Source organism: Sciurus carolinensis, chromosome 9, assembly GCF_902686445.1.
Source record: "Sciurus carolinensis chromosome 9, mSciCar1.2, whole genome shotgun sequence".
NCBI lineage: Eukaryota > Metazoa > Chordata > Mammalia > Rodentia > Sciuridae > Sciurus > Sciurus carolinensis.
In genome coordinates this window covers 61,093,295-61,237,473 of record NC_062221.1, presented here as the reverse complement: position 1 = coordinate 61,237,473, position 144,179 = coordinate 61,093,295, and the positions used below count along the sequence as shown (strand labels likewise).

At 35.8% G+C, this 144,179-nt stretch overlaps 1 protein-coding gene across 2 annotated transcripts; it reads right to left on the bottom strand.

The window, feature by feature from the left end:
* Positions 1 to 48,513: 48,513 nt before the first annotated feature.
* Ccdc50 (coiled-coil domain containing 50) lies at positions 48,514 to 113,543 on the bottom strand. 2 transcript variants are annotated; one of them, XM_047563646.1, is made up of 12 exons: positions 113,040 to 113,543; positions 83,199 to 83,261; positions 82,261 to 82,387; positions 81,325 to 81,415; positions 74,168 to 74,285; positions 69,175 to 69,696; positions 64,282 to 64,400; positions 63,280 to 63,324; positions 63,075 to 63,179; positions 61,157 to 61,236; positions 56,216 to 56,322; positions 48,514 to 54,784 (listed from the first exon to the last, which is right to left on the bottom strand). In XM_047563646.1, the coding sequence occupies exons 1-12, from the start codon at positions 113,086 to 113,088 to the stop codon at positions 54,765 to 54,767; spliced, it is 1,446 nt and encodes a 481-aa protein (XP_047419602.1). In that variant the 5' UTR covers positions 113,089 to 113,543; the 3' UTR covers positions 48,514 to 54,764. The 2 variants fall into 2 exon arrangements, with proteins under 2 accessions (XP_047419602.1, XP_047419603.1); XM_047563647.1 differs by lacking the exon at positions 69,175 to 69,696 and having other exon boundaries at positions 113,040 to 113,490.
* Between the last annotated feature and the right edge of the window lie 30,636 nt (positions 113,544 to 144,179).

The window sequence follows — 144,179 nt, the reverse complement described above, 5'->3', positions numbered from 1 at the left end:
GGGTGGGAAGCGTTAGTGTTGGGGTTGGAGTTGGGTTTAGGGAGGGGGGGCAGGAATGGAGGAAGGAAGGACTGTAAAGATGGAGAGGAGGGGTGGGAGGGGTGGGGGGGAAGGGAAAAAATGGCAGAATGAATCAAACAACATTACCCTATGTAAATTTATGATTACACAAATGGTATGCCTTTACGCCATGTACAGACAGAGAAACAACATGTATCCCATTTGTTTACAAAAAAAATAATAATAATAATAAATACTATTTACTTTTTTTTCAAGGACTCATTTTACAAACATGAGCATCCACAATAAATACTAAGGATACTAACATTCCTTACTGCATCACTTAATGATGCTAAACTGCTCCATTTCTGATCTCTTTATATCTACCTGTTGCCAGTTTATCTGCATTTCTGTGGAGTTGTGTAGCTGTAATCATTTTTCTATAATAAACTAATGCTTTCTCTTGCTTTTACTCATTCTTTATTGACAAAGCAGGTGGGAAAAGAATGTGTTTTGGCATCGTGAAGCCTGCACTTGAATTCAAATTCCATCATATACCAGTATTCATGATCTAATCATTTGGTATATTAGGATCCCAGTTTCCTTATCTGTAAAGTGGGTATGGGGATAATAAGTGCTCAACAAGGTTGTGGGAAAATTAAATTAGGACATGTGAAAGCAGTTTTCAAATTATAAAACAATCTGAAAATTATTGTCATTCTTTTCAATTCTAAAGTTGTTCATTTGAAGCAGCTATGGTTTTAAAGACCAAATAAATGTAATAAATATAATTAAGAACAAAAATAAAACCTGTTAAATGAGTTTTAAATATTGCCAAGGACCTAACTGAAACAAAGGTAAGTTTTATCTCGTCAAGGACACACAGGTATGTCCACATTTTTAACATTTCAAGTATTGGGATGTACCTTAAGTTGATGATGTCTCAAAAATTGTAATGGCCTGGTGGCAGTGGTAATATTTTCAGTGCCAACCAAATGCAAATATCAAAAGTCCTATCCTGAAAACTTGCAAAATTGATATTCACAGCTTAGGGGGAAATCCCATAGTAAAGAGTGAAGCACTTTTTGAAAAAATTCTATGGTGGAGAGAATGACATGGTGAGAAACAGCATGGACATGGGTGATTGAGTCCACACAAGAGCCAGAGGAGTCAGACCAAAGGGAAGCAGCTTCTGGAAAATTCAACCAATCATTTTGTTCGCATTCATTTTTTAGGTATGCATAAAAGGGACATATGATTTTAAAACTGTCAAAAATAACTTTAAAAACCTTGCCAATAAAAATAAAATGAATTGCACCCTGATATGAAAGCATGTGTCATTTTTATTGGCTGCATTTCTGTCCCTTGGTTATATAAGCAGTAACGATGCTTCTTACAATCAGCAGTGCCTTAGGTACATGACGAATGTACAGTTGTTTTTATTTTGAGGAGGGTTTCTTAATTCCTTTATCCTGACTCCTTCAACATGCTATCACAGGAGTAAGGGCATTGTTCTATAAAATGTTAGATTTTATATTACATCTCAGAAAATGAACAATACTTCCAGCATCCATAATAATAATAATGCCATCTAGCATCCAGCCTGGGTTCAAATTTCTCTAGTCCATATTCAAATTCCTACAATTATTAAAAATGTCTTTTATATGTATATTTTTATATGTATATATATATATATATACATGCACACACACACACACACACACATACATATATGTGTGTGTGTGTGTGTGTGTGTGTGTGTGTGTGTGTGGTGCTGGGGATTGAACGCAGGGCCTTGTGCTTGACAGGCAAGCACTCTACCAAATGAGCTATATCCCCAGTTCTTTTATATTTTTTAACTCTAGAATTATTACCATTATTAACATGGGGTATCAGCTACTCATAGTGACACATTTACTTTCTTTTAAACCTCCCATCTTTTAAGTCATTGGTATTCATTTTGTTTCATCCTATTCTTTCTTGTAGAACCCTCTCGAGGTAAGGAATTCTTAGCAGCCTTATTTAAAAAAAAAAAAAACAAAAAAACCTGTCCTTCTAGACTCTACATTTTTTTTAATGAGTTTGAGGTTTTTACATCTATCAGAAGTAAAAATGAAACACCATTTCCAACCTTAGCTTACTGTGACAGTAGGACTATAATGGTATTGATGCACTGACTAAATGGAACTCAGAAATATTATACAGGTACACTAGGAGTCCCATTTACCTGGAGAACTGCCTTCATATGTGGCAGTATGCTATTCTCTGAGTGTTTGGGGTTTGGCTGATTTTAAGTAATCTCTTTATTTTTATGAAATATTCAGATCTTCCTGTTGATGATTTGAAAATACCTCCCTCCAAATTTCTGTTAGATAGGAATTGGTACTTGGGAAGAACAGTGTCTCACAATGTATAAAAATACTCCTTTTCAACAAAGAACTTACTGCTCCATTATTGTATAAAATGACCTAGTGCTAGTGTCAAAAGTATGTATAGACTTGTGGGAAGTATATGCACTAAAGAACAAAACAAAATAAATGTTCTATATAGCACAAAGTACACACTACATTTTTCTTATTTTTTTTTATGTTGAGACAAAAATGGGAGTTATGGGGGGGAAATGGACATTAAAAGTCACACAATTTCATACCCAATATAAAGTACAATAGATATGACTAAACTTGTATTACTTAATTTTTGTTGATTAATTTTCTAGTAAGTGTGCCAGAATATTGAATTGAAATTATCTAGAAACTCTAGCTAAAAGTGACTTGCATATTTCTATTTTAAGTTGTTCAAAATGAATATGTATGCATGAATATAATATGTGTGTTACCTCTACCTGTCAGCACTCAATAAGTCTTTCTAAAAGTTAGGCATCTACAGAGTAGAGTTCTGTTTGAGAAGAGTTTTGCTGCTTATAAAAATTATTCTTTTACAAAAAAAGATAAGATGATAGATTTGTTAATTAGTCTGATTAGTCATGATTCCATGTTGTAAACATTTATCCAAAACATCTCATTGTACCCTATCAATATATGAAGTTAAAAATAAAATTTTAAAAATAATTCTTTATTCAGATGGAATAAACAATAAGCTACCCCAGAAATGTGCAATTCAGGATAAAGTCTAACCATTGATTCATCATTCTCTCTTACTAGATTATTATGTAAATTTACTTATGTTGACTAACTTCACAATGGATTAGTCTTTTTTTTTCCACAGTGAATTAGTCTTAATTTCCATTCAAATGGCTTATTTTTAAGTAAATGACCAAATTCTATGAACAAACATTCCTTTTTCTTCTGTTTCTACTAACCACCACCACCCACCCCACCCCATATGCCAAAAAATAAGCCTGAACTTGTGTTGGATAGAAGCTTATCACTGCCTAATCATCAGGGCATCACAGTGCACAAGAAGGTTAAGGTCATTTTTAGTTTTTAAGGCTCCCAGTTTCAGAATAAAGAAATAGCAAGATAAGACTTTATGACCCATATAGATTGCAAATTTATGTTTAACAAATTAGTTATTTTTATATTCCAGATAGTTCAGTCTTGGCATATATGACCTATTTTAGAAAAAAAATCACCAAAAATATCTTTTTTAAAAAAATTTTATTTTGACTAAAGGTTTTGCTATATTGCCCAAACTGACCTTAAACTTGCAATCCTCCTGCTTCAGCCTCCCAAATAGCTGGAATTTACAGGCATGCCACCACTCTGGGCCAAAGGTATTATTTTGAAACCCCAATCACCTCTCAACTTCTAATCTCTCATAAGCTCTGTCAATCACACATTCTCTTCACTGAATACATAGCTCTGATGGTAAATTCTGATTATCTACTTGACTGGATATGCCTAGAAATGGGTGGATCTGTGAGACTGTATCCAGAGCAGATTGACATGTGGGTCATAACTGAGTGGGAAAGACCCACCCTGAACATTAGCTGCACTGTCCACCAGTCTGGGGCCCTGTATGGAATTAAAAAGGAGAAGGGGGAAGCTCTCTTTTCCACTCACTTGACACTTCTGGAGTGTGTCTTTTTTTTTGGCCACCACCCATGGATGTTAGACTTCAGACTCTTTATGCACTAAACACAGACCTGCACCTGCGACTCTCCAGGGGACTTTTAGGTCTTCAGCAGCAGACTGGGGCTAAATCATTGGACCCTCTTTTTCTGAGACGTCCAGCTTTCAGACTGAGCAGCTACTGGTTTCCCCAGCTCTCCAGCTGCAGATGGCCATTGTGGGAATATTCAGCCTCTGACCAATGTAAGCCCATCTAATTGGTTTCATTCTGGAGAACACAAATGAATACAATCAACTTGTGATACTTCTACCATCTTCGCCTGCCATAAGCTACTTATTGTAGCTCTCTTGTTATGTTTCTATGTAAACATGTGCCATGTGTGTAAACACTGATACCCATAGCAATAAAAAAAAATGATTTCGATAGGACAAATAATTTTACATTTTAAGCATTTCATTTCAGTTTCATGTAGACCATCAGAAATCATATACAAATAAACTAGTTGGAAAATTCTCAGAAATACTGACATTTCATTGACTTTTCTAAAATTCACATAGGAAATTGCTCTTATTTCACAAAGTATAGTTATCACTGTTCCCTGATTTTACCCCATCCCTGCCCATCAATAAACATAACTGTATCTTTACCTATTCTTATCATTTCTCTCCAGTCTCACAGGAAAGTTTATCTTCCATCAACTCCAAATATAATCCTTCAAACTATGCCCTAAATCTTATCATCTCTTTCCTTGGAAACCACACAGCATCTTTTTTTCAGTCTCTCCAACAGCTCCCTCTGCCTCTGTTTTTCTTCTTTCATAAACATAAATCTATCTTCTGTTATTTTTCTAAATGTGGTAATTTTCAGGGTCTTATAGCCATTGTCTACTCTCTGATTTCCTCTTTAACTAAACCTTTATAGGCAGTCTGCAATTACTCCTTTCCCTTCTCCACTTATTCCACTGTTACATGATCCCTATGTTTATCACTTTAGGGAAAATTTTCTCAGAAGGGTAAGCAGTTATTCCATTATTTCTAATAAAATGAACATGAGACCTTATCTTTCTAATTTCTCTGAAATATGTAGAAGTCTGCTAAACATGTTTTGAAAACGCCCCCTGGAAGGCTTCCACAGTGCATTTCTGTTTTTCTATCCACTCTGGACACTTCTCAACTTCCTTCACAGATTTGATTTCTTTCAGTTAACCCCTTTAAAATGACATTTCTCAAAGTTCCATTTTTGTCCTTCTTTTCCTGACACTGTATTTGATCTCTCGGAGTGACACTATATAATTTCGGATTTTAATTAAAATAATGTTGATAAGTCACAGATGTATTTTTCCCAGCATAAATGGATCTGGGAGTGCTTGACTTCACTAGAAGTATTTTGAACTTTACTGCTTATTCTTGGGCCATCTGAGACCTCAGAAGGTCCTCAATACTTTTCAGTCAGTCAAACTATCACGAAACCTCCTCCTCTTCAGTCAATGGTATCACCCTCGTGCATAATCCAGAACACAGGGCTTATGCTTCATTCTTCCCAAGCCACCAAGTCCTGGGGAGTCTACACACAAAAAGTCCCTCAGTTCTGTCAGGTCCTCTTCTCGTGCCCAGTTGTTAATGCTTTGTAACCTTGCTGTTCACACTGATGGTTTAGCTCTTTCCCTGACCCCAATTTCTTCACCTTTAATATTTCCAACATAATATTATCAAGATGCTCTTTCTAAAATGCAGAGCCAATCAAGCCATTTCTTATTTCCTCCCATGCTTCAATCACCCTACTGGATTCCCAGAGTCTTCAAAATAAAATAGCAACTCCTCTGTAGTCTGGCATTGCTGATCTCTGCAGGCTCAGTTCTTATCACATTTGCCCTGAAGTCTACATTTTTGTCATACTGAAATGCAATGTGTATACCAAATATAAATATTTCAGTCATATTGAAATGAATGCTCTGAGTTTCTGAAGAAATGTGCTCTTTTAAACATTGGCACCTCTGTACCTCTTCACCTGGGAAGCAGGACCCAGGAAACTTTGCCAGTTTCCTTTAAAGGTAGCAGGCAAACTCTTCTGTTGTGTATTCCTACAGTTCATTGAACTAATCTCAGCTATGAGATCGTATTATTTTATGGCCATCTATTTGTTTATCTGTGTGTTCTCTAAGCAAGTAGATTTGGGGTGGCTTGAGGGCATGGAGCGTATCTTCTTCACATCTCCAGTGCCTTTCGCCATGGCTGGCTGATACGGCACACTCAGTCAGTGGTGAACACATGAATTCACACACTACTTAGCAATACTCCTTTGTGGCTAGTCACATGATAAAAGCATATATGTGCTCTTATTTAAATCTATAAGTGTTTTTGTTTTATAACTACAGGGACAAATGTATAAACCAAAAACAAACTAGGAATTACGAACAAAAGTTTTTCTTCCATAGAAATATAAATTATTAAATTATTAATTTTAAAGTTTTAAAAAAGCCCTTGTGATTGAAAAAGATAGTTACTGTAACTAGGCACACTCAGCTGGAACATAAAAACATGTCTTATGTATTAAAATGTATGCCACTGATATTTTTGAGATTATGATTCTCTTTTAAGTAATTATCTTTTGGGGCCAGAAGTATTGCTCAGTGAATTTAAGTTCAATCACCAGCACCCAAATAAGTAAATAAATAATACTCTTTGAAAGGGAAACATTAAATATGGATACAATTAAAACATTATTTTAAATAATCAAATGCATATTTGAGGCTTCAAAGAATATTTACAAAACATAAACTTGATCTGTTCCTATTATAAAAAGGAAACAGATTCTGAAAAAAGGTAGACATAAAATTGTATGACTTATAAATTGAAAATGAAAAGATGTTAGAACTTTTAAAATTAAGTGTGTCCCATCCCTTAATTGTAAATGATGGATTTCATTTACAATTTTATAGACTCCAGGGTCTTTTCTGTACTTTAAAAACCCATTTGGATTTTTAAAACAAAAAATTAAAAGAGTAGTGATTCTATGTGGCGCTTACTCATGATTAGATTCTCTTATGTAAGTGTAAAGGCAAAACAAGGGCAGTTTGCACATTAGCTACTTTCAATATTAAACTCCTGCCAAGTGGAATTAAGCCATCGGGTTTCCATGATAGGGTGGAAACCTAAAGTTAGTCAATGCCAGCTGAGGCCCAAGCTTCTGAGAAGAACTCTAACACCAGGTCCCAAGAAAAAGGACCCACAAAAACAAAGATTTTCCAAATCCTACCATTATTGGTCTTTTTACCCCTGCCACCTGGTAATGCCACTTTTGACACATAGAATCTGGGACAAAAGATGGTAGGTCAATGAGACAGACGTGTCCATGAGAAGATTATTTCTACTCCCACTACATTACAGTGTTTTTCACTGGTTCTAATTCAGTGAAAATGGTGTAAATTAATTTTAGGCTTGACTTTTGAGATGATACATAATGAGCAATAAATAAAACAGTTTAGATAAAGTTTCCTGAGTCATCAATAATTACTCTTCTTTGCTTAAAATATTGCATATTTTAGGAAAAAATTTGATGCTCACATTTAAACATGATCTTACGTTCTAAAGATTCTTATTCATCATAATAAAATAATTTCTATTTAACTAATGCAATACACAATTCAGAAAATGCTTTCATATAACTTTCATATGATCCATACCACCATTTAAGTATTTCCATGTTTTATTGTGATAGACCAAGGGATATTATATTAATTTGGAAGTCGATATACATATTAGCTAACAATATTAGTGCTCTTTCCACTGCTTAATTCTTTTTTGTTTGTTTTTATTTGTTCTAATTAGTTATACATGACAGCAGAATGCATTTTGACTCATTGTACACAAATGAAGCCCAGTGTTTATTTCTCTAGTTGTACATGATGTAAAGTCACATCTGATTCATGGGATCATACACGTACCTATGGTAATGTTGTCCATCTCATTCCATCATCTTTCCCATCTTCATACCCCCTCCCCTCCACTGCTTAATTCTTCAGTGTTCTTATAGACATATTAGAAAGAGCAATGCAGTTTTTCTTCAACAAAATTATTCAAAATAAGTTTATCAATTTAGATGTGCAATATGTTTTATTATTAAAATATGCTTCCATTCCAAGATAAGAGTAGCTGGATTTTGATATTCTAAAAAATATTAGAAACCACCATAAAGTAAAGGAAATATAACCTGAAAAGATAAAAACAAGGAAGAAAAAAAGAGAAGAGAGAGAAACAAGAAAAAGAGAAAAGTGGTGCATCAAACATCTAAAATAGTCCACCTTTTAAAATCTCTGGCTCTTCTTCCAAAGCTTATGTAAAATTCCTCATATGTAAATATGTATGGCCACTACTTTTTTCAAAGGAGTATATCACCTAAAGTAAGGAATTATTTGTGTAAGAGATGGACCGTTTTAGAGCAAATTTTTCTAGGAGTAAAGAAGCAACTAGTTAAAGCTAACAGAATGTGGGAGGGGCTTCTGGAACTCAAGGAAATTTGAGTTGGGTATTGAGAGTTGAATTTTAACAGGAAAAAAGAAAGGGCATTTCATGTTAAGAGAAAAATCAGAGCAAAGACAAAAGAAAACTGTATGTTTAGGAATATGCAGACGTTTCAACATCTGCAGAGGGTTTAGGTGAGGGGCAGGGTATAATGAGGGGGCACTGATTAGAAAGTAGATCAATTTTCTGTGTTGGAAACAGTTTTCATCAGATTCAATAAAAAGAGTAAGACCAGAGTCTCTATCAGCAAAGGATCAGCTGGGTTCCTTTTTTTTTTTTTTTTCTTTTTCCTTTTCTTTTCTTAACAGAGGAGAAACTTAAATCCCAGTCCTGGTATTAGGAAACAGACAGATGTGAAAGGTGGGAACACAAGGTTAAGAGAATAATTCTATAAAATGGGCCCACTGTGTTGACCCCCATGTTTTCTTTTCTAAGAAGCAATGTATTTGCAGCCCTGTCTGTCCTAGATGTCACATTCCTCAGCAAACTACCTGTTATCTGCCAGAGAAATGCTAGGCCTGAAGCCTGAAATAATGTCAGTAAGAGAAACCCAAGTTACCCTAAAGGGGGAGACTTTTGTGACCCTTTTCACAGATCAGATCCTGAAACTCTGGAAGATAAGAACAGTTCCTCATAACCATAAAATCTGTTAGACTATATGGTTAAGAAACCAATTAGAACTGGTAAGCATGGGCCAAGGTGACTTAGAGTTGCCATGACAGTGGGGAATTAAAAGTCTGATGTCATCCTGCTGTCAGTCAAAAGTTAAGAGGTGGACATGGGCAGGACTCTTTGGAAACTTTTCTGGAATGCCCAATAAAACTGGAGTGCAGGAGACACATGTTGTCTGTCCCTTTCCTCTCTGAGAGGTCCCACTTGCTTTCTTGAGAGTGTCCCCTTTCTCTTTTCCTATCCATTTGGTAAATTCATTCCTGTTACCTGAGACATGTCTGGAATCTTTCTGGCGTGGTCCCAAGAATCTAGGGTTGAAGCAGAGTAGGAGTCTTTGAATTGCCTCAGTTTCTTGGAAGGAACCAGCTCTCTCACACTGTTTACAAACTCTGTGCTTTATCCTAATTCTTAGAAATAAAGGGTGGGCCACAGCTATATTCAGTTACATACAATCCTCAATAACTACTTCATAAACTAAAGTGTGTATGGATCTCGTCCATTAAAATGATCAAATATTACCATACTTGGTAATTTCTTACACCAAAAGAGTAAAATATTTTCCTCCAAATATATAGTACATAACTCAAAGAATAATATGCATAAAAAGATCATACTTACCTTTTGGTTAGTGTAGATTCTAATTATAATTCTTTTTAACAAGTGGAGTTAACATCCCAACCTGGTCCATTTACATTTCTCTTCATGGACATTTTACTCAATCACCTGAAACTTTCCAATTCATATAATTCAAGAAAACTGGGTTAAGGAAGTCCTGTGTATAAAGGGCAAATTTATTTTTCATTACTGTCTTGGTTCAGCACTAAAATCTTTAAAGTATGAATTGACTATTGTATGGATATAACTGGAAAAACTTAAGGTTTATTGATTAGATAAGCTCTAAGGTCCTTTTCTAGAATTTCTATTTTTTGTAAATTCTCAAATTATTTTTCTCTGAGGAAAATAATTTGTCATAAACTTTGGTTCTTTTTAAATTGACTTAATAGTTTACATTTTTTCCTAGTTTATTAGGTACAATTTCACCTTAGAAAGTGATTAAATAAGTTCTAAAAATTCCATATGCCAAATTACCAAATGTTAATTTTAAATATTTTCTACCATGGATACAGAGAGACAGAAACTCATAAAGTACAGAATAAAAGCACATGAGTTTCAATTAGTAATTTAAAGTACCACTTGATCAAATGTCATAGTATATTTAATTGCATATGGGCCCCTGCTATGATAGTAGCATATGAATGGAGAGATAGTCTACTTAGAAATTCCTTTCTTTGCATTAAAAATCATAATGACTGCACAGATTAATTATCCATTTTCTCTTTCCTCCAAATTCATTCTAATCTGCAATGCTGGGGATCAAAACATGGCAAACTATATTTTCCAGACTCCCATGACAGATAGCTAACTGTGAAATTCTACCAGTAGGCAGCATTATAGAGTAATATTGAACAGTTGAAGGAGAGGAGAAAGGACTTCTTCCTTCCTCACCCCCTTCCTCATTAGCTGCTCTGGGAGTGATACTTGATAAAGCCTGCACTTTCTTCCTGTGTTCATCAAATTAGCCACATTAGGTCCCTTAGCTTCACTGTGTCCTCTATCCTGGGCTACTACTGCAGCTGCTATTCTAGGTCACCAATATTCCATTCTCCCTCTTTGGCTCATCAACATCTGTGTAACAGAATCCCAAAGCAATGACCCTCTTTTGAAAAACTAGTGTGGTTTCTGTTTTTCCATCAGGATTCTGATAGGCACTGTAAAGGATGAATGCATCTATTCATGCTTTACTATCTCCTCTAATGACTAAGTTGGTATGATAAAGAGATTTGGGGGGGCAGGGGGGAAGATGACAGTGTCCTGCTCTTTGGAGCCAGAAAATGTACAGACACAAATATGTGCTGAAACCAGTGAGCAAAAGATGTAGTCCCTGAAGTTACCCAAGGCAAAACAAAATTCCCTAGACATCAATCACTCAGAAAAGAGGAAGTGAAAGGAGAGCAATTTTATAAAAGAGGTTTCCACTAAAAACTAGGCCAAAAGAGGGGTGTGGGGCACAAGGAGGTGAGGAACAATTTTATCTTCTTCACTTTGAGAGCTTCAACATTACTTTATGCTTTTCAGCTTCGAAAATTGCCCTGTTCATAAAAGTTTTATGGGTAATTTGGGTATTTCTTGCAAAAAATACAGAATATACAATGAGTTTCGGAGTTCAGAGGTTTTCTCCACTAACAACCAATTTCTGATTCCTCTCAAAAACTTAACCTAGAAATTTTGATCCCTTAAGCTATTCACATTCTCATTTAATAAGAATTAAATGAAAACTGAGTAACATTGTTTTAAGGTACCCTTAGGGATAAAGGCAATGTTATTCCAAATGTTAAATACTTAAGGTTCAGAAAACAGCATGATGCTTTCATTTCTTTTAGGATAAAGGAAATAAATAGAACTAACAGACCACCCATTATTGTATACTTGAGATAAAATTGTATGGCTACATCTAACTTAGACTGATGGAAAGTGAATCACAACAAAATTGCTCTAAGAATTCCCAAAAGCACAGTGCTGTTGAAACCCTAACTGAGTGCTGTCAGCACACATAACATACAACCTATCAGGAGTAGCCAACGACCAACAAGATCTCTGAAATGGGGGCGCACATTGCCCATAGATGTTAGGAACAAGCTGAGCTTTGCTTTTTCTCTCTCAGTAGTCAGGTAGACCTGTTAGTTCATCACCACATTGACATTATCTAGAGGCAGACCACCCAAGCAAAATAGCTAGGCCCCTAACTCACTCTCATCTTTTTAAAAATTATAATAATGTAATGTCATGGTTTTAGAAGTTACCTATCCTTTGCACATCTTTTATCTAATATGAACCACACAGAATTACTCTGGTTTGACAAATAAAAACAATAACAAAAAATACTCATGGAGCTAGGGCCTTAGGCATGATCATACATCATTTAGATATTGTGCAGGGAGTCACGATGAAGTTGTCAGAATTATCAGGAAGCTTAGAAATGTGGTCAACATGCCCAAGCAGGAAGGGTACACTCAGGGGTTAAATTTCAGGTTTTCAAAGAAAAGAAAATGTTAAGTTTTTTTAAGGACATGTTCCAGAGATATCAGAGGATAAATTATTTCAGCCACATCCAAGCAAAATTTTGTCCTATATTCACAGTGAAATAAAACAAAATTATTGAGTTACATACCTCCCTAAGGAACTAAAGTCTTCCTTTCAAAGGAGAGTCCAAAGCGTAAATACTTTAATCTAACATGACCCAGAACTACCTGGATTACTCACAAATTTTATTGTACATAACAATATAAAAACTGTTGATGGCACTCTACAAACTAAAAAGCAATGTAAACTTTTAAAATATGACTATAATAAATGAGCATTCCCAAGACCTCAGCCTAATCTAGGTCAATGGTTCTCAAAGTACGTTTCCTAAACCAACGTCATTAGTGACTTAGGATCTTCAGACCCTTGTAACAGAATACCATAAACTAAGTAGTCTATGGATTGCAGAAATTTATGTTGCACAGTTCTGAAGTCTGGAAAATCCAAAATAAAGGTGTCAACACATTCAGTTTCTGATGAGGATTCATTTCCTAGTTCACAGATGGCTTCTCACTCTGGTAAAGGGAAGATAGGAACTCTCTGGGCCTTCTTTATAAGGACACTATTTTCATTCTTGAGGGCTCCACCCTCATGCTCTGAATGCTATCACACTAGATATTAGGATTTGATATCAAACTTAGTCTATAGGTATCAGCATCAACTGGGAGCTTGTTAGAAAAGCAAATTTGGGGGTTACACTGAATCATATGCTTGGAGATGGCATTCAGAAATTTGCATTTTACAAATGCCTCCAGTTAATTCTGGTGCATGCTAAAGTTTCATAGCCTCTAAGCTAATGAAAGAATTAAACTTAAGGTCAAACAAACTTTTTAAAACAGACTCAACCATATGCTGTGCAACCATCAGCAAAGAATTTGATCTATTATAGCCTAAAGTTACTTTTCAGTAAAATGAAAATAATAATACTTCTTTGTATTATTTTACTATTTGAAGAAATCATACTAACCAGTTCTCTCATGCCAAAAACTCAGCTCAGATGTACCCTAATGAAAGAAGAGAATCAAACATCCATTCCTTAAGAATGTTACTAATAAAATACAATTCCATGGGCATCTGATTCAACTTGAGCAATACCTGAGCTATAAAAGTTTAAAAACCACAGGGATTGCCAAAAGGCTCCACACGGAGAAGACCATTCTGTAAGGATGCTGAGCATGGTTTATGCATTGAGGCAGAACTCAAGCCTCATCCATATTGCATTACTCCTTTGGAGAGTGAATGTACAAGATTTCAGGTTATAAATAATTGACTTAAACACCCACGGATCTTCTAAGTATTAGGGCTGTCCTTTTAAATAAGCCAAAACCTGTGAAAATTTGCCAAACACAACCAGCCAAGCCCACAAGCAAAAGCTGTTCTGTAATGAAGGTCAGAGCCAGCAATAGAATTGCAATGGCATTCCATGACTAATGTCATCCCTAGAAACAGGATTTTCTCATGCTTTTCCCACAGAGTCTGGAGAGCCTTGGAACCCCGTATTGGGTCCTCTCAATGGCTTCTACAACAGATCTCATCTAGCTGGTGTCTAATCTCAGAAATCTAACTTTCCAAGGCTAACTTTGTATGCTCACAAATCCAGATAGTTCCCAGAACCTGTTCATATGCTTGACAATCCATCAGGCCATTTCTGAAAGGTTCCAAAGTCATGGACATTCCAGACCATTTGTAAACTGGACTATTTCTGGATCTCACAGTGGGTGTGAGAACACCAATGATTAGGTCTTTCTATAGAGGCCAGGTTAGACAGGGACACTACAAATTCCCTTCCTCATCCTCTAAAGGTGTGTGTACCTCTAGAAGCAGAGTCTTAGCACCTGTGCTACTTGTAGGTCAAATAAAGATATGTAGACTGCCCTTTGAACTAACTGATTATGCTGATTGCTCTCCAGAACTATTTTACCTCATCTTCTTCTATGAAGCCCCCCAGGGAGAACATGGCTCCAAAGGCCATTGGAAGCACTGGGATCTAAGCTGGAGAAACCAATGACCACTCTCCTTCCTGCTGGAGCAAGTAGGAGCTGTCATTTGGCCTCTCAGTTCATAGCCAAAAGCCAGCAATCATTAGCCAGTGTCCCTATTGAGTTTACTGATGAGTGCAAAGTTCTCAAAGATGGCAAAAGGATCCACAAATCAATCCAGTTGAGGTGGATACTTTGAAGAATGTACTTAAACCTGCAGTTACAATTTGTATTCTAGTGATATACAGAAAGTCTCAATTTTGAGATCTCTACAAACTTACCCTCATAATGACTTCTCTATGATAGATTTTAAAAAACCATGTATGGCTAGCTTTGAAGCAAAATAAAGTTGTTTTTTAAAGAGTAAAAAAATAAAAAATAAAAATAAAAAGTCTTGTATATACCAACTGCTTGACTCAGTTTATATTACTAAAACAGAGATTTTTTTTTTTTAGGTAAAGTTGAACCAGATTTCTGAGGAATGTTGGCTTTATGTGAAGAGACACAATATGACTGAATGTCTAGCTCAGTCTCAGGAGCATGGTGTCAGTGACTTTTACTACAATGGCAAAAGCAAACAACTAAGGAAATCCATGGGTCCTTGGGTTCAACTGAATGGGAAAGTCAACCACTGGAAAACTCTACCACCCTGCAGTGGGACATCCACATAAGTGGTCACACTCTGCAAGGAACATGCAAGGGCTGGATACTTGTGCCTTCCAAAATATTGAAATCCTTACTTTTATTTTTAGGGGACAGATAGATGAGAATGATAGGAAGACAAAGTTAAGAGAATAATTCTATAAAATGGGCCCACTGTGCTGACCCCATAAGCCTTCTTTGCCAAAAAGCAATTCTCCTGCAGCCCTGTTCACTTAGGCAAAGACACATCACATTACTCAGCAAACTACGGCAGGGGCAGAAGTCAGTCAGTGTAGGTAATGAAGGATGGGGGTCAAGAGAGTGATGCCCAGTTATCAAAGAGAGAACACTGGGTTGCCAATGGTTAAGCTCTGCAGTCGAGCTCCTCACTCTGGGATCTTAACAATTAACCTCTATGCTCCTGCTGCTAGTCATGTATATGGGAAAGAAAGAGAAGACAGTGATTAAAGAGGGATTCTGGGGTGTATAAGAAAATAAGTCACACTCCTTCCTGTGGACACCCAGCTCTGGGGTCCTTCTCTTCAGAGAAGTCTACCTCTATTCCTTTCTGAAACAAATCTTGCTCTCTTCACTTGTCTCAGTGTCTCTTGGGTGTTTCTATTCTTCAAAAAGGGGAACAAGAACTAGTCCCAATCTGCATGGAACTGGTATCATCACTTCGTGACATACAGAAGGTGGGGCCTTGGGGAGTAATTAAGTCAAGAAGGTGGAGAAAAATGGAAGCATAAATGGGATTGTTACCCACATAAAATGAACCCCAGAGAGCTCTCTTCCTTTTTCTGGCACATGAGGAGACAATAAGTCAACCATCTGAAACCCAGAGTATGTCCTCACCAGAATTTGACCATGCTTGCTCCTTAATCTTAGACTTCCAGTCTCCAGAACTATAAGAAATAAACATCTGTTATTTAGAAGCCATTCTGTGGATAATACTTTGCTATGGCAGCCCAAACTAAGTACAGAAGCTCTGTCATAATACAAAGGACCTTTATTTAATAAGGTTCAGGTGTCTTCAAGGACCTGAGAATCTGCTGAACCACACTGTAATCATGCAGGTTATTACCTTGGGGTTAGATTTAGCATGAGCTGAGACTGTTGCTTCCTTAACAAAGATACTGAGACCAACTATGTTGTCTTCTTACTTTTTTTATAAAACTAAAAAATAATATATGTTTGCTATAGCAATTATAAAGAAAATATGACTTATGAAGTAAAACTAAGTTTCCACTCTACTTTCTCTGGAGAAATTTGATAACCTCTACATTACACACACACATACACATTCTTATATGTGTATGTGACTCATATATGGGATTTTGGGGGTTTTCTTAAATAAATTATATCATAACACACACACACACACACACACACACACACACACACACATGCACACACACATATATTAAAGTGTTCCCAATTTGTTTTTATTTACTTTTTAAAAATCAATACTTCAATCATAATGTTTGGATATGTATTGCCCACTTTCTTTTTCTTCCCCCTTGTTTTGAGTTACTAACTTTGTTTCCTCCTCATTAAGAAGATCAGTAATCCTAAAGGAATATGCACAATAGTCCTCTCGACAGCACCTATGTCCATATTCTCACCTCTTCCTGTGACTGCCAGGACTTTGCCTTCTGTGTTTCCTTAGGAGTAAATAGGGCATTTAGGTCTTTAAAGAATTTTTTCTGTGCATGACTTTTATTCTTCTGGGCATTGTTTAATATCTTTGAGCCCAGTGAACTCAAGGAGAATGAATATATACTTATCTGTACTTATCTAAACCATTTAGGTTGTCCATTTCTAGAAGTTACAATTAAAATCCAAGCATTAAAATAGGTGAGAACTATTGATTAAGTCTGATTATATCAAAATGAATCCAACTATTAAATATAACTATAATACACTAATAAAAGCATTTAAAAAAAGGTTTAATTTTTCATGTAAATAAACAGCTAAGGAAAAAAAAATACAAGAAAAGCCATTGCATTGCTGATATCGGCAAGGTCAAAATAGGCAGCAACATTTTGAAAATTGAGAAATTGAGTATATGTTGCCTTTTCTTTTTTCCTTTTTTTCTTTTTCTTTTTTCTTTTTTTTTTTTTTTTGTGCCAGGGATTGAACCTAGAGGTGCTTAACCACTGAGCCACATCCCCAGCCCCTTTGTACTTTTTATTTTGAGACAGAGTCTCACTAAGTTGCTTAGGCCCTTGATAAGTTGCTGAGGCTGCTCTGAACTTGTGATCCTCCTGCCTCAGCCTCCTGAGTTGCTGGGATTACTGCACCTGGCACATTTTGCAAATTAAGATGCAAAATCAATTCATTACTTGTAATCTTAATTTCCAAGCAAGATGGAATTAAACAGAAAATCTGCAAGTACAAGAATTTAATTGCTTTTTTCCCCATTTTAACCAATACTAATTTAAGTTGAATAAATTAAGAAAAAATAGATAAGCAAAAAGAAAGATGTGTTCAAATCCCCCATAAGCACCACTCCCAAGGGTTAACTATCCTTAGTATGTATATGCTTACTCTTCCAAACTATTTCTATTCTGAAATAGATAAGTTTGCATAGCTTATATCACTCGAATTATAGTATACCCATTATGTTGTAAAATTTATTTCATTAAAAAATAAGTTAAGTAAGTACCACATGTTCTCTCTCCTATGCCGAAGCTAAAGAATATTGACCTGAAAGTAAATTAGTGATTACTAGAGATTAAGAAGGATATTGGGGGAGGAGGGTTGGGTTTGATCAGTATATTCTGTATGTACATATGGATCTATCACACTGAACCTCATTAATAGGTATAACTCAAGTGTGTTAATAAAAAGTCATGCAGATATTTCATGGGTTACTATCCTAGAATGAAAATGTAGTGACAGCAAGATGATCCACATGACAACATGATAAAAATTTATTTTCCATTATGGGTTTGAAATTTAGATTCACAGAAGAGTTGCAACAGTAGTACAAAGAAATTCTATCCTTGAAACTCCCCAAATGTAACATGTCTTACTGCTTGTGTTTATCATTCCTATACATTTTTTTTGCAGGGTGAGAGAGGGTACCAGGGATTGAACCCAGGGCCAAGGGTACTTAATCACTGAGCCACATCCCCAGCCCTTTTTCTTTTTTATTTTGAGGCAGGTCTTACTAAGTTGCTTAGGGCCTCACTAAGTTGCTGAGGCTGGCTTTGAACAATCCCCCTGCCTCAGCCTCCTGAGCTGCTGGCATTATAGGTGTGCACCACCTTACCACCCCACACAAGCTTTCTCAGCCCCTTTCATGTTGTTATAACAGCATGCCTGTAATTTTTAATAAACAGAGAATTTTTCTTGCACCACTGGAGACTGGGAGTTCAAGATCAAGGCTTTACATCTGGTGAGATCTTTTCTTGCTGCATCGTCACATGGCAGAAGGGGAAGGACAAAGAGGCAAAGCCTTTATAAATGGTACTCACTCCACCTGAATCCATTGCTGCTCTAACAATACAAAAAACTGGGTAATTTATAAAGGGAAAAAGCTTATTTGGCTCACAGTTGCAGAGGCTGAGAAGTCCACAGTCAGGTGGGCACATCTGGCAAGGACTTCATGCTACATCCATGTCACAGTGGGAAAGTGGAAGGACCAGTGGACTCAGGCAGAATGGGTGAAAAAGGAGGGCTGACGTGCTTTATTACAACCTGCTCTCAAGAACAAACCCACTCCTGCGAGCAAAGCATTAATCCAGCTTAATGACCTAATTACTTCCTAACTGTTCCACCTCCCAGCACCATCACTATGGCAATCAAATTTCACAGGGGACAAGCCATATTCAAACCATACCACTACCACCATGCCACCCAACAGGGCAGCGCCTTCCCAGCCCAATTACCTCCCACGGTCCCACCTCCAACACTGCCACAGTGGCATCCAAATCTCAACATGCATTTTGGAGGGGACGAACATTCAAACCATAGCGTTCCTTTTCATGTCCCTCTCACATGCTAAATACACTCTTTCCATTCTCAAAGCTCCAAAAATCTTAATTCCTTTCAGCATCAACTTTCCCTAAAGTTGAAAGCTCCTGAAATTAAATAAGTTATCTACTTCCAAAATGCAGTCGTGGGACAGTCACAGGACAGAGATTCCTACTACATAAGGGAGCAACAGGAAAGATGGAAGGAGTAACAGGTACCATACAAGTCTAAAATCAACAATAAGAACAAACAACCTTTCATTTTGAGCCCTGAGAATAATTATCTTAGATTCCTTGTGTCACTCTCTGGAAACACTGGGACAAGCACTGGTTCCTGAAGGCCCCTGGGGGTGCACTCCCCAAGGCTTTGCTGGGCACAGTCCACATTGCTTTCACTGGGTGGAGTCAGGTTCCTGCAACTATCCTTGGTTGACAATGCACTCTTGTGTCTCCCCAGTACTGGGGACTCAAGGACCAGCCTCACAGCTCCTTATCCTACTGAGGGCTTCTGTGGTGGCTCTGCCACTGCAGTGAGTCTCTGCCTGAGCCCCAGGCCTATCTGAGGCATCTTTTGGAATCTGGGTGGAATAATTCAGGCCTTGCAGCTGTGAGCTCTGCTTGCTTCTAAGCTAGCACCGTGTGAACGTCATCAAGCTTTACTGCTTGTGCCCTCCAAAGTGGTGGCCTAAACCACACTTGAACCACAGAAGGAGGTGCTGAGGTGCAACAGAATATAGGGAGTCCCAGTGATGCACCAGGTAGCAAGCCTATGGGGGTCCCTCAGGTCTTCGATACCATTTTGCCCCCAAGGCCTGAGCACTTCAGCTTGTGATGGTAAGGCAGATCGCTCAGTGTCTTGGTGAACAACACCTGCTTCTGTCAGTCTATATTAATCCCTGTAGCAAAGGGTAGCTGGACCACAACCTCTATTTCCTCTCTTAAACATATTTGTTCATTCTTTACATGACCTGGCTAGGAATTTTCTAAATCTTTAAAATCTGCTTCCCCTTTCCTTATAAATTACATTCTTTAAGTCACTTCTCTCTTCTCACATTTTACTATATGCTGTTAAAAGAATCATGAATACTTGTTTAGATACTTCTTCCACCAGAATACCATTGCTTAGTTCTGCCTTGCACAAAGTCCTAGAACATGGGACACAGTTCAGCAGAGTTCTTTGCCACTTTAAAACATGAGTGGTCCTTGGATCAGTGTTATGGTTTGGATATGAGGTGGACCTGAATAGTTTTTGTGTTAATGTAGGAATATTCAGAGGTGAAATGATTTGGATTATGAAACTGTCATCTAATCGGTCCATCCTAGTGTGAATGGAATGGCTTGTGGGTAACCATAGGCAGGTGGGGCGTGGCCAGACAAGCCAGGTCATTGTATCATGTTTGGAAGGGTGCATCTTCTTTATGGCTTCTTACCTCTCTCTTTTTGCTTCCCAACTCTGTGACCATCTGAGCAACTTTCCTCCACTGGGACCTACCACCATGATGTTCTTCCTCATCTTGGGCCCAGAACAATGGAGTCAGCCTTCTATGGACTAAAACCTCTGAACCTATGAGCCCCAAATAAACTTTTCCTCTTCTAAGTTGTTCTGGTCAGGTATTTTGTTCACAGTGACACAAAGCTGACTAACACAGTAAGTTTTCATCCTGGTGAGGACCAGGATGCTGTGACACCAGGTAGTGGAAGGCAGATCAGCAAAGAGACAAAAGAACAAACTTGCCATTTACAAACAGCATCAGTCTCACCCATGAGGGTGGAGCCCTCATGGTTCAATCATTCCTCAATGTCCTGCCTTTGACACTACTGCCACCCACAGACAGAGCCAAATTTCATTTTGCAGGGGACAAACATTCAAACAGTGTTTCCCCCATCCTGCACATGTATATGCATATATGTGTGTTGTGCACTTATCTGTGTGTGTATATCTTATATATGTGATATATATATATATATAAAATTTTTTTTTCTAAATAATTTAAGTGGCAGACAGGATGGTATTCCTTTATCTCTAAACACTAAAGTACAGTTTTCTGTAACAAAGTATGTTCTCTTATATAAACACAGTACAATTAATAAAATTAGGAAATTAACATTGACATATGCATCTCATGATATTCAGACTTCATTCAAACTGCCTCCATTGTCTCACTAGTGACCTTAGGAGAGCAGCAGTGTTCTTTTCTTATCCAGGACCCAATCAAGGACCGCACGTTGCATTAGTGAATCGGCTCGGAACCACATGAGGATAGACATTTGGATGGAGGTCTATTAAGAAGTTTTGGCTTAATTTGATAAGAACAGAAGACTCTGAGAGTTCTAAGCAGGAGGTATGATTCTCGGATTTTACTTGTTTTTTTTTTTTTTTTTTTTTAAAGTGACATTTCTGTTTGCCTTACAGAAAATAGTTTGGAAAAGGCTCCTTAATCAATTCCTGGAATAGGGAGGGAGAGTTGAGGACAAAGCAAGGGCTTCATGGATGCAGAGGAGAGAAAATGACACATGGATCAAAGTCTTATGTGCAAATGGAACCCCTGCCCTGCACCCACAGTGGGAATAAAAGGGTTTTAAGTTTGTGATGCCAGATCTTTCCTTACTACTGAGAAAATTCACATCGATCAAAGTGGGTAAGAAATTTTCCCTACCTTCAACTCATGTTTATAAAAAGTGATTTGAGTCTGTAATGAATCGCTTACTTCTCAGAGGAAGAGAATAGCTCTGTTTTCATACCTTTCCATTCATTTCTAAAAACATATTTCATAATTTCTTGATCCCCTATTGTTATACATCAAATTAGGACAGGCTTTGCATATCAGACTCAAAAGACCTTACTTTATCCAGTAGCATAGTGTCAGAAATCATTTCTAATTTTGTATGTTGATTTCAAATAATAATCTGTTTATTTTTCTATGGTGTCAAACTTCTGTCATGCAACAGGCTAAATGGCATAATAACCAACAGCCTTATGAGTGAAATATGTACAATGCATTGTTTTATAATCCCGTATAACCTAAATAACCTACCCTAATGAGATACATCCACCCCTTGAACATAAAAGTCTCACTTGAGAACTTGCGATTATGCCCTTCCATCTGCACCCAAATCATTTGGGAGCTGAGTTAAAATTCAAAATCTGATTCATGCGTCTGAGGTGGGGTCTAAGGTTCTGCATTTTAACATGCCACCAGGAACACAATGTTAGTTTCAGACCACACTTGGAATAACAAGGACATAGAAATCACAGACTACCACTGGACAACAGATTTTTTTTTTTTTTTTAAGGGAGGTGGGACAGCAGCTTGGAAGGAGTACAAGGTGGAGTTAAAGACAAAGAATTCAAGACCTATTTCTGCCACTAATGAACTGGTGACCTGAGACACAGTCTGTGAGGATCATGCACTGCAGTTTCCTCAATATGTCCTTCCGCAAGAACAGTGATTTGGTTTTCTAGGATATAAGGTGCCTTTTTAAAAAGCATTTAACAAAATTCTAGCCTTAATGAATAAACATGCTATAGTTGGTTTAATTGCAGTCAATGTATTTATTTAAAAATGTTAAATGTTTTCCTGCTGAGAGTGCATCCCAAACAGTTACCATCTGGTTATAAAGAAAATAGAAAACTAAGTTACCTCCACGAGAAAGTGACCTCTTCTCTTTATAAAGTCACAGGAAGAACAAAACAGAAAACAAAAGATGTGGCCCAAGAACACATTTAAGTGGTTAAAATATTCCTTCTCCTATGTAGAAATAGATACTCTACTCTTCTGCCTTAGGCATGGCTTTTAGCAAAATTTACTCTTTGAATCTGGAATGAAGTAGTTTTTCATTTCATTTCAACATCTGTCTCTCAACTGATAGCAAGCAAAGAAAAACCAAGTGTTATCTCCTGCCCATTCAGGCTAGTACTAGCACAGGATTCCCACGCAATAAACAGGGTCCAATTGGAACACCCCAAATTCACAATAATGTATCTTGTCTAAAATATTATTTCTTAATAATATATAAATAGTAAACTAGAAAGGACGGATCTTTAAAAAGAGAAGAGAGAGAAAAAGCAGAAGGGAAAGGGAGTGAGAGAGAGAGAGAGAGAGAGAGAGAGGAGAGAGAGAGAGATCATTTAACTTGATGGAGACTTGTCAGGAACACATTCGCTCACTTTCTCACCATCTTTGGGATCAGCTGTGTTTTTGAAACAGCCAAGCATTCAAGGGTCACCTTTTGCCAGCTGCCTGAGTCCTGTTGCTTTTGATCACTTTCCCTGGCAGATGTGATGTGATTCTTTTTGCCAGCTCACTCCTTTGCGTCTGCAAACTTGGCGCACACTATTCTCATCTCACTAGCAGGGCTGCCTCTGGGTGAAAGCACTTGCTCCTGACAAAGGCGATCTCCCCTGGGAAGGGCAGGCCCCGTCATCTCCTGACAGCCAGGGCTCCCATGGCGGATGCAGCTCTCTTTCTTTTTGGTCTTGGTGTCAGCTTCAAAAGTCTGACCAGCTTCCATCAGCAAAAGTTCCCTCTTAATTGCTATAGATCAAAAGTGCTGAGCATGTCAATTAAAAGACAGAAGGAGAGGACAGAGCAAGATTGGAAAGATCTAGCATTACCAAGATAACCCATTTCCTACTGGGTTGATGGCTTTTTCTGTGCCACATGGCACAACCTAATTAAAGGGCTGGTTGTTTCCCTGAGCACAGTAACCAATTTCATTGCCTCATATTTACCCTTACGCTCACTGACTTTTCTCTTTCCTCCTCTTTAACAAAAGGGTTTGTCTATCTTACATTTCCTAGAACTACCTCATATTTCCATAAAGGGAAATAGATGTCAGAGCATGTAACCTCATTTCGTCTCAATCACTTATTGTTGTTCCTTTATTCTTTCCTATTACATTTTATCTAAGAAACTAAAAACTTAATTTTTAGAGCTGGAAAAGGATTTCACTAACTGGAGTCTAACAGATGAGTGAAGTAAGGCCACAGAGTTGAACTGATTTATACAGGGCTGCAAAGAAGTTCTACCAAGTTTCTATTTGATGTATACCTCTATCTCACAGCTATGTTTCAATGCTAGCCACATTTCAATTAGCCAATCTCAGACCTAGAGAGTAAATCTCCTGCACTGGTTAAAAGCCACGCCCATGAAGCCACACTGGTGCACTCCACGGCCTATCTCTAGAGTGGGACTTTATAGAAATCAGACCTCATTGAGTTGCTGTAAGCATTAAGACTTTTGGGATTGGTTATCTTCTCTAGACCTAATGCACAATGAGTTCTAACTTACTGATTATTTCTGAAGTGGAAATCAGTATTCAGAGGAAGTAAAACATTATTAATAGTTTGCTCAAATTATTTAATGCATCTAACAAATAAGTTAGAGACCAGTGATGTCTACAAATTGAGTATATCATGGCTTTTATTCATTTGGCAAATCAACAGAGTGCTAAATTTTATTTTTCCAAGTGAGCAGATAAAACAATTTCCCATTTACTAGCACACCTATCTTATAAACTAAAGAACATTTAATTTCAAACTAGCAGAAGGACATAATTTGAAACTAAAAATAATCCCCCCAAAAAAGAATAGCCCTTTTGCTTCTGATAAGAAAAAAACATTGTCATGGACCAGGACATACAAGCACTGGAGTTCGCAAACTCTTCATTTTTATTTCATCTCCTCCAACAAAGAAGCACGATACCAGAGGCGCGTGCAGCCCTCTTTTCTTCCACCTTCCGGGAGAAGCCAGGCTCAGGGACTTTAACTGAACAGACATTTTCTGAGGTACTAAATGAAGCAGCTGCCAGTCACCCAAGCCTTGGCCAGCGTTCATCAAGTCTGCACATAATTCCAATTTTCCAGAATCAGGATCCAAAAATATTCATAAATCTAACATAGGTAACCTGGAAAAAGGGCAAGTTCTGTCCTTATTACAAAACTCAACTGGACTTCTAAGAAGTCAGTAATAGTGGTTTAATAGGAACAGACTGAATGTTTAAATTAAAGATCAATGTGGACTGCAAAAACGCAAACTGTGTCCAAACTAAGAACAGTGATGGCCCCACTCAGTTTTATAGCACTCAGATCATGCCTAGAGGTGAGGTTCCAACAGAAACAGAGAAAGACGAAGACAGGCAACAGGAGGGAATTGAGAGAAAAGTCCTTGGGATACATCATAAAAGGCTACTGATGACCCTGGGGAGGTCAGTCTCGGAGAAGTGGAACATCAGGGAAGACGCAGCCACTGTCTTCAAATGTCTGAAGAGCTGCCATATAGAGGAGAAAACAGCTGCCAGAGGGCATAAGAAGAAACAGAAAGAAAGAAAGAAAACTGATTTATGCTGCATGAAAATAATCTCTTAATGCTTACAGCTATACCCACCTGAACACCGGCCCTCAAAAAGGGAAAAAAAAAAAAAAAAAAAAAGATGAAGAAAAGAAACAGAGTGTATTTCTTGAGCAGTGGTGAGCTCCCTACCCTGGGAGGCATTGGAAGAAAGCTGAATAAAGATGTCTTAATAAGAGGGGCCCACACTAAGAAGTTAGGCCTTAGATCTGACACAGAGAAAGAAGGTGTCTAGAGTTCTGATAGTCTAGCACAGGATCTTGCACATCACTGGCCACTTTCTCAGTCTTGCCTTGTCCAAAATTGAGGCTACTGCATATGACGAACTCAGAGCATCTTTCCAATGTAAATATTCTCTAGTATCTAACAAAAAATCATATTTTTTCCTTAACTTTTATTACAGCAACAATCATTTATTGAATATTTTCCTTGAAAATGGCACTGTAACATTTTTAAATAGGTTATATTATTACCTCATATAGAGAACTAAGTTTCTTCAGTCATAATTCTAACCCAGGTCTGTCTGATGCTCTTAAACCACATGGTACGTGAGCTGACAGCAATTAAAATTCATTATCTTGAAAGTGTTCTCGTTTTTCCCTAAGGGTCTTTGTTTCATTGACACTCCTAGAATTAGAAATTCATACAAAGTCCTGATTACACCAAGATTACCTTGGAGATCAGCATCACGAAATCATTGTCCTGCCTGGGTCTGTTTTCTTTTATGCCGATACCAGCCTCCACAATGATGCCTCCTTTCCTGGTCGGGACTCAGTGCCTACGTAGATGACACTTTCAACACCGAGAGCAGTATGACCTTGATCCTTCAATTAGTCATCTTTGTTTGCACTGCTCTTCAGTTATTTACTCCTTGGGCTCAAGGCCTATTCCATATCTATAAATTCCCTATCTATGAAGTCCTCTTTCTGGACGTTAGACTAATTCCTTCATTTCATGACACCTGCACTCTGATCTTCCTGTCTTGACTTGGTGATCTATTCCCTGTTCTCCTGTTTCCTGCTTCTTGATCTCATCCCAAGATATCACGGTGCTTCACCTTGGCCTCTTTTTTCCTGGCTGTGCAAATCCCTATTACACATGCCCACCTGAATTTCCACATGGATCACTTTCAACCATTCATATCTTCTGCTTCTACAGATGGGTTGCTGATGCTGATGGGCTACTAAAAAACAGGCAGCCGGGAAGATTGATGCCACCATAAACGTATAGCATCCAATCACAGCTGCTCTCAACCTGCAGTGCTCAGCAAGTCCTAGTCAGCACCCTCCATCATTTCCCTCAATCATCTTTCCAAACTGTCACCATTCTCCACAAGCTTCTAAATACCACTATTCTATTTCAGAGTATACCTTGACTTCTTATATCACATTTCTCCAACTTCCAACCTTACCCCCTCATTCTCAGCACAGGAAGTTCCCTTCTACTTTGTAGAAGAAAAAGAAAGAAAGGAGAAAGGAGGTGGGGAGGGAAGGAGAGGGGGATAGAGAAAGGAAGGAGAAATTCCAACCAGGTGTGGTGATATGCACCTGTACTCCCACATAATTGGAGGCTGAGCTGGGAGGATCATTTGAATCATTTGAGCTCAAACGTTGAAGACCAGCCTGGGCAGCAAAGCAAGACCTGTCTCAAAAAATACTTTTTTAAAAAAGATAGGAAAAAAAATAAAAAGAAAGAAATTCTATCCATTTCCTACCTCCAAATCTGTGTGCATTTGCACTTTCTTTCCTCCTGGTAAGGCAACTTCATAGATAGATAGATAGATAGATACACACATATTTGACATATATATGACATGACATATGTGTGTGTGTGTGTGTGTGTGTGTGTGTACATATGTAAGATATGTGTCTCTGACTTCTCTACCAGGAATTTTATTCTATCATTAATATATCATGTTTTTCAAACTCTTTTCTCTAGTTGTTCATTTCCATCACTTTGTAGACACACCCAAATCTCTCTGAGCCCTATTCTCTCTGTGTACTTACAATTACATGTAATTAAGTCCTACATACAAAAGAACCTGGAACCGAATGTGGTAAAAGACATCTGTGATTGGGTTTTTTGTGGGTCAGTGACTGTTGCACTAATTGTTCTAAATTCTACTTACTTATAGTCTCAAATTTTCCATATTTAATATCTACTGCTTCTAAAGTATCACGTTTCTAAAAACAATGGGTTTTTTCCGAACTCATCCAGACAATCATTTGATTTGCTCTCAGTCTTGGTGCTTCAAGGTTAATGCTGTCTTGCCAGCTTTGAGCACCCTCTGCTGGCTAAATATGAATACATCATGCAAAGAGTCTGGAGAAGGTGTTATGATATCACTTTGTATTTATCGACCCCTTTTTTCAGTTTATAAAACGCTTATATTGCTATTATCATAATACATTAGTTAGCATGGTAAAATGTTATTCTCCGTGTCTCCATTTTATCTTATGTAGATGATAAGTCTGAGCTGTCCAATACAATTGCCTCTAGCCACATGACTCCTGAGCACTAGAAAAGCACTTGGTTCTAATTGACAAGTCTGAAAATGTAAAATGCACACATTTCAAAATGTCTTAGAGCAAAAAAGGGACAAGTGGTGAAAGTGCCCATGGTCTCATCCCTACTGAGTGGTGCCAATGGGACCACTGAGAGAGCTCACCAAAGACTGGTAATGAGGTCTGTGGAAGTAGTTAAGGGGGCTGTGATTAGGGGAGTGCCTACAATTCCAGACTTTGTTGAGGTGAAGAATGCCTCTTTTCCCGGGCTAGACCTGTTTAAGAGGACCATCTAGGGGGATGGTAGCATGAAAGTGGATGGAAGCTGGAGGTGAACTAATAAACCTGGGGAGTGCAGAAGATTCTGGGAATCCAAGATGAATGATCCCCAGTGATGGGGAAAAGCAGGAAGAAGGGAGCAGGTAAGTCAGGTGACACTCATAGCCTTAAGGAAACTGCCACGTCTTCTCTAGGCTCTGCCTTAGCAAAAGCTATGAAAAAGAAAGAGAGAGAGAGAGAGAGAGAGAGAGACAGAGAGAGACAGAGAGAGAGAGAGAGAGAGAGAGAGAGAGAGAAAGAGGGAGAGAGAGAGAGAGAAACTCATTCACAAGTCCTAAACCTGAGATGTGTGGCATCCATTTGAAATGCTCACTTGTGCAAACGTCATCTATAAATAGCTGATGGATTGAAAGCACTACCCATCTCCAGATGGCTTCCTAGGATCCTTTCGTTATTCCCTTGCCACTTTCTATTATTTATTAATTCCTTCCTCGGATCCTGAGTTAGACCTTGCTTAGTAAACAGGAATTCCAAGAATGTTAAAGTTGGAGAAGGATTTAGGAGTCCTCTTTCCTTTTCATCCATACTCTTACTCAACACAGAAATGTTTATAATAAGCTCCCACTAGGTCATGCACGATACTAGGCAACTGGGACAAATATCATCCTAACCAAAGGTGTATTTCAGTAGCAAGTCAGTTATTCAGTAACAAGTCATTATCTCCTGTATCCTACTCTGAAAAAATTCTCATATTTGAAGTATTTTGTTTATATCAGTACACAGAATTATAAAAGAGGCTATGTGTTTGGATCATAGTATGGTGGACAGTCTGCTACTTCCTGAACAGCCCAATCCAGATGGCTTTGACTATAAGAAAAGTTCACTTGTCACTCTGTTGAAATCTTGGATGAAGTTTTTGCCTTTACAAAATGTTCCTTTTCTTCTCTAGTAATATTTTTTATTTAATATTGCTTTCTTTGATATTTATAAACAGCCGTGTTTTGGTTAGTTTTCATGGATCATCTATTTTTCATCCTTGACTTTCAATATTTCTGTACCACATGTTCCAAGTATTTCTTATGAAGAAATAAACAGTCTGACAATCTTGTGTCTTTCAATTGGAGCATTGAGACCACAAATATTTAATACTTCAACATTTGGGTTTGAATCTACCAACTAAGTACTGGCTTTCCATTTGTTATGTTTCTATTGCATTTGGGGTTGATTATATATTACTATTTCATCTTCCCCACTATTAACTTTGTACAGGACAGTTCTCTAGATGAACTTGAACTGACCCAGTTCTCATGTTCTCACTTGTAGTTCTCAAGAATTACTGCAGACATTGCTGACAATGTAACAACCTGAGACAGGTAGGGACTGGATAAAATGCCAGGGCTGTTTCTGTCTTCCCCTTGAAACAACATCATCAATGCTTTAGCCCAGCAACCCACAATTTCCTGAGGTATAAAATTCCTGTGGGTTGCTTTCCAGGGTCTTTTAGCTATAATGCAAAAGGGAAATGTGCAAGTGAGACTGTCTATCCTGGAAATTTTCCTGAGCCTTGGGGGGTCATCTATCAATGAACCCTAGGCTTCTGCTGTCCCTTGATGCCTATCTAAAAGTCATAAATTTGCTCTGCATACCTTGTGGACGGGTGTTCTGTCTCACTGGAAGAAGCTGGTAACCAGGGCCCAGTGAACCTTCTTGCTGCACAGGTGGTTTTACTTCATATAGTTGTAATGATGATTATAGCACTCACACCTTTCAGAGCCTAATAGTATTTTTCTTGTTCCTAGTAAGTGAAAAAACTTTCTATTGCTACCCAAAATGTATTCTTAGATGAGCAGCATAAAAATCACCTGAAATTGTGATAGTAATGTAAAATCTCCAGCCCCACCCCAGGTCTTCTGATCAGAATCTACAACTTCACAAGATCCCCAGATGATTAATGAGTAAAAAAAATTGAGAAATACACTTTAACTTAATTTACTCTTTGATAATTTATATACCATTTTCATGTATTTTATATTTTAAAGATATCACTTTAAAAGTCAATATTCATTTTCATGTTGCAACATATTCATTTATATTTATTACTTTCTGTATTTCTAATTTTATCCAAGAATTTTCCTTTGGCCTGAACATATATGCACATTTACTTTAGTGTGGTTTTTGCATTGAGTTTTTGTTCAAAAATTATTTCCCTGTCATTTAAAAACTTTATGACAGATATTTTCAAATCTATTACAAGAGAAAATAGTATAAGAAACCTAACTTACTTATCCTTCATGATTTATACATAGTCAGTTTTTTTCTATATCTCCTTCACTTCATGCTAACATACCTGTTCATCTATAAATAATTCAGTGTTTAATCTCTGAAATGGAGGAATTCTTGTCCCTAGGTTACAACCTAACCCCAATATCATTATTGCACCTAAAAGATTAATGCCAAATTCTTTATATCCTCATATATTGTGCCACATTTCCAGAATAATCTTATATATTGTTTTCAGTTTGTCTGAAATTAAAGCAGTATTTGTATCTCTCTCTCTCCCTCCTGCTTTTCCTTACAAATAGTTTTGAATAATTTTTGTCTTTTGTAAAGTCTTCCAGTCTGAATTTTGCAGATTACCTTACAGTTCTATTTAAAAAATTCTTCCATCCCCTGTACTTCCTATAAATCAGCAGATAAATCTTGAAACTTAGGGATTCTATTGCTAGTATTGTTACTCTTATTTGGAGGTACAGAATATCTAATTACCCTTCTTTTATATAAAATCTTTTATAAAAATGATCATAATCTTCTATTGCTCTTTATTTAACTATTAAATACTTCTAGCAAAGGAAATTAGCACTCACCAATTATTTATTACTCTGAAAAAACATCTTTTTTGTTTCAAAGGAAAAATGCAGGATAAATGTTCAATTATTCCATTCATTTATCTGTTTTCAAAATAGCATCTGTTATAGGTGATCATAAAGATTATTTTGAGGGGCTAGAGATTATTATAAGTTCATGGATTTAAATGCATTTCTATCCATTATAGTTATTTTCTTAAGAATGCACAAGAAGTGTCCTCTTTGGCTGGGGACAATTTGACATGATCCTAGTTGGTTTTGATAGTTTGTTAATAGTATAAGATTTTCCAGGTTCATCTTGCACTTTTAAATCCCAGACCTAAAATGAGCCATTTCTCTATGAAGGTCTGTTGTCTTCTGGTAAGAAATATTATTTTCAGAACACACTATGCCCATGAAGGATGTTCATTACAACTATGTTACTCATTGTTTCTGGACCTTTTAAATGTATAAAAATGGTTGAAAAAAATTGTTAATTTTTTTAATATGGAAAGAGAGAAATGTGGAGAGAAATACATAGTTACCCAGATATAGTCATTCATTCAAAACAGGTCCATTCTATATGATTGAGCACTAATTGGATACAGTTATTTCATTTACTGTGACTTAAAATTTGTCACATATTTATAAAATTTTATTTCATAATTATGTAGAATAATACTAATTCTAAGTGAAAGTACTGCAAGGTGGATAGAACACACAAAGACATCCAAGGCAAAAGATTATAATTGAGACATACAACACACAATCAAAGGCCTAGGAGAGATAACTGAGAAGATTTCTTTGGGAACTTAGAGCAATCAAAAGCCCCCCTATTTGTGGGAGAATTTAGAAAGTCATGCACATGTCCAGGAAAAGAACCAGCCTCAGAAAAGACCTCACAAGAACTTGAGCTTTCACCTTGGATGGATCTCTGGACTCAGTGAAAGTCTGACTAAGTGATGAAGAAGTAGGTTCCATAACTGAGCTGAAACAATCTGTGAAGACTCAAAGAGGCTCCCATTCTCCATTATTGAAGGAAATCTTTATAAAATCCAAGATGAACAAAAGCTAAGAAAAAGACTTTCATAACCCCACATGACAAGGCATGTACTGTCTATGAAAAATAGTTTGTAAAAGATACTACCACAATATTCAATAATCAAAAATAAAGAAAGGAAAGGAGAAGAAAAGATGAAAATGAAAAAGGCAACTCTGTGATTTCCAGGTTACCATATTATAATATGCAGTTTTCAAATACAAAAATAAGTCACAATTTAAAGAAATTAAAAGAAACAGCAAAATATGGCCCATTCAAAGGGACAAAATGAATGAACCTATACCATTCTTGAGGAAGACCAGATGTTGGACTTACTACACAAAACTCCAAAATATCTGTCTTAAATATGATGGATGACATGAATCTACACATCTAAGCTCAATGAACTCTAGAATAGGATAATCCACACTAAGGAACATAATAATCAATCTGTTGAAAATCAAATAACATTGAAGGAGCAAGACAAAAGCAGCATCATTTACAAAGAAGCCTCAATAAGATTAACAGGAAATATAAGAAACCATGAAAACCAGAAAGATGTGGGAAGAACAACTTTGAAGTGTCAAAAGGAAAAGACAATCATGATTTCTATACAGGCAAAATTTCAAAAAATTAAGACATGTCAAAATAAGCATAAGCTAACCTACCCTATAAGAAAGACTTCAATGTTCAAATGAAAGGACATCAAACAGTAACTCAAAGTTATGTGAAGAAATAAAGGGTTCTGATACCTGTCACTAAATGATCAATATAAAAGCTAGCATTAGATCCTTGATTTATAACTTTATTAAAGCCTATATAATTTAAAAGTCAAAATACATAAAATTAATTGGAATCTATGTTATTGTGCATAAAATATGTAAAAATGTAATATATGATAATGACAAAAAACCCAAATTTTTTATATGCTATCAAAATGGTACCAATTCAAACAAGACTGTTACAGTTTTATGATGGTAAATGTAATAATTATAAAAAATAAGAAAATAGCAAAAGTATGAGAAAAAGGAAGTGAGAATGGAACAAAATACTTTAAGAACTAGAGAAAAGAGAAAATTAAGCTGAAAACTAGCAGAAATCAGGAAATAATAAAGATTAGAATTGAGATGAAGAATAGAAATACAATAGAAGTCACAAAACCAAATTTTTTTTCCTCAAAGAGATTGATGAAATTGACAAACCTTTTTGTTAGAGTAATGAAGAAAAAAAAAAGGGAATAACCAAAATCAGAAATAAGTTGAGGAACATTACTACTATCCTTACAGAAATAAAAATAACAGTAAGAGAATACTATAAAGAACTGTACATCAATAAAGTAGGTAGCCTAGATAAAAAGTGTTAATTCCTGAAACTCACAAAACATCTAAATCAACTCAACAAGAAATACACAATCTTAACAGATCTGTAATGAGAGATTGAATCAGTAATTGAAAGACTTTTAACAAATTCACAAGTCCAAACAGTTATACTGATGAATTCTATAAAATATTTAAAGAGGGGGTTTCAAGATGGTGGACTAGAGGGTGGTTGCATTTCATGTTGCTCCAGGACTCAGGATTCAAAAGAGGAGATATTGAGAGACTTGGGACCAACTCAAAGCCACCGGGTGAGTCTCTCCCATTGGGGAGGTGTCCCGGATGGGGCGGTAGCCCCGGAACGCAGGGAACTTTGTGAAGTAGAGTTGCCCGGCGAGACACCCCTCCCCCCTCTGGAGCAGTGAACACGGACAACTGGGAGCATCGTAGAGGTGGCTGCTCAGCACAGCGCTTGGATTCGGAGCAACCACTGGGGCTCCGGGCGGCTGCCCAGAGGAGGAGCTGGGTGGCGAGCTGTTTAGACTCTGAACACCGGGTGGGGGGGGAGCCCTGCCCGGAGGAGGAGGAGAGCGGCGGATCACTTGGACTCGGAGTGACTGCACCAGAGCTACAGGCGGTTGCCAGAGGAGGAGGCGAGTGGAGAATTGTTTGGACTCAAAGCAACCGCTCCTGAAAACCAGGGGGGCTGCCAGGAGGAGGAGGAGGAACAGGGTGGGTCACTTGGACTCGGAGTGACTGCCCAGGGCTACAGGCAGTTGGCGGGAGGAGGCAGCGTGCAGTGAGTTGCTTGGACTCCTAGTGACCACACCAGAATACTGGGCAGCTGTCCGGAGGAAGAGGTGTGCGGCGGGTTGCTGGGACTCGGAGTGACTGTACGGGGCTCCAGGTGGCTGCTCAGAGGAGGGGCCACATAGCCAGGCGATCAGGTGCAGAGCAGGGTCCCAGGACCTAGGAGGCTTCTTGGTGGAAGAGCTGCACAGAGACACGCTTAGGGGCAGAGTGAAGGTTCCAGGACTGCGGGCAGATTCTCTGAGGAGAGGCAGCCTAAGGAGACTCGTCTGCAAAGGGTGAGGCTCCCAGACCCAGGAGGTAGGTCCGGGCCCCTGGGAACGTTGCAGAGGAAGGTTGCCAGTCCAGGCAATAGTTGTGGATTGAGGGGAAACTCTAGGAGGGGAACTGACCAGTGAGACCTCCCCACCGGGTGAGTCTTCCCTGCTGGGTGAGGTTTTCCCACAAAGACAGTAAAACCAGAGACACAGGCCCAAACAGGCCTTGCCTCAGCCCGCAGCCTAGTTCCCCTTTGGATGACCACTGGTCAACAAGTGGAGGCACATCTGCCCACTAGCAGGGAATATACCCCACCTGAAGGCCACCACACCTAGAGAGGCAGCTTCCTTGTGGAGCACTGCATTATCAACTTCCTCCAAGACTTCAGGCTACTGAAGGATAAGAGGGGATATATAGCAATCTTCAGGGACATTATAAGTCAAGAGAGGAAATCTGCAATATCTTAATGATCCACTGATACCTAAACAATATGAGAAAACAAGGGAAGAAGATGCCCCAAATAAATCTAGATGTTACATCAATAAAATCTAACGACATCATGGCAGAAGAAATGACAGAAAGAGAGTTTAGAATGTACATAATTAAAATGATCAGGGAAGCAAACGATGAGATGAAAGAGCAAATGCAGGCATTGAATGATGAAATGAAAGAGCAAATGCAGGCATTGAATGATCACACCAATCTATAGTTAAAAGAGCAAATACAGGAAGCAAAAATCATTTCAATGAAGAGTTAGAGATATTGAAAAAAAAACAAACAGAAATCCTTGAAATGAAGGAAACAATAAACCAAATTAAGAACTCCAGAGAAAGCATAACCAATAGGATAAAACACCTGGAAGACAGAACCTCAGATATTGAAGACAAATATTTAACCTCAAAAACAAAGCTGACCAAACAGAAGATGGTAAGAAATCATGAACAGAATCTCCAAGAACTATGAGATATCATGAAAAGACCAAATTTAAGAATTATTGGGATAGAGGAAGGCTTAGAGAAACAACCCAAAGGAATGAACAATCTATTCAATGAAATAATAGCAGAAAATTTCCCAAATCTGAAGAATGAAATGGAAAATCAAGTCCAAGAGGCTTATAGGACTCCAAATACACAAAATTACAACAGACCCACAACAAGGCATATTATAATGAAAATACCTAACATACAAAATAAAGACAGAATTTTAAAGGCTGAGAGAAAAGAACCAAATTACATTCAGGGGGAAACCAATACGGATATCAAAAGATTTTTCAATCCAGACCCTAAAAGCTAGAAGGGCCTGGAACAACGTTTTTCAAGCCCTGAAAGAAAATGGATGCCAACCAAGAATCTTATACCCAGCAAAACTTACCTTCAAATTTGACGATGAAATAAAATCCTTCCATGATAAACAAAAGCTAAAAGATTTTTTAAAAAAAGAAAACCAGCATTACAGAACATTCTCAGCAAAATATTCCATGAGGAAGAGATGAAAAACAAAGAAGCAAATCAGCAAAGGGAGGAATTATCCTAAAGGAATTGTCAAATAAAGGAGGAACCAAGTCGTGTCAAAGTAAATAAATAAATAAATACATAAATACATAAATAAATAAATAAATAAAATAAAATAAAATAAAATAAATGAACCAAATGACCGGGAATACAAATCATATCTCAATAATAACCCTGAATGTTAATGGACTCAATTCATCAATCAAAAGACATAGACCGGCAGATTGGATTAAAAAGAAAGATCCAACAATATGTTGCCTGCAAGAAACTCACCTCATAGAAAAAGATACCCATAGACTAAAGGTGAAAGGATGAGGAAAAACATACCATGCACATGGACTCAGCAAAAAAGCTGGGGTATCCATCCTCATTTCAGATAATGTGGACTTCAAGCCAAAGTTAGAATGGATAAAGAAGGACATTTCCTACTGCTTAAGGGAAGCATAAATCAGCAAGACATAACAATCATAAACATCTATGCCCCAAACAGTGGCTCATCCATGTATGTCAAACAAATCCTTCTCAATTTCAGAAACCAAATAGACCATAACACAATAATACTAGGTGATTTTAACATACCTCTCTCACCACTGGACAGATCTTCCAAACAAAAATTGAACAAAGAAACCATAGATCTCAATAACACAATCAATAATTTAGACTTAAAGGACATTTATAGAACATACCATCCAACCAAGAGCAAATACACTTTCTTCTCAGCAGTACATGGATCCTTCTCTAAAATAGACCATATATTATGCCACAAAGCTAATGTTAGCAAATACAAGAAGATAGAGACACTACCTTGTATTCTATCAGATCATAATGGATTGAAGTAAGAAATACATGAAAGAGAAAAAACAGAAACTACTCCAACACCTGGGGATTAAACAATATGATATTATATGATGAATGGATAACAGAAGATACTAGGAAGGAAATTAAAAAATTCGTAGAGCTAAATGAGAACAAAGAAACATCATATTAAAATCTCTGGGACACTATGAAAGCAGTACTTAGAGGAAAATTTATTTCATGGAGCGCATTTAATAAGAGAAATAAAACTCAACAAATAAACGACCTAACACTACAGCTGAAAGCCCTAGAAAAAGAAGAACAGACCAACACCAAAAGTAGTAGAAGACAGGAAATAGTGAAACTCAGAGCTGAAATCAACGAAATTGAAACAAAAGAAAAAATACAAAAAATTGACAAAATAAGTAGGTGGTTCTTCAAAAAAATAAACAAAATTGATAAACCTTTAACCACACTAACAAAGAGAAGACGAGAGAAAACCCAAATCACTAAAATTTAGAATGAACAAGGAAATATCACAACAGACACAACTGAAATACAAAACATAATTAGAAGCTATTTTGAAAATCTATACTCCAACAAAATAGAAAATTTCGAAGACATCAACAGGTTTCTAGAGACATATGAATTGCCTAAACTGAACGAGGAGGACATACACAATTTAAATAGACCAATATCAAGTAATGAAATAGAAGAAGTCATCAAAAGCCTACCAACAAAGAAAAGTCCAGGACCAGATGGGTTCTCAGCCGAGTTCTACAAAACCTTTAAAGAAGAGCTCATTCCAATACTCCTCAAAGTATTTCATAAAATAGAAGAGGAGGGAACCCTCCCAAACTCGTTCTATGAAGGCAATATCATCCTGATACCTAAACCAGACAGAGACACATCAAGGAAAGAAAATTTCAGACCAATATCCTTAATGAACATCAACACAAAAATTCTCAACAAAATTTTAGCAAATCGCATACAAAAATATATTAAAAAGATACTGCACCACGATCAAGTGGGTTTTATCCCAGGGATGCAAGGTTGGTTCAACATCCGGAAATCAATAAATGTAATTCACCATATCAACAGACTTAAAGTCAAGAATCACATGATTATTTCAATAGATGCAGAAAAAGCATTTGATAAAATACAGCACCCCTTCATGCTCAAAACACTAGAAAAAATAGGGGTAGTGGGAACATTCCTTAACATTATAAAGGCAATCTACGTTAAGCCCATGGCTAATATCATTCTAAATGGTGAAAAACTGAAAACGTTCCCCCTAAAAACTGGAACAAGGCAGGGATGCCTTCTTTCACCACTTCTATTCAACATCATCCTTGAGACTCTAGCCAGAGCAATTAGACAAACCAAAGAAATTAAAGGGATACGAATTGGAAAAGAAGAACTCAAACTATCCCTGTTCGCTGATGACATGATTATATATTTAGAGGAACCTGGAAATTCCACCAGAAAACTTTTAGAACTCATAAGTGAATTCAGTAAAGTAGCAGGTTACAAGATCAATGCTCATAAATCCAATGCATTTTTGTACATAAGTGACGAATCCTCAGAAAGAGAAATTAGGAAAACTACCCCATTCACAATAGCATCGAAAAAAATAAAATACTTGGGAATCAATCTCACAAAAGAGGTGAAAGACCTCTACAATGAGAACTACAGAACACTAAAGAAAGAAATTCAAGAAAACCTTAGAAGATGGAAAGATCTCCCATGTTCTTGGATAGGAAGAATTAATATTGTCAAAATGGCCATACTACCAAAAGTGCTATACAGATTCAATGCAATTCCAATTAAAATCCCAATGATGTGCCTTACAGAAATAGAGCAAGCAATTATGAAATTCATCTGGAAGAATAAGAAACCCAGAATAGCAAAAGCAATCCTTAGCAGAAAGAGTGAAGCAGGGGGTATCACAATACCAGATCTTCAACTCTACTACAAAGCAATAGTAACAAAAACGGCATGGTATTGGTACCAAAATAGAAAGGTAGATCAATGGTACAGGATAGAGGACACGGACACAAACCCAAATAAATACAATATTCTCATACTATACAAAGGGGCCAAAAATATGCAATGGAGAAAAGATAGTCTCTTCAACAAATGGTGCTGGGAGAATTGGAAATCCATATGCAACAGAATGAAACTAAACCCATCTCTCTCACCATGCACGAAACTAAACTCAAAATGGATTAAGGACCAGAGACCCTGCAGATTATAGAAGAAAAAGTAGGTCCAGAGCTTCAACATGTCGGCTTAGGACCAGAGTTCCTCAATAGGACTCCCATAGCACAAGAAATAAAAACAAGAATTAATAACTGGGATAGATTCAAACTCAAAAGCTTTCTCTCAGCAAAGGAAACTATCAGCAATGTGAAGAAAGAGCCTACAGAGTGGGAGAGTATCTTTGCCACTCATACTTCAGATAGAGCACTAATCTCCAGAATCTATAAAGAACTCAAAAAACTCTACACCGAAAATGCAAATAATCCAATCGACAAATGGGCTAAGGAAATGAATAGACACTTCACAATAGAAGATCTACAAGCAATCAACAAACATATGGAAAAATGTTCAACATCTCTAGTAATAAGAGAAATGCAAATCAAAACCACCCTAAGATTCCATCTCACCCCAATTAGAATGGTGATTATCAAGAATACAAGCAACAACAGGTGTTGGCGAGGATGTGGGGAGAAAGGTACACTCATACATTGCTGGTGGGGTTGCAAATTAGTGCAGCCACTCTGGAAAGCAGTGTAGAGATTCCTTAGAAAACTTGTAATGGAACCACCATTTGACCCAGCTATCCCACTCCTTGGCCTATACCCAAAGGACTTAAAATCAGCATACTACAGAGATACAGCCACATCAATGTTCATAGCTGCTCAGTTCACAATAGCCAGATTGTGGAGCCAACCTAGATGTCCTTCAATTGATGAATGGATAAAGAAAATGTGGTATATATATACAATGGAATATTACTCAGCCATAAAGAATGATAAAATTATGGCATTTGCAGGCAAATGGATGAAATTTGAAAATATCAAGCTAAGTGAGATAAGCCAATCTCAAAAAACCAAAAGACGAATGATATCGCTAATAAGTGGATGATGACACATAATGGGGGGTGGGAGGGGTTAGTGTTAGAGTTAGAGTTAGTGTTAGGGAGGGGGGCAAGAATGGAGGAAGGAAGGACTGTATAGAGGGAAAAGAGGGGTGGGAGGGGTAGGGGGAAGGGAAAAATAACAGAATGAATCAAACAACATTACCGTATGTAAATTTATGATTACACAAATGGTATGCCTTTATGCCATGTACAAACAGAGAAACAACATGTGTACCATTTGTTTACAATAAAAAAAATTTAAAGAATGAATAACAATCCCTCTCAACCTCTTCTAAAAACTAAAAGTAACAATTCCTGACTCATTCTATGATGCAATCATTGCCCAAATAACAAAGCTAGTTGATGTTATGATAAAAAAAATTATAGATCAATATCAGTGTGCATACAGATGTAAAAATATTCAACTACATATCAGCAAAGTAAATCCAACAGTCTGTTAAGATGAGTATACACGATGATCAAATGGAACTTGTCCCAAGAATGTAAAAGTGGGTCAACCTGAGGTAATCAATCAATATCACATAAATAGCTTAACGTGAAGGGGACAAAACATGATAATTGACATAGAAAGGTATCAAAATATTTAAAAGTCTAGGAATATAGGGTAATTTCCAAAACATGATAAAAAGTAATTAAAAATGCACAGTTAATGTGATATCAATAGTGAAAGACTGAAGGCTTTCCTTCTAAAATAGAAACAAGTCAAGGATTTCTACTTTCACTGCTGTTATTCAGCACTTTACTGAAAGTATTAGACAAAGCAAGTAGACATGAAAAATAAAAGGCATCCAATGTTTGAAATAAGTAAAAATGTCTGCTCATGAAATGATCCTATATACTACAACTTCTATAAGACAGCTACTAGTGATAATAAATGAAATCACTAAAGTTTCAAGTTATAAAACTGATGAAAAAAAGTTTGTTTCTCTTCACCAGTAATGAATAAAAAATTTTTTAAAAATTCATTTAAAGTAGCTTCGAAAATACAAAAGAACAAAATACTAAGGAATAAGTTTAATCACAGAGTTTGAAAGACTTCATACTGGAAAATGTAAAATTTCATCAAAAAATTAGAGATAACATAAATAAATGGAAAGACATTCCTCGCACATTGATTGGAAAACTTAATATGGTTAAGAAGGCAATATTACCCCCCAAAAGACCTATAGATTCAATGTAATCCCTATCAAAACTCCAGCAGTTTTTCCTCAGATGGAAGAGCTGATTTTCAAATTCTTTTGGAATTATAAGGGAAACCCAAACAGCTAGAATAATCCTAAAGAAAAAATACTGGGGGACTCATATTTATGATTTCAAAGCTTACTACAAAGCTACAATAATAAACTTGTTACACTAATATAAACAGTGTGGTATTGGCATAAGAATAGACCAATGGAATAGAAGTAAAGTACAGAAATAAACCCATATGCTTCTGATCAACTCATTTTTCTCAAAGATGACACATCAATTCAGTGAGGAAAGAATATTCTCTTCAACTAATGATACTGAGACAAGTGGATCTCTGTCTGCAAAATAATTTAGTTAGGTCCCTACCTCACACACATTAGGATGGCTACAAAATAGGAAGATAATGAACATTAGTGAATTTACAGAGGGAGTGAAGTTCTCATAGATTTGCCTATGGGGCAGCCATTGTGGAAAACAGCTAAGTGGTTCCTCCAGAAGTTAAAACAGAATTACAATATAACCTAGCAATTCCACTTCTAAGTGAAGAGAAACTGAAACAAATACCCATACTGGTTCATTGAAGTATTATTAAGAATAGCCCAAAATTAGAAACAATCCAAGTGCCCATCAATAGAAAACTAGATTAATAAAACTTGATGAAATATTCAGACATAAAAAGCAACCAACTGGGCTGGGGATGTAGCTCAGTTTGTAAAGTGCTTGCCTTGCATGCACAAGGGTTCAATCCTCCCCCCCCCAAAAAGCAATTGCTAATTTATGCTAAATGTATGAACCTTATAAAACAATATTCTATGTGAAATAAGCTGTACACAAAAGGAAAAATGGTTTTATTACATTAACATGAAATATCTAAAACAGGCAAATTCTTAAAAGACAGAATTTTGACTTGAGGTTGCTAGGAGCTATGGGGAGAGAAGCAGTGGAGAGTTATCAATCCAACAGGTGAAGAGTTTCTATTTGGAGAAACAAAAAAGTTTTGGAAATAGTGATAAATGCCTAATATTATGAAGGAAATTAATTATACCAAATTGATCACTTAAAAATATAAAAAGATCATATGTTTCTAAAAATACACACAAGCAAAATAAGTAAATAAATGAGGGACATGATGGGGGAAAAAAAGGAAACTTCCATAATTATCTTGTTCTCCCTGTAGGAATAAATATGAAAGAACAGCCACAGACCTTTTTTTTAAGAGAAATTGAGAATTTTTGTTAAAAAAAAAAAAAAGATGAAGTCAAAATTAGAATTAGCACAATAGCTGCAGTTTCAAAACAGGAAATAAGTAGGTTGTTTAGTAAATGTCACAAACAGATATGAAACAGAACAGAAAATACAAGAAGATAAGCTTATGGAAAAATGGACTGCAAGTGAACTAAAGATCAAAACCTATGTAAATTATTCAAATGTTAGATTAAAATGTAAGTGAACACTGGGAACTTCCACTTCTGAAAAGATGAAATGGACATACTTCTCCCTAATCCTGTCAGTAAATGCAACTAAAAATCCTAAGACTGTATATAACATAAGGCTCTAAACAGTGGGCAGTGGGGGTGGTAGGAAGGGAAGAAGGCAAAGAACTTTAAGACCCAAGGAATAACATGCTTTCCCTGTGTTTTCTTTTCCCCTCAGGTATATGACTAGAATAGCTAAAGAAAGATCTTTACACAAAAGGCAAATGATGGGGCTGGGGATAATAGCTCAGTTGAGAGAGTGCTTGCTTTGCATACACAAGGCCCTGGGTTCAATCCCCAGCACCACAGAAAAATAAATAAATAAGTAAAAGGAAAATGATAAAACAAGGAATCCTGGAATGTCAGGGAAGACGAAAGGATAAAAAGAATAAAAATACAGTAAATTTACTTTCTTCTTAGCTGGTTGATGACTAAGTTCCCAAACTTCTTTAATGTGGAAGCAAAAAATACAACACTATTATGTGATTCAAATGTATGTAAAGGAAATATTTTATAAGATAATTATAAAGAGAAAAGAATGATAAAAGGAGGCAAGGTTTCTGCACTTCATTTGAACTGGTAAAATAATGACAATAATGGGCTGTCATGAGTTCTGTACATATATATATGTACATATAAAATGTATATATAATATATAATATATATAGTCATATCTAAAGCACAAAAAGTAACCCAAAGACTCCATGTAAAATGACACACTCAAAAATCTGTATCCTATCAAAATGAAATTCCACAAAATTGTTCAATTAATTCTAAGGTAAAAATAAAAAGTACCCAAATTAAAAATAAAAGAAACAGAAAACAAAAAAAAAGAAAGAAAATGGCAGACTTAGACTCTAGCAGATCAAAAATTAAACTTGTATAAATATGAAAGATATGTCATACGAAAGATATGACACAGTGTATGAAAAATATCCAACTATCTGCTTTCTATAAGAAATTAACTTCATATGTAATGATATAGGTAGGTTTAAAGCAAATGAACAGAAGAAACAAATGCATCATACAAATATTAATCAAAAGTCAGAACTGCTATATTAACATCAGACAAAATACATTTTGAAGCACAGAAAATGACCAGGCACAAAGAGGGCATAATGTAATGATAAAATCATCATTCCACAAAGAAGTTATGGCAAATCTTAAATGTGCAAGTCTCAAACAACAAAATTGCAAAAGATGTGAAGCAAAACTGACAGAACTGAAAGGAAAAATGGACAAATTCACAATTTCAACATCATTCTCTTGACAACTACAGAACAATTAGAAAATCAGTGAGGATACAGAACTCAACACCACCATCAACCAACAAGATCTAATCAATGTACATGGAACATTCTACCTGAAGCAACACAACACATTCTTTACAGTGCTTACATAACGTTTATTAAGATAGGCAATGACATCTAAAAAATAAGACAGGTATAAAACAATCCTCCACAAATGTGATTGAATTGAAGTCATGTAGATAGAATGTATTCTTTAGCTACAATAGACTCGAAATAGAAATTAGTAACAAAGATAACGGAATTCTGCGAGTGCTTGGAAACTAAACAGAACATTGCTACAAGAAGTCCATGTTGTCAAAAAGCAAGTTTTAAGGAATATTTTTTAAAAAATTGAACTGAATGAATATTATCATATCAAAATTAGTGGAATATATATAAAGCAGTGCAAAGAAGGAAAAATTTTATCAGGAAGTGTTTCTGATAGAAAAAGAGGAAAACATCTTAAGTCCAAAATCTAAGTTCCCACCTCAGGAATCTATAAAGGCACAAAATAAACCCAAAGAAAAGTTGTAGGAAATAATAAAAAGCAGAGATCAAGGAAATTAAAAACAGAAAAATAGAAATCATTAAAACAAAAAACTGTTTCCTTGACAGGTCAACAAAATTGAGAGATGATTAAGGGGAGCGGGGGCAGAGAACACTATTTACCAATATCAAGAATGAAACAGTATGGATCCTGCAGACATCAAGACAAGGGAATACAGCAAACATCTATGTGCATAAATTCAACATCTTGGATGAAATGGTCCAAGTCCTTGAGAAACACTGACAATATATAAAGTACATAATTTGAATAGTCCTATAACAATTCAAGACATTTAATTTATAATTTAAAACATCCCCCCAAAAAGAAAATTAATAGGCACAGGTGGTTTCAATGGAAAAAGACTGCCAAAACTTTATAAATACCAATTCTACACGATCTTATCAAAAAAATAGAACAGAAAAACGAATTTTCTATTTTATGACCCTAACATTGACTAACACCAAATCTAATCAAAGATAACACAAAAAAGAAAAAAAAAACCCTACAGTCTAATGCCTCACAAAAATAAATCCAAATTCTCAACAAAAATTAACAAATAGATTTCAATAATATATAAAAATTATACATCTTGACAAAGTGAGGTTTATGCCAGGGATGTAAAGCTGGTTCCATAAAAATTGATCGATGTAATTCACTACATTAAAAGGCTAAAGAAAAATTATATGATCACATCAATCAGAAATCAAATCATTTGGTGAAATTCAATATGCATTTATGATTAAAAACTCTCAGAAAACAGAGGAAAAGCATTAAAAATTATTGTTATATTTAATGGCAAAAACAAATGCTTGCCCCTTGAATAGGAAAAGTTAAGGATATCCACTCTCATCCCTTTATTCAACACAGTGCTAGAAGTTCTAGTCAGTGCAAAAAGAAAAGGCAATAGAGTGTAGATGGATAGGAAAGGAGGCAAAAAAATTGTCCATATTTTAAGATTACATGATTGATCTTAGAAAACTAAAAATAAATGAGTTCAGAAAGGTCACCCTAATAAAACAGCTCAGAAAAGTCACAGATGCAAAGTAAATATGCAAAAAAATCAGTTTATATGTTTTTAGCAATGAATTTGTGGACACAAAGAATATAGTACTATCTACAATCACAAAAAAATGAAAGGGAGTAAATCTAATAGAACAAGTTCAGCAAGTAAAAGCTGAGAACTATAAAATGCTTACTTAAGAAATCAGTGAAGCTCTAAATAAATGTAAATGCACAGTATGGTCATGGATTGGAAGGTGTAACAGTAAAGATGTCAGTCTTCTTCAAGATGATGTAGGGTTTTAAAGCAATTTCTTTCAATTTACCAGAAAAATGTTTTATAAATATATACAAGATTATTCTAAAATTGACAAGCTAAGGCCAAGGAACTAGAATAGTTAACACAATTTTGAAAAATAAAAAATTGCAAGGAATGAGTTTTTTTCAATTTCAAGGCTTTTTATAGGTTGATTATTCCTTATCTGAAATGCTTGGGATCAAAAGTATTTCAGTTTTTATTTTTTCAGATTTTGGAATTTGCATATACATAATGAGATATTTTAGGGATGGGACCCAAATCTAAATCTGAAACATGTTTCCTATGTACTTTAAATACATACCTGAAAGTAATTTTATATAATATTTCAAATAGTTTTGTGCATGAAACAAAGTCACATGGTGTACAATTTTCCACTTGTAGTGTGATGTTGGTGCTCAAAAAGTTTTAGATTTTGTACTGTTTCAAATTAAAGATTTTTGGTTTATAGATGCTCAATCTATAGATAGCTGTAATCATCATGACTGTGTGGTACTGGAATAGGGATAGAAACAGATCAATACAACAGAATACAGAACTCAGAAAATACCCACACAAAATACACAACTGATTTTTAATAAAGGTGCAAAAGCAATTCAATGGAGAAAAGCCTGTTCAAAATATAGGGCAGGAACAAGTCCAACCATTATGTACAACTAATGCACCAATAACAAATGTGGAGAAAAAAGATATATAGGGCAGGAGTAACTGAATATCCAGGTGAAACAATAAGCTTTACCTAACCCTCAAAAATCATATAAAAATTAACTTAAATTAAGGACTTCAATGTAAAACTACAAAACTTTCTGAATAAAAAAAAACAGGAAAAAAAAATCTTCAGGTTATAGGGCTGTATAAGCAATTCTTACACTTGACATCAAAGCATGATCCACAAAAGGAAAAATTGATAAGCATCAATTGGTGCTGTCTCTCCAGGACAGGAAAATCCATTGTCACCTATACATACACCCTTAAGGTCAATGACATATTTACCTACAGATACATACACACACGTCCCAGTTCTGTGTCTGAGGGCTTCCATGGCTTAGTCAGGGGGTGGAGGGCATAAAGTTGGCAAGTGAGGAGGAAAGGCTTCAATCAGGCACTAGCAGCACTGGTAGTGATGCAAAGATCAGGTAAGCAATGACACTAAATAATTTAAAATGTGGGTATAATTAAGGGCATGCTATGATTGACTGAACTAAATCTTTATGATTAGTCTAAGGAATTGCTAGGAAAACTGAGTATGTTTTAAGTGAATAGCCAAGAAAAGCACACCAATGGAAGAAGAGTTTCATGAACACTGAAAGAGCATTTGATAAAGGCGGCTCAAATCTGATGCTTAGAGATAAAATACAAAGATTATGGTTAGAAGAATACATACAAATTAACAAAAATCTGCCGAGTATGAAGCTGGAAGTATAACAGTGCAAATCAAGAACACAAGACCAGGAATGAAGTCTTCCAGGGGAATGCCTAGGCAGTATCTGCAACTCTCCAGCCTCCAGAGGGGGAAAGCAGCAGGAAGCTGCTCTCTTCCTGGTAACCTCTTAAAGAAAACCAGCATCTCTTTACAACAGGAATCCTAGAATGATGTACCTGAAGGAGTGCTTATGTAAGTACAGAGGAATGGGAGACAGGATAAATATCCTGAGTCTTAAAGCATGTTCATGGCAAAACATGGACTAGGACCAGATATCCTTCTTTTCCATAATACACTGATTTTTTTTTTTTTTTTTCGTTTTGTACTCTACTTTGTGTTTGCTCCTTAAAGCATGATACCCAGATACAATGGGGTGGAGTGTTGAGCAGGGTTGAGGGGGGTGGCGGGAGTAGAATAAGTTAATTTTCTGCCTCTTAAAATGGAGGGGAAATTATTTTGAAATACCAACCCACAGGATTTTCAGTAGTACAGGACCTTCTTTAAAATTTCTCAGGTGTGGGAAGTGGATGATGTTCTGGCAGCTTTTGTTTAAAGGTGGGCTTTCCGGTACCCCACCTCTCCATACATGGTGATAGCCGACACTCAAACTCAGTCATATTCCATAAAACTAGCTTATCAACTCAAGCACTTCCTACCACTTAACCTACTTTTTAATTGGTTTCAAGTTGCCCTTTCATTGGCAACTTCATCTAGTAATTGTTTTAGAGAGCAAAATTTCAAGTCAATGTTCTTCAACTATATAAAAAATGCACATCACTGATGCTCCTTAGGATCTGTTAGTGTCTACAGAGATCATTTATGTTCCCTATCTTATTTGTGAAAGAAACTAAAGCCAAGAGGATATGCTCCAGGCAACTAACTTAGTCAAGTTATAATAAGTGAAAATAGCATCTAAAAGAGACCTGCCAAATTTCTGCAGCATCAGTTTCTTCCTTCATATCTATCCTATCTGAATAAATAAGATAAAGGAATAGCCTTAATAAAGCAAACTATTACATAAGTAGAAGCTGTTATGTTCATTTTCTCAAAGTCCACTGAGTGTCAACAAAGCATCAGAATGCAGAGAGGAGGAGCATCAGAGTGCAGAAGGGTTGTACTCATGGAGACTCTGACTAGGATTATTATGTGAAACTCCACTTACCTGGGTTTGCTTTTTTTTTTCTTTTCCTACCTAATACATAAATCACCACACAAAACAAAGTTGTTTTCTGACTGATACTTGGGAGTATTTGTTGTGAATTTCATTGCACTATGCATCATTACAATGTTACATATATTCACAGGGTAGAAGGAAGTGGAATAAGAGAAAATTTATTAGCATTAAAAACATATTACGATTATTTTGTAAAGAAGAAAATAACAAATTCCATAGCGTCTAGTCCTTGAATGCAATAAAGAAAACACAAGACAGCGATCACTGACTTAACAAATGGATGATTTTATTAAGAGAAGGACAAGATTGGTGTTTACCTCAGTCAAACCCTCCAGGAAAACAAAGTACACATATATTTATACAATACTTTGGTTTAAAAATTATTCAAAACATCAATGTTAAACCTGATGTTTGATGAAACAAATGGGACATAAGGTGTAAAATACAAATCATGAGAACACAAACTTGCATAGATGAAGTAATGTAGATGTACAAGTGGCATCCCAGGAAGGCCTGAACACTGGAGAGTGCCTTGACGATGTCGACCACCTCAACCTTCCAAGACACAGGAAAGGAACCAGCACCATGTTTCTCATCTTCCTCGGTGAGGTTATGAGCAGGAACAATTTGTGCTGTATGAAGGTGAATTGAAATAGACTGTTTCCATCAGTCTAGTTCAGATGGGCACATACATAACCACCAGTACCCACCACAGGTCACCTTTAAGGCATCCACAAAGTGTCCCTCACAGGTACACTGTGTGGTTTGAGGTGGTCTTTCTCTTCTGTCATTGGACAGGCAACTGCATTTTACCAAGACTCTGTTCAGCTTTGTGAAACAGCTATTTCAAAGCTGCTTTTGCCTTGGTTTTGGCTGATGAGCACTTGAGATAACATCTCATTTGTTTCATAAACATACCCACACTCTGAATATCAAAAGGGCTCTTATCAAAAAATCTGAAGTGCCTGGCACTTTGTAGTCTCTCTCAAGAGATAACTTTTCCAAATTATAAGACAAATAACAGCATCACCTCAAATTTCCTGAGCAACCTGATGTATATGAGCAAACTCTTGTACTTTTTAGTTCAGCACCTTTTCAAAATATATATAGTGCTGGGATGGATTCTTTTTAGGAAAAACCCCATAATACAGAGAATTCTCATTTTGGGATATCATTTTTATATGTTATTTACCCACCATACCTTTTCATTATTTACAGTGTTTCATGAAATGAATATTGGTTGCCTGGATGAGGCAGGTGAGAAACACAGCTATTTCTGAGAAAGGGCATTTGGTTTTCAGTTTACTGCAAAGGCTAGTTATAGCCTATGGGAATTTCAGAAACTAATTCAATCAGAAGTACAAAACCTCTGATACCAAAAACCCTCTAACCAAATTTAAGAGCTAGAAACTATTTTAGCAATTATGGTCTGAAATTCAGTGCAACAGAAATGGGGCCTAAGTACAACAAGTATCATAGCATATTCTCTCAACTATCTTCTATTCACTGTTCTCAGTCCTTGCCTGCTCTTTTCTGAAGAAAATGTTACTCAAACCCTGTCTTTCAGTTCTTTTATTCTTTATATTTAAACCTCAGCAAGGAATAATGGGCACTAAGTTGCACAATTAATCCTGCTTTGAACTGAATGCTGAAATCAGTGCTGGTTCCCTATGCTATGAAAAGTTGCTCAAAAAGAGAAAAATTATTTTCTAGTTTGCTGAGAATACACAAAAGCATATTAATCCTATCAGGAACATGTTAGTAGGCAGTATTCATATGGAAAAGAGAATGGCTTTTAGGGCCAGATAGTTCCATAAGTTAACATGACTATTTTCATGATTGTGTTAGTTTATGGCATCAAGCAGAACCTGTAAAAATCACTTTATTGTCTTTCCTATCATAGCAAAAGTTCTGGTTAATTTTCTTCAGATCAGAAAATCTCCCATTTCTAGTAAATATCTACTGTTTTTTTTCTCTCTCTCTCTCTTTTTTTTTTTTTTTTTTGGGGGGGGGGTTGATGTTAATGGTAAGCATTTCAGTACACAAAAGTAATGGTAAAATTCTTACAAACAACCTGAAGGTCTTCACTGCACAATAGAACTTTTGGAAATATCTTCTACACAGTCACCAAAAAACAGAATGACAGTAAACTCTCAATTATTCAGAAAGTGATCAACAGGTTTGAAGGATCTGGTCAAGAAATCTCTCCCCTTCTATGTTTTTAGTCATGTCTGCTATTTCAGTGGACTAAATTCAGTGTCACATGTCAGCTACCAGCACAGTGGGAAGGGAGGTTCAGAGTTCTAATATAAAGATGCTTGGAGATCACCTGTGAATTTTATATCTCAACGAACAGTTGGCCACCAATCACATACGGAAGTACACTGAGCTCAGTAAGAGTCAAACTAATTTAAGGCAATACCACTGCTCATAGACATTGCTGGCATGAAGTGCAGGATACATCAGAAAAGTGACTCTGTAGTATTAACATTTTCCCAATCTACTCGTAACTTTTTGACTTTTCTAGAATAAATTTTAGCCATTTCTGATGACACTTGTTATATATGCCAAGAATAACAATGGCCTCTGGGTTCATCCTTTTAATAGTCTTACATGTCACCGTGGATAAAAAAAGATTTTTCCACCAAGAATTTGGATGACATTATATGCCATGCAGCATTAACAGGATAGTCTATAGTTTACTTCTCTCAGCCCATATTACCTACCTTGGGCTAAGAAGGAAAATGTACTCTATCAACAGTAAGAAAAACAGATATGGCTTTAAGACTTACAGGCACCGATAGATATGAGAGAAAATGGGACTGTTTTAGAATCACTTCTCTGACTACGAGCAGTAAGTAATGGATACAGTATGTACTTTAAAAATCTTTTCATTTTTATGAAAGATTTTATGATTATTTCCCAAAATCCTATGCTATCAGAATATGGCAAACTATATACAGTGAAATCTATGTGAACAGTGTACCCTTTCAATGTTAATCAAATTCTATCCTCCCCAAAAGGGAAAAAGCCTTTGACTTCAAGCTCTGTTCTGTTCTCAGTCATTCTAGCTGTTTATAAGCTAATAAAGGAGTCTCCACATCTTAACCAATAATCACAGTATCTTTTAAGACAGTCATCACTGAATAATCAATCTTTTTGATATTTCCCAGAGTGACTATTATATTAAAGGCAAAAAATTAAACAAAAATCAAGGCTCTAAAATGTTAACCACTTATGTGGTAAACTGAATGCACCATATAATAGTAGGTATTCCCAATTTGGCACAAGTTTAGAAAAGATCTGACTATATTAAAGAAAAATAATTATCAGTTCAAAGATAATTATTTTTATACTGACACATTCTGAGAGGAAGGGATGGAGAACTGTCAGCAATTAATCTATTCATTACCTAGTTCCTTCTCCATCCACATCAAAGAAGAGGAAAATGGGTTGAGTTCAGAATTTTCTATAGTAGTTCAATGGAACACAAGGCCCAAGGTCATGAATTTTGGAATATGTTGACCTAGATCCAAATGGCCAATACCATTCTGAAAAGGTTTTAATCCTGGAAGTATTTACACATATCTTTTTTTTTTCTAATTTAGATGTTTTTCTATGATCAAGAAATATATACTTTTTTGGGGTGAGGTTGCAGTTCAATCAGTAATGCTGCTAGGTATTGTAAAGTTACTTAAGAAACAGTACTTCAGTGGTATGTAAAGTGACTTTCTAAAAATTTTAATGTTCTTTTACAGCAGTGAAACAATTATCCAGCCTCCCAACAAAATAATTATGTCTAACAGTGGCTTGAACACTGGAATCAATTTTTTTTCCCAAGTCAGAACATTTAATCTGACCCTTATCTAACCTCTCTTCCAGGCAATGATTTATAAAAAGTTAGGTGGGGAAAGAGAATGTAAGATAAGGCTCCATAAAATATTGTGCTCATTCAGCAATAATGGTGTTAATGGAACCTGGCTTCCAGAGAACAGAAATTAGAAACAAAGATTTTCCCAAGACCAGAAGTATTCATTCATATCACAGTAAAACATAATACACTGTGGGTCTAAAAATTAATTTGCATGTGTTCTGTGGCAGGAAAAGAAAGAAAAATGTAAAAAGTTTACACATTTATAGAAAAATAACATAAAAAGCAGAGAACACAGTGAGGAGTATCTGGCAGTTCATTAACACACAGTTGTCAGTTGCTTCTATCATCTCAAAGATAATCATTACATTATTTGAATGAGAAATATTGAGGATATAATTGGAGAATTAGAATTCTATCTCCTTATTTACTGGTAAATAATTAGTGAAGCTCTTAAAAAAGTGTTTGCTTTACAAAAAATAAAATAAAGATAAAATATTTAAAAGACTAATCTTTAAAAAACCTAAAAAACAAAGTAACAAATTTTCAATACTAATGAATTGGCTGTCACAAGGGCTATATCACCTTTGCCTACTAAGATAGCTAAAACAACAGCATTCTGGTTAAGTGTTAAATGGCCTGACATTTTTTTGACTAAAGCATGTTCAATTAACATTTTACAATAATAAATATGAATGAATGACATACATGAGAAACAAAAGAAATGTAGAATTTTTAAAGCAAAATTGATCGTTGTATGAGATAGAAAAATAAACATTTATAAAATTAAAATATGGCAAATGATGTTGCCCATTTGCCTAAGTTAACATCAAATAAAAATACAATTGTTTTTCTTTAAAGTTACCATTAAAATATATATTTTTTAAACATGAAGCAAAACCACAGGGCAGATAAAGAAAAATATAGCATTACTTTAAGTCAACAAGGTTGATTTGGATATTGAAACCACTATGAAATTTGACTGAAGGCTAGACTTCCATTTTCTCTCCCCTTTTCTACATGTAGATTTTTCTATATTCACTTCACTTCACCATATTCAAATTTTGTTACCTTCACTTTCCTCCCTTTTTCTAAAATGACTATATCCCTTAAGGTTTCTTTCTTTTTCTTTTTCATCTTTCCAGGTTACCATCTGCCCCAAACTTAACTTTCAGGTACATTACACTCAAGTTCCTATAATATAAAACTTTATAAAAGTAATGATTTTTCTCAAACTGAGATATTCAAATGTATTGAGAATCTGCTCTAAATAGCTTTCTGAATACTGTCCAACATTAAAGACCTTCTGGAGAGACAAGGCAAACTTAAGGTAGTTCCCAGTAAGGGGGTGATTAACAACTTTCTCTAGCCACCAATATATTTCTTTCCTAAAGAAACACTACTGAAATGAAAAACTGTCAGATCACATACAATAAAAAAGAAGAGCAAGTCAAGCTGAAAAAATGTACTATATATAAATATACAGCTTGATTGCCATTTATGTTAACTAAGTATTATGGGCAAATAAACATTTCCATGAGTCAGCTGCTAGACAAAGACAGTGACTGGTAAAGAGGGGCCTATAAAGGTCTTCTACAAAGAAATACAAGGCCTATTAATGCCCATTTACAAATATATAGAATCAAATTCTTGGTTTAAATAAAAAACACTATCAAATTCAACTTCATGTTGAATTAACTTAATTACTGACAGGTGCACAAAACATGAATGAGACAATGCCAACAAATATTGCTATGTCTTTTAAACAAGAGAAAACCTTCAATCTACAACCAGAGATATTAATGGCATCAATACTTATGCAATCAACTTCCAATTTTATTTCCCTTGACTCTACAAGTAAATGTAAAAGAAGGATGGGATATAAAGGTTTTCAATTTCAGCTAACTACATAACCCCAGTTAAGATTTCAGAGAATTAAGTTTTTGCCAACAAAGGGTTCACTGCCCAGGGACTTCAGAAAGTCTTGTTACTGAGGAAACATCCACACAGTAAGGGTTAGAAAATGGAGTCTAGGTCAGTTTTCCCAAGAGGGCTTAAAAGGGTATAAAAAACCTCTATAGTCTATTTCTATGTATTCAGACTAACATATTTCAACTTCTCCAGATGTCTCTCTTTCAATACTTCGTGATTATGACTTTTTTCTTTTCCAGAAGGAATAAAAAGGAAAGGTCCTGTCCTTCAAAACATCACACACTAATGCACCAAAAAGCTATTCTTATACTTTTATTCTGAATTGCATCCAATTGTTATTTTTCACTCTGATCATTTATCTCCATATAATTCTAATTGCTAACTAAAGCCTTGTCCCTAGATAAGCAACACTCCATACCTAAGGAAATGGCATCTTACGAATCTCTTAAATATTATATCCCAGGAAGTATATGCAGCAGAGAGGTGGCCAATAGTCAGAAGCTACATTTTCTTATACTGCCCAAGTATTAAGAATAACCAAAACATTTCAAATGAATTAATCATCTATAGTCAGAAAAACACTTGAGAAAAAAATATCCCAGGAATGCAAACAGCGGAAAACAATAAGTGTATGCATTCTGTATCATCCAGTAACATTTGCTACCATGAGTCCATTTTCAAGGCATATACCAATGTTTTTTTTTTTTTTTTTTTTACTGCTTATAATGGAAACCTGGGGAGGAAAAAAGAAAGGAAACAAAATTAAGGAAAAATCTCTGAAACTCATATTTTCTCCCTGCCCAAACAAGATAATTTATCTTTATTTCAAGAAGGTCCTGTTTGCTTTGTTCTTGATTATAAAATATTCCTATACAGTTATTGTGTTATTTTAATATTAGGCACAAAATATATATCAAGGACAATTAAGGCATCCCCCCAAAAGTGATGCGTGTATGATTTGAAAAAGAGAAATATGAGCAACTTTCAGTTAAATGAAGGATGATAAAGATGCCACCAATTGATGAAAATTGTGATGAGGCTGTCGTTTTGATAAAGACATTTGTGATGCCCAATGTTCCATCTTTTAAATGTCTTTCGTCTTACTTTCAACATTGGCTGAATGTCAGAATGGGGGAAAGGAAGCTTTTAAAAATGCAAATGTCTAGCACTCATTACCAAGACATTCTGATTTAATTAGTAAAAAAATGTCATCTGTGAAAAGGTACTTTTCTTTAATGACAGTAGAAACAGTAATTTAAAGAAATGAGGGAAGATTACAATTAGCTTTGGAAAAGGATAACAAAAATATCACCTAAGAAATCTTCAAAAATTGTAATGACAAATTAATTCTGTCAATTAAGACTTAATGTTTAAAAAGCCTACCGAATCTGCAAACTTCTTGCATGTATTTTATTTTATATGATTTTGACAACTCTAAATCAAATATTTAGATTGCCTCTATTTTACAGATGAAGAACTTAATATAACAAACTACCTTTTTATTATCTGATTTTACAGACTCTAAAATTTTTCTAAAACATTTATATAAGTGAATGCATATCCCTAGAAGATACAAAACAACCAACTATTAAATACAACTATTTTAATGGTTTAGTGCAATTTAATAAGAACATCTGTTCTTATTTTTTTTCCTTTCTTTACCCCACCTTTTTTTTTTTGCACAAAATTTTATATGGTACACATGTGTGCATTTTTTAAACGTAATTAATACAGTCACGAGCAGATGGATAATAAGAATCAATACAGGTTGAGTATCCATTATCAAAAGTGCTTGGGACCAAATTTTCAGATTTCAGAGGTTTTCAGATTTGAAATACCTGTATAGACTTTATTAGCCAAGCATCTCTAGTCTGAAAATATGAAATCTGAAATGCTCCAAAAATTCACTATATCAACACTGAAAAAGTTTCAGATTTTGAGTTCGGAAATTACAAATGCTCTACCTATACAAAGAAAGCAGTCTGACAGATCTTAATGGGGGTCATGATAACCTTTAGGAATCTACTCAAAGTATAAGCTTTGTCTGGAGGAAAATGCAAATACACAGAAACATTTGCATTCAATTTAAGGTGCTTTTTAAATTTTTTTGTATTTTGTGTATGTGTGTGTGTGTGTTGTACTTGACCATATATACTTCTCTTACCTTTATGAGAGGACTCTGATTTTGAGAAATGACGTGTAGAATTATGCTGGTTTGTAAAATGAGTATAATCCAGATCCTCAGCCTCTGTGTTGGTAGGTGGTGGTGGTCTGAGGGAAGCCAGAATTTAAAGAGATATCAAAGTAACGGTTACTAAACTTCTACATCTCATTGGATTACATGGCAAAAAACATTTTCTATAGAAATGAAAAGCCAAATTGCTTTAGAAATCTCACTTTAATTCCTGGATAGTTGCATGGCCTTATTCAACACTACTTTTTGTTTTGTTTTGTTTTGATGTATATAATGCAATTGAAACAAATATTTCCTCAACACCTCACCTAATATTTGTGGGGCACTGTTCTGGAAAAACAGATAAGAGAGCTATAACTGTTGCTATTCATAAATGTAGGTTTTACCAAGAAAGAGTAAATGATAAAAAAAAAAGACTATTAAAAAGTAATAAAGTTAAATACAGAAAGGAGAGAGGAAAGGTCAGAAGCAGGTTAAGAAGGGAAGGAGGGAGGGATGGAGGGAGAGAGGAAACTTCGATAAACATAAAATTTCATGAGCAAAGTTCCTTTATCCACTAGGTGGCAAAGCACATCTTAGTACATTTACAACTTTCTATGTAATACATTTGCAAATTCTTATGCCAAAGAAAACAAAATATTTAAAAAACTACAAACTTATTACTCTAAACTTTTTATTATTTTAATTATTTAATATAGATTTTTGTAAACACTAGCATTGATGAAGATAGTGAAAAAAACCTCTCATTCTTTATTTTTTATTTTGTTTCCCAAAATTATACTCAAATTTTGTATCAAAGCATGGAACCTGATGCAGTTAAGGATTATCAAATATACAATTATGTTGTAGGATGTTTTGTATAATTATAAAGTGCAAGTATTCTGGGGTTTGTCAAGTTATAATCAGTTTGGTACAGTAGGTTCTGTAATATAAAAATAAGCACAAGTATGTTCAAATTCGTTACCCTATCACTTATGTTCTCCCTGGATATTCAGCATCTGGAAGAGGTAAGCAATGGACGTAAACTTGAAAGTACAGTTAGGACTGTGTTGTGGGTTCTAGACGATTATCTCAACAAATTTTTAGGACAAGTCTGCATAAGTAGCTAGACTGCACATATTTTAGATTTAGATTAGGTTGGATGAGGTTAGTGATCTAATTTCACACAGTTGTTAACAATAACAGAGCCAGGACTTGAATCAAATGGACTCTAAACAAATGCTCTGAACTACTATAGAAGTACATAGGTGTTTGTTTTTACCAATAGAGCAGCTGTGTCTGCACAAAGAAAGAGATCTATATCTATACATACGTATGCATGTGTGAAAATGTATTTTCAAAATATGTGCATGTTTTATATATTCATTCATGTGTTACATATGTATAATTAATATAAAGCACAATAAATGTGGCATTTTCTTTTCTCTGAACAAACTGCTTAGAAATATTAGAAATGAAAGAAATGGTGCTTTTATTTTAGTATTACCTGGCATTTAAAAAAGCCAGAAAGACAAAAGTCAAGTGGGACTCACAAAAGAAATTCCCTAATTATTGCCTGAATAATAACTCATTACAAAAAAAGATAATAAACCTGTAACAGAGCAGATAATGCCAAAGATCCTCTAGACTCTCCTAGTAAGGATCAACAAATCACTCTAAAATGCCATCAGTTCTCTTGTTGTGTGGTTCTGTTTAGTTTCTGTTTACACAGAGAAGAAATGTTAGCTTATTGCTTCCAGGGATCCTACCAAATTTTTTGTTGTAACAAAAACGATTGTTACAAAGTTAAGGGTATTTATAAGTACAGTTGGAAAAAATGTTATCAATATCTGTAGTTTGCATTGTATTTTGATTGCTTGTTTCCTACTGTGCTCATAAAATGACTTGTATCTTTTGGTGACGCAGATAAAAGTTCTTCAGAATTCACTTCAGAAGTCACTTCAAGAAACCTGCCTGGACACCCAAACTGGGTTTAGTGTCTCCTTCTGCTCTTATGCACCCTATGTTTTTTATCCACAGAACTTAACATAATCATAATAGTTACTGAAATAACTATTTAGACAATAAGCTTCATGACAGCAAGAAACAATTCATTCTTTTGGACTACTGCTTACCCCTATTCTGAGCAATTACTCAGGTATTCAATAAATATTTGATAAATGACTAAATGGAGATAAATGTAATTCACATGTATGAGCATGTACTAGGAGCCAGGCTCAGTGACACACGCCTGTAATGCAGCAGCTGGGGAGGCTAAGATAGGAGGACCTCGAGTTCAAAGCCAGCCTCAGCAACTTAGTAAGGTCTTAAGCAATTCTGTGAGACCCTGTCTCTAAATATAATACAAAATAGGGCTGGGGATGCCCCTGAGTTCAATCCTTAGTCCAGGAAAAAAAAAAAAAGGAATGTACTAGGAACTAAAAGAGATTTATAAAATCTTTAGATCTTTTCAAGGTAGACAAGCAAGTAAAATATCAAGTAGTATTTCCAGTATGTAGGTAAAACAATTTGGAAGTTGAGTCTTAACTTTTTCCAATTACAAAGAGTTAGAATTAGTTCAGTCTAGTGACTAATTTTCTTATTTCCTTACAGAGAAAAACATCTTGTAATAAACAAATAAATTAGAATTTTAACCAAGAATATTATAAGCACTATGTGAGAATTTTTCTTTTCTTCTATTTCTACTATCAACAAATACATTGAAGTAATAAACATCTTGACCTAGGAAGCTCCATGCTTATCAAAACAAAAATCATTGCTATCCATATAGATAGTTAATTAAGCTTTTATATCATGACCAAATGTAAATAGAGGAAAACCTAGACTCTAATCAGAAAGAATATATTCATAGTTGTGTAAAACACACACATATATAAACATCCAAGGTGTATAAATTTTAATGTTTAACTATGAAAATAAATGTTTCACAGAACTTACTTATTTTTGTTTTGCCATATATATAATCTTTCAGTAAATGATACTTGAAGGCAGTTTTCCTCTTAGGTCAAAAAAAGATTTAAGTTCTATTGCAGTCATAAGTCACTTTTCACTAATAGGCAATTTTAAAATTTATTTTTTGATTCTAGTTCAGTTATACATGACAGTAGAATCCATTTTGATATATGTATACAAGCATGGAATATACTTTTTCTAGTTTGGACCCCATTCTTGTGGATACATGATGGTGGGATGCACGGTAATGTTTTCATATATGTACACAGGAAAATTATGTCAGATTCATTTTGTAATATAGGATCATTTGATTACTCTTTCAATAAGCCAAATATTTTTAGAATATCTATTTATATTCCAGAAACTTGATTTCAACATTAAGAAGTTTTTTAAACAGTCATTCAAGATTGTTCTATCATACCTACTATAAAGTTATTAGTGTTCTAAAGAGGTCAAGGAATTTGAGGACTATGAAATCACTCAAACTGTTCTACATTTATTTGACTAAAATAATAATAGTAATAATAATAATAATCCAGACATATTTACTTGTAGCTGCCTTTTATTTTACCTGGATACTGTGAGGATATACTAAACTATATAAATCTAAACTGTGGTTTAAAAGATTTTTTGGCATGTGCTTAACCAAAAGTTATAAAAGCAACAGATTTTATATAATTAAACAGATTATATTACTATTATCCTCAGAGCAATACAAACACAATGTTATTTTGTTAAGGGTATTTACCTTTTGAAAACACATGAGTTTAAAAATAGAGGATGGATTTTTAAGGTCACTAAATATATTCACTTGAAGCAAGTCCAGTTACTTAAGTATGTGTAACAGGTGGCAGCATTGTATATATTTTTCAGCACAATAAAATGTACATTTATAATTTCAATAAATATCAATAAGCAGGACCAAAATTCAAAGTGTTACTAATTCAGAATTAAGTATTAGATTTAGTGTTACTTTTGCCTTTCTTCATTTAAATATATTTTAACTGATAAATAAAAAATAGAAAATTTTTATTTTAACAGGGTAATGTGACATTTTTATACACATATATATTGCAAAATGTTTAAATCAGATTAAACACATCTTCTCATTTATCATTATTTTATGGTGAAAGTGTTCATTATATACTTTCTTCTACCTTTTAAAAATGTACAGTTCATTAGTTATTTATATTCATCTTCCTGTACAATAGCCCACCAGAACATCTTGCTTCTCTAATTTAGTTTCCACTGATTGCCCTTTTCTCATTCTTCCCTCCCTTCTCCTCTCCCTAGCATCTTTTCATACTTAATGTTTTTGTCTTCATATTCAAATTGAAATGTTGTCTTCGCTGAAAGACAACAAAAAACAATAGAGAAAACAAGAGGTTGCTTCCTCAGCAACTGAAATATTGGTAACTGGAGGTTCAAAGAGCTTTAGCTCTCCTCTAAGTAGGACTCAGAACTGTTTGAGAGAAGTGAGTCAGGAAATACACATGCCACAGCCAAAGGGCTTTAGAGTCTGCAGTGACTCAAGTATTTGCCTAAGACTTGGAGATTCAACACAGGAATGAGTTTCAGTATCTTTAAATGTCATGCATACACTAGTGTGGATGAAGAAATCCAATAAAAATTTATTTTATTTAGGAAAATGGTCAATCTCATTTCTTCATAGCTGAGAGTATATATTCAACAAATGCATAGATTGGAACTGGTCCTTAAAAAAAAAAAAGAACATCTTTACCTATACACCCCAGTTTCTGTAAAATATCACTTATTTGACTTATGCTACTCAATTTAAGACTAGAAATTTTAAAAGGTTGAGAATAAACCTGAAAGATTTGATAGCACCTCAAACTGCAGATTTCTGGATATCTTCTCCAAAAACAGTCTTTTCGGGCAACTGCCATCTCTTTACCCAAAATTCAACTTCTTATCTCCCCTTTTCAAGTGTCATCTTACCGTGCAGGCCTGTCATTCTTAGAACGGTGAGCTTCATCATGCTCCTTTGACTTTGGGTGTACTGATTTAGCTGTTTTTGACTATGGACAGAAAAAGAAACAAAATATACACATGCACACAAAATCAAACAAAGGGAAAGATGAGGTTTAGAAAACATATTCAAGTTTTCCTTTAGTAATTTTAGGTTACTTACATTTAGTTTAAGCAACATGAATTTATTTTATATACAGTCACTCAGAGGTTTAAAAAAACATATATATAAAATACATATATGTATTATAATACATGTATAAAACATATAAAAATACAAATATATGTATTTATATATTTGTGTATACACACACATACACACACACACACAAAGGCAGGTTGAAGATTGTTAGTGCAGCCATACTAGGGGGCAATAAAGAAATGAACAAACATGCTCACCTAGAAAGGTGTGCTTGGCTACAGATTACTAATGTAACATTAAACAACTGATATGAACTAAGGATACCCAGAGTTAACTGAATCTAAGTTTGGACTCTCAAACTTTCTTCTATACACCTGGCTGATGATTTCTATCCAGGCAACTACAGCACAAACAAGTTTTCCAAAAGAAGAACTATAAAAGCACCAGATAGAAAATCTAGAAATCGTAAAAGTCATGACACTTGCTAGACATGTGGCCATCACCCTCTGACTTTGCTAATTTATAATGTATAATACGCCTACCCTTTCTCAGTTAACAAAGAATATGAGGAACTGTGGCTTATATCATAGGGCAGAGGCATTTGGGTATTATTGATTAAAATAAAATGTTAAAGTTGAATTACTAACAGGATAAGATAGGGAGTTAATTATACATAATAAACACAAAAATGATCCTTTTATTTAAGTCTGATTCTTGGATTAGTGAGCAAGCAGAAATGGTAGAGCCATACTGTCAAGCATGATTTCTATGTCTTCTTCTGCCTCACAAGCATTACCAAAACTGTGAGGGAGACCAGAGACCCAAGAGAAGAATCTGTTTGAGAGAAAACAGTGCTAAAGATCAATTGTATCATGAATACTCATCCCAAGTTGCATGCTTCCAGGACTAGTGCAAACTCCATCCCTAAAAAGTCTTTACTGTGTGAATTCTCATACTCCTCTGCTTTTACTTCGTCCTGCTTGGCCACTTATTTTTTAGCTATCTATCCCTTGTCTTCCTCTTTACATTACATATGCTCAATCAGGAAAGATACTTTTGTATTTCCATGTGGGTCCAGTGTGGAACTTTGTAAACAGTCACTGATGAGTAAGCCTGTAAAACTGAACTTGCAACCACCACATACAACAATCAGAATACAGCAGAAAGAATGGAAGTCACTGCCCATTTTGTCAACTATTTCCAATTAATGAGGGGAAAGAAAATAGTCCAAGCTAGTGCTGAAGAGTTCTTCCAGTATGATATAAGCAATGACTGCTAGTGACAGGTATATACATCAGTCTTCCATAGAACAAGTTATGTCAATGGAAAGAGAAATAAGTACATAGTAGGGATAAAGGAAAATATAAGTACAAAAGAAAGTGGACAGAGTAGATCACCATGAAAATTTTGAAAGCATGTGAAAATGCTATATTCTCCTGCATTATAAGTATATGCAAACAAAGATCATTTGTGACCAGAAACACATGCACCTTAGGTCTTAAAATGAACAGATTATTTTTTTTTTCAATCTTTGCAGTATCTTTTTACACAATTATTTTCAAGAATGCAATGACTTTTCACAGTGAAACATTTTTACACATTTGATTCACATATGTAATACAGATAATTTATATATCCTAAATATATCTGCAAAGCCTATCCTAAAAGCAGATTTCCCTTCCCATTTCTTATTTTATTTCTAATAAAACAACAAAAAAATCACACACACACAAAACCACACCCTACCTTCCACTCAGAATCATGCTTTCTTTTGTCCAAAGACAACTTCTCCCGTTCTTTGGCTTTCTTATAAGCTTTCTTTTCTTCAGCCATTAGAAGTCGAGCAATTTCCTAAACAAGATCCAGTCAGTATCATTAACTATGAAGCTGCAAGTCGATTACTGGGATATTCAAAAAAGAATACTGGTTAAGTTCATTAACACAAGCATACCTCATCCTGTGCCACTTGAGCTGCTCTCAGGTCCACCTGGGTAGCCTTTAAAATAAAAGAAACATGAAAAAGAAAAAAATAATAGAAATTCAAGTTGCCCACTTAAAAAATCTTATACAAAACACACTGGTATTTCCTGGGTGTGGTAGGCACACCTGTGATCCCAGCAGCTTGGGAAGCTGAGGCAGGAGGATCGAAAGGTCAAAGCCAGCCTCAGCAAAAGCAAGATATGAAGCAACTCACTGAGATCCTGTCTCTAAATAAAATACAAAATAGGGCTGGGGATGTGGCTCAGTGACAAGTTCCCCTAAGTTCAAGCCCTGGTACCCACCACCCAAAAAATACACTGGTATTTGAAACTAGTTGTGACTAACATCTCTAAAGTTGATCAGAAGCTGGTATGCTTTCACTAATCAAGACAGCAACTCTTTTGATCAAACCCTCCAGAGGGTTCTTAAGAGAAGTGCCAGAAAATTCCTATTACAGGGGAATTCTGTTGCTAGTACTTAGTAAGTGAAACTAGATGTAACAGTTCCCCTATCCACTTGTTCCAACACCCTCAATGGATACTTGAAAACACAGATATCACCAAATCTCATATATACTTTTTTTCCCTATAAATACATACCTATGATAAAATTTAATTTAAAATTAGGCACAGTAAGAAATTAACAATACTAATGAGTATAATTATTATAATAATAATATACCATATATATTAAAATAAAACAAAAGTTTTTAACTGTTTATTTTTGAAATTTTCCATTTAACATTTTGGACTACATTTAACTATGGGTAACTGAAATTACAGACTGTGAACTGCAGGTAAGGGGGAAATACTGTACTCCCATCTTTGCTTTTACACATATCAAAAAGATTTTTTAAAGATTTCAGTTTCTTAACTGATGGAGGACTATAATGCTCATTATATAATACCATGTTGATTCAATTCACAAAAAAAACTACTGATTGACCTGAAATTTTGCCTCAAAATATGCTCACCAAAAGTTCTTCTTCTTGCAGTTTTCTGGCAATTTCGGCATCATACCATTCCTGATCCCTGTGGGTGACTCGTGATGTAGGAGGGCATACAGCATCTTTCACCACCCTTGGCTTCATTCCTAGAAAAAACTCACTGCAATAAGTTACAACTGTGGTTGTTTTCTGAAAAGTTGTGAAATTTAAGAAAAAGAAGTTTTTCTTTAAGTATCTAACACTGATTTGGGCCTCTGTGCCCAAATTCAGTGGGGGATGCATTTGAAATATGTTTCCCTAGGCATGAAAGTATAGTGCTGCTAATCCATACATGTTAACAGTTACCCTCCCCAAAACTGCCAAATAAAAACTCCCCTTTCACAGCAGAATATTGCACAAAAAAAAAACTATAAGTGAGAGTTTCACAAAATAGAAAGTGAAAAAAAAAATTAAACACTGAAGGAAAATAAAAAGAATTTATTAAAAAAAAAAAAAGGTTACAGAATCATTAAAGAGACTAAGCTGACAAGACTGGAGGAGAGGAGAGACTCCTAGTTACCTCAGCTGGCATATCTTACTGCAAAGGAAACAAATACCATCACCTGCAAATTATGTGAAAATACTTGTTAGCCAACCAGTGGCCCTGATCTGATATAAGTGAACCCATTTCTTCAGATCTTTACCATAGCTTTGATCCACCTTTTAATGGCATTACTAAATTTTAGGAAGACATAAGGGAAAGGTCACAGAGCACTGATCTCAGAGTTCTACTCCTCTCGGGAGAAAGAAACATGAGGGACTGGTGAGATTTTTTTACTTTGAAATGTTACAAATAATTATATTCCTGTTACAGTTTTTAATTAAGGAAAGTTTAAGAGCTATTTCAAAGTTGTGACTATTTCCCTTTGTACCCATTTATAAACCGCAATTACTCAACAGTGTAAAATGTATTATATTCAGAAATAATACAATTTGAATGCACTGCATAAAATCAGTCACTTGGAATATCCACTTTTAGTAACTGAGGCACAGAAGGGGAAAGAAAATTTACTCCTAATTGCCTCTCTTATACCAGCAATTGGCAACTATGGCTATATATCATAATCACTTGGGGTGGGATTGTGGCTTAGTGGTAGAATGTTTGCCTATCATGTGTGAGGCACTGGCGTTCGATTCTCAGCACCGCATATAAATAAGTAAAATAAAGGTCCATCAACAACTAAAAATAAAAAATAAAAAAAATAATAATCACTTGGGTGGGGGTAATTTAAAGAAATTTTAAAAAACTATTTGCCCCACCTCGTTGTAGTGTGGTTGAGTCTTGGCCTTGAGTCGGTTTGTCTTTCCAAGTGATTCATATTTACAACTAACATTGCAAACAATAGTTTAATATATTATCAAAATACCTCATCATGCGAGATTTACTTGCTAAAAACATGGAAAGGGAAGGGAAGGAAAGAGGGAAAGGAAGGAAGGGAAGAGGGGAGGGAAGGGGATTTAGTGAAAAGAATTTAGGTTATATTGTGAAACCTATCTTTGTAGAGTTTTCAGTCTAGCCTTGTGATAAATTCAAAAGCCTCAGACCCTTATGCTTCTACCTTTACTACAGAGAAAGGTAAGTAAAGTTGGTGTTCCAGTTTCAGACTTATCAGGACCTGATTACACAGAGTATTTCAAATCATTCCTAGGGGTACTGAATCTTACAGGGGGCTGGACTGGGTTGCTCTGAACCTAAATTTCTGACTGGTTTGGGACAGCAAGAAAACAGTGGCATGCTCCCAAGAATGTAAGTACAATATAACCTCCCTAAATTTAACCCTCCCTGAATTATGTTTAGTTTAGTCATATCTAGAAAGTGAGATTTCAGGGGAAATAAATTAGATAGGAAACAGTATTGGGTGAGGTCAGCAGAAAAGATAGGCTGCATACCATACCCCAATCTCCAGAAAAGTGATAGTTTAATAAGTAGTCCAAACCCTAGTTGAAAGTGATAGAATATGCATAGTTTCTCCAATTTTGCTGAACAGTAAAGTGATAAGTGGGATGTACTGAGATTTCAAGACACCAAACTTTCTCTACTATTACGCCTTCTACTCTACACAACAGAATTAGCTAAGAATATATTTTGCTTTAAAGTCTATCAAAGATGTAGTCAAATGAAGTCCTAATTGGTCTAACAGGATGATAGTATAACTGCTAGCAGTTAAAAAGAGAATGATAAGTTTTATTATTCATAAGTCAGAATTGGAGGTAATATCTCTCAGTCTCAAATATTAAGAGGGGACAAAGTTTATTTCAACTTTTACTGTACCATTTGTACTTGCAAGTCTCATGAAGTAGAAAATTCCACAGCCTAGTGCACTGGATTTCTAGAATGGCAGGACTGCCTGCTCATTACAGGATCTTTGTTCCTGATGTGATGTGAGTTTTTGTAAGTGTAAGAAGGAACCCCAGATAGTTGGAAGGTTGTCATTACAGAAAACAGTAATGCTTGAAAATTATTTAAAACATAGTTAATTAAAGGAAATTACAGGAATAGTTGCCTTTAACAGCCTAAATAGAATCAGGAAACTACTTTCAACTAAGTGAGCCAGATTTCCAACATTCTATGTATTAATCTAATTGTTCCTTCCCAATCTTTTTGTTCATCATTTTCCAGTTTGAGAACACAAGAACTTCCCAAAATGAAATAAATGAAGCATCCTCTTTAAATAAATTCTGATAGAATAAAATTATTTAAATTAGTACTGGTATTCAAGATGTTTAGTTCAAGCTTGGAATAAAATTAAAGGATGACTGGAAGAGTCTTTAAATCATGCAAGAACATTTTATAATAAGCCATATAACACCTAGGAAATGTCATAGTATATATGATTAACAATTCATAAAAGAAAAGTGCAAATATTCCATGTCCCAGAGAGGTTAGAAGCTAACTTCAAGAATAAAAAACAAAAATACAACAACAAAAAACAATAATAAGCTGATACAGATACACAGTCCGAGAGAAGTACTCTCAAAGGTTAGGTATGGTTATTGCCCTGTAAAAAGTAAACCAATCATTTAATTGAGCAATTTTATCTTGCATTCCTTTTTCAACTAACTCTTGAAGTGTTTTGAAAATGCTCTTAGAACTAGCTTTGGTCCTCTTGCTAGGCTCTTCATTAAGTTAAATAAAACTTTGGCTTTTGCTAACAACTTTAAAAATTGAGTTTTCTTCAACAGTAAGTGTAGCCAGCAGTACTTAGATATTACATTTTAACACAATCCTCTGGCCTACTCCAGGAGGGTTGTAAAATCAAATGCTGACAGGGCTTGGGAAGGCAAAATTTATAAAGCAATGTAAATATCAAATGATAGACACTAAGCAGTTTACAGTGTAACCATAATACCTACCTCCACACATTGTTTTTTTTTAAATCCTATACTAGCAATATAAAACGAAACATTTGCCTCCACAACTGCAGTACTGGAGACTATGATTCAGTGTTTAGTTTCATGCTTTCTAAGCCTATTTAAAACACCCCAGAACATAACTTAAAGCCACAAAGACTAACCATCTCTGAGAGCACTTTTATAAGGTCAGATTCACAGAACCAGAAATGAAGAGGTCAATGTAGTCACCATTCATTACCCCACACTCATCATCTTTAGAACTCTCTAAATTTCAATAAATATAACTTCCTCATGATCCTACTGTCTTCTTTATGCCCCCACAGCTCTTTGTTCACGTTTCCCTAACACACTGTTATCTAATTTGGGAGTGTGTGTTTATATATCTTCATTTTTGGCTTGACTGATAACCTTCCAAGGCTCAGATCCAAGTACAAAGGCCCAAGCCAAGAATATTTGTGGTAGATTTTCAGTATGGCTTGCTAAATCAAGATTTAATTTTCCTTATAACCAAGTTCTTTAATTAGAGATAATATGATAGGAAAAATCAACGGAACCACCTTGAATCTATAGCCTAGAAACCAGTTTCCCAACCACAAGTAGAGCATGACTAGACCACAACAGGCTCCTTCTTGGTACCTCTTGCCCAGGAAGAACTAAAAGAAACCAGGATGATGAATATGATCAATTAAAATATCAGAGAGTAGAGTGCTATGACAGTGTGGTAGGCACATAGAAAACATCAAGAGAGTCATTACTATGTCAACAATGGACTTCAGAGTTAAGCCAGAGATGTGCCAAAACATTGAGGACTACCTCTAATATTCACCTGATTTCTATATACGTACAAGAACTTACTTGTGTTGGCATGTTAGAACACCAAGTACAAAGTTAGAATTGGAGAAAGAGCACAAAAAGTAACTCAATGCAACAATTTTTAAACTCTAAATTCATAAGAATTACCTCCAGGTCTAAACCATGCCCAATCTGACAGAAATTTGCATTTTAAGGAAACAGACTCCATCTGAATCTGACAATATGTAAATACTGTATTAAAAGACTGCCTATCCAATTCTTCATTTTACAGATGAGAAAGATATAAGGTCTAGAAAATAAAGTATTTCCAGTCTTATTGGCAGGCACTGTTATTAAGGCAATATCACCAGATCTTCTGGGTTCACTAAAGCAAATGTGAAATTCAGGAGCTTTCATTAGGCATTAAAATTTCCTATGTATGGTCTTGGTAAATGAAGAAGGACATTTGAGCACCTCCAATCGCAACCTGGATCTGGAAGAATCTTCTAAGGAATCAGTGCATTCTCACAGAAGGGGACAGGTAAGATATCTTCCTTCTTCCTAAAGACCTAAGATTGAATAAACACCTTTATAGACATTAGGCTCCAGAATTTGTTTTGAGGACATGATTACAAACCAAAAAGGAGGAAGGTCTGCTTAAGATGCTTACTAAATGCATTGGTTTGTATGTTTGTACATGATACCAAGACTTCCAATGGGGTGGTCCTTTATTACCTGTGTCATGGTGATGGTGCTGCTCCTCACTCTCTGAGAAGGGAGGAGTCCTGGGCCTGTGTCTCCTTTTTCTGTGCTCACCTTGCCCATGGTCCCTCTCATATACAGTTTCCTGAAGCCCTGCTTTCTGTGAGGACTTTGGTGAAAGTCGATCTTGGTGTCGGGACTGTTTTCCCCAATTACGAGTTCGATGGCTACCAATAGCCTTCCAGTCATCACATTCAGTGCTTAGAAACACATCACCACTGATCTTGGGAAGTGGAGGTCTCTGGAGTTTCTCCTGACTAGACTGTTTTCTTTCATGCTGCTCTCTGGTAATTTGGTCATCATCCGTCACTCTGCCCCAGCTAGAGGATGAAAGAGAACTCTCTGGTGAACAGCGTTTTTCCAACTCTTCCAAGTTCTCCAGTGGATGTCTTGTTTTCTCTTTCTTCTGTTTCATAGTCTTCCCATCACTTTGTAGTTTACAAGACCTTGAGTATCCAGAACCCAATTCCCTGGCCCTCCTTGACCTTGGCTGGTCTGAGTGGAGGTATAGGGATATGAAAAATAAAAATGCAGATTAACTTAATGAGATTATTAACTCATTACATAGAGGAAGTCAGAGCCCAAGTTTAATATTTTAAAAATGGAGAAAACTGCTTAACAAACTGAGCAGAAAGGATGAGTATTTATTGAAATACTCCATATATACATGAAGAATTCTGGATATACAGTCAGAAAGTGGAAAACTAAAGTGAAATCTCAAAGAAGAACTTGATCTTGATTAGGCAGAATTTATGGAGTACTTTCATATTTGCCAATAACAAAAAAAATAAAGCTGTTGAACATTAAAGTTTACTTTACAAAACCTATTTGGTACTAGCATGGGGTAAAAAGTAGGGAGAAAAGTATTATAAAACAGAAAAAACTTAAGATTTGTCATTTCAGTCATAAGCTTTGAAATATTCCTAGTGGAAATGATAATAAAATTACACAATGTTGCTAGTTTCTGCTTAATTATGAGAAATAGTCCACAGATCTTGGTATTTCTATACCTGCTTCCCTTAAGTGGTCAAAGCAAATATTCCCAGATACTTCAAAGAATAGCCCTTTATCACAGTTCAGTGTGTAAGAGATGAAGAGGAGAATTTTAAGTGAATAAATGACCCTATTATCTTTTAATAATTCTGTTCCCAATTTTAGTGAAACTTGGCAAAGGAAAAAATTAAAAAGGAATGCCATAATGGAATACATAAAAATGGGTCGCTTCCTAAATATATTTCAAAACACTCTATGATACAGCTTGTAATAAATATATAAATCCCCAAACTTAATAGAAACTTCAAAATAGCACATACATGGATGCTTTTGTCTCATTTAAGCAAACTTTAAAAAAAGCAAATTAATATGCACCTTGCAGTATTGATTTTAATGTTTTTTAAAAATTTTTAATATATTTGGGAAATAAAATAAAGAAATCCTAATTCCATGGAAAATTGCTAATATAGCTAACATAATTAATCATTTGCTGAATTGTATTTAAAAGAGCTACCACTATTTGATGAGATGTAGAGGGGGGAAAAAAAAGGACTGTGTTTTCTTAGCTTTTAAGGTGTTTTTACTGTTTGGTTGATTTGATACTGTTAATCTGATAGTGTAAAGGGGAGTCACATGCTAAATGCAACACTGATTACATAGCTTCCATCCCAAAATCTCAGTTTCTTCTTATATTTTCCAGAAGAAAAGAAAATCTTCAAGGATAAATCTGTGTTAAACTCTATTTTCAAAACAACCTGTATAAGTATTTAACTCTATAATTTATGGTTAAATTTATATTTGACATAAAAAAGTGAAACAAAATAATTACTCTATGATAAAAAAAATCTGCTCTTTTAACTATTATTTTAGGTCTATTTGATAACTGAGCAAGAATCATTTAGCTAGTAGAGTAAATTAATGTAATATGACCAGTTATTAAATGACAATCACATTCAGGAAACAATGTTTTACAGTGTTGATACTAATATGCCCAGAAAGCGATATGAATGAGGTCTACCTTTAAGACCAAAGGAAACTGAAAAGGTTTGGTTTTGATATGAATTTAAGAGGCTGTGATTTTTTTTTAATTCTGTTGAACGTAAACCAATAATTTTATTCTAGGAACACGTGTTGAAATAATTGTTACAGAAATGTCACTATATTTTCAGAATTGACTGGAAAAAAATTTTCTAGTTCACCTATTGTGATATTTATAAATTTGAGGGAAAAAGAGACAGAGGTGGGATATCTGTTTGAATCCTTTAAAACCCCTTCCAGCTGAGGACTGAGAAAAAGATGCTTCTTGAGACCAAGTTATCTGGCAAATATAAATAACTCCCTCATTGTATACACATACATATATACATACACACACACATATATATGCATACTTCCATGTTTATCATTCAAAATAAAATATTTTAGATAAATACTATATTATACACACATAACAAAATTCATGTATGTATAAAAATAGTACTTTAGAGTTTATGAATTCTTCACCAAAATTACATTATTTGATCTTTTCAACATCTATGTGAATGATGTTTTTAAAATTCTATTTTACAGATGAGAAAACAAGGCTTAGCGATCTTACAGTAGATATCTTTGTTAAAATTACAATTGTTCTAAAGAAGGAACAGGATTTGAACCATAATCGTATGACTTCAAGGACCATGACTTTAAAAAAAATAAATCACAAATATGACTATAATACAGAGTAAGTGGCTTTGAAAGAAAAACATGGACTCACAAATGAATAATATAAATGATTTAACAAGTGATATAAATTTGATAACATTTTGGATAATTTCAAATTTTTAGAACATCTATACATAATCTTTTTAAAAGATTAAATTATTAAAGTTTAAGCAAAACAAAAGTTGGAAGAACAACTGTTTCTATAATGATATAATGTGATTATGCAAGTAAGGCAAAAAGCAAACTATAAACAAAGATAGAAGTACCATTAAAGAATATCCCAGATGTGTTGGGAAAGGACCACTGCAAACAACATAAAACTGCTTTGTAAATATGAGCTGAATTATAATATGATCTCTGTGGAAGTCTCTCTCTTTGGCCTAACTAAAGGCACATAAATTAAGGATCACATATTTACCAATATGGAATCTCTCAATACCACCACAGCTGAGGCAAGAGAAATTCTAGTATCTACACACACATGCACAGGTCACCCCCTCCTATTCTTCAATACACACTCAATTCCCTCAAAATAAGCATATATGCCACTCTCTACAAATTTATAAAAATAGTTAAAATAGATTGTTTTTATAACGTGTATTTCATGTGTCTGAGAAACCACTAAATTTTTAACACAGTCTCCTGCCTAGAGATCAATCGGGATGATGATAGTCTAGTCAAAACAAATAGGTTTGAGTTTCAATTCAAACTAGCATAGGTATTAATAGAATCAGGTTAAAATTACTACTTTAGGCATGCTGGCACATGCCTGTAATTCTAGCTACCTGGGAAGGTTAGGCAGGAGGATCCTGAGTTTGAGGTCATCCTGGGTAATACAACAAGAGCCCCTCTCAAAATCAAAACCAACAATAATATTTTGGTATTCCTAATTACTTGCTATCCTAATATGTTTGGACTTAAAATTCAAAACAGTTACTTTTATTTATAGTATTCATGCCTCCAGAACAGAATTAAAAATTAAAAACAAAACAACAAAAAAATACAAGATAATGTTTCTGAGATTTGAATTAAAGCTGAAGAATAACTCTACATTCTGGTCTCCAGTATAGCAAAATGTGGTAATAACTTTTCTTTCTTTTTAAATGATGTAACATATCATTTCAGCAGGAAAAAACTAGCATAAAAAAAAAGATGGTTATCAAAAAAAAGATCTGAGCATTTCACTTATGGAGAAAGAAAGTATCAAGCAACAAACAGAATCAACCTGATTATGAAATAGGCAAGAGAGCTGAGCTCTACCGATCACAGTAAATTTAGTGCAAAAAACGTGACTTCTCAAGATAATACTCAAACTATAATAATCCTATCATCTACCTATACATTCTACTCATTAAAGACAAACACATACTTACCTTTTGAATTAGAGAGCAGTTGATAACTGGTTTTGCAAGATCCTTTGGGATCACTGACCTTACAATTCTACTGTCTAGAAGTTGTCTTTAGGTTTTGTTTACTGGTTATCCTAGGTATGGTCTTCAAGCTGAAGTTCAATAGTGACACTTGAAACTACATGAAATGCATTCCTTAGGCAGATCTTTGTCAACAGCTGAACTTACTTGCAAATACTCATTTCCCAACACATATTTAAGATAAAGAATCACCACCACCACAACTACCACCACCACACCACAAAAGCATACACCAGAGAAGTGACGCTCTGGTAGAACTCCATTCCCTTACACATTATATGGTAATCAAAGAGCAAAGAAAGCATCAAAATCGAAAAATGAACAATGCATCTCAAAATTTAGTATTGTTTGTCATCAGCAGCTAAATCACTGGCTTAGATTTAAAAGGCGAGAAAGCATGAGGAAAAAAAGAGTTTTGTTACCCAGAAATTGATGTATGATATACTTTCTTTATTCACACCAATTTGCTATTTAAAACTGCAATGCCCAGACTTCAAGAAAAGTTTAAGTCCAGAGACTCATCCACCATTTTCCACACTCTATTTTATGTACTTACAAAGTAATATATCACTCCAAGAGACTGTAGCACAGAATACATGCCAAATCTTACAAAGCCATATTTAAGTTTTAAAAGTCATAAAAATGGCTCTGATTCTCCAACTAAGGAACAGATAAATTTATTAAATTATAAATAGAATCTCACCACAAATCTAAATGTACCCAATACCTGGAGATAAAGAGAAATATTCCTAGGTCCCTAAGGTTACTCTATGGACAGAATCAAAAGAGTGTCTTGTAGTTTTGCCTGAAGATAGAGTAGGTCATAATACAGGGATGGTTACCTCCATCGTCATAAAAGTAACTATCTCCATAAGCACTGGCTCCAGAGAACTCTGGAATATGTTTCTTTCGCTTTTTCTCTTCTTGCAACTCCTTTTCTTGCAAAAGACGAGCTATATCCTGCAAAGACAAGAGGGAATGAAAATAAACACAAGGGAATGAACAAACTTCAACTACTATCCTTTCCCTTCCAATTCAAGCAGAGATGCTTTAACAAGACATTAGATAAGAAACAGTAACTACTAATATGAATTTCTTTTGGGTTTCCACTCTGTATTGAACTAGAAGTTCAATATTCTACTAGCCAGCTTTTATGGCCTTTGTCCATGGCTCCCACACTTTCTGGCATTAGTCTCATTTTATCCAAATGCCACAGATGATTGCTTGATGGCAGTGGCACACAATCTAGATAAATAAAGCAGGCTTTAATTTTCTAATTGGAAGTTAAGTCTAACCTAATCTCAAGAAATTCAAACAGTACTGCCTAAAGCTATCTGTACAACAGAATTTTTAAAATACACATTTGTGAATCCTTCATCTAAGCTGGATTCAGTAAGTCTGGATGGGGAAGGACACAGTAATTTATAAAACTTTATAAATTATAAAGACACTGTGAGGAAGAGAGCGACTGCTCCCCAAAACATTACCATCCCTGCATGAAAACAAAAGGACATGCAAATAATTGCAATAAAATTATGAATTATAAATGCCTCAAAAAAAGGTTAAATAAGAATACAAAAGATGGAATATTATTTCTGCTTATAGGAATTAGTACAAAACTTTGCATTGTGTTAGGCTTTGAATGAAGACCTGAATTTCAACAGAGAAAAGAGTGAATGTTGCGAATGTTTAAATGGCCATCAGTCTAGGAGATGTCCAACGGTCCAGTCAGAACTCAGGCCATGAGGTGTTAAAGAGAAAGGTGAGAAAGACAGTCAGGCTGAATCATAAGCACTCCTCACAAAGAATCATAGGAAGTCTGGAGCCCAAAATGTAGAAGATGAAGAGTTATTAAAGGTTTTGGGCTAGAGAATGACAATGTTCTAAATCTGAAGGTTATTCTATGAAAGTCCTATAAAACAGCATATAAATTTTTATGCTCATGTATACTTTTGTCATCAGATACCTAAAGGCTCATAACAAATATGGCGACAATATTCACTGGTGCACACAGTAATAATAAGCAGAGGTACTTCTTTATATTTATAATAAATAAGGAATACAAGAACTGCTTAGATGTCAATGATGAAAATTTGAACCAAAAATTACTATTCTTTTGAAATCTTCTGAATCTGTCCAGATGAATAAGACTACAAAGCAATTTAAAAAAAAATTCATGTAAATGAACCAGACTGTTTTCACACTTCTGCCAAAATGCTGGACGTTAAAGCTAGGTGAAATAGAAATGATTCACTATATCCTCAGTTGTTTTTTTTTTTTTTTTTTTACTATTTATCAAACTAGCCTTACACATATATGCATGTATATATACACACATTTATTTTGGTAGATAACCCATTTTTAAAAGTCCATACTATACAGTGTCAGACACTTGAGTGGGCATTCACAAAATATTCCAACTCAGAATGAGAGATAAAGGATACAATCCTACTTAACACAATTATACTTCTCATGCCTAAAACTTGAATTTCTAACACTTTGATGGGAAAATTATCCCCTAAGTCTGAAAGTTAAGATGGTTGTCCTTCCCTTCCAATTCAAGCAGAGATGCTTTAACAAGACACTAGATGAGAAACAGTAACTACTAGTATGAATTTCTTTTGGGCTTCCACTCTGTATCTATATAATGAAAACTGAACTATTCAATCTTTAAGTCAAATGTGTTTGACTCCTTAATGCAACATTTTAATAAATCTGTGCACGTTTACCAGGCACCAATGTCTAAGAAAGTAATATATCAATCAGTTAGGATGGGAAATAGGGGTGGGACAAATAGTTTGTTTCCCCAAACTATAATCTGTTAAGTATATGTTCCCACATTCTTACGCAAGTGACTAGGGAAGTAGAAAGAAATGCAAACACCTCTCTGAGTTATCATCTTTACTAAGCACCCAATAATTTTCTAAGTGGTGTGTTTCACACAAAACCATAATTTCCCATTATAACTGAGGGAAAAAATACAAAGGAATATTACCGGGCCCAACTGCCAGCGGAAATTAATAAGCTACACTCCAGGGACCTTATAATTGCTTTCCTGCTATTGAATTTAGTACTAATGAATACACAATAATAAACACTCTCCCAATGTGAAAAACTAGGAGAGAAACAAGAATCATGTCCCTTCTTTATAATGCATTAGCTAGTCAAGGACATGGTTTTAATCAAGTAGAAAAATAATACCAATTATAATATGCACCTCAGCACCCAAGCCTTTTGCCCATAGATCTTTTTTGAGGAAGTTTCTCCTGGGAATGAAGAAACCATTTGGTAGACTTGAAGAAGGGAAAAGATTCAATGGAAAAATGCCACTACATTACAGGTAGGGTTTAGCACAAGTCACTACTCTTTCCTGCTTTCCAACATTACTGAGCAATGAATTCAGTTAGGAGATTTCATAATGAAATGATTTCCTTTAAAACAAGCTAAAGAAGACAATTATTAGTCACCATGCATGGACATAGCTAACCAGCTTAGTCACCTTTGATATAACCTCCTCAATCCTTCCTTCCTGTTAAAGGTTAGTCTAGTCTAGAACAGCATTCACCAAACTGTTCTGAAGAACAAAGAACTCATGTCTTTAAAAAAAAAAAAAAAAAAAAAAAAAAAAAAAGGCATTCAAATGAAAGTATGTACATCTAACTCTTCAAAATGCATATTAATATACTTCAATCTTTAATTAAAGAAACCTATTATGTTTCTTTAACCTAGAATTTTCTAAACTCATTTTGAGAGTCCCTTATTATTTAAAAAATATGAAACTTGTGGAATTTGTTTTCTACCCAACATAACTTGGGAAAACATATCTACAGAAACTCTTAAACCCTTTCAAAGTCATTTTTAATTTTTTTTTTTTTTTAACTCATCAGGTAAACTTATTTTGGGTAAATGTGTGGAAATAACCCTGTTCCAAGAAAACTTTCCAGGAAGTACACTAACTGGAATGGGAACTTAGTATTATATCTCACCTCTCCCTTTTCTGTTATCCAAGCTTACTCAACTCTGGAAATTTGAAACTATAATCATAAGAATGGGCACAATTAAGGATCTCTAGAATGATATTAGAAAGTCATTTTAATGAAAACATAGATTTACTGATACTTTTCAAGGAACCAAACAGTGGACTGATAGTGAATCAGAATATAGGGTCAATATCCCTAAAGTCTTTATCTATTTATTAAGGGTCAAAAGCAAAACTATTAGTATAAGACATGCAAGGTAGAGCCCAGGGGAGCTGGGTACATCTCTCCCAAGTAGATAACAGATTAGCAAATCATAGTGTTGAGTTCCTTAGAGTACTGTAATGGTTTATATGATTTGTATCAGGGTTATTTCTCCTTAAGTTTTCTTCTCTATCCCACAATTGTGTGGGTTTCAAAAAGAGAAAATATATTTAAAACAATCAAAAGGAGATCTAAAAATGTGATTATCAATTGACTGCTTGAAAGGAAAAAAAAAACTTAACTAGCAATTAACATTAACATATAACTCAGTATAGCTCTCAAAGCAGACATAATCCCCAAAGAGTTATCTTATAAAACTAGAACAGGACAATGTCAACTCTATGGGTGTAAAAAACATCAACATAACTAAGATAAGAAGAGAGAGGATAAGAAGCTCAACTAGAAGCTTCCTTCCCATCTCCCTTTTTGTTCATGTAAACATAAATTTATCTTTGTTTCAAAATACAGAACTTTTTTTTAATAACTAAAATGTGTTGCCATTTGAGTTAGTTTCTAAATATTATCAGCTTATATAAATATTCTTTTATCATGAAATTCTAGTCACCTAATAGTGTTATAAATAAGTACCAGGACTCCCACTAGATTCATTTTTTAATGTAAATTGCTTACTTAATTTATCCCTGAACAGTTCATATTATAAATGGTTTCAAACTGTTGAACCAGTGCCACAATGCTTCATGACATGCTTGGCCATACTAATGTTTTACTTAAGCCAAAAAAAAAAAAAGTTTTCTTTCCTAAAAATAGTTGCACCTTCATGTATATTTGGAATAACGTTCAAATCACACACACTCCAGAGTTTTATTTAAGAACAACAGCTAAGTCAAATCAAGTAAAAATGTCTTCCTTGGCTTTATTAAAAACACTAACAAATGCTTGTGGTGTGACTGAAGAGAAATCTCAGTATCTCTTAACCTACTTTTATTAATCAAAAACTCATAGTATAGCACACCCACAGGCAGCAAGTCCCTTCAACAGGGCACCTAGAGAGAAATTTTCTGTATTTAAGGCACAACATTAAAAAAGACTAAAAAAAAAAAAAAAAAAAAACAAAGGAAGAGAAAGATAGGAGGAGGAGGAAAAGGAGAAGAAAAGAAAAAGAAAGAAAATAGAAGGTGTCCATAAAGTAAGAAGACAAAAAAAAAGTTTTTTTCCCCACTTTTCTACATCTGTCTTCCTGCATGGAAACACTACTTTATTTACATCTGTGTTCAGTTAACAAATAATATCATAACAAAGTTGGAAAAGCTAATTTACCCTCACAAAGCTGTAAAACTCCATTACTTCTCATGACAATGCTGTTCAGAAATAAATCTCTGTCCCATACTGAAAGAGGCTTTGGTCTTTACATCTATTTATTTTAGGAGGTTATAAACTACCTAAGAGAATTAACTCCAAAAACCTCTAAAAGATTTAGGCGGAAATCCAGAGAATTTTCCACAGCCCTATTGCTGATTAAGTTACTAACTAGACTCTACAAGGAAACAAAAGAAATAAGAAAAAAAAATATATATATATATAAAAAATATAAAATATATATATCATCTAGGGCTGTTCATAAGTAGCTGGCAATACTTTCTGAGCTAAAAGTTAAGAATTAAAATTCACATCCAAATGGTATGAATCTACATCATGCACAACCATAGAAACGAGATGATGCACCCCATTGTGTACAATGAATCAAAATGCAGTCTGTAAAAAATTTTTAAAAATTCACATCCAAGTCAGACTAACTCATAGAAATAGTTCTCTGGCATCTTATACCCTGCGAATAGATACTTCTTTAAGATTTAACTTCTTCATCTGAAAAATAGAGTCAATCACTACATTTGCTTATTTTATATAGTATTTTGTGAGACCACTTATTTTGCTTACTATTTAGATTCTACTTGCCTAAAATAAAGTGTTTTAGTTTCTCTTTTTATCTTGTTTTCATGAATGGAGAGGGAAAAATTCACAGACACCAGCAGCATTTATTAGAAGTCAATTAACTCCTCTGTTATTTTATGAATAGAAGCTTTACTGTCTACAAAATATAATCACTTCTTTCAGTCCCCAGTTTCATTCCCAAAGCAGTCTTTACTATAGAGAAAAAAATATCCTGTAGGAAAAGAGAGCCTCCTGTGTTGATAACAAGGACCCAAAATAAGCCCTAACTCTTACTTTTAGTTTTATTATCACATAATCATGGTTTGTTTCTAAAACAAATAACGAAATAAACTCAAACCAGGTGTCTCATACTAATCTGACCTTGAATAAGAAGGCTTAGAGGAACAAAAATGGCTCAGTGTAAATAGCAGTATAAACAGGCTAGTTTATTGATGACCCTGATCACATCTATTTAATAGGTAATCAAATGTTCCAGTTTGCCCACAGTCCCAGGAATGTAATTATTAACAGCGCCCCCTTTAATCCTCAAAGTTTATTTAACACTCAAAGCTACATAACTAATCATATGGTCATCTCCTATTAAAAATGATAAACCAAGACAGTAGCCAAGAACGGCACAATAGAGGCAAAAGAAGGGAGACACAAAATTGATGTAAACTGATACACAATTAGAATCTGAACATCAAACTTTATATTGTTTTCAAAGAAATGGAAATGAAATGATGTTTCTCATATTAAATGTATCTTGAGAACTGTGTGTATGTAGTACTGCAAACATAACACCAAAGCAAATAAGAGTTAACTAAAAATTCAAGTCTCTTCACAAACCAAGCACTACTGCTAATTTCAGTCATTTTTAGCTTTAAAAATCAAGCAGAATCGAACGGATTAAGTCAACAAATTAAAGGAAAGTTAAAACATCAAGAAAAGAAAGGGAATGAGAATAACTACCAGCTCCTGACCACTCACAAAAACTAATAATCCCTGACTCTATTTCAGGCTCCACTCAAAGTCTGTTTTCTCTAAACCTGCAAGAATAACCCAGGCACAGAATCCTTCAGTGAGCTGATTAATACTCCCAATACTTTCTCTCTACCCAGAACCTCAGACTACAACCATAATTAGAAACAGGGTATTTGTGGACATAAATTATTTAAGCTGAGTTCATATTAGATTTGGTCCTTAATCCAATGATTAGTGTCCTTATAAGAAGAGACGATAGCATGCCATATGACAATGAAGGCAGAGGCTGAAGTGATGCAGCTACAAGTCAAAGACAGGAGTCAACAGGAGCTGGGAAGAGAAAACATAACCCTGCCAACAATGAGAAAACATAACCCTGCCAACAATTCAAGTTTAGATTTCTAACCAAAACTATGAAGGAATAAATTTCTGTAGTGTTAAGTTACTAACTTTGTGTACTTTGTTTCAGTAATCCTAGGAAACTAATTCACACCTTATCCATTATCATCTCTAAAAACTATGACACTTATCCAACTGATCAAGAGGCAATAAACAGTAGCCACAGAGAACTATGTTTAGACAACTGTACCCCAAGTAAGCAAAGTTCCAAAGCCTGTCCAGCAAATCTACACTGAGACTCCCCAAGTAGTCATGGAAGCCAGTAATCCTAGCATCTAGGGAGGCAGAGGCAAAAGGATCGCAATGTCAAGACCAATGTCAGCAACTTAGACCCTGTATCAAAATAAAAAAAGAGTTAGAGCACAGTAGCCCAGTAGTAAGGCACCCCTGGATTCAATCTCCAAAAGTAAGAACAAAAAAGCCTTCTGCCTCTGATCTGAGCACTCCTTCCTCCATCGAGTGGAAGGGTATTAACCAAGTTATACCTCATCCTTCTTCTCCTGAATGCGCCGTCTCTCTGCCTCAATAGTCAGCTTCTCCTGAATTTCCTGAGCAATTTCACAGTCTTGTTGTTCACTAAAAGACAAAGGTGAAAATAATATAAATACAAAAAATAAAGAAAAATTTTTCCTACAAAATAATAAACAAAATTTACTGAAATTTATGAGTCACTGCATATTTTTACCTCACTTAATCCTCATGATAATGACATGAAGAGGTTGACACTGTCACATTTTAAAGATGAAAAGACCGAGGTTCAGACAAATAACACCATTTCCCCAAGATCACAAAGAAAACATGTGGCAGAAATGGAATCTGATCCATATAACCAACAATGGAAAGCTCCATGCTTCTTCTCCACTACCATATCACATACCCTACCAGGGCCACTTTACAGGAAGACAGGCTTGTTTTCCCAAGATTCTGCAAATGCTATATAGAGTATGATATTAATATCCACAAATAATCAAACACAGACATACAGAAAAAATTTGACAGCAAGCTCACTGAAATGTCAATTATACTGTGGTTATCTAGAGGTGATAACATGACTTTGAAAAGAAGTTTTTAAATATTTAATTATCTGGATTTTTCTTTCCAGTTTCAACAGCAAACATTAAAAACATTATGCTTACCAAAAAATGAAAGAAAAGACAAAATTAGTATATATATCTCAACAAGGTCGACCAACTGGCCCAAAGTCTTAATAGCTTAAGTGTTAAGAGTTCACCATGTTCCACGTGTTCCTAGTCAAGTGTTCTAATAACAAAGAACAGTTGTCAAGAAAGCTATTGGAAAGTTACTGTAGGATTTGTAATCTAACAGTAAAAGGAATCAGAGGGACAAGAAGGGTCTTCTCTGCTACCCAAGTTGCTGCACAGACAGTCCTGACCACTCTCTCCCACTCCCCAAATCCTCACAGGTCTTTGTAGCGCTTTTGGAGCTGAGCCTGGGCTTTCAGATCTTCTTCTTGGAGCTGTTTAGCAACCTGGAGATCATGCTGGACCAAACGGTTCCGCTGAATGTTCGATGCCAAATGATGCTCAACTTAAGATAGAACAATTGGAGAAAAGAATTATAATGCTTTCCCTTGTTAGTAACAACTCTTATACTAAGTTTAAAAAGAGCTTTATCATTAGAAGTAGCTTCATATCCACCAATTCATTTTGTTCTCAACAACACTGTATGACAGGCAGCAGAGGAATTGTTATTCCCAGTTTTCCATTGAACGAGAAGAGGATCAAAAAGACTTAATTTGCCTTTGGTCACATGGCAAAGTGGCAGTGCCAGGAATCCTACCCAAATACTCTAAGGCAGGGCGAGTGCTCTTTCTGTTACTACATGTTAACACTCTATTTTTAGCTGCATTTAAAAATTCTTTCTATATAGACACAAGAATTAATAATTCACAAATCATAAACCCACAAATATATGCATAACTTAGATATATTTTCCATCAGAACATTACATAAATATTCATAAAAATACACACTATGACCTAATCTAGATACCACTATTGCCTGGAAAAATGTTCAGGGCCCTATTCTAAGGGGCAAGAATAGATTCTTATGCCACCCTCTGACATACCTCAGATATGTTTACAACCACTTCTCCCACTTGTGTCTCCCTTCTTGTTCTACTATCCACTCAGTAGTCTTCTAATCCCTGATAGCAGTCTCACTTCAAAACACTCATAAATTTAATATTTACCCAGGTGATATTTGCCTAGACAAACTCCTTCAGAATGAATGTATGGTGTAGCCTAGTGACTGTGTTCTATCCCTACCACACCCTAATCTGCTTCAAGCTACCCATAAAAAGGTAAACTGAAGGCATGTGAATGAGGGTCATTACTCACTTTCTTGTTCCTGCAGGCTGTGAGCCAGGGTGTGGTCCTCCAAGACAGCAAAATCCCGGCACACTGCAGAGCAAGAGGGAGGAAGAGCAGACAGGAAGGCTCATTAGTAGTACTTTAATGAAAACAATTTTGTTTACTTAAAAAAAATTCTAATATTTTGAAATGACGGACTTTATAACTTACAAGGTATAAAATAATGTTAATAAAGTAGAAAGTCTTCATTCACAAAAATCCAAATAGTGCCTGCTTAGTGCCAAGAACAAGGTGTCACAAAATAATGGTTAGCCCAGGCCCCTAGTCTGAAGTGATAATATTAATTGCAGCCATAAGAGCCCTGAGGTGTAGAAATTCCAATTTACCTCCATAAGGGGAGGGTAAATTGCTGAAATAAGATTCAATAATGCTTTGTAAATTGCTATTGAAAAAGAGCTGAGTTCTTGTATTGTCAGAGGAGTCACAAGAAAGCCTTTGCCTCAGCCATCTATAGTTCAAGGAATTCTCTCCTGGAAGACTTATGTCTATTCCAATGTCTTTAAGGAAAAATACAACATTCAGAGTCCTACAGGTGGGAACAGAAGTATACTTCAAGAATAATCACATTCTTTAATGGGAATTAGACTTTGGTTTCAAGGTCTCTACACATAAAACTGCCCCTATATAACCTACAAACCCAAAGAAAACAAGAACCCTAGAGGAAACCAGGAATCTATCCCTAATTTTCCCTCCATCTGAAGATAAAGGCAAGAGCATCTGCTGGCCTGTTTTATTAGAAAAAATCTGGGAAGCGATGGTCTCCAAGGTCCAGTTTACACTTGGAATTTCTTTAAATAAACATACAAACAAAACAAAACAAAAACATGAAGGGCTAATCATGAAAAGTGCTATTTCAAGGACATGAGGTTTAGGTGGTAAGTTTTCACTCTATTCCAAACATCATGTAACATGTTTTTTTTAAAAAAGGAAAAATTCCCTGAGGCCTCAGATTATGGCAGTGGAGGAGACTCAAGATAACATCCCGGAGGGTCTCTCAGTTTAGGATTTCTTTCTAAATCTTTGGACTTGCCTACTGAGAACACTTAATCAAAACAGAATGAAGACTACTCCCCTGCCATCTAGGCACTGAAGTACGTTCACATATACATCCCTCATTGAGAAATAATGCAACAAAAAGTAAGGGATATCACAATTATTTTGAAAATTTTATAGTGGAGGAATCATTCTTGCCCAAGAACCATATTAAACTGAATAGCACCTGCTTACCAGCTGCTCAACTGTAATCGCAAAACCGGTAATTCCAATAGAAAGCTCTATTCTTTTCATCAGATACATTCTCAGAAAAATCTAATAACTTGAGGCCCTGGTCAAAATCATATGATACTTCACAAAATGAAAGTGCTTTCAAGATGAGCTAGTGAACACCTTCATTTGATAGGTGAGGAATCCAAGGACCAGAAGGAAGAAGGGTTTTATCACATATGTAGTGCACTGGTGACAGGGCAAGGAGTCAGTGTCTAAGCCAGGCAAGAGACCTTTACTTTTCTGACACTGTGACAGCCCTGCAGGTAAATGTACCAGGTAAATCATGGTCAGAACAGACTTGAGAGAAGAAATCTATATTAACCAACATTCTCAAAAACACTTAAATCAATATCCAATTTTTAAATGGATAAGTCAGGTATAGATTTAATTTACAGACAAATATTTGGAATAGATTAACCCAAATGAAGATAATCAAATCATATGTTAAAAAAAACAGTATTTTAATATATTCTTATTTTTGAAGCATATTTATTATACTAAAAAACCTAATGCTTTTATAGATCAATTTTCTTAAATTAATCTTAGAGTAACATTGTTTTTTCTTTTCCTTCCTGCCTTCCCCACTGTGCTGGGAATCAAATCCAGGGCTTCCTGTATGTTCATCCAGCACCCTACCACTGAGCTCCATTCCCAGTCCTTTACACTTAAAAGACAGGACTTTACTGAGTTGCCCCAGCTGGCCTCAAACTTGCAATCCTGTCTCAGCCTCCCAAATAGTCAGGATTACAGGTGCCTACCCAGTACACTCCTGACAGAGTAATGTTTTCCAAATCATGTATGCCATGCTATCATTAGGTCATAAAAACAAATTACTAAGTCTGAGACAAGTGTTTTAAAAATAAATAGACTAGAAAATGACAGACTATATCACATACACAGGAGACTATGGTTTGGAGAAACTATTTTTCAGTTTTATATACATGCTATCCATATAAATATACACAAGTGTAAATGATATGTACTAGGTCACAATGTAAAACACATATCATTCTGTAGATTATAGTCAAAAAAGTTTAGAAGCTACTTCACTTATGTTATTAGGTCAACAAGTTATGCCAAAGTACATGTGACATGTTTTTAATGTCATGCTACAATAAAAATTATAACTTTTATAAATTATAAATACATAGTTCATATGTATTTTAGTACATTAATATACTTATATTTATTTCAGGGATAGCTACACCTGTAGTAAAAAAAAAAATACATATATGACAGTGGTATAAACTGAATTCAAAATAGTGTGGTTACTGCTAGAAAGAGAAGAGGCACTAGTGCCTTAGCTATATATGCTGTTCCTCTGCTTTAAAAACAAAGGAAACAAACCCAAAAAACTAACATCTACTTAATTTAATTTAAATGGTAGGTTTTGGGGGATGTTTTTTGTTGTTATTGTTGTGTTCTTTCTTTTTTTGTGAAATGCTAGGGATCAACCCAGGGCCTCATGCATGCTAGGCAAGTACTTTAGCACTGAGCTATATCCCACCCCCAACCTGCCCCTGCCATCACAGCTCAGGTTGCTGGGTTTCCGTGTTTCCTGTGCTTTTTGTAATGTCTGATATATCCCACTTTAAATTCTGTAATTAAATGTAATTTTTAAAATGCATTTCTTTCAGTTTATGAACACCATACATCGTAAACCACAAACATGAAATCATGGTTTGGCATATGATAGCAGGTACAAGAATAACTGATTATCTTACCACCACTCTTCTTAATGACTTTCTAATATCTGAACAGCAGAACTGAAGATATTCAGTTATTGTGATTTGACCCTGAATCTTCTCACTGAAGCAGGTGAACCCACAAGATATGAACAGGGCTTGTGCTAGAAGAGGATCTAGAAGATCTTCAATAACTGTTATGAAATACACATCCCCATACATTCAGACAGCTGTGTCATCAAAAACAGTGACTTATGCAGCACTTCAGAGTTCACTAAGAACTTCCAATAATCTCCTTTACACCAAACTATTATTTGCCCAATCTACCGTTTCCTCTCCTTTTCTTCAAGATCTCCCTATGTGTTCCTTGCACTACTACTCTAATACAAGCTGGAAAACAGTCAACCACCCAGTCAACTTTGTAAATCAGTAACCAGAATGAGATACAAAAAACTCATCACAGCCAGGTCAGGTTTAGACCAGGAGGGAACTTTGGTCCTTCACTCACTCACTGTACTTGGAAGTAAAAGTATAAATAGTTCCTAGAGATAAACAGCATAAACTTACCTCACCACCTTTCCCTTCAAGTACATTTAACTGGAACTGGGGCTTTCTTTCTGCCATATCTCAAACTTTTTCCCTTCCATGTTCATTTTCACTCACCCAGAACTCAGGGCGCTCTTGCTAGAAGCCAACCCCATCAATGTACTCCTGCAACATGCTGCTGAAATTAGTTTCCTCAACACAGAATCTCACAATGTTCTCCTTGTTCCCATTCAGGCTCAAGGGTACTGGAACCTCTTCTCTGTGTCCCAGACATTTTTCCCAAGTTAGGGTGTTATAGCTGAGTTTCTTTTGAATACTAAAACATGATGCAATTCTGCCTCCTTGCTTAGGAAAACACAACAGTTAGAAACTTATTTTGTCCTTCAACTGGAGTACACAGGTGCTTCCCCATTCAGATGCAGATTTTTCCAGGGATGGGACTTTGTGGTAGGGGTCTCTGTACCTCCTACACAATTAGCAATGGTACAGTATGACTTCAGGAAATGCTCATAAATCAAAAAGAAAAAAAAAAAAAAAAGGCAAAGAAAAACTGGTCAATAAAGTCAAAGAACAATGAGCTCCACAGACAAAAAAGTAAAAAGGTTATGAACAAAATAAAGCTCTGCCATTATGACAGAATCACAAACTTGTAAATTTTGTCAAATAGCATTTAAATAAAATAATTAATAATAAATTACATAAAACTAGAACTCTCTCCCATTTTCATTAAAAGTTTAGCAATTTTTTTAATCCAATACATACGTGGAACTATACAGGAAATTTGTTTACATTAAGTCAAGTATCAAAAATGAGAAGGGGGGCTGGCTGTCATAAATACATTCATATATACATCCCCCATCCATTTTCCTTGAAGAGGAAGACAATTCTCAATCAGTTGAAGATTCTCTAAAAATAGACAAATAGTATACTATGCACTTAATAACTACTCACTCAATAAGCACGTGCTGAACTCTATTCCAGGATGAATAACTCATTGCAAATCACCAGAGGTGAAGATGACACAAAGGTAAAATAGTATAATATATGTGATAGATGTTACACTAGAGACTTGAAGTAAATTATTGGAATGCATAAGCATTGGAGCAATTATGCTACTTATGAATTGAGAGTTGGTATAAGAAGTGAGGATGATGGTGACTTGGGTACAATGTATCAGGAAAAGTTGATTAACATGCAAAATGGATTTCGAAGAGAGGTTAAAATCTTTAAAGTTTTATCTTGTTCCCATTTTATTTTACTCTTTTTTATGGCATATTAGCTATTTCTCATAGCTTTGATTATTCTAAAATGTTCTTGGCAAATCTCCATTTATAATAGAATATTAACAAGCAAAGAGTTCTGTGGATCACTGATAAACATCTTTTCCATTTTCAACAAATTTTCACATTATATTACATGAAAATATTCTTCTACAAATACCTTAAGTACACTGGATAACTTTTGACAAATGCTGGTCTTACAGGCAGAGCTTAGTTTTTGAGAAAAAAAAAAAAAAAATCAGAATCAAAATTGGAAAGGAGCCTAAAAAAAACAAAAAATAACAAGTTAACAACTAGTTTGCTAATTTGTGGAGTGGACAAATGTTTGGTTACTTCAAGTGGAGAAGAGGTGTAAGTTTTTTGTTTGTTTTATTATGGATAAAAGTATCAGCATTTATGGCAGAAGGCTCCATTATGGAAAAAAAGACACAAGAGACAAAAAATACATAAGGACATCCTGAACTTCTGTGTCTGGAAAGCATACAAAAGATTCCTCAAAGGGAATCACAGCAAGAGATAAGATAGAAAGGCCCTGTGCACCACACTGAAAACTGATTTATTACACCAAAGGCATTCCTGGTACACAGTTTATGTAACATGCACCAAAGAAAATCTAGTATTTGCCACCGCACTTCACCAAAAGCAAACAAAAAATCTGCCTATTATACTTTTTATTATTCTTTTTGCTTTCTCATTATTATTATCTCTTTAGGGGAGACGCAGCCTATTCCCAAATTCTCCGTATAAGTAATTGTGGGGCTTTTCATTAACATGGGTACAGACTGCTACTACCTTTCTACAGATTAACACCTTTGCTTGACCTTCCTTTGGAAATCACCCAGAAAGTGGAAATATTTTCATACTCTAATAACCAACATGTTAAAGGAAAACAGAAAATTAAACATCACTAATTTCAATATCCTCTAAAATTCTGGTCCAAAAAAAAACAAATTTAAAGTACTAAAATAGTATTTGAAAAAAATGTTTTCTTAGTCATTAACATACCAGATTATGATCTCCTCAGCTTTCTATCCATCAAGGAAGACGTAAATGACTATATTTTACATGAGATATAGTTAAGATTATTTTATAAAGTTCACTTTAAAAAGTTTCTCTCCTCCTTAGAAATAAAATATTCTCTTTAAAACCTATTCCAGAGAGGTGATCTAGATTTAGAAGCGATATAGTAAAACAGTCTTTGGATCCCCTTATCTCTCGTATGAGCAAATAAAAGCATGCCATTCCCTTCTACCCCTACCACAATGCACTTGGGCATACAGACACAGGCACAGATACACACTCTTAAGCAGGAAATCTGTTTACTCCTTCGCTAAATTATCATATTCTCAAACTTTAGTCAAGAATCAAGCATTTAACCTGACAACACTAATGGGAAAAAAAAATTTAGTGGGGGAACAATTTGCTAAACTAATTCAGCTCTAAAGTTTAAAAGTTCTAAATAAGAATTAAATTATACTTCTATTAAAAAGAATGTTCACTCAGGTCGAGTACACAGAATGAGTATACATAAACTAATCACCCCATTTAAAACAAACCCAGAAATTTTCTGCCCTAAGAAACGACTGCATGATATTCTTCATATTATCCAAGTATTATGCACATTCCCAACTCCCAGTTAACTTCATACAAGAAGTGAAGCAGTCATTTCCTTTGTCATTCTTTTATTCACACCCTAACACTTTCTGAAACTATAATTCATATGACTCACTTTACTAGCTCCCACTACCCATTATAAACATGCCTAGATTACTAAGACATTCACTAGAAACTTTCAACTGTATTTGTTTTCCCTTTTAAGGAAGGGTAAAATTTTATGAACTGTCTTATTTTGATGTAAGTGATATAAGTAGCAGATGAATTACACACTCATTGTTTTGAGAACAGGGATGATGCTTGCTATTGTTAATTCCATAGATCTGAAATACCAAGAACAAGGAAGATATTCCAGAAACATATTTTGTCTCAAGAAAGTATGACAGGCAGCCACAAATGAAATATAGCATTTTGTGGTTTAAAATACAGGGTATTTTCACATTTATTCCTCCTAATCACCAAAAAAAAAAAAAAAAATGAGCATCCTAATTTTATTTATGAAGAAACTAAAGCAAAAAGTTAGTGACTTGAGCACGATCATTCAGTCAATAAACAAATGGATTGTAAATTAAATTCACCTTTTTGGTCTTAAGTATTTCTGTACAAAGGAAAACTGGAAGAAAAGTGTTTCGATATATCAGAAAAGCATGGTACTATCAAGTACTAATTAAAGACAAATGAAAAATGTACCTGAGGTTCTTTGAAATTAAGAATTAAATTTGGTAAAGGTGGTTACATGTATTCAAAAGTGGGTTCTACCCAATCAACAAATGAGCCCAGGATATGAACAGAAGATCTACAAGCAATCAACAATCATATGAAAAAATGTTCACCATCTTTAGTAATAAGAAAAATGCAAATCAAAACTACACTAAGATTCCATCTCACCCCAATTAGAATGGCGATTATCAAGAACACAAGCAACAATAGGTGTTGGAGAGGATGTGGGGAAAAAGGTACACTCATACATTGCTGGTGGGGCTGCAAATTAGTGCAGCCACTCTGGAAAGCAGTGTGGGGATTCCTTAGGAAACTTGGAATGTACCCACCATTCGACCCAGCTATACCAATCCTCGGCCTATACCCAAAGGACTTAAAATCAGCATACTACAGAAATACAGCCACATCAGTGTTCATAGCTGCTCAATTCACAATAGCCAGATTGTGGAACCAACCTAGATGTCCTTCAATTGATGAATGGATAAAGAAACTGTGGTATATATATACAATGGAATATTACTCAGCTATAAAGAATAACAAAATTATGGCATTTGCAGGCAAATGGATGAAACTGGAGAATATCATGCTAAGTGAGATAAGTTAATCTCAAAAATCCAAGAGACGAATGATCTCACTGATAAGCGGATGACACATAATGGGGTGTGAGAGGGGGGCAAGAATGGAGGAAGGAGGGACTGTATAGAGGGAAAAGTGGGGTGGGTGGGGTGGGGGGAAGGAAAAAATAACAGAATGAATCAAACATCATTAACCTATGTAAATGTATAGTTATGCAAATGGTATGTTGTTACTCCATGTACAAACAGAAACAACATGTATCCCATTTGTTTACAATAAAATAAATTTTAAAAATGGGTTCTAGATATCAAAGAAAAGTTTACTTTCCTGTCTCAAAAAAAAAAAATTAGACCTCTAGCAGTGATAGTCTATCCTCACTCCTGAAAGATGAGAACAATAAAAAGTTTGTTTCATTTGCGCAGTGTTTCATAGGTGATCTACTCGGAAAACCTTGTAGTATCTGTGCAAAATTTCAAGAAAAATCTCCCTTTGGAATAACCTGCTATCACTCTGGTCCTCCATGGAGCACTGAGCTTCCTGCCTTTCAGGAAAAGAGAGAATTAATAAATTTAGATTAATATGTCTAAGAAATATTTTAAAAAATTAAAAAATAATGTGTAAAGTTCCTTGCCTTTGTTTTCCGCTCTACAAAGGAAATGTCTCCTTAATCTATCAGAGTCCTTTCCCTTACTAAAACAATTGCCTGAGTAGAAGAAAAATGGAACATAGGGAAACTATGAATAAATTCCATCCAGGACAAATTCTGTACCTTCTCAATCCCAGCAAAGTTTACACACTTAGGGACCAAACTGACAGCAAAAGCACAATCAAGCACCAAAATTAAGCTCCTTGATTACCTTAGTCCTTGTCCTGATGCCAATTCGTGCCAATTTAATGAGAAAAAAGGAAAAATGTTTATTGCTTTGCCAGCAAAGGAGAAACACAGGGGACTCCTGTCCCAGAAGCTTGCCTCTGCCCATCAGGGAAAACAGAGGGCTTTAAAAGAAGCTATTCAAAGGCTACATTCCAGGTGCACCCTGATGGTGTGTTGAAATTCACTTGTAATTTGGGGGATAGTCACTTCCTAGTTCTTCTGCTGATATCTCCTTCATGTGAAGAACAGATAACTCAAGGCATCTTGTTCCCTGCACCCAGGTTAGGTAGGGGGAGAGGGAGAACAGGAAAAGAAAAATATGTCCTTTTAAAATAAGCAGCAAGGGCTATGTTCAAAAGGTAAAGGGGATCACTGTTCCATCCCTACTGAAAGTACACAGAAAACCCACTCCAGAGGAGGGAACCAAAACAAGAGATTTTAAATAAGCAAACAAACAAGAGTGTCAGCCCTTAAGGGAGGGAGAGAGGGAGGGAGAGAGGGAGGGGGAGAGGGAGGGAGGGAGGGAGCGCACGCTAATGGCAGGAGAACTGCCCTTATGTAGAGGAAACCCACTAGCTAATTGAACCAATGACTGATAAGGAGGTTAACAATCTAGATTGTAAAATGGTGTGTGGGGTGGGGATCAGAATCAGGGAAGAAATGGCTGCAGCCTTGTTCCCTTCACCTACAAACACCAGAAGCTAAAGGAACTGATCAGGAGCTTCTATAGGTTTCTCCCATCCATGCCCTCTGTACTGGGAATTAATCCCAGGGTCTCAAGCATGTTAGAAAAGTGCTCTACCACTGAGCTACTTCCCCAGCCCAACAGGAAGCTTCTTAAAGTGGCTGAGCAATAAAACTACAGATACTCTCCTAACCATCTGCCCCAATTATGAGACACAATAACAAACAACCCAAATTGCTGGTCATTTTAACAAAATTTCCCACTTTCAGGAAAAAGGTTGAGAACAAAAAACAATACCTAAGTAATGTTTGAGCAATTAATTTATTATGCACAAAGGGCAACTGAAATTTTGATCCTTGTAGTGTCTAAAATTTCCAGTTCACTGAAATTAACGAAATTGATGTACAGTATGACAGAGTAGAGAGCGGCACATAATCTTGGCAGATGCTAAGCAGATAAACTGCACAGGTGTTTCATCCTCATTTACTTTGTTCCTCATCAAAATAGGTAACAGCAGTGCTACTTTTCTGATCAAGCCTCCATATCCCCTGTTCCTTCCAATATGCCATGGTTAGTCCATCTGTCTGAGAGACAGATGATCTTTTCAAGCAGTGATCTATAATATAATTAAATCAGATTCAACTTCCTGTATTTATGGTCCTTAGTATAATTATCCCCCATACTAAATTACTACCAAGAACTCAGAGATTTCCACAATTCCTTTCTGAAAGACAAAAAAACCAAAGACTTTCTACCCATTGTATATATGATTAAGGGATCAAGTAATATTAACCGATATTTCAACTGCTTGGTGATATTTATGGTTACGGTTTTGGGTCCTACTTTCAGTTGTTTGGTTGTTGTTGTGGGTGTAGAAAACACAAGACAGGGCCTTACAAATCTGCAAAAATCTTAGCTACCACTACACAGATGTTAGCAGGGGGATCCCTGTTCTGTCTGCCTAAGGCACCCACCCACCCCCTTTGCTATCTAGATAATTCATAATTATCTTTCAGTATCTCAGTTCACCTTAGTATTCACTCGCAAACCAATTCATTTTATTCTCCACCTTACTCAAAACAAGGAGCTACCAGTACTACTTCAAACGATGAACTCTATCACCCCAAATTTCAGATGTGTTATAATAGAAGAACACATCACTTGGTAGAATTTTAGAACACTTAGAAACATGGTATACCAAGCAGGTGGTCACCTCTTATTCCCTTTAGGAGACAATTAAAACATATGACTCAATTTATAAAGAAATGATAGCTCTGGAATTTAGAATAATAAGTCTAAGCAAAAAAAAAGTGGGATTGCCCAGATTAGAGACCGGTATTCTAAAAATGTGTATACATATGTATATATAAGCAACAAATATGCTTAGGATCTATGTGGCATTTTGAGGCAAAGAATGCAATATGTGCCAAGATGCTGGCAAGAATCTGTGGAGTTTGCAGTCAGTTTCATGAGTCACTGGTTTGAGAAAACTTCCCCATGTCCTAAGAAGTCCTCTGAGGTTGCAGGCTGCCAAATAATGTCGAAAATTAGAAACTGTAAACTAAGTAGAAGGTGAATGTCAAAAACGGAATGAAGGAAGGAAGGAAGGAAGGAAGGAAGGAAGGAAGGAAGGAAGGAAGGAAAGAAGGAAAGAAGGAAGGAAGGAGGCAGGAAGGAGGCAAGCAGGCAGGCTAGCCTTGAGAAATCCTCATAATGAAGAGATTTTTAGGGTTCCTGCAATAAACATTACACAGAGATAGATACCTGTTTTCTTACTGGCGCATTATGATTATGCACAACAGTGGGATTCACTGTGACATATTCATATATACAAATAACTTGATCAATTTCATTCCCTAGTATATTTCCTTTCCCTCTCTTGTTCCCTCTCCTTGATCCTCCTTCCTCAACTCTACTGATCTCCCTTCTATTTTCCTTCAATTAGAGGTCCCTTTAAAATTTTTTCCAAGAAAACCTTTTTCATTAAAAGCTCTACACATACCAGAATAGAATAATGCAGGATTTTCTGCAAAGTTCTTCCAAGTATTTAATCTGCTAAAGTCACCATCTTGGTTAGAACACCAACCTTAACTCCCAAAGAAATATCTTCAAGAATGATATTAAATGATAGATTGGGTTTCTAAATTTCCAAATATTTCTAAATTTTAGTCCCTGTTCATAAAAGAATGATTCATCATTTCCTTAAAATTATAAAAGATGCAATCGTTGTCTATTATTATCAGAAAGGGTTTTATCTGCTGTCAAATTCTTATCTTGCTCTATCAATCATCTCAACTCCTCTTAAATATCCAGCAACACAAAACCCTTTCCTTTCAATGCAGCCACTTTTGGTAATTAGGTAAAATGGTCTTCAGAACAAAATCTGCCAACCTATTGTGGTTACCCACTGGTCCTAATTTTAGCCTTGGGGCACTCCCATTCCCTAGAGTGCATGTGGGTGCTCTGTACAAACCACTAGCACTCTGAAGCCTATTGTTTATACACCCTTTAGATGATCATCCATTTAGCATATCATTATTGGCCAATGCACAGGTAAAAAGTCTTAAAAATACTTGGTGTTATAAGAAGAAACTGGGCCACCCTGAGCCTCTATAGTACACTTTGACTACAGTTGAAATATCTGACTTTTCAAATTTAATTTAGAAATTACAAAAAAGGATAAATATGAAAACCCTAATATTATACTATGGGGTAATAATGTAGTTTATTTTCCTGTTTAAACATTTCCATGTTATCCAAGATAAAGAATCTTATAATCCTTTCCAAAGTATTTTATAATAAAAAGATGCATATCTTTATCCTAATTTAACTATCTAAACAGTGACATAAGAAGTATTTAGAAGGAAAAAAAATCAGTTGCAGTAACAATATTTTATTGATTCATGTATACTGCTCCTTTAGGGCTTTTGAATGCAAATTATTAAAGGAAAAAATTATGCAAATAAAAACAAAGTCTACACAAGACCCTAAATTTGACTACGCTCTTTCTGTGCAATGACACAAGAAGGGAAATATACTGTTATTCAATTCTGATCATCAGAAAGGAGAATATTCGTTGATGAAAAATGTTTATTAGTATCCAATATGATAGTAAATTCAGTGACCATGTTGAAACTTAGGAAACACTAAATAATACTTAAATGTGTGACTATGCACACACAAATTTTCAATAAACACACAAGGCTAAACACAATAGTCATTATAAATGCAAAACAATTAATCCCAACATTTCATTTGATGCAATTTATCAAAGTAGGTTTCTGAGTTGTTTTTTTGGTGTTTTCCCCCCAATCCCCTAAATTCAAAGTTAAGTGAAAAACCTCAGTAACCTAAATCATTTTTTTGGCAAGTAGATATATTATAGCTAACCACAGACACACCAGATTGCAGGCAAGTGGGTTTTGAAAATGCTGAGATAATATAAGTCATCAAATCAGATGTACTACTTTAATATCACAGACCATCTACATCATTATCAAAGACCACAGAGTAAGCTGGTAACTTATTGGAAAAGAGAAAATAGCTGAATCAGGAATTTCCATCTGACAGGGCAAATGGGAATAAGAGAAGCAGTGAAAGAAAAAAAAAGAAAGTGGAGCGGGAGTAACAGGGTAAAAACAGAGCAATTTTACTCATACTGGTAGCACCGTTGGAAAAAGAATTTTCCATAAGGAACTATCTGACTCAAGTTACCATAAGTGATTTTTTAAAAAAAAATACAAACAGCCTCACAAGCTTCTGGTGTTGCAAGCATAAACTTCATGGATTGGTGTTGTAAAACCAAAACCTTTTTTTTTTTTTTTTTCTAGCAATGTTAACAAAATAAAAGTTACTTGAAAAAAGTTATGGCTAGGTCCTTATCTATTCTAAGAAAATGCAAATGCAGATATTAACACAAAACACTCAAGTTGAACTTCCTTTCTTCTCAAGAAACAACCTCAAAATGAGCTCAATCAAGAAATCATTTAGTCTGAGTCTCCATCAAATTATTAGGTTCTTTTCATTACCACCAAGTGGTCACTAAGGCTCTCTTCAAAACCCTAAGTAATGAGCATTCCACAAGGCCCAATGCTGAATGGAACAGGTATTAGAAAAGATTTCCTTAAACTAAAACCTCTATGATCTATCAATGCATCATTATACTCTTAGAGTCACATTTTTTTTTAACAACACACTGGTCACATGTAGCATTTCTATTTAAGTTAATTAAAATTAACTTTAAAAAATTCAATTCTAGCCAAGCATGGTGGTGCACAACTATGATCCCTGCAGCTCTTGAGGCTGAGGCAGGAGGATCACAAATTCAAAGTCAGTCTTAGCAACTTAGTGAGGTTATAAGCTAAGATCCTGTCTCAAAATAAAAAATAAAAATGACTGTGGATGTGGCTCAGTGGTTAAGTGCCTTTGGGTTCAATCCTTGGTACCAAAAAAAAAAAAAAAAAAAAAATTCAGTTCTACTCAATTTCACTAACCATACTGTTTTGGACAGTATAAAATATAGAGTATCTCCATCATTGCATAAGTTCTATTGGAAACACTGTGCTAGATAATGATCAAGAGTGTGATAGATAGAATAGTGCCAATTTAGATAAATGGACCATCAGCAAACCAATTAGGCTCTACAGCATTTAAAACCGTACCACTGGTGTTCGTGTGTGCACGTGTTTTAACCAAAAGTTATTAATTACCTTTGTCGTTATGAACAACCAAGGGTCTTGAGTATATTATTGCTCATATTAACTACCAATTTACCTTTAAAGCACTTGTATACTGAGATTTCTCCAGGCTTGTTTTTTTACTCAGTCCTAAAGTCATGATAGATTTGCTATCCTCACCAGGGTGAAAAGGTCAGGAATCATTCTACGTTTATCAGACAACCACTGTACAGATAAGATCACATAAAAAAAGTGATCAAATTTCTACTTGGAAAGGAAAGGGACCCAGTTATTCAAATGGTTAAAGGAGTTCAATCCTTAAAATTCAATTGCTACCGATAAACCCATCAAATCTGTAATACTTTACTAATCAAATACTGCAGGACCTTGAAGTCAGATTAGCAACCACCTATACTTGTGAATTTCAATTGGCCTTGAAAATTAAACTGATCCCAATTAGAGAAGTATTCTCCTAAATTTATAGTCTTCTTTAAATAAGTTACATTTTACATGGGCGATCTACTTTAGTGAAAGTCAACAACTAAAATAATTATGCATAATATAAAAATGAGTAAAAAGAAAGCACACACTTCTACTTTTAAAAGGTTCAATTTTTAAATTGATTTATAAAATTTAATTAAAGTGATAATTATCAAAACTGTACTTAGAAAAAGATAAACTGTCATATAGTGTATTCTGCAGTACCATGGCACAGAATATGGGTTCTATGAGCTACTCAGTGAAGACATATTGCACAAGGAAGTTGAACAGTGTAACCAATCCTGGTTCCAACACTCACTTAATAAACTCTTACCACTTATGTTTATTTACCTATAATAATAAAAAGAAATAAAAACCATCATAAGTACTTAAGCACTGCAGGGAATTTGCATTTTTTTAAAGATACTCACAAATTATTCTGATGGAAACAGTCACACCTTCTATGTGGTAAACAAAGACCATCAAGAACTGCAGAATCTCCTCAAAACAGTAAACTTCATTATATAAGCAATAGCAAACAGAATTGTTTCAAGGCAATTTTTAGAATATGCAGATAGTAAAAATTTATTTATTCTATTTTGATTCTATGTATCCCTAAAGAAACTCCAACCTTCTGTTGTTTCACTATTTGGATGGCACTTTTCCTGGCACTTAAATGAGCCCTCAAGTGGTTTGGCAGCCAATTCTCTGTTTGCCTTAGCCTAGAAAGAAAAGCCACCCATCTCCTTAAGCCTCTGTAGAATAAACTGAGTGATACCATTAAAACCCAAAAGATCACATCCATCCAACTTAAGCACAAGTTTACACCAGAAAAAGAAAATCATGTTGGTTTATTGGCTTCATATGACAAGAGAGTTTCCTTAAGTACTAGCTATCGTAAATTCTCTTTATCCTTGAGTCAGATATTTCCACTTGCAACTTCTCTTCTGCAAAAAGATACTTGGGCTAGCCTTTTCTTTCCTATTAGAATTAGTAAATTCATTCCGTTTCAAACAATCAAGAGAAATACTCAAAATTCTCAAATTTTATTAAGATAGATCTTGAGATAAGTAGGCAAAGTGAAATACTCTTAGAATCTTGCTCCCATAACTGAAACACTCATAATTCCTTCTGGTAATCATTTATCAGAGCTCTATACATATTTCCAGTAACCCTGAATTATATAAATCAAAAATTATGAAAACAAATGAGTAAGTCTTGAGATTTGTGAAATTTCACTCTAGTATGTCATCATATGCTCAGTAATTGATCATGTTCACTGACTAGAAATATGTTTGTCTAAAGATATCTTGATATTCTGGCCTTTTTTCTAAAATCAATTTGGTTTTAATATGAATCTAAAGTAATGATTACACAAAAGATCAAGAGATTTCCTAAATATCGTATAAGCAGGCTCATATTAAAACCAGATTTCCTCCTCTAGAAAATACAAAATAAGGAGGGGACCCCACAGTGAATTAAAAAAAGCTGCTAGCCAAGTTTCAAAGTACACCCATTAACGCAGATAACCAGGAGTTACACAAAGATCTCAAGAAAGGATTCGTTGGCTCTCTATGAAGATTCATCAGGGGGGATTTTTTTTGTTTTGTTTTTTGTTTTTTGTTTCTTTTTTAGGAGGAAATTTACATTCACCTCACTGGTACTTAAACTATATGTGAAGTTCCAATAGCTCTCTAATCTCAATAAAGTCTATCAACTCAATACTAAGAGGACAGAAGCAAAAATCATAGTGATAAACTCCATGAAGAATGCTAAGATTAAAAATAAACAGTACAAAAGAGTGGCAACATGGATCTCTATTGATTTTCTTTAATGTTTAAGAAGTATTTCAGAGAAAAAGAAACATCAGTATCACAGTTATACAGACCAGAATTCTAATATTGTTAACTTGTAAGTTAAAAGACCTTAAAAAAGTTATTTAATCTCTTTGAGCCTCAGATTTCTCATCTGTACAATAAGGATAAATAGGGGGAGGATGGGGTGAGGAAAGGCTGATCAATGAGCACAAAGTTATAGTTAGGAGTAAGAAGTTCTGATGGGTTATTGCACAATAGGGCAATTATAGATAATGATAATGTACTGTACATCTCAAAAGGACAGAAGAAAGGATTAAGGGTCTTTTTACCTTGAAGAAATGATAAATACTTGAAGAGGTATGTTTAGGCAGATTTAAATGTCATACATATATACATGTGTCAAAACATCATGTTATCTTATAAATATATATGTTTTTGTGTTATGTTATTCTGTATCAAATAAAAATGTTTAAATTAAAAATATAAGGTTAAATGCTGTAAGGACTAAATTAGAGAAGGTTATGAAGGGTTAAAGAAAGTATCTGTCACTCTATATGAAGTTTTCCAAAATAAATGAAGCCAATTATTATTGTTGGCAACATCAAAGTCAATAAATTCCTATAGTTAATTATTTTCTCTTAAGTGTTTATTTTACTCAGATCTCTTTAAGTCAATAATTAACACAGATCCAGAACAAAATCTATACTGGAATATGCAATCACTATCTGCTGTTAATAATCTGTAGAAATGGTTTTTGACAAGGATAATTTTTATAGTATTGTCTAACTTCGTATATCCAACACAGGGAGGACACATTTCCACATATACTTTGTGGGACTGAGTTAAGGGAAAATCAGAATGTCTAGAATGTTTAATAAGCTCCACCACCCCAAACATTTTTCAGTTGAATGCTCAGAATAAGAAAGCAAACTAGAATTCCATATGAAAATTATGTAATTATTTACTAAAATAGAATCATCAAAGTATCATAATCAAGAATGTTCTAAGAGTGGAACTGTATGTTGAGAAGTGTGGTCAGTCAAAATACAATGAACATATTAACATGTAGATTAAAAAATTCTGGCATAGCTGAAACTAGATGGATTTTCACAATTTTTATACTTGGAGTTACTACAGTAAAAGCTTTTGAACAAATCTACTTGGCATTTTGACATCTTTACTGTAAGAAATGTAGATATGTTTTGCCAAATTTGAAGAAATACAATGGCTTCACTATAAGATACAAACTGAAATACAAGAACCCTCTTCTTAATTCTAGATACCTGTTATTAGTCCTGAGTCTGTCAGCAGCTCACCAAGTGATATTTACAAGTCACTTTGCAAATAAGAGCTCATGTTCTGACCTATGAAGAGACAATCTAAATTATCCTCATGAACTCACTCAATTTGGAAATAGGGTTGTACAATTCAGTATTAAGTGATATACATCTGTCTCTCAGATACCAGATCATCATCTAAAAATGTGATTAACTGCAGTCTATATGAAGCCTATCCATAAAGGATGGCTGATATGATAACCTATTGGATCAAACATTTCTCTCTTCATTGCAGATGTTGATTTCACTATTTCTAGCAAACAAAATGAGACACATCAGCTTTTATTCATCTATCTAGTAGCTTTAACCATCAGTAAACTTAAAAAAAAAAAAAAAAAAAACTTTAGTCAACCTGGTACCTTATAAGAAGGTAAGCTTTTCCTATTTCAACTAGCAGCTCTCAAAAAACCTCCTCGATCAGGGTAAAAGGAGACTATGTTATCAGTCACTAATTGTTCAATGGGTACAAATGTTGAACTGTGCCGTTTACAAAAAGATTTTCCTGGGATCAAGCCTGGGAAAGCTAACACCTTCCTCCTTTAAGTTCACCAACTTTTTAAGTTCATTTGCAATGTAGAATAAATGCCCTGGAGTTCTCTATATAAAGGCTTCAGTACACGCTACGATATACTTGATTATCACGTTATATCTTGCAAAGCCAAGTGAAAGAATTAGGGGTAGCTTGTATCTATGAACAAAGTTGTACAAATGCCTTTCTGCTACAGAGAATCTACTTGCCTCACTTGCTTTAGATGTTTTAGAAAACTTCTATAGTATCTCCCTAGAAGTAGAAATTTGGTTTTTTAACTTTGCATGTTCTTAAAGCAGTGTTTAATTTTCACATACCATATAAAGCTGAAAGAGATCATTTTAAAATAAGTACAAATTAAGAATATTCATAACCAAAGCAAAAATCTCAGAACTTCTTTTACTTGTATCTTCTCCCTCTTTTCATCATAAATCATTCCAAATTTGCAATCTGTACCTCATTTTAGTTTTCAATCCAAAACTTTCAGACTATCTCCCTTTATAGTCAAGAATTTTAAAAATACAAGGTATGTTTGGCTTTAGGTAAAAGTTTAAACATTGTCCCCTTCAAAAGTAAATCTAAAGGAGAAAATAAAATTACTGAACTGGACCCATCACCAACTAAGAAACTAACTGGATCCTCCAGTTAACAGTAACAAAATGGTACATCACTTTACTGGATAATGTGCACACATTATCAGGGTCTTATGTAACTAAAATTAATCCTTAGACAGTACTATGGGTTCAGACCTTGAGTTAACCTTAAACACCAATCAAACTTCTGGATAAATTTAAGAGTTGATAAAACTCATACAGCAAAAAGAAAATATACTTAATCCTAGTAACCTACTCTTATCCTAGTGAATTCATGCAAATGATCACAGCTCTTACTCTGCCATGATTAGCACAGTTACATCATGTCAGTCTACTCACAGAACACAAATTGTCTTATATTGTGACAAGTTTTCTGGAGTATCTTCTATGTGTAATTAACCCTAAGGAATACTGAGATCAGTCAGCTCAGCTACCAGCCTTGTCCTGAGAGAATTAGCATACCAAAACACAGAAACATGTTGCTTAAAGGTGAGTTCATGAGATAACCCAGGAAAGAAGCAGGGTAGACATATGGAAAATTACTATTTGAAGTATGTCCAGGAGTTGGGATAGAAATAGACTACATCTGGATAGTGGAGAAGAAAACTGCAGGTTGTAAGTTAGGGTTCCGGCTCACAGGACCAATTATCTGGAAGGGAGAAAAGTGGGAATGTTTACAGGGCACCTTGAATAGTAACACCAAAAGAGTCTCCATATCCACTTCTTCAATTAACTGTCAGAACAGGTTCATGTGTTTGGCATAGTAAACAGATTTAAATAAGATACTGTTTTCTCTGAATTATTACTGTTTTCTATGAATTATTATGGCTTAAAAAGTGATAAAAGGGAGATGTGGAAATAGTCTTAAAAATCTAGACTCAAAGTACTTCATTTTACAAAGTAAGTTAATTGAACCTAAATTTTTTACTCCAAGTTAGATGTCAAATTGAATAAAATAATGTATTGGTAAGCTAAAGCAAATCTTGCAAAATAATTCTAAGAGGAGCTCAGTTACTAAAAAGAAGCATGGTAGAAATGTGTAGAGTAAAAGGAGTAACCTCCTACACATCCATTTAAAATGTAAATGAAAATGATAGCTATATTACATACTGCCAAATAAGAATCAGAAATGTGTGTATTTCTTACCTCTCTTCGATTGCATGAATCAATTCAACATCTGTTCCCCACATTTTTGGAAATTCATAAGGAAACCCATAAATTAAGAAAAGAAAGCTAAATAAAAACAGTTTTGGTAAACTCTATAATTAAGTAAATTTTAAAAATGAGACCCCAATGATTTCTACTATATTCTATGTAGTATATTCACATTTCATTTAATAATCAGTTATAAAATAGAAAACAAATTAATAACTTCAACACAGTCTGCAGGAGACAGGTACCTTTCAGGCTTTAAAGTCAATGAAAACTTTATATTTGCATAGCTAGAAAGGATTTTGTAAGAAGGACCTCATGTAATCCTCATATCCTACTTCTTGTGGTATTTCAACAATGTCCCCTTCAGTTAATAATTTTTCAAAGATCAACCCTATGAAACTTTAAGAGGGAAACAATAAAGACAACAGAAAAAAAAAATGATTTGTGAATACACTAAAACCCAATTTAAAATAATGAGGTCTGGAAGCCTGGGAAAACAATAGAAGCAAATGTATCAATTTAGAATTCAGCAATCACTGACTAAAAGGGAACATTCTGTAGGCAAAGCCAGAAAGTGATTTGTAAATGGCTGACATTGTGACTAAACTGCTCTTTGGAGAAGAGGTGCTGCCCCAGATGTTAAGGAAATAAAATACACAGATTGAGTCCCTCTTCTTTTTTTACTTCAAGTTTCCCACTATTCAAAAATCAGCGAATGTAATACTTAAACCATAGGATCCTCTTCTGTTAATAGACAAAAGAAATTTTATGGTTGATGTGGAGGGAATGAAAAGGGAAAGACAAAAGTCTATTCAAACTTTTATTTCAGGCATTTGAAAGTCCTAGAGTAAAATTAATGGAAATTGACTCAGTCTTTATGACTCATTAGAAAAGCAGAGCCAAAAATGTCCAATGGAGACTCCCCTGGCATTTGATTACTGAGGAGTTGTATCAGAACTGGAAATATTCATGAGAAACAAAGTCTTCAAAGTTTGGTGGTAAATCAGTCTAGGTACACCTCTGATATGTTTCTAAGAACCAATACTTCATTTATACAAATATTCATAACAAGTTTTGAACAGAGTGAACTATTAAGTAATAAGCTAAATAACATAAGCAAACATTTTTTTTCAAAGTTGAATCTGTTGGCATTAGGGATATAGCTCTATGGTAGAGCACTTATCTAAACTGCCTAGCATTTGAAGTCCTGGGCTTGATCCCCAAACAGCACCACTAAAAAAATAAAAAAATAAATAAAAATAAAAAACAAGTTGGAAAGTTGGATCTGTTGGATACTCATGCACTCATAAAAGACCCCCCCCAACACACACACACACACACACACACACACACACACAAAGAGACATGGCCTACAGCAAACTCTTATTTTAAATAAGATTTTTATCTTGATTCAATCATGAAGTCCCTAGAAATTTATAAATTTTATTCTTAAAGAGAAGATAAATGGATATTAAGTATATTTTTAAAAGTCACTTCAAAAATTAAATATGCTGGAGATGAGGTTATAGTTTAGTGATGGAGCGCTTGCCTAGCATGTGTGAGGCACTGGGTTCGCTCCTCAGCACCACATAAAAATAAATAAATAAAATAAAGGTATAAAAAAATCATAAAATTTTTAAAAAATTAAATATGGTGTCATAAGAATTCAATCAACAATTATTACCGAGTACCATTACAGTAAAGCAAAGTTATGATAATTAGTGTTCATAATGCTAATTAAAATCTCAAAAAGTGTTAAGAAAGTTTTCCAAAAGTTTCACTGAAAGTAGTTTCAAAAAAAGATACTTTTTTTTTCCTATAAAGTACCAGTGAAAACTTTAAGCTTTGCAAGTCATGTGGTCTCTGTCACAACTACTCATTTTTAACTCTGCAGCACAAAAGCAACCATAAACGAGATGCAAATGAATGAACATGGTTGTATTCCAACAAAACTTTACTTTCAGACACTGAAATTTGAAATTCATATGACTTTCATATGTCACAAAACATCCTTTTTTTTTTTTAACAATTAAAAAATACAAAATCCTTCCTCAGCTCACTTGCTGTTTAGAAACAAGCAGCAGATAGACCCAATTCCTCAAGAGTTATAGTTTGCAGGTCCCTGTAATAAATTTCAGTTATTGAGGTGATTTACTGCTCATTCTTTAATACTGTCAGATAAATGAACATTCACTGCAAAAACAAGAAATAAGAGTAGGGGAAGATCCTAGTATTGGGGCAGTCACAGTATTCTCACTCTATATTTTCTAAATGCCCACTGCATATCTAGCCTGTACATAAAAACTATAGTTTCCTGGGACCAGCTCCAAGAGATCCAGCTAATATCAAGTAAAGTTAGCAATGGGTTTTTAATTAAACTGCCCATTATTCTGGTGTTGAACCAAGATTTAAAGCCCACTGACATTTGTAAACTATATATATATTTGATAAGATTTGTATCCAGAATATGTAAAGAACTCTTCAAGTTCAATAATAAGAAAACAGTCTAATTACACCAGGAACGGCGGTGCATGCCTGTAATCCCTGCAACTCAAAAGGCTAAGGTAGAAGGATTGCATGTTCAAGGCCAACGTGGGTAACTTAACAAGACCCTGACTAAAAATAAAAAATAAAAAGTATTGGAGACATATAGTTCAGTGGTAAAGCACCCATGGATTCAATCCCTTGTACTGCAAAAAAAAGAAAAAAGAGAAAAGTAAGATTATAGATTACAATTTTATAATTATATATAATTATATATAAATAACTTATAATTATATAATTTATAAATTATAATTATGTATAAATAACTTATAATATGTATAATACATATTATATACAATTAAAAATTATAAATATAACCAGGGCAAAAATTTACAAGACACTATAAGCACAAGAAAAGATTGTTCAACAAAATCTATCAAATTATGCTATGTTCATGTACAAATACATCACAATGAATCCCACTTATATATAATTGTAATGCACTACTTAAAGTAATAATAATAGAAGGAAAATTAGGAGAGTAGAGCAAGCAGATTATGGAAGAGACAGGGAAGGTACTAGGGAATGAGACTGATCAAATTATGTGCACTTACAAATGCTGCATAATGAATCCCTCCATTATGTATAATTATAATGTACCAATAAAAACTAAAAAATTTAAAATGGTTCAACAGTATTGGTCATTAAGGAAATATGATTAAAGCTACAATGAAATATTATTACAAACCTACTTGAATGGCTAAACGAACAAACAAAAAGACCCCGACAAAATCAAGTGCCAGGAAGGGATGCAAAACAATTGCTGCTCACATATGTGGCTTGTGGGAAAGCAAAATGGTACACACACTTTGAAAAAGAGTTTGGCAATTTGAACATATACTTGCCATATGACCTGGCAATCCATCCATAGGTGCTTATCCAAGAGTAACAAAAACTTAAGTACCACACACACAAACACACTCATATATAAGTGTGCACAACAACTCTATTACCAACTGAAAACCACCCAAATTCAAGCAATGAATGGACAAACTGAGGTACAGCTACAGGAGGAAATACGGCTAATCAATAAAAGTAATAGAATTACTGATATATATATATATATATATATATATATATATCAGTATATATATGTTGAAAGAAAAAAGCACTCAAAAAGCTACTTAAAATATGATTCTACTTAACATTTTTGACAAGGCAAACGGGAGGCAGAAAACACATCAGTGGTTAGTGGGGTGAGGAAAAGAGGTTAAGAGAATTGGAGGTTATGAACTGTTCTAAATCTTGACTTCTGTGGTGGTTATAAGGCTCTACATTTGTCAAAACACAAGAATTCTATATTAAGAATTTGTACTGTATGTAAACTATACCTCAGTGGACTTGACTAAATTAGAAAACAAAAAGGAAAAGAACCACTTATATATAAAACAAGACTGGTTGTACAATTGGTTTTATTAAAAAAATTTTCACTGTCCTAAGGCAGCATATGGTTACCAAATATCCTACGCATACACACTTACTTTGTGTACATACAAATACATGTGTACTTCTAAATAAAATGATGGAAAAAGAAAAGAGTTTTTGGTTTTTGTCACATCTTTTTTAGAGTAACATCAGAAAACTCTTTTGTACTGGTTTCTAAATTAAACATGTGGAACATTCTAGATTCAAACATCTAAATAATCCCCAAAGTTCTGCTGAATATAAAAACCAATTATCCTTTGTAGGTCTTATCTAGGGTATCCTCATTTTACATTTCTGAAGCACAAGGCATCTTTAAATGGGTCATCAGTTAAAAACATAAATCCAATGATACTTCCAGTAGCTAATCTGCTTTTCTGTCACTGAGGTAAAATTCATTTAATCTCAAAAACTTTTTTAGGACCCTGAAAAGAAGTGAGGAAAGACCATAGTCTATGGCTTTGTGTTTACTTTCCTAATCAGTTTAAATTCAGGAATATCAGAGAAGATATGGATTGTTTGTACAAATTTTCAAGTAGAAAAACACTAAGACAGAAGTGTGACTTCCTATTGTTCAGTCAATAATTTGTTGAATCAAAAATAAGTTTTTATATTTATCTAAATATTTAAATTAAAACATTAATTTAAAAATATTTAATTAAAAAATAAAATGTTAACTCATTATCTATATGAAACATTATCCCTAAAAGAACTGGAGAAAATTTCTAAAATAGTCTTGGCATTAATAATTTTCATTCTGCTATTATAACCCTATGACAGTATTAAAGAAGCACTTCAGAAATTATTCTTATGAATCTACAGAACAATTTAAAAGAGGAAAGGAAAAAAGGAAAGGAGAGGAGAGAGGAAGACAGGCAAGGAGGGAAGCAGGAAACTGACCAGTGTAAATATTCACAGTTCTAAAATTCTAGAGCTAATGTGCTAATCCCTAGCTATTTAACCTCAGTGGTTTAGTACAGTTCACTTCTCCTTTTTGGTCCACAGATTTTCATTTGGAAAATGAGGAGGCTGGCCTGGATCAGTAGTTTTTAATGCTCTAAGATCCCTTTTTAAAATATCAATTAACTCTATACAGTTTCCTACATAAGAATTATCCTTTAAATACCTGTTAGTTAAAAAAAAGAAAAGAATATTTTACAAATAACATTCACAACCATTTGAAAAACAAAGTTATTCATTTAAAAAACACTGCATGACTACATATAGCAATGAACTGGAAGATTCCCCCCCCTGTTATGTAAGAGGCATTTTTGGTACACATATGAACTTAAATTTAGAGAATTTTTTTGTAATAACTCCTTGTATTCCAAACCACAGTGTATGTCCATATACTACAGGGCACTTTTTTTTTTTAATTACACTACCCTTACACAGTATGTAGCACCCAGTGGATAATTAATTTTTTTTAAATCTATATCTAAGATTCCTTCTGGCTCCCAAATTGTATGAAATTGCTTTGTATTTAAGAAAAACACTTAAGTTTTTACTAAAATTCTATTCCACTATAATAAGTATTACTTTCAAGGCCATAAAAACAAGAAATTACTTTTTTTCTTTGTTACATATCTATGTTGGATGAATTCGATTTACAATGCATACCTATAAAAATATATATTCATTAGAAAAATAAATAAATTTAATGCTGACATTAATGACAGGTGACATGCATGATTAAAAGGCATTCTCTCTATTCCTTGAGAGCTTATACTCTAAGAAAGAGTATAGAATAATTATATTAGAAATAGGAATTCTAAAGCAATAAGGAACATCTAACAATATATTCATTCATTCACTCATTCATTTAAATATTTACTGAATATTTGCTAGCTATATGAAAGATAAGAAGCCAGTTGAGGAGAGTAAAGCAAGGTAAGTATGACATAGCTCAGAGATGTAGACAGGGTCTCACTAAAAACAACAAAAACTGCTATGGATTTTCAAAGGGGAAAGCAAATTTGCCCTCAAGCTAGACCATGTACATCTCACAAATATTCCCATTGCATTAGATGGCTAAAATTTAGGTAATATGTTTTTGATTTCTAGAACTACTGGGTTAATTTATCGAACCAGACATAATTTTGTATCTTTCACCTTGAAATTCTGGATGTATGTTATTCATTTAGTTTACCCCATTATGGCACTGTAGTGTCCTGGACTTAAAATAAAATAGGGCTCTCTGGGTATGTTTCCTTTTATAGACATTTCTAAAAATGCATTCAATTTTCTTTCTCTAAAGAAAAAGAAATTGCTTGCAGAAAAACTAGCTAGCTATACATCAAGGAATAATTCACTCCCAGGTGCACTGATTTTAAATGTTAAGCATCTTTCACACACAGAGTTTACCAACTTTGGGAAGAGTAAAACTTTCCATATGTAGAACAATACCCCCCTCCCCCAAAAAAAAGAGCTTTGGGCAACTGCTGAAAGGAAAGAAAAAAGAAGATTGACGCTGGGAGAAGATGGGAGGGTGGGAATATAATTGCTAAGTGGTTGAGAGTAAAAAACTAACACTCAAGAAACTGCAAAGAGGGTAATAAAACATCAAAGGATGTAGAAAGGCTTGGATACAAGCTAATGCTATCACCAACAATTGTGATAATATAAAATCTTGTTTAGATGGAGAAAATGCCAAAATTAAAACATAAGTGGGCAATTCAAATTAAGGAATGTTAGGAGAATTTAGAGATCAAAAAGGAAAGCAGAACATCTTGATTCTATTTCAGAAGGAAAATTCAGTGAAGAAGTTAAGAATGCAAAAAAAATTTCTAAGTTTGTCAACTGACTAAAAGTATTTATATTTGGAAAAATACATTTTTAGCTCTGAACTCTAACAAGTTTTCCTAACATTTGTAAAATGTATACTGCATTTTAGATATAGCTCTAATTACTTTAAAAAGTGGTTTGGAACTATTTCAAACATTTTTGCACAGAACCTGACATGTTTCAGATGAAAGCACCATTCCTAAACATCAGCAACAGTATTCAACAGTGTTTTCCACTACAAAAAGTGTGCAGATGTTCCAAATAAGTTTTAGCCAGAAAAAAAAAAGACATGTTGACATTTAGTTGACTTAATTCCTTTCACCTATGTAAGAACTCAATCGTTTCTTTGTGTCCTAGTTTAAAAGAGATACACCAAGGTATAAATACTGCCATAGTAGTATGTGAGAAAGAGGGGGTGGGAGGCAGGGCATTAAAAAGTCCTGTCCAAATGATGAATATCTATCTTTGACCTCCTTAAAAACTAAGGAGGGAAACACTGGATTTTAATCCAGGAAATAAGATTCTCAAATATTCCCTTTCCCTGATGTTAGCTGCTGCTACCCATGACCTCTGCTGAGATGTTCAGAACAAAGGTCTCAGGGTGCCCCAAGCCCTCCTAAAAAGTGACAGTGGGAAGGGTCATGTATTCACTATATTAATATTCTAAATCTCTATTGGAATCTGCCCCATGATGCCAAATTTAATTGTTTATTAACTGACTAAAGGTTTAAATTAAAATAGAGAAGTGGAGGAGACAGATTTTTTTTTAAATGGGGTTCAAAAATCTGAGCCAGAATATTAAGTAAAGTACTACCAAACTTCCTCAAACTTAGTTGGAGTTTCAGTATTACAACAGTCTCAATGTTTGAGTATATTTTGCTCCATCATAGGCACCAGCTCTATTCTAATTAGGGTAAAGACGCTATGAGGGAGTAACTGAACCATAATTAAAAGGTATATTAAAGAAAGATACAATTTATTAGACTTGAATACTTACCAGATCAAAAATTTCATCACTATTAAGATGTTCCTAATACAGCACATCATTTCCTTTGATGATCTTAGAACCAGAAAAATCAGATGCTTATAAAAACAAAGATCTTTTCAACAATTTCTGACCTCCTTCGAAATTACTATTTAAATTCCAACTTAACAAAGACACATGAAAGAACCACATTACATTTCCTTATCCTTTATCAGATTATGTAAACTGAATTACCAAACACAATATTATGCCAAACGAAAACCAATTAGAAATGTATTAAAGTCTTAAAAGAGTTTGGAAATAGAAAAATCCAGCATTTTTAGATGAAAAGGGTTTGTGGAACTCCTTGAGAAATAATACTCCAGCATAAATCATTCATGTCTTTGTAAGAAATCAAAAGCATAACCATAATATAAATGCATACACAGAAAGTGAGTCTTAAATTTTTTTCCAGGTCACTGACATAGATAATGGATTGGGTAAAAATCACAGCACTATATTATTAATACATTAAATGTCAGACCTTGGGGTTTGTGGTTTTTTGTTTTGGTTTGTATGTGGTTTTTCTTTTTGTTTTGTTTTGGTTTTGGTACTGGGTACTGAAGACAGGGGTACTTTACCTTGGAGTTATATCCCTAGTCCTTTTTATTTTATTTTGAGACAGTGTCTTGCTAAATTGCCAAAACTGGCCTTGAACTTGCCTACTTCTGCCTCAGTCTCCTGAGCAGCTCAATTACAGGTGTGTACCACCATGCCCTTCTACATACCATGTTTTGTTTGAACTGTAATTCTCACCTACGCATCAGTCACCCCCAAGGAAACACTACCTCAGGATCACTTTTTCTTTAAGATACAACTAACACACACACACACACACACACACACACACACAACTCAAATCCAAAAGCAATGGGCAATCAGACAATCTCTAAGACTAGGACTCTCAAAGTAAAGTACTGATCTTTCTTTCCTAGTACACAGGCTCCTTCATCTTAACAGAGAAGTAAAAACTATATGTGAATGTCTAACTCTTCGCCAAAGAAACAAAAAGGTGAAAAGGCACTAATACTAAGATCTTAGATCTGGGTGTGTTAGAATACCCTTCAGGAACAATAGGACAGACCCAGACTCATTACAAATTCTACATAAAACCAGTGACTACTAAGTAATCAACAGTCTCTCCTAGTGTTTGGAACTCTGGGAAAGAAAGCAGCTAGGCAGTCACTAATTTTCTTGGGGTTTCTGGGTTGATCTGAGCAAGACCATTTGAATCCAACTAAGCTGGCAATGAAATAACACAGTTCCAAGAAAGCAAAATTCTTATTTTCAATTCCACATTCAAGACATTGCAGGTCACAGTACTCAAGTGAAACAAAAGTCATTGACAAAGGCAGTCTTTGCAAGCTCTTGGAATTTCTGACCTCACGACAGCACTCTGGAACTTTGGTACTTCCTAGTACCAAAGAATAGTCAAAGACAACTGAAGGTTAGGATGATCCAAATAACAATAAAAACCGCTAGGTCCTAGAGTATCTGATGAACACCAGGGAAGGGAAGTGCAGGACTACTCGCAGTAAACTAAAGTCAAACTGGTATTACTCAATCTTTATTTTCCTGAACATCTGCGTAAGGAGGCATTTAAAAAGGTCACCAGGCCTCTGTTCCCCTCGCTCACCGTTTTTGGTAAAAAGGGGAGAAAAATGTTTATAACAGCTTCCTGTCCGCCCACTCATGGCAAAGCCCAGCCTAAACTTTTAAACCTTGAAGAAGGTGGGAAAGTCAAGCAGCCAGACCCAGGGCTGGGAAAAGTACTGAGAGAAGAAGGGAAAGAGTCATGTTTCAAAACAAAGGCTGCACAAGGAACTGAACGTCAACCCCTCCTCACTTCCCAACCCCTCCCCACTTCCCAGCCTTCAAGTCTGCTAGGCTGGGCTTTGATTTTTAAGAAGTAGTCAGATTTACGCAGCTCTTCAGCGTTCGCTGAGGCTTTGCCATTCATGAGAACACTGGCACAACCACTTGCTGAGGATGGTGCTATCCTCCCCATCCCCTTTCAAAGGAAAAACTAGGCTTAGATCCCACTATAGATCCTAAATCCAAGTTCCTCCGTATTTAGGCCAGGCCAGCCAAGGCGGGCGCCCTGAAAGGGCCGCGGGGGCCGCAATGCCGACGCCCCCGGCCAGAGAGGACCGGCCGCGAGAGTGGAGGGACCCGCGCGCGCCTCCCGCCCCAGTCCCTACCTTCCTTGACTCCTGGCAGCTTGGACTGGTCGATGCTGACCTCGGCCATTTCGGGCCAGGGTCTTGGCTCCCCCTGGCCGCCCGCTTCCCAGCCGCGCCGGCACCGAGCCGGCCCGGATCTCAGGAGCAGCGCCTAACGCGGCGCAAAGTCTGGCGGTCAGAGTGCACCCGGCCGGGAGCAGGAGCGGGCCGGCGGACAAGGGCTGGCGACAAAGACGGCGGCAACGGCCCCGCGAACCTGGCTGGCGAACCAGCTGCCCCGCCGCAGCACCTGCTCCGGGCCCCCGGCCCAGATCGATACCAAATACCCGGAGCCCGGAAATGGACCCGGGCGGTCCAGTACGGAGGGAGAGAGGAGACAGAAAGGCGGGCCGGCGAGCGGGCGGGCCTGGGTGGGGAGGGGGAGGGGATCTGCAGGTCTGTAACCGCAATTGCTAGTGGCTGGCGAGCGAAGATCGGCTCCCGCCGCCGCCCCCTGTTGTCTCCTTTGTGCTCAGCCAAGCGCCTGAGGCTGGGGCCCTGAGGTGCCCTGGTCCCAGAGCCCTGCGGCCCTTCCGCGGGAGGGGTCTCGTCCTTAGGTGGGGACACGGTATTCTGAAGGCCTAGACCAAAAGGCTACACGGGTCACCCAGTAATCGTTCCTGTCAGCTGTGTAGTTAGCATTCTGTGCTACGGTTCAGAGATTAAGATTTCCACAGGGTGTTTACTGCGTGCTTGGCTCTGTCTCAGACGCACCTGGGATTAAAAGGGAGTTTATATGTGGGATAAAAACTTCAAATACAACAAACAGAATGAAGAGCAGCTGATAGAATCCTGGGCCACTTTAAAGAAGAGTAGAGTGTTCACAACCATATGGGGGAACTGAGTCATTCATTGATCAAAAACACGTGGATGTCTACCAAGTTTGTTGGTAGGGACTGGGGGTGGTAAAGACATATGTCAGATTTATCACTGTTGTAGCATGCCACACATTGGACTATAATTATAACATTTCCATCACCTTATTTTATCTCCTGGTAACAAGAGCGTTTTCCTTTTGGAAAACTGCCCCAAGCCACATACATACACATACACACCCTTGAGTTCACTCCTATCCTAAATGTGTGCAATGATAGAACCTGAGCACCACCTCCAACCTTACCCTCCAATCTTACCCCATCTCTCACCCACCCACTTTCATCAGAGGGTGTGTGTGTGTGTGTGTGCAACCAAGACAGGTTCTGTACACTTCCTTGGGTTTTTTACATAAAAAGGGACAACTATTTTCTGTGGGAGAAATCTGTCTTCACTATAAACAATGAATCCAAATGGTAAACAGAAGCAGAGATAAGAAAAAGGAAGATGAAGAGGGCATGTTCTGATGGTAACACAGTAGCAAACCAGGATTCCCCCACAGCAACTGCAGTTTCTGCAGCTCCTGCATTCTGGGATCTTCCCTGAACATCCCTTCCATTGAGCCTCAGTTTCACTTAAGTGAGTAAAGGAGGGTTTTGTCTCTCACAGGTCCCAGTATGAGAGACCAGGAGGAGGAGGTTTTATCTTCACTTAACATTAAAAATAGACCTTAAGTTAGCAAAAATTTAGGAGAAGACTTTCTAGGCCAGAAAGTGGTGAAGTAAGATCCACAGGTCAATTTGAATGACTAAATGAGTTAAATGACTATATTTTAAATGATTATATAGATGTAATATGTTTTCAACTTTGCCTCTTAAACCCAAAGTCTATCACACCCTTTGGGGGGGGGGGGGGGATTGCCTATCCCTGTGCTAGGCAGAAAGGATACTCACTAAGTTAAATATGTGGATAAGAAGGATGTAATACTAGAAAAGTAGGTTTATGGGATTTTTTTAAAACTTGTCCTGCCATGTATTTTTAACCTCCTGTAGTTATAGATAATATTTAAAATAGCTGTATTTTCTGTTTTCCTCCCAAAATCCATTGTTTCCACTTCCCTACCAAGCTCTGCCCTGGGAAGCTGACTATTATGGATAAATACCAGGATCCTCTTGCTTTGTGACTTCCTGTTGAGTTTGACCAATGAAAAGCACTGGCAGAAAAATCACAAGAAGGCAAAGCAAAAATAGCAGATTATGTACTACACTTCTTCCTCTAGTCTAAAGCAAAATTTGGTCATTGCTCTGTCCTTCTATGACTACAATGCCCATCTAGAGGCTTCTCTTCCATGGTTTCAGTCTCCATGGGTCTCTAATAATGACATTTCCTGTCAATACCCCTTTAGGTATGAGTGGTAGTGGCTTCCAGTGTTGCTAGTTCCCTTAGCCTTGGTAACACCTCTGTAAATTCTTCATTACAGTCTTTTCAGTTGAACTGTTTCGATTGTGACTTGTTTCCTGCCTGGACTCTGATACAGTAAGATAATGCTGAAAGGTCACTGCTTTGCTTTCCTTAAAAATGCTCACATTTCTGGCCTAGAGAAATATGAAAATATATAAAAATCTCAGGACTATTGTTTAGGGAATTAGTTGCCTTCAACAGAAAAAGTAATGAAAAGGAACCAAAATCCCCAGCCAGTTTCTATAAGAGGATATCTGGAAACCCCCCACATAGTTGGACTTTCTTTCTCCAACTCCAAACTCCCACTGTATCAACCCCCAACCTGGGCAAACAGTTAGAACCCAAGGTTATGGGCTTGGACACTTTCCAGCAGAAAACTGAAAGCAGCATGGGTAATAACTAAATTTTTTTGAGAATTTATTTTATAGGAAATGAATATATGATGAATTCCTTTAATCTGTGTCCTTTCGTGTTCAGAAATATCACTTAAGCAATATAAAGAATCAAAGGATGGGCTTCCTAGAGGGAGTATAAATCTCCAATTTGGGGTAGAACACAAGTAAGTAATTCAAAGCCAAATCACAACATGAATGCCATAGTGGTAATAAGGATTTTTATTTACAAAGCAACATGAAACCACTAACTGGTTTTTAATTATATATTTTTGACATTAATAAGGCAAATTTGGGAATAATAAAAAATGTGATCGAAATACGGACAGTTTGATAAGAGGAACTCCAGTTGGAAAACATAAAATTTCAGAGACAACCCCAAGTTGGAGCCTCTAGAAGGTAAGCTCTATGATGGTGGGATTTTTGTCTGTTTCATTCACTACTATCCCTAATACCTACAATAGTGCTTAGCTTGTAATAGGCATCCAATTAATATCTTTTAAATATATGAATATAGTTATTCAAATGTATTATCTATAAGAACCACAAATTAAAAGAAGATTAAAGGCTGGAAAAATACCCCAGTGGTAGAATACCTGACTAGCACATAAGAAGTCCTGGATTCAATCCCCAGTACCACTACCAGAAAAGAAAGAAAATGAGAGAGAGAGAGAGAGAGAGAGAGAGAGAGAGAGAGAGAGAGGGGGGGGGGGGGGGGGAGGGAGAGAGGAGAGAGGAGAGAGGAGAGAGGAGAGAGGAGAGAGGAGAGGGAAGAAGGAAGGAAGGAAAAGAAAAGAAAGGAAGGGAAAAGAAAAAGAAGAAAGCAAGCAATATAGGCAAATGAATAAATGACATTAGACCTTGAAAACGTAGCAAAGAGGACTCAAAGAGTTTCACACACTTCAGGAAAGAATCCTCCTTTCCCTTGGCAACTAATTCTCCCTAGCAGTTCCAGAAAAGAGACTGTAATCAGAACTGTTATCCACCTACACCAAGAAGTGTTAGTCTGTTAGAGCTGACATAACAAAATACCACAGACTAGGTGGTTTAAACACAAAAATTTATTTTTTCACAACTCTGGAATCTGAAAGTCCAAGAACCAGGCGTCAGCAGATTTGGTTTCTTCTGAAGGCTTTGTTTCCTTGGCTTGCAAATGTCTGCCTTCTTACTGGGTCTTCCCATGTTTTTTTCTCTGTGTGTATGTACCCAACATGTCCCTCTGTGTATCCAAATTTCTTCTTCCTGTAAGAATGTCAGTTAAATGTGGATTATGGCCCACTCCGATGTCCTCATTTTTAACTTCTTGAAAAATCCTGTCTTCAAATGAAGACACATTCAGAATTACTTAGTGTTAGGGCTTCAGCATATATCTTTTGGGAGAACGTGATTCAACTTAGAACAGAGACAACAAGGACCACTGAATCATCCTGTTTATCTTTGTGCCATGCCTCATCTGGACCCTTATACCATGTGGAAGGTCATTAACATTAGGCAGGCTCCCAAAAGTCCCCAGTTGCCCAGGCCCTTTCACCCTATCCAGTGGAATTCATGGTCCATTATCCACAAAATCCCCTGTATCTCATCTATGAACGTTCTCTTTTCTTCTCTCCTTATTGAAATCTGGTTTTCACCTGAAGACAGTGCTTCTCCAGCAGCCCTCTAAGTTAGTGGCTATTGCTTCTTATACACCCGATACCCCACTGAACATGGAGGTTCCTTGATTATCTTCTTTGTTATATTTTCAACTCTTCTAGAATATATTTCTCCTGTATTCTTAAGTATTTTCAGCTGTTTCAAAACTCTTACCCTTACATCCTATCGCTCACTGTATCTCCTTCTGGCAATTATCTATACTTTTGCATAACTTCTCATTCCTTAGAGATAACAGCTTCTTTCTTACTGTCATCATCACGTAACTCTCAATGGTTGCAAAGACATTCCTCCTGGTAACCAGATCTCTATTTCCCTGATTTTCTGTCTTAGTTCATTTTCTGCTGCTAATAACACAATGCCACACAGATTGCATAAATTATAAATAAAAGAGATTTCTTCTGGTTCATAGATCTGATCCAAAGTTGAAGGGTCACATCTGGTGATGGCCTTCTTGCTGGCAGAGTTCCAGGGTGGTGCAGGGCATGACATGGCAAGAGATAAGGAGTGTGTATCTGTGCATGCATGTGTACATGCATGCGTGTGTGTATGTGTGTGTGTTGTGTGTACGTGTTGTGTGTATGTCTTTTGATCTCTTTTCTTTTTCCTATGAAGTCATCAGTTTTAATCATGGGATTGCATCCTGATGACCTGATCTAATTTTAATCAACTCCCAAAGGTCCCTCTTCTAAATATGGTAGCCTGGTATTTGGATTAAGTTTCCACCCTCTTGATACCTGGCAATGGGGATTAAATTCCAACATGAGTTTCAGAGGGATCAAACCATTTTCAAACCATGCTACACTCAATGATTTTATACTCCCCCTATCTCAGACACTACCAAAAGGCTCTTCCCTAAAATTTACCATCATTAAACTATCATTCTTCATGAACCATAAACACTTCATTCTCCACCTACCACTTCTATCTCCCAAATCCCTTCCTACTAAACCCCAACTCTGATGATTCTACAACCATATCAGAACCAATAATTAATTTGCTCTCCTCCCTTACTACTGACTCTCAACTGCTGCTATCCCCCATTTTATTCTGAACTTATTTGATTTTTTTTTTTTTATTGGTACCAGGGATTGAACCCAGGGGTGTTTAACCACTGAGCAACATCCTTTTAAAATACTTTATTTAGAGACAGGGTCTCAATGACTTGCTAAGTGCCTTGCTAAATTGCTGAGGCTGGATTTGAACTCAGCAATTCTCTGGTCTCAAGTCTCTGGAGCTGCTGGATTGAACTGATTTGAATTCTGTCTCACCTTTATACTCACTTCCTACTAAATACCCTTAATTACATTGCATGTCTTCCCCATTTCTATGTGCATGGGAATGTCAACACCATAACCAATTGGTTATGATTTATACATATTGCCCTTATCAATTAATTTCCTAATCCAGGGAGCACTAATTGCACATCTTCTCCATTAAGCCTATAAAATACCTTTGCCCTCTTTACTCTTAGTCTCTTAGGTTCCTGTGAAAACAAAAGCATTAAAAAGAGGACTTTCACATCATATCCTTTGCCTATCTATTAACCTATTTCTTCTCCGACTAACACCTCTACTGGTATATTGCAATATTTAAAATATTTAACAACCAGAATGGCAGTAGAACAAACATGCCACCAGGGCAGATTGCAGAGTTTTCCTCTGTTCCAGTTGTTACTCTTTACTTTCTGGATGGTGGGTAGGTCCAGGGAGTCCCAGAAGACAAAACGTGTAGTCTAAGTGGGACTGGGGGCCTACAGTGGACCCAGAACAGCAGTTATTTGCAACCTCTCTGCAAGTATGAGCTATGGCTTGAATGTTTGTTCTTTTGAAAATTTACATTGAAATTTAATCACCAGTGTCAGGATTGCTGAGAGGTGGGGCCTTTAAGAAGGCTGATAGAATAGGCTGATTTTATACACACACACACACACACACACACACACACACACACACACATGTTTATATATGTATAAACTATATTATCTTTATATAGAGAGACATATTATGTATAGACACTTGTTAATATATAGATTTTTGTGGTACTAGTGATTGAACCCGGGACCTGTGCATCCTAGGCAAGTGCTCTACACCCCCAGCCATTTTTATTTTATTTTGTGACCAGGGTACTGATAAGTTGCCAAGGTTTTTCTCAAAAGTATCATCTTTTTTTCTTCAACCTCCTTAGTAGTTGGAATTACAGGTATGAGCCACCAGACTGGGCATTAATATGTTACTATTTTAATGAACATTATGGCTGTAGTTGTACTTATCTAGTGAATATCATTCCAGATCAGACCCAGTTCACCTAGTTTCTCAAGGATATTTCTCCATAAATTATCTTCGCTTTACTGCATCATTATGTATTCCTCCCTTATAGACACTTTATATATTCAAACATGCTATAATTCTGCCACTTTCACAAAAATGTCCCTTGTCCCCAATTCCCCTCAGCTATTACCATGTGTTTTAGGTTCTGTTTCACCAAACGACCTTGAAATATTTGTTTATTTTTATGAAGTCCATTTTCCTTCCACTTTTTTCTTGAAGCCGTCCTATACTTTTTGTCCCTGCTTTTGTTTCAAAGAGTCTCTGATTAGCATTAGCAATGATTTCTTTGTTGCCAAATGCGGACATGAATTGTCGGTCCTTCTCTTATTGGCTAGTGGTAGTCACCATTTAACCTAGATGAGCCTACTTCCGTTCTTGAAACATTGTTTTGATTTCTGCTTATCAGTTTTATTTTATTTTGTTTCATTTCTTGTTCGTTTCTTTTATCTCTCAAGACAGTCCTATATCACTGTTTGTACTGGTGAGAAGTTACTAAACTAATGAATGTTCAACTCTTGGCTTATTTTGGACAGTGTCTTTTATCAATTATTGAAGAGAGTTAAAAACTAGGCAATCTGGTATCCTTAGCAGATTACAAATAAAGTAAGTCTGAAATCAAATTAATATATACACATACACACACACACACGTGTGTGTGTTGTAATGAATGTGTACATATGTGAATATGTACACACCACTGAACAATATCCCCAACCCTTTTTACATTTTATTTTGAGGCAGGCTCTTACTATGTTGCTTAGGGCCTAAGTTGCTAAGGCTGTTTTTGAATTCGTGATATTCCTGCCTCAGTCTCTTGAGCTGCTGGAATTACAGGCCCCTGACACTTCGCCCACCTATTTATAGACTTGCAAAATGACATGTGTTGACCAACTTTTATTGCTGTAATCAAAATACCCAACAACAACAACTTGGAGGAAGAAAAGTTTATTTTGGTCTCCAGGGTTCAGAGGTATAGTTCATGCTCTAGCTGTCTCCACAGGTCTGGGCCTATGGGACCTGTGAAGAGGCAAAACATCATGGCAGGAGGGGATGGTGGATAAAAGCTGCTCAGCTCATGGTAGCTGGGAAGCAGAACCAGAGAGGGAGGGGTAGCCAGGGACAAGTTAAAATCTCTAGTTAAAATCCCCAGAGACCTACTTCCTCCAGTTCTGCCCAACTAGCCTGCACCCACCACCCAGTAGTTCATTCATTTTTTTTTTTTTTTTTGGTACCAGAGATTGAACTCAAGGGCACTCAACCACTAAGCCATATCCCCAACCCTATTTTGCATTTTATTTAGAGACAAGGTATCACTAAGTTGCTTAGCACCTTACTTTTGCTGAGGCTAGCTTTGAACTCGTGATCCTTCTGCCTCAGCTTCCCTAGCTGCTGGGATTACAGGCGTGCACCACTGTGCCTGCCTTCATTCAAATTTTTAATCCATCAAATGAATTAATCCACTGATGAGGTTATAGCTCTCATCATTGCCTAAAAGGCCCTTCTGAACCTTTCTGCCTTGGGAATCATGATTTCAAAACAAGTTTCTGGAGAACATTTCTAGATCAAAACCATAATATTACATATGCATAATATTGCAGATAATGTGTATATATATATATATAATATATATGTAATGTATGTATTTATATATATATGTATATACATACATATGTATACACTCACACATATACACACCCACATTTTTACCAACCAAGTAAAAAGAAGTCATAAAACCTTCTCTGAAAACTTGATAAAATCTCAATTCCTTGTCCTTTTATGGACTCTGACTATACAGTCCATAAAAGATTTGTACAAACACAGACATTATTTTGGAATCATGCCTTGAGCATGGTTGCAAAAAGTAGAAGTTGGAAGGTTCTTTTGGTTCTTATTCCCTGTTCAAACAAGGAAATCCTTCATATTTGCATACATGTCAAATACTCCCAATTTTACTACTGAAAACCTATTACTAACATTCATTTAGTGATGCTGTAAAATTTAAACTTTTTCTTGTTCATCTGAGACTTTTCAAAGCAGCTTAAACTCTGTAATAGTTTCCTTTGGAGTCTAACCTTCTTCAAGAACTCTTCACCCCTAGAATGGATGCCTGCACACACACACACACACACCACACATTTGTGTCACATTCTTTAGGAATTCCTGTCCCATTTCCCAGAATTTTAAATGTTAGAATGTTTGAGACAATACTCTAGTTCTCTCTGTTCTACTTCCTAATAGTTCTTACTCTGGAGAATTCATTCAAGCTGTTTATTATTTGTCAACTATTAGGGTAAGTGAAATTGTCAGTATAGAATCATTTTGACTAAAACAAAACAAAATAAGAAACTAGCAACTCATATAATCGAAAATTTTTTTTCAACCCAAACTCTCTTCTGAGTTTCACGTTATGTATTCAACTGATGACACTTTCATATTCATTTGAGATGAAAAACCCCACCATCTCTCACCTGGATTTTTGTCATAATCTCCTTTCCAGATTTCTTATTCCTGCCCAAGGCCTCCTAGAATTTGTTCTCTACCCACAGTTGGAGTAAATTAAAATATGGCAGAACATGTCATTTATTTCCACATCAACCTCTAGTGGCATCTTGCCTTTCTCAGAATATAATCCAAAGTATTTATCATAATCTGCTTATGGCCACTCCCTCTTTGCTGACCTCTTATCTTTGCTTCCTTTCATTCCTTTTTCCCCTGACCTCTTGTTGCACTTACACATTATATTCTTTGAATAATCAATGCATATTTTTGCCTCGGGGTCTTTTCATTCAATAGAACCCTCTACCTAGTAAGCCTGCCCCCTGCCACGTGTCAATAACTACATGACGTACTCTTCAGATTTAATTCAGGAATTTTCTCAAATCACCTTCTCAGAGAGACCTTCCCTGTCCTTATACAAAATAGCAATTTAGTCGCTCAATCTCTCTCTCTCTCTCTCTCTCTCTCTCTTCATTTTTTAAAAATTTTATTTTGAGGCACAGTCTTATTAAATTTCTTAGGACCTCACTAAGTTGCTGAGGATGGCCTCAAACTTGCAATTCTCCTGCCTCAGCCTTCCATGTCGCTGGGATTACAGGCATGACATACCATGCCCAGGGTCTAATCTCTGTTACTTCATATATTGCCCATTCTTCTTTCTGTACAAGTTAGCCATTCCTGCAGGTATTGTATGCTTTTGTTTGTTTATCTGTCCAGTCTTCCACGAGGACTGGATCTTTATGTGGATTACTTCTGTATCTTTAGTACTTACAACAGTGTTGGCATGGGTTATGGCTTGGATGTGGTATACCCCAAAAGCACACATATGACATGGTGCAAGAAGGTTCAGGGGAGAAATGATTGGGTTGTGAGAGTCTTAACCCAATCAGTGATTTAATCCCCTGATAGGGATTAACTGAGTGGTAACTGAAGTGGTAGGGTGTGGATGGAGGAGGTGGGAATTGGGGCGTGGTTTTTGGTATATATTTGTATCTGGCGAGTGGAGTTTTTCTTTAATTCCTGATCTCATGTGAGCTGCTTCCCTCTGCCATATACTCTGCCATGATGTTCAGCCTCACCTCAAGCCCCAAGGAATGGAGCTGGCCTTTTATGGCCTGAGACCTCTGAAACCATGAGCCCTCAAATAAACAATTCCTCCTCTACATGTATGCTGGTTGGGTCTTTTTTTTTTTTTTTTTTTTTTTTTTTTTTTTTTTTTTTTTGCGGTGCTGGGGATCGAACCCAGGGCCTTGTGCTTACAAGGCAAGCACTCTACCGAGAGAGCTATCTCCTCAGCCCTGGTTGGGTCATTTATTCACAGCAACACAAAGCAGCCTAAAACAACTTGTAATACCTATTCTTAAAATATGTATCAAATAGTGACTGGAGGTGTAGTTTAGTGGTGTAGTACTTGCGTAGCATGCATGAGGTCTTGGTTTGATCTCCAGCACCAAAATAAAGAAAAAAAAAAAAAAGAAAAGAATTATATATATACACATATATATCAATCTATGTACATGTATGCATACATATATGTGTATGAACAAATTATTAGATAAAGCATTTGATATGGAATTATTAAGGGAAGCCAAGCATGGTGGTACACACCTGTAATCCCAACTATTAGAAAGCTAAGGCAGAAGGATCACAAGTTTAAAAACAGTTTGGGCAACTCGACTCTACCTCAACACTAAACAATAATTTTTTAAAATTATTAAACCAAACCATGATAATGCTGATCAAATAATTTTTAAATTAAAATTTTAAGAAAAATTAGTTTCTAAGAAATAAGTCTTTAAAAAAGAATCTAGACCTTAATAGATAGTAGGCATAATTTAAAAGATTTAAAAAAACAATAGGTTAAAAAGAGACATTTCAGGGCTTTGCCCTGAGTATACTTTAGCTTATCCTTTGTATAATAGAAGGAAAAACAAACTCAGTTTCTCCTACTATATTCTCATAATACAAAGCACTTCTGTGACCCTGGAAGAATGTACCCCTCCCCCTCAAGCAACTCTGAAGCAGAGTCTCCATTGGACAAGTTGGGTGTCTTCTAATTTAAGTTAATTCTGAAATTGTCTCCTTGGAAATAGTGTCAGATACCATAATCCCACAAGACTACCCCTGACCCTTAGTTTAGATATCAGTTACATTCACAGGTTATGGACTGTGCTTCTAAACAACTGGCTATAAATTGAGGTTCCCACAATCTCCTCCTTGGGTTCAACTAATTTATTGGAATGATTCACAGAATTCAGGGAAACACCAATTTATTATAATATTATTTAAAATAAAGCAGTCAGATAGAAGAGATGTACTAGGGGAGATATGGGAGAAGGGATGGAGCCTCCATGTCTTCTCTGGGCATGATATCATCCAGGAACCTCAACCTGTTCAGCTATTTGGAAATCCTCTGAGCATAGTCTTTTTATTTTTATTTTTATGGGAACTTCATTACCTAGGCATGATTAATTGCATCACCCATTGGCCATTGGTTATCCATCTTCAGAACCTCTCCCTTTGCTGGAAGTAGAATATGGGACTGAAAAGTCCCAAAGTTCTTATCTTGCCTTGATCTTTCCTATAACCAGTCCTTATCCCAAAGAAAGCTCCGGTCATCAGTCAACTGATTAGTATGCAAAAAGATACATCATTTAGGAGATTCCAAAAATTTTATGAGTCCTATGCCAGGAAACAGGGATGAAAATTGAATGTAAATTTCATACTATCACAACCACCATGAAGTCTAGTTTTTGTTTAAATGGCATTTATTACAAACATTTGCATGTTTGGAAAAGGAGCAGAAAACATAAACTTATTGAGTCTTACTGTCATTTGAGATACTTTCCATGACTGCCAAAAAAGTGTAAGAGACAATATGAAGTAAGCCAATATGGAGAGAGGTAAAGGGAATCTTAGCAAAGAGAGTTGGCAGGAACTAGGGTAGGAAGTCAACAGTTATTGTTACCAGAGCCCTTGGTCAGAGGTCTGACCAACAGTGTGCCAACAAATGAGGTATGGCCACTCACCTCAGTAACCAAATGGAAATGTAATGGTGAAAATCAGGAAAGGAAGTTTAATCAGTATAGTTATGCCAGAAAGACAAAGGGGACGAGGATTTCCAGCCTTGTCTTTAGGGGTACTGGCGTGAACTCCCAGATTATATAGTCAGATTAAATATGCATAGTTAAGCAGTCTTCATAGGTCTGATTGACCATTATTTCAGGATTGGTCATGATTGTTGGGAGTAAGAAAGCTTCTGTTGCCTGGTGGGTAGTTTCAACTTAATACAAGATGTAAATTGATTGTACTTATTGCTCCTGGAATCCGTGGTGATTCAGAGCAAAGGAGGCAGATGCAAAATGGAGGTAGAGATACCAACAAGATTTTCAGTTAGCATTTGCAGACCCAACTGAAGAGTCAGTATTTTTAGCCAATGCGTCTTCTAAGTCCTTGTTAAATTTTCAAATCCAAGGATATTAAGCATACTGACATAATCACTGATTAGTACAAGAAGCATTACACAAGGATTGTGAACTAACAGTCAGCTAAAACAAGATTCAGCAGAGTGTGAGCTATGATAAAAGGTTCCTAATCTCTGGGCTACAAACATCTGATGCTACAGGTACTGTCAAAAGTTCCACAAATTCATATGTACATCAAACATTATCTATAGACTACATAAATTATAGATCTGTCATAAAGCGTATTTCAAATGTTTAAGTGAACACAAGGGCAGTTTAATAAATACAAATTTAGTTACAAGTATTAGTAAAATCGTAAGATTTGTGACTATTTTTTTCATCAAGGTTCTTTAAAAATAAAACAATTATTTATTGTAGGAGATATTAATTAGATCTTTTAATCTACAAAATATTGAAACCATTATTGGAGGATAAACCACACAGCATTTTCTGCAGAAGGCCTACTTGTAAAGGCTCTGTAGCAAAACTAACAAAAGCCTAAAACCAAGTGAGAGTTTCAAGTAAAATTATCTGCCAATCAGGAGAAACTTCAAGTTTTTTTCAAAAGGAAGGTCTAATCCAAATTTCTTACAGTGTATCAGCACAATGTTCAACATTCAGACAAGTATTGCTAGACATGCAAGTGGGAAAATGAAATGTGTTTGTCATGAGCTTGCTATGTCATTAATGTAGATGAAATACTTTGTGTCTTTTCACAGGCTACAATGTTTTCCTCAATGGCAGTTCAATGAATACTTGTGGGTCACCTGGTGGTCATAAGTGGGCGATCACAAGTTCAAATTCTTTTATTCCAATCTTAACATTCCAATGTCTATAACGCTCAAGTCACACATCACACTTTACACAAATATATACATATATACACACACACACATATGTATTTATACACACACATATATAGTTATATATAACATATATATTACAGAAAGACTAAGAAAGGGTTAAAGCAGTCACAGGGGTTTAGGAGACTGAACTGAGAGCAAAGGCAGAGAGCAGATATGAATGCAAAGAGTAACTGTAGGAGGTCAGATAAGATTACTTGTTCATAAGGAGAACTTGTTCAGTGCTCAGAACTGTCAAAGCTCAGGAACTTATTCCTGGGGTTAGCAGGCAAGAAACTAAAGAAGTTATCATAAGCAGTAATTAAACTTATTTTTAAGTATCTAGAATGAAATATATTATAATGCATTCTCAGCTAGGGAATCTCAGTAGAGAATTAAAAACTATTAAAAAATTAATGATCAGATACAGAAACTCAGCAAATGAAAACTAAAAGAATAAATGAAAATAATGCAACCAACAACAAACTCTAGAGTACAAAAAAAGAAATCACTGAAATGGGTTCAGTAGTAGATTAGAGATTATAAGATGGAGACTCAATGAATATGAGGACAGATCAATAGAAAATAACCTGCCAAAATAGACAACAAATTGAAAACAAAAAGAACCTTGTTAGGAATGTTGGCACATGTCTGTAATCTTAGATATTTGGGAGATCGAGGCAGAAAGATCACATGATTCCAGTAATTCAAAGTCACCCTGGGTGAGATCCCATATTAAAAACAACCAAAAATCCTTAGGTAACAATGGTACAATATTATATCAATTATATTTCATGTGCCTGAAGACCAGATGATAAAAGAGAAAGGGATGGAAGGAAGGGGAGAAAGAGAGGGAGTGATATTTGATTCGGGCAAGGTGGTGCATACCTATAATCTCCACTGCTGCTTGGGAGGCTGAGGCAGGAGGATCTCAAGTTTGAGTGAGACCCTGTCTCAAAATAAAAACTAAAAAGGGCTATAGTTGTAGCTCAGTGGTGCATACTTGTCTAATTTGCACAAAGCCTTGGATTTAATCCCCAGTACTAGGGAGGAAGAGTTTGAGGAAATAGTGATAAAATTTCCCTAATTTTATTTCAGAACATCAACTTATATGCTTAAGAAGCTCAAGAAATTTCAAAGGAAGAAATATAAAAGAAAAGTTCATAAGACATTCTAATCAAAATCTTGATAACCAATGAAGAAAAAAACCTTTAAGACATATGATATACATGGGAATATCTACATAAAGGATGACAGATTTCTAATAAGAAATAATAGAGGTCATAAAATCATGAAATTATGACTTTAAATTATTAACAGCAGTAATAGCAAATATCTGTCAAATCAGTATTCAAAATTTAATAAATATCAGGTGTGGTGGTGTATGCTTAACTCAGCTATTTGGGAGGTTGAGGTAGGAGGATCACAAATTTGAGGCCAGCCTTGGCCTCATGAGACTCTGTCCAAAATATAAAATAAAAAGGGTAGGTGATATAGCTCAGTGTTAAAGTGTGCTTGCTTAACATGTGCAACACCCTGGGTTCTATCCCCAGTATGAAAAAAAAAAAAAAAAAAAAAGAAAGAAAGAAAAAGAAAAAAAGGAATGAAATTGTCCTTTGAAAAGAAAAATAGTAAAAAATTTTTAGATAAGCAAAAATTGAGAATTTGTAACCACAGACTTGTACTATTAAAAAAAAAGAAATTCATGAGGAGCCAGGCATAATGGTATGTAGTTCCAGCTACTCCAGAGGCTAGGTAGAAGGATGCCTTGAGCCCAGGAGATAGAAGTTAACCTGGGCAACATGGGGAAACTTCTATTGAAGGAGGAGGAAAAGGAGAAGAAAAAGATGTTCAAGAGGCTTAAGAAAAGACTACCGAGGCCAGGCGTGGTAGAGCAGTCCTGTGAGGCAGAAGATCTCAAGTTCAAAGCCAGCCTCAGTAACTTATCAAGGTCCAAGGTAACTCCACGAGACCCTGTCTCTAAATAAAATTCGAAAAAGGCCTGGGGATGTGCTCAGTGGTTGAGCACCCCTGAATTCACTCCCCAGTACAAAAAACAAAAACAAAATAACAACAACAAAAAAACAAACAAAAAAAAACCTTGAAGTTTAAAAGAAAGAATGAATACTAACTATGAGAATAATTTTTCAGAATATTAGTTTTTTTTTTGCTAAATGACAATTTATTCTTTAAAGCAAATTATAACAACTGTTAGTGTTTATAAAGAATGAGAAGTAACATTTCATGATAAGTACAACAGAATAATGTGAGTGAATCAATGAAATTAAATTTTCATGAGTTTGAAGTATGAAAGACTTTCATAAATTAGGAGAGAACATGACCCAATTTATTTTATGTGTCAAGTATTGTACTGAATATAAAACCTAAGATATATTTTATGAAAATAGCCAGATGAAAAGAGATGCAAAAAAATCTCCAACAAAATATTACCAAATTAAATCTAGAAATAAACAAAAGGGATAATAGATAAATACCAAGTAAGGATTACTCCCAGAAAAAATTGATTTAACATTCAAAAATCAAGTCAATGTAGTTCAACATAATGATTATCTCAATAGATTTGATAAAAATGCAACATCACAGGGGAGTTTTTTGTTTGTTTCTTTTGGTACTAGGGATTGAACTCAGGGGCATTTGACCACTGAGCCACATCCCCAGCCCTATTTTGTATTTTATTTAGAGACAGGATTTTACTGAGTTGCTTAGTGCCTCCCTTTTGCTGAGGCTGACTTTGAACTCTTTTTTTTGGGGGTTGGGGTGCTGGGGATCAAACCCAGGGCCTTGTGCTTACAAGGCAAGCACTCTACCGACTGAGCTATCTCCCCAGCCCCAAAACGCAACATCAATTTATAATTTCAAAAAAATCTAGCAGTTGAGGATGGAAGGAAGCTTCCACAATATCATAAAACCATTTATGAAAACCTTATGGTTTTTATTATACTTAATGGGGAAATATTTCATGGCTTCCTTCTAAGATTGGGTACAAGGGAAGTATATCAACTCTGCCTATTACTCAACATTTTTATACTGCGACACTAATAGAAATAAAACATGTATATATATATATATATGTGATATAATTATCTAGATAGAAAATCCTAAGAAATCCAAAAAGCAACCACTAGAAATAATGAAGTAAGAGCACAGAGTACAAGGTTAGTATACAAAAATCAATTGTATTTCTAGTTAGCAGTAACAAATAATTAGAAAATAATTTGAGGGTGGGTACCTGGCAATGAACCCCAGGGTGCTTTACCATTGAGCCACATCCCCAGCCCTTTTAAATTTTTTTTTTATTTTGAGGTGGTCTCACTAAAATTGCTTAGGATCTTGCTAATTATTGAGACTGGCCTCAAATTTGTTGTTCTCCTGACTCAACCTCCTATGTCACTGGGATTATAGGCATGCCTGGCAGAAAATAAAAGTTTTAAAACCAGGGGTACAATTCAGGGGTAGAGAACTTTCCCAGCATGCACAAGATTCTGGATTTAGTCCCAAGCACTACCAAAAAATAATAATAACTAAAAATTCATTTACTGTACTACTACAAGGCATACAATTTTTAGGATTAAGTTTAACAAATATATATATAAGACTTCAAATTTGAACATTACACAATATTGCTTGTAGAAATTAAAAACCTTAATAGTGGAGAAACATTCTGTGTTCATGGTTTAGAAGAACAATATGTTTAAGAGGCTGATTCTCTCAAAAATTGATCTACGCATGCAATATAATTCTATTTCAAATTCCAGTAGGCTTTTGAGGAGAAATTGACAAGTTGGTTTAAGATCTGTGTGTGTGTGTATGTGTGTGTGTGTGTGTGTGTGTTGGAGATTGAACCGGGGTATTTTACCACTGAGCTACATCTCCAGTCTTTATTTTATTATTTTTTTTAATTTGAGAGAAGTTCTTGCTAAGTTGCTGAGGCTGTCTTGGAACTTGCCATACTCGTGCCTCAGCCTCCTGAATCAAGGGAATGGTAGGCCTGTACCATTGTGCCTGGTACTGATTTGGTATCTAATAAAAAATGAAATTACTAGAATGGTCAAAACAATTTTAGAAAAGAATAAAGTTGGTTAACTTACACTACTTGTTTTCATATCGTACTATAAAACTCTAGTAATCAAGACTGCAATATTGCTATAAGGAAATAATTCCGTGGAAGAAAATAGAGAATCTAGAAGTTCTGTATATATGTTTAATTGATTTTTCCTTAAAGATGCCAAGGCAAGAAAAGGACTCACCTTATAATAGTTGAAAGAACTACCACTTTAGAAAACTGTTCGTTACTAATGTTCAATATACTCATCCCATGGTCCTGCCCTTCCTATAAAAATGTGGTCAGAAAAGAAAATTGTGTTTGTTTTCTCTTCTTTCTGCTTCATTTTCCTTTCCTTTTAACTCCTATTTCCCTTAGATTTCCCAGTCAAGTTTTAGCATGCAGCAAGTTTTGCCAGTTTCTCTTTTCTAATGGCCCCAGGCAGAAGATAACTGATATGAGTGACCCTCAAGAGCTAATCCTCACAGAGTGTTTTGATTTGGGATCACCCATGTTCTTGAAGCCATAAAGATTCATTCCATTTCTATTGCTATGGGGAGTGTCAAAAGAAGAAGAAGGAGGAGATGGAGGAGAAGAAGAGGAGGAGAAGGAGGAGGAGAGGAAGAAGAAGGGCAATAATAATAATTATTATTAAAGCTTTCACTTTGGGTTTAGTAGAATGAAGTGCAGGTAAAAAAAAAAGAAGATCGTTGGGTGTCATGTGGTTGTTACAACTGATTGGTATAGAGACATTTGCAATTATCAAGTTGCAAGAGTTGCTCAAATAAAGTAAATTCAGATTTGATGGCTTTTCCATAACAAAGGAATTATAGTCAGACAAGTATATAATCAGGGTTCACACATTTAGCAGTTGATGGAACTCACATTGATTTGATTTTCTGACTTTGGAATAAGAGCCAATTCATGGTGACATCTGGAAGCATCTGAAACTACATCCCCCACTCCAAAGATAATAAATAAGAAATAATATAATATTTCAAAGGAAGTAAAGAGACTTGAATCACCATGAAAGATTTAAAATATGTAGGAATGCTATTCTCTAGTGGTTTCCTAATCAACTCCTATGTTTGATCTCTGTAGAAAAGAGTAGGATCAAGGTAGATTGGGAGACATCTAAAACTTTAACCAGTTTTAACTCTAATCATCACTTCTGCGTCTGATTTTAAGAACTGTAAGTTTCTGAGATTTTATTCCATTTGCAAATAAATAAGCTAGCCTACCAATTTCAAGGATCTTGGCAGGAAACATGAGATTCTTAGTTTAGAGACAAAAATAACAGTAGCTAGAACATCAACGTTTCACCAGGTCCCCAAGCTAAGGTCACAAAGGGTTATAAGAGTGGGATCAAATAACTTCTGCATACTCAATGGGATGTGTTATAAGAGAGGATACTCACGTTTAGGGACACTGAATCTTTGCTTTTTTTAAATTTTATTTTCACAGACTGCATTTTGGTTCATTGTACAAAAATGAGGTACAACTTTTCGTTTCTATGGTTATACACAATGTAGATTCACACCATTCATGTAATCATACAAGTACATAGAGTAATGTCTGTCTTGTTCCACTCTTTCATTCCCTTGCCCCCTCCCCTAGGACACTGAATCTTTTATAATAGTTGGTATGCTTGCTTGGACTTTGCCTCAATGGAAGATATTATCTTTTTACTATGTACTGGAAGTAAACCTACTCTTTACTCTGAAGGGAGATGCTACCTCTGTAGCTACCTCTTTAAGGCATAACAAACAGCCTCAAAAACAGTCTGGAACAAAGGAAGTAAGTGACTGCTCACAAGATGTGAAGAAATTTGGGGCATCCATTGAAGAATGACTCCCAATAGCAAATGTATTATTTTTGCTGAGGCACATTAACCTAGATACTGTCATTGATCTGCTTGTCATCAAATTAATGATCTCCTTAGTGCAGCAGATCAAATATAGTTTGCCTTTACATGGCTATGTTACCTTTCCTAATCTCTTGTAGTACAGTCCTCGGGTACCTTGACTATGCTGATCATTTTCACATTCTGCAGAATGTCGTGCTTGTCTAGTCTATGGCTAACACCATTCTGATCTGACTTGTGCCTTTATTAATTTTGTGTTGCTTTAACAGAATACCCCGCACTGGATAATGTGTGAAGGAAAGAGGTTTATTTGACTTATGATTCTGTTGCCTGGAAAATCCAAACCACATGGTGTCTATATTTGAAAAGAACCTCCTTTGCTGGCAATATTGTGGATAAGGAGAAAGAAAAATGACCACATTTGTATGAGGAGGGAAGCAAGCGACTGCACAGAGGCCAGGTTTTAACAACCCACTCTCTGGGAACAAAACCAGTCCTGTGAGACCTGACTCACTTCTGAGACAGCATTAATCCATTCATGAAGGTGGATCCCCTACTACCTAATTATACTCCACTAGGTCCCACATCTTAAAGCTTCTTCCCCTTCAATATTGCCACACTGGGGACTAAGCTTCCAGCACATTAACCTTTGGACGACAAATTGTATTATATACATAGAGTCTTGAAAACAAGGGATGGCAAGTATCCTCAGTGTTCTAGTGAGACACAAATATTCCCCATAAAGATTCAACAGTAATGATCTGGGGCATTTCCTATAAACCAATGGCTCTCAACTAGGGATGATCTTATCTCAAAGAGACATTTGGTAAGTTCTGGAGATGTTTTTGGGTGTCAAAAACAGTCAGAAGGGAAATGGCAACAAGTAGGTAGAGGCCAGAGAAGCAATTAAACATCCTAAAATGCATGAGGCAGTCCCTCCAGGAATTATCCAACCCCAGATCTTCTTAGTGCCAAGATTTTAAAAAGTCTGTTTTAAAGCAGTATATATGATATTATTCATTGCAAGTTCTAAACCACAAAAAGTAAAGTGCACTTGGGTCTGTGTGCATTTTGTAGGTCATATTCACAGCAACCGATAATACTGCTTTGACCCTTCAATTGAGTGACTGAGAGGGTGCATGTTTTGAATGTGGCCTTGTACAAAAGAGGGTTTTATGTTGATCCATAGTGTAGTGAAGGCTGCCCTGCTATTTGAGACATTCATGTGACTCCACTTTACCCTTGCTTCGGCCCTGGTATGTGCCTTCTTTCCAAGGCACAGAGGTTCTAGCTATAGTTCTTGCCATGCCCACAGTGATAAAGGCCCAGCTATTTGTGCTTATCCCTCTGGCACCGATGAAGGAGCCTCTATGTAAGATACTGACTAGCAGAAGGAGGCCACTTCAAAATGGCTTATTAATAAAATCGAGTTGAGAAGATTCCAGCTTCCCTCCTGGGCACCTTAAAGGAAGGGAAGGTGACCACACAGCCTGAAGGAGAAAGGGAGTTAAGTACCATGGGGCAGACCAATGAAAAACAAGAGATGAGAAGAAAGTAGTGGAGAATCCTATGCTTTCTACCACCGACTGAGCTGAAGTGCAGTCTAGATTGACACGGCAGGACTCGGCATTTGACTGTTCTCCTATGAATGTGTGGCCAGCACAGGAGCATATCACGTTGCATTTGCTTTCCCTCATCCATACCTCACTCTTTTTTTTCCTCCTGTGTTCCTTTGTCTGCCTCCATAGAGCATTAGCATGCAGTTTTGCCTCAGGTACCAGAAAATGGAGGGCATGATGAAATGAAGTTTGTGAGGAGATTGTACAGATGAGTTGAGGTCACATTATGGAGAGTCTTCAATGTCAAACTAAGGATTAAAAGGATGTTTAGATTCCAAGGATGTATGCTTCTGTATTCACACAGAGTGAAAGGAATTGCACTCTACATCAATAAAATGACTCCGTGCCTGTCCAGGCATTCATTAGCTAATTAAATGGGGGAACAAATATTGCTGATTCTTTTTCTTCACACAATCCCTATGAAGTTTTTATTTAGTTGCAGAAGTTATACTTTCTTTAGTTGGAAGCGTGTATAAATTATGGGTTTGTTTGAACCAACATAAGGCAGGGAATCTACTTTTCTGGGAACTTCTGGTTGAAATTCCCCTGTTCAAGCCCAGATCATGCTGGTGCTGCCTTAACTCACAGCTCTAGGTTCAAACACAGCTTCCTGGACACAGGGCATAACCTGCCAAGTCCCAAACAACCTATTGTCCCCACTCTTATCCTCTTTTCCTGAAGAAGCTCCTTACTGAATCCTTGGGTGTGTTCCACTATAGATAAAGCATTCACAGGCTTTTCTCCTTGTTTGAATCAGATCCATCAAGTCTATCCAACCCGTCATGCCCCTGCTTTGAATTTATTTTTATTTATATTATATATATTATATTATATTATATTATAATATTATATTATATATATATATATATATATATATATATATATATGTATAATTCTTACTGAAAAGGGTGCTGAACCGTGGCCATGACAGGCTGCGTTCTATTTCCTGGAGCTCAGATAGCTGATTCCAGGAAGGCTGCTAGAACAAAGAGCATACTACGTGAGTCAAGATTAGGACTGGCCTTTGGCAAACAACCAATCGGGAGCTAACAAACCAATGCCTAACATTCCAAACCATATATGTCAATATGTTAAGACCTGGGTACCCTAAGCCAATGGAAACATGCCAAACCACACATGCTGAAAGATCAACCAATCATGTACTTTGCTTTGTTCAAATTTCCTGCTCTACTGTGGAGCTCATAAAATTCCCACTGAATGGAGACTCGGGGCTCTGAGCCAGTACCTGCTGCATCAGTGAATGCTGTTGAGTGCCAGCAATAAAGCTTGCAATAAAGGCCCTCTTGCTTTTGCATTGGAGATGGCTCCCTGGTGGTCTTTGAGGATTCGTGATCTGGGCACAACATCACCTTTTATCTTTATTTCTTAATACTACTTTTCCAGTTGACTCACACCTTCAATGGTTACCCACTCCCTCTCCATGCAGGACGTGGGTCCCTGCCTATAACCCTTCTGTTAGGAGTCTGAGAAAAGGTCTGCCAGAGGTAAACCAAGGCTTCTGCAGGAAGTTGGTTAACAAGAAAACCTGCAGCAACCACAGCAAGAAAATTTCACTTCCTTACTTTTCCCCTACTTAACAGAGGGACTATTTGATACTCAGCAAGTTTAAGAACCCCCAAAGAGACCTTCTGTACTATGTCCATTATCAAAGGCTCTATGCTTCGGGCAGTTTTAAAAACCAACATGGGAATTTGGTGAGCGTTGTACTGTATGTATCATCTGACTTACATATTTTTGAGGTAAAATAAGAAGATAAATAATAAAATAGATGATCAATCAATCGATGTGCAAATTGTAAAATGTGTTAGATTTCAACCATTACTATGTCTAATTTAGAAATGATCAAATTCTCAAGCCAGTTAAATATATCTTTGAAGTTCATTTGTGCTTTTCGTGATTTTAAGAAATGTAGTCTTTATGTCTTCTGGTGAGGGAAAGGAGAAACAATATGAAAATAACTAGTGTTGGATGAATTGCTGTACAATGGAGTTTTGAGGTTAAAAAAGAGATGCAACATTTTGAGTTGTTTGTACAAAGAAAATGCAAATCTCTGCAAGTAGAAGAATGGCTCTGAAAGGCTGCCCTTTCACAAAAGAGGTTTACATCTATAAAGGAAACCTACATTAGTAAAATAAATAGCAAGGGGATGTAAACAGGCTTTTTTATCTTACATGTCCCTTTCTGCCTAAGAGAGATCTTTTCACAGGAAGAAGAGATTGGGGTTTGATACCTGACCGAGAGATTACCTAGAGATTGTGGCAAGTGGCTATTTCCTGGGAGACTTTGCATGAAGAGAAGCAAGTGTTGCTGGCTGTGCACTCACTCATTTCACCTTCCATTGTCTGCACTACCTCCTTTACTCCCAGGAGCCCAAGGCCAGATCCCTTTGTTTAGCTTCAACTGTCTAAGCATCCTTTGAGTCTCATGTTGTTTGTGTGTAGTTTCTGTATTTAGGTACAGCAGGAAATTTGTATGATTTACTCCCCTACTAATCTGCATAGTGTGTTCATTTATAGACTAAAATTATTGAACCTTTAGAGAAAAAGAGCAAATTTAAAGCTTTGCTGCAGTGTTCACATTGTATAGTGGTCTCTTAATTGCTTCCTGCAGAAGTACACCCTCTGACAAGGATTCAAGAAGCAGTGTATTTAGGAGGAAGTACCAGGAGAGAATGGGGAGAGTAGAAATGCAAACACAAAAGGAAAGAAGCCAAGAGAGTCCATTATTAAACTATTTACCACTGTGGGCAACTGGAGGGAGCTCAAGGTAACAGTGTTGTCCCAATCAAGGTTGAGGCAGCCAGCATATTTATTTTCTAAGTCCTTGTCTTTTATTGAATGAAGTCTACTCTATTAAATTTGCTTTTAAAGTCATTAGCAAAGTTTGTCTACCTTTTTTCCCCAGTGAAGGACTGGTACAAAACCGAAACTAGACAAGTATGCCTCCTCATCCTATTCTATGTCTGGCCAAATAGAAAACTACAATCCCCAAAAGCAAGAGCAGGGCTCAAAATCATATGGTACTCCATAGACAATTATTCATTGTGCTGTCAACCTGAAACATTAGGAAGAACAGTGGAAGAGGAAGCAGAAGATAAGGAAATTGGTACTCAAAAAATGTCATAACAATCCAGACTCTGTGGCACATGCCATTAATCCCAGCAGCTCGGGAGGCTGAGGCAGGAAGATGGAGAGTTCAGAGCCAGCCTCAGCAACTTGACTGAGGCCCTAATCAACTCAGGGAGACCCTGGTGCTAAATTAAAAAAAAAAAGGATTGGAGATGTGGCTCAGTGGTTGAGTGCCCCTGGGTTTAATTCTCAGTACCCACCCCCCCCAAATAATAATAATATCATAACATTCATGAGTAGTGCATCATACCTTGAATTTAGGAATTCTAGTGATGGACCCTGTTAGGTGCCTGGTCAGTCATTAATGATTGAACAGGGAAAAGACAATGAAGGGAGACTGAAAACCACAGACAGTCTTATATGACAAGCAAGCATCTGGAAGATAGGGGCTTGGTATATCAAAATATCCCCCAACCATAATTACATTCCTTTAAGTAAAACCATCATGTCATACCTTTCCAGGTGGCCTGGATCCTGACTTATCACTGCAATTGTGTCACAACCCCCAATCACTGTGACAACCAAAGCATCAAGACCTTCACAAAGAAAGCTTGCTGAGGTCTATACAAAGGATAATAAACTGATTAAGGGGACAAGAAATTGAAGCAAAAATGAGGGGGACTCACTTTACTTAAAATCTCCAACTCTGTGAGTACCATTGTTGTCAGATGTGGGTTGGCCTCTTGGGAAGGGAGTGAGTGCGAGGGTGCCCCTCAGCTCAGACACCGGGAGCAGGTTCTGTGTCGCAGACTCGATTTATTCAGGAAGTGCAATAGTTTATATATGGAGTGAGAGCCGATCATATTAATGAGATACCCAGGCCACTGCTCAGGTTACATGTTTACAATACCATACTACAGGGAAAAGCAAACTTCTACTGGGGACCAGGAAGGCTCAAGAGGCATTGGGTCATCACAGAGTGTTCTCATGCCCATGTGACATGAATAGAGACCCGTGTTCTATGCTCAAACCCAGTCCATACCTTGGATCCATGCCTGGTACACCCCAGGATTCTCCTCATACCATATCATCCTTTCTTGGAGGTAGTTCATGAAATTCCTATTCTCAGTCAAAAGTCAAAATGTGGATCTATGTGGAACTCTCTGGAAACTTTCCTGGGACACCCAATAAAACTGGAGGGCAGGAGAGGCATATGGTTTTTCCCTTCTCTGAGAAGACCCACTTTTCCCCTTGAAAGTGTCCCCTTTTCCCTTTTCCTATCCTTTCAATAAACTCATACCTACTATTCTGAATGACATATATGAAATCTTTCTGACATGATTGCAAAAAACAGTGAAAAGGGGACTTTTGCAGCTGCCTCAGCTTTGTGGCAGCCCTCTGTGGCAGGCCTGTAATAGTTTCCTTCCAACATGGAAGCTTTTTTAATAATTTTACCTACCCCATAACACTTAACTCACTGATAGGTATGTGATTGGAGATTAAAAAAAAGTACTTAAGAACTGACTATGAATTTTTTGAAAGGTATTATGTTCCTCAATACTACTCCCCAAATTCTTATCTTAAATTCTCCCTTGCCAAAGTTCTCTTCATCTGTTGAAGAGATGTCTGATGGAGATATCTTATTGCAAAGCCATGAGTGGAGGTGAACCTCAGAGGCCAACAAAATTGATTCTTTCTAAATCTTCCACCTTCCAGAATCCTTTCCTCTCAACCCCTACCTCTTAGCAAAGCTCTCAGTAGTGCCAATAAATCTGAGTCCATCCTATTATAGTAGTTAATGGACTAACAAACAGCTGAGCTGAAAAGTCATACCCAGTCAGGAGTAACAAATTATACAACTCAGGGTAAAAGCTCTATAAATATTGACTCCATCTAATGGTTTCTGTCAGAGAAAGAAATCTCATTGTGATAATGGCAATTTCTCTCTACAGCACTGCTCTTTGAACAGGGGTTCTGCAGATGTATTAATATTACCAGAATTTAGTTAATAAAATTCATCTGAATTGTTCAATAAATTACTTCATCTGTTGCTCACTGTATGGATGACATTGCAGATTTTTCATAGTGAAACCTTGAAAAATATTGTGGTGAGAAACAAAGTGAAATTTGTGGAGGGCAAGGTAGCATTGTGAATCAACCAGGACTGAAAACATTGCATTACGTGGAGCCAACTTCTATTATTTTTTCACTGCTCTATTGTTTTTCACTTAATTCTTTAGGCCATGAGCTAGACCAAGACAAAAAAATTCTTCTTTCTTTTGACTACGGCTTATATGAACTCTTGAATCTATTTGGCCAGCTAGAAAGATGATTAGAACCAACGTAGAGAAGAGGAAATGACCGTTAGTCAAGGAGAGGAAGGTGACATATCATGGTTAGGGCAGGAAGTCACTCCTATAAGTGAAAGAAAAGAAAGTAATAGAATGAAATGTACACAAAAATAGATTTGCAGTGAAAAAAGAATAGCAATACAAAGTTAAACAAAGCAGTGACTTTTTTAGTAATTCAATTCATGAACTTTTCACAAGATTACTGTGGATCTATTATTGTTATAGATACTTTGGTGAGTGTTCAAATTTATGGTAAGGAACTTGAATTTTTTTTCCTAAAAAAATAAATATACATGCTACAACTGGACAATAGCAGGTGATAAAGTGTTCATTAGAATATTGCCAAGGAATATTTCAAGGATAAAGATATCATATATAATTAACTTCAACATCCTAACAAGGGAGAGACCAAAGTGCAAGGCTTGTAAGTGCCAACATTATATGATAGAGGTGGAGTGTTATCTTCTAAAGTAGGTGAGCAAAAATCACTTAACTGACTGAATGACAATGTAAATATCTCAAGGGCATTATCACAATGAATAAGGTTTTTCTTAAAATTGATTTGCTTAGGGGGCTGGGGATTTAGCTCAGTTAGTAGAGTGCTTGCTTTGCAAACACGAGGCCCTGGGTTCAATCCTCAGCACTGCAAAAAAAAAAAAAAAGAAAAAAAGAAAAAAAAATTGATTTGCTTAGTAAATATAGATTATTTAAATGATCATAATCAATGGATAGTATTCATATGAAACAACATTTACAGTCACATACTATGTGCCAGTTACCATGTCAAATATTTTACATCTATTTTTTAATCCCCATCACAGACTAGAAGGAATGTGGTACAAGAAAAATGAGAAATTACTATCCTTTTTCTCAAGCAACTCTGAATTTAGAGGAAGGACCAGATCTTAACTTAATTACTAATAGAATGGAATGGGTAAAAGGACACATTATTTTAGGACACAAGAATAGGAAAGAGGAAGCAATTAGTTCCACCCTAAGGAAAATATTAGGAAATGTAAACTTGGACTTGTATTTTTTAAAGTAATAAAATTTTCAGGTAGAATGAATGAAGGATAAGGATCTTCTAGACAAAGTGAATTGTGTGAACAAAGGAATGGTCTCTTGAAAGCATTCTCCTATCTTCCTTGCAAGGCAAGTTCTAAGTCAACTGTCAGTGTTGAAATCAAGGTCAGAGAAGAGAAATGAGGACTCAGAGAGTAAGTAATAACAGTCAGGAAAGTAGGGAGATCAGGGCAAAGGACAGGTACCTGATTATCAAAGAAAAGGAAATGGGTAGATAGCACTTTCCCATCAACTGGTTGCTAACAGCCTCTGCGGGAGGGGAAAGATCACACTTTCCAACACAATCACTCCCTGGATAGTTCTCTTCCTACCTTTTAGTCATGTAGGCATGAGAAGAAAGGAAACCTAAACTCTATAAAGGAGCAAGACACCCCCACTCTCCACTTCCATGGGCTCCGCTCTGGGCCCTGGCTCCTCTCCTGAGCAGACTCCCCCACCCGACTCTATTATATCTTTGAAATAAAATTTGCTTTTTGCTTTTGTCTTGGTGTTTCTTCCACACCAGGAAAATAAGGACCCCATCCTGATTTTCAAGACCCGTATTAATAGCAAAAGAGAGATGTGTATTCTATGGGTCATACACTGAAAAACCTTTCAACTCTCCATGGTCCAAATTCAAAAGGCACAAAATTACAGGGAGGCCCATCATTTGAAGATACTCTCTTAGACAAACAGGCATCCAAGCTCCTCTGGAAAGATCCTTGATTTCAGAGCTCAAGTGAATTGGTAGTGAACCTGCTACTTTCCTTTTGACATCTTGCAGCTTCATTGCTGTTCTTCCTCACAGATATGGACAGTATTTCCCAAAAACACTGTCACAGGAAAGCAGGAAGCTGAAACTCCAAACCTCTGTTTTTGTGTTCCAACGAAAGAAAATTTGAAGTCAGACACCAAAAGTCGTGCAAAAGAACTTTATTATAAGTGAAAGCAAAGTGAGGCTTAAGCAGAGAGCACTCTCAAGAGAGAGAGTGGGCTGTCTCTGAATAGAGAATGACAAAGGAGACGTCACTGTCTCCCAAGTTATTACTGTTTGATGTTTACCAAGAGAACTGGGAACCACCTTCTGTACTCTTTGCCAATCAGGTGTTTAACTCCTCCTTTACGTGGGGTGGTGGAGTTTTTTACTTTAATTGGTCCTCTCTGGAACTGTCATGGTGGCCATCCTATTTAGGGGGGGTTCATCTACACATCAATCCCATGTTAATGTGGGCACTGGGATCAATAGCTGGTCAGAAGATACTTTAGTGCTCCTGAGCTGCATAAGGAATCTTCCTTCCCAGACAGAGACACCTCTGGTCATAATTTCTAGCTTCATATCAACATCAATGGACCAAGTCAAGAGGTAGTCCTATCAATCCTTTTCTTTTGACATATTTTCCCATTAGGCCCTTTGCTTCTGTTTATTTTTTAAAAAAATAACTATCACCCTTTGCTTTCTCATCTACTTTGGAAATAGTTAAAGAAGACCCTAAAATAATTTAATGAATACCTGTGACCTTGCCTGCATTTCACTGCTCATTGTTAGCTACTACCTAACAACATGAGCATGTCATTACAGCGTTTTCAAAGTCATGTTTGGTTCCTGTTCACCTCACTCATAAAATGCCAGCTATTTCCTGCACTTAGGGGAATAACAAACAAAAACACCAGCCTTTTCTTCTCTTGTCCTGTTTTCCTCTGTGCATGTGACTCTGAATCTGACCATCTCAGTCCTGGCTGGTTCTGGAGATATTTGTCCTTCTACTTTCCTTGGAGTAACCCTCGGCAATCAGGGAGACTTCTTCCCTCCAGCAAGTCAAACTAATGGGAGGTTGGGAAGCACAGAAAGAACCACAAATGAACTCTTGTTTTTTGTAATGTATTTAATTATTAGATATTTGGGGGGACATATTTGGACCCAAAATTCTGGTTGCTGGAGATAGATAGTTATGAACAAGTTATACACCATGTCACAGTGCATTGGAGACAGACTCTGCACAAAAAGACACAAGTAATTGATTTAGAGTGGGAACAGTAGCTTTTCAGGAGACACACACAACTCAGTGAAAGGCTAGGACAGGATGACCCACTTCCGCTTAGTCTGGAGAAATCAACAAAGTTTTTTTGAGGAAGTAAAAACTTTAACTAAAGCTTAAAACGGAATGTGTGTGTGGATAGGATGGATTATGTCTCCCCACAGGTGCAAAGTTTCTTTGGCAGAAGACAGCTGGATGGTTTTGGGGATTAAACTCAGGGCCTCACTCACTCTAGGCAAGTAAGTGCTCTACTACTTAGCAACATCCGAAGCCCTTACAGAAAAATTCTTACTTTTGAGACAGAATCTTATCAAGTTGCCTGGGTTGACCTCAAACTTGTGATCCTTCTACCTCAACCTCCTGAGTAGCTCTCACACACCTGGCTAGCTTGAAATTTTTAAAGAACTGAAAGAAGGTCATTGTGGCTGAATTATGGTAAAAGGAACAGAGATCTGGATGAGATTGGAGAAGTGGATGGAAGAAGGTAATGTAAGACCTTCCACCCCATATTATGACTTTCAATATTTCTCTTAAGGGTAATGGAAAACAACTAAAGGATTTTTAAGGAGGAGCATTAGACTTAGGTATTCGCATTTCCAAAAGATTAACTATTTTGTGGGGAATGGATGAAGAGGAACAATGGACGCGAAGAGACTTGTTAATGAGGTGATTGCAGTAATACAATTTAAGTTGTTCTTGGTAGAGAGAGCTGATAAGAAGCAGGAAGAAACAGAAGGACTTAGTACATGACCAATGTAACTCGACACCATATACATATACAACCACAAGAATGGGATCCTAATTGGAACAAGTTATACTTACTCTATGAATGTATAATATGTCAAACTACACTCTACTGTCATGTTTATCTATAAAGAACAAATAAAAGGAAGGTTTTATTAAAGACTTTCCAATTGGCCAGGATTGGTGGCATATATTATAATCCCAGTGACAGAAGGCTGAGGCAGGAGGATCACAAGTTAAATGCCAACCTGAGTAACTGAAATAAAATATAAAGTATTGTATTGTTTTTATTTATTAAAATTTATTTAAAATAAAATCAAATAAAAAATAAAAAGAGCTGGGGATATATCTCAGTAGAGTGCTCCTGGTTCAAGTCTCAGGATATATAAATACACAAATAAATACATAAAACTTTGTAATTGATTGGAAAAGGAGGGGCAAAAGAGAAGAGTGTTCTTGAATTAATTACTGTATAAAAGGTCATAACACTTTCGAAGTTAGTGAAAGCAGAAAGAGAAGTGAAACACTGAGGTAAAAATGAATAGTTCAGTTGTGGACATGATTGAGAAACTTGTAAGAAATCCAGGTGCGATGTGTCCTTGGCTCACAGGTGTGGTACTCAAAGAGAGGGGAGAAGAGTGCTGTAAATTTTGGCATCACAGGTATGTAGATAGTAATTAAATCTCTGTATCTCCTTAGACTGGAGCATGGCAGTCAAAGAGAATATAGAAACAGACCTTGAGAAACCTCATCTTTTAAAGGTCAGAGAAGAAAATGATAGAAGACACTGAGAAGCAGTGACAAAAGTAGGAAAAAACTAGGGTCTTTTTCCAAGAGAAGGAT

Coding starts and splice junctions, on each gene's coding strand:
- Ccdc50 (XM_047563646.1), bottom strand. CDS start 113,088: ATGGCCGAGGTCAGCATCGACCAGTCCAAGCTGCCAGGAGTCAAGGAA. Junction 63,180..63,279: donor CTCAAGTGGCACAGGATGAG/GTATGCTTGTGT, acceptor GATCTTGTTTAG/GAAATTGCTCGACTTCTAAT. Junction 56,323..61,156: donor AAGAATGACAGGCCTGCACG/GTAAGATGACAC, acceptor GGCTTCCCTCAG/ACCACCACCACCTACCAACA.